Source organism: Talpa europaea, assembly GCF_964194135.1.
Source record: "Talpa europaea genome assembly, chromosome: 13".
Taxonomy (NCBI): Eukaryota; Metazoa; Chordata; class Mammalia; order Eulipotyphla; family Talpidae; genus Talpa; species Talpa europaea.
The window spans coordinates 18,894,994-19,039,172 of NC_140080.1; the positions used below are offsets into that span (position 1 = coordinate 18,894,994).

Consider the following 144,179-nt stretch of genomic DNA (forward strand, 5'->3'; position numbering starts at 1 on the left):
AAGCTTTTGGTAACCAAGAAGCACAGTTTCCAAGCAGCAAAGGCTCTGAGTTTCTCCATCACAATCTCTCTTATCCCACAGTTCTCTCAACTCCTTCTCTCTTCTGTCTATGTACTGTATCTAGGTGAGCCCAGCAAGACAATTAAGATTGCAGTATGTATTCTAAGATTTCTAATTCTGTGTCAGCCAGTGAATATATTTTCCTTCTTTCTTTTCTTCTCTTTTTCCTCCTTCTTTTACCTCCCCAACTCCCCTTCTACTTCCTTCTCCTCCTCCTTTTGTTTTTTCTTAATACTTTCGGTAGCCTTTATCTACAGTTTACTCTTTTTTATTTTTTAATTTTATATATATTTTTACATCATTTTTAACTTTGTCCCAATGTATGCATTTTCATCGTGGTTATAGTCCCCATACAATTTCCACCCCCCTTGTTTTGATCCCACTCCCTCCTCCCCACCCCAACCCCCGGTAGTGTGTCTCTGGTTTATAGTTGCTTCCTGATTTTGATTTTTACTTTATTATAATTAGTCTTTTTCCTGGTCCCTTGTTTAGGTTCCATATGATCCAGCAATTCCACTCCTAGGTATTTACCCAAAGGACACAGAAAATTAATTTAAAAGAGCACCTGTACCCCTATGTTTATAGCAGAACTATTTACACAATAGCTAAGCTATGGAAACAACCCAAAAGCCCAAAAATAGATGACTGGATCAAGAAGATGTGATACATATACACAATGGAATATTATTCAGCAATCAAAAAATAAATAAACTCGGGCCTCCACTGGTGGCGCAGTGGTTGAGTGCTGGGCTGTGAAGCTGCACACAGCCTCTGCAGCACCGGTTCGATCCCTGGCCGCCAAGCGAGGGTCCCACATGGTGCGCAGACCTCTCCTGCCACCTGCTGCTCCCCTCAGCAGTGTATTTCTTCGTCAGTCTGCCTGTTCTGTTCCCCGCTCTGGCTCTGGTGAATTCCTCACTCTCCCGTGCTTCTGACTGTACCCACTGCTTGTATAAATAAATAAAAATAAATCTTAAAAAAAAATAAACTCACGCAATTTGCAGCAACATGGATGGAGCTGGAAGGGATCATGCTCAGTGAAATAAGCCAGAAAGAAAAAGAAAAATACCAGATAGTCTCACTCATAGCAGGAATTTAAAAAACCTAAATAGAGTTTACTCTTGATTGAATCTTGTCCTTTTGGATGGAAAGGGAAGAGGTTTTGTAGATTTATGTTTTATATTACCCTCCCCACACACACACACACACCCCAAACTGCATTGAGTTGTTTTGGATAGATAACATTCCAGGCAGCAATAAAGAGTAAAAACATTAGACACCTTCACTTCAACATAAACTCTACCTACCGCTTCTATTTATATTCCTTTGGACAGGAAGTGGTGAGGTAGTCAAATATCTATCTCTAAAGGAGGTTAAAACAGAGTCATATTCTAGTTGGCCAAATATATTTTTGGTTGTCCCAGCTTTTAAAATAATCAATGATTGTTCTGCAATATCAGATGAGAAAAACAGTTAATATCCCAAATCCTCAATCTCCATCACAATTATTACAGAATTATCAATCTAGAATATTGTACAGCAAAGAAGAAATTCTGAAACAAGGGTTCAGTAATCAATATTTGAAGGAATAATAATAACAAAAGAGATCAACTAAAGATAGGAAGTTAAGGTAAGTAAAAACAATATTGATGATGCAGGAATCAACTCAATGGTGAAACACTATTGGACCTGTTTCATAGGAACAGGTTTTGTCTATTGAAGAGAAGAAGAAATGGAAAGTATAAAATACCTGACTACCCTGGAACAAATTTTCCTATACAGTAAATAGAATAGAATGAGGGAACCCATCAATTCTTCATCTAGGAGTTAGCAAGACTGATAGACCATACCAGCAATTTGTCAAAGGAAATCTGAGCTTGACTTCTAAAGTATTTGGGGTGGAGGGGAATGTTTTGGTCCATATATTAAGGAATTAGTTAGTCTTACACACAATACCCATTTATTATCCTAGCTTTACAGGTAAGGATCCTAAGATTTAGAAAGATGCCATAGTTATTCAGGGCCACAAAGCTAAGAACTTTTAATGTTATTAATACACATAGAAGGATTCTGATTCCTATTTCATGGCTCTTGAATCTAGTTAAATATTCTCTTAGCAGTATCTAGCTATTCATCAACTTTTGCTTCCTCAGTCATGGAAGGGTCTTAGCACATCAATTTAGAATTCTTTTTTCAGAGGCAAGGAATAGTGAGTCAAAAAGTCAGTTTAACCTAGTCATTTTATAATTAGCTAAATTCTACTTTTCCATGAGGATTTATTTAATCTGTAGCTCATTCTGCCTTTATGCTCCCACTTATGAAGCTTTTTATTCATCTTCTATTACAATAGTCTTGGGTATAAAGAAAATCTGACTTAGGAATTTCCCATTCATAATATTCTCAATTTAACCAGGTATTCAACCTGCCCTACACCTCCTACATAAATCTAGGGAGTAAAATTCAGGCAGTAGCCTATTTTATTTTATTTTTTATTATTATTTAAATTTTATTTTTATATTCCCCATACAATTACAACCCCCTTATTTTCAGCCCAAGCCCTCCTTTCCCCGACCCCCAACCCCATAGAGTGTCTCTGGTTCATAGTTGTTTGTTGATTTTGATAATTTCGTTCTTATAGTTATTCTTTTTCCTGGTCCCTTATTTAAGTTTTCTAGATTCCTGCTATGAGTGAGACCATCCGGTATTTTTCTTTTTCTTTTTGGCTTATTTCACTGAGCATGATCCCTTCCAGCGCCATCCATGTTGCTGCAAATTGCATGTGTTTATCTTTTTTTGAATGCTGAGTAATATTCCATGGTGTATATGTACCACATCTTTTGATCCAGTCATCTATTTTTGGGCATTTGGGTTGTTTCCAAAGCTTAGCTATTGTAAATAGTGCTGCTATAAACATAGGGGTGCAGGTGCTCTTTGGAATTGATGTTTCTGTGTCCTTTGGGTAAATACCTAGGAGTGGAATTGCTGGATCATATGGAAGCTCTATGTTTAGTAGGTCCAGAAATCTCCACACAGCTCTCCATAGTGGTTGGACCAGTTTGCACTCCCACCAACAGTGCAGGAGAGTTCCTTTTTCTCCACAACCTCGCCAACATTTGTTGTTGCTAGTTTTTTTAATATGTGCCATTCTCACTGCTGTGAGATGGTATCTCATGGTAGTTTTGATATGCATTTCCCTGCTTACAAGTGATGTTGAACATTTTTTCATGTGCCTGTTGGCCATTTGCATTTCCTCTTTAGAGAAGTTTCTTTTTAGCTCTTCTGCCCATTTTTTGACTGGATTATTTTCTTTGTTGTTGTTGAGTCTCATCAGCTCTTTGTAGATTTGTGTGATCAGTCCTTTGTCATTAGTGTTGTGTGCAAAAATGTTCTCCCAGTCGGTGGGGTTTCTCTTTGTTTTGGTTATTGTCTCTTTTGCTGTGCAGAAGCTCTTTAATTTGATGTAGTCCTAGCTGTTGATCTTTGCCTTCACTATCACTGCTTTCGGTGATGTGTCTGTAGAGATGTCTTTGATGTGCATATCATGTAGTGTTTTGCTTATATTTCCTTCTATGTATTTTATGGCTTCAGGTCTTATGTCTAGTTATTTAATCCATTTTGAGTTGGTTTATGTGTATGGTGTGAGGTAGTAGTCAAGTTTCATTCTTTTGCATGTAGCGACCCAGTTTTCCAAGCACCATTTATTGAACAAACTTTCTTTGCTCCAATGCATATTCTTTGCTGCTCTGTCAAAGATTATATGACCATAAATCTGTGGGTTTATTTCTGGATTTTCTATTCAATTTCATTGGTCTGTGTGTCTGTTCTTGTTCCAATACTATGCAGTTTTGATGATTATGGCTTTGTAGTACAGTTTGAAGTCTGGGAGTGTGATGCCTCCATTCCCTTCTTCTCTTTTCAGGAGAGCTTTGGCTACTTGGGTTTTTTGGTGATTCCATATGAATTTCATCAATAATTGTTCTATTTCAATGTCATTGAAATTTTTTTTTGTCGGTTCCTTTGCTCATGAGACTTGCATATTAGCTACTCAGAGGCCTTCTTCCTGTTCTCCATTCTCCAGGAAAGGTCAGATTGTCATTGAAATTTTTATTGGAATAGCATTGAATCTGTATATTGCTTTTGGTAGGATGGCCATTTTAATAATGTTTATTCTTCCAATCCATGAGCAGGGGATGTCTTTCCATTTCTTTGTGTCTTCTTCTATTTCTTTTAACAGTGTTTTATAGTTTTCTTTGTATAGGTCCTTTACCTCTTTTGTTAGATTTATTCCCAAGTATTTGATTTTTTTTTTGTTTTGATAATAAAAGGGATGGTTTTTTGGATTTCTTCTTCTTCAGATTTATTGTTTGTGTATAGGAAGGCTACTGATTTTTGCGTGTTGATTTTGTATCCTGCCACTTTACTGAACTGATTGATGAGTTGAATTAGCTTTTCTGTGGAGTTTTTGGGGTTCTCTATGTATAATATCATATCGTCTGCAAATAGTGATAGTTTGACTTCTTCTTTTCCTATTTGGATTCCTTGGATGTCTTTCTCTTGTCTTATTGCCCTGGCTAGGACTTCCAGTATTATATTGCAAAGCAGTGGTGAGAGTGGACATCCTTGTCTTGTTCCAGATCTTAATGGAAATGCTTTCGGCTTTTCACCAATGAGAATGATACTGGCTATTGGCTTGTCATATATGGCCTTTATGATGCTGAGGTATGCTCCTTGTATCCCAAGAATTTCAAGGGCTTTTATCATGAATGGGTGTTGCACATTGTTGAAAACTTTCTCAGCATCTATTGGTATTATCATATGGTTTTTATATTTCTTTTTATTGATGTGTTGGATAATGTTGATTGATTTTTGGATGTTGAACCATCCTTGTGTCCCTGGCATGAATCCTACTTGGTTGTGGTGAATTATCTTATGGATACATTGTTGGATTCTGATAGCTCAATTTTTATTGAGGATTTTTGCATCAGTGCTCATTAGGGAGATTGGCCTGTAGTTTTCTTTTTTTGTGTTTTCCTTGTTCGGTTTTGGTATTAGTGTAATGTTGGCTTCATAGAACGTGTTAGGTATTATACCTTCCTTCTCAATTTTTTGGAAGAGTTTGTGAAGGATAGGTACCAATTCGTCTCTGAATGTTTGGTAGAATTCATTTGTAAATCCATCAGGTCCTGGGCTTTTGTTTTTGGGGAGGTTTTTGATTACCATTTCAATTTCGCTGCTTGTAATTGGTCTGTTTTTAGGTGTTCTATTTCTTCTTTATCTAGCTTTGGGTGATTGTAGAGTTGTAGGAATCCGCCCATCTCCTCTAGATTGTTGAACTTGTTTCCATATAACTGTTCATAGTAGTTTCTTATTATTCTTTTGATTTCTGCTGTGACCGTTGTGATTTCTCCTCTTTCATTTATGATCCTGTTTATTTGTGCTTTCTCCCTTTTTTCCTTTGTGAGCCTGGCTAGGGGTTTGTCTATTTTATTTATTTTTTCAAAGAACCAGCTCTTGGTTTCATTGATCTTTTGGATTTTTTTTTTTTTTTAGTTTCAATTTCATTTATTTCTGCTTTGGTTTTTATTATTTCTTTTCTTCTACTGGTTTTGGGGGGTTTTTTGTTGTTCTTTTTCTAGATCTTTGAGCTTCGAGATTAGGTTATTTCTTTGAGTTCTTTCTTGTTTGTTGATGTGAGCCTCTATTGCTATATATTTTCCTCTTATTACTGCTTTTGCTGCATCCCATACATTTAGGAAATTGGTGTCCTCCTTGTCATTCAATTCGAAGAATTTTTTTAATTTCTCCTTTGATCTCCTCATTAGTCCAGTGGTCTTCCAGTAGTGTGGTTTTCAATCTCCATGAGGTAGGAGATTTCCTTGCCCTCTTTTTATGGCTTATTTCTAGTTTGATGCCTTCATGGTCAGAAAAGATGGTTGGTATGATTTCAATCTTGGTGTATCTGTTCATGTTTTCTTGTGTCTGGGTATGTGATTGATCCTAGAGAATGATCCGTGTGTGCTTGAGAAAAATGTGTACTCAGATTTTTTAGGGTTTAGTGTTCTATACATTTCTGTTAAGCCCAAGCACTCTAGATCCTTATTTAAAGCTTTAGTGTCTTTACTTATTTTTTGTTTAGTTGATCTATCCATTGTTGATAGCAGTGTGTTGAACTCTCCCACTACGTATGTGTTTTCTCTGATGTCTGTTTTCAAAGATGATAACAGTTGTTGATATATTTTGGTGCTCCTTCGTTTGGTGAATATATGTTAATGAGTGTTATTTCTTCTTGAAGTATTGTCCCCTTGATCATAATGTAGTGACCATTGGGGTCTCTTTACCTTTTTGAGTTTGAAATCTGTTTTATCTGATATAAGCATAGCTATTCCTTTTTGGTCCATTTGCTTTTAGGATTGTTTTCCATCCTTTAACTTTGAGTCTATTTTTATCTTTCATAGCTAAATGTGTTTCCTGGAGACAGCAAAAGGTTGGGTTTTGTTTCTTAATCCAGCCTGTGATGCTGTGTCTTTTTATTGAAGAGTTTAGTCCATTTACATTTAGAGTTAATATTGATATGTTAGCATCTGTATTTGCCATTGTGTTTGTCTTTCCTTTGATTTTATTTATTTATTTTTAATAACTTTTTTTTTCCTTCTTTCATTGTTATTCGTCCCTCTGAGGTTCTGGCTTTAGGACTACTTGTAGTATTTTTTGGAGTGGGGGTTTAGTCGTAATGAAATTCCAGAGTTTCTGTTTGTCTGGGAAGGTCCTTATTCTTTCTTCATAGAGGAAGGAGAGCTTTGTGGGATAGAGTATTCTTGGTTGGCATTTGTTTTCTTGGAGCCTGTTGACTATGTCCCTCCGCTCTCTCCTTGCCTGTAGTGTTTCTTCAGAGAAGTCTGATGTCAGTCTGATTGGTTTTCCTTTGAATGTTATCTGTTTCTTCCCTCTTGTCAGCTTCATTTTTTTTCCTTGTCTTGGATTCTTGGGAGCTTTACTATTATGTGTCTTCCTGTGTTTTTCCTTTCATCATGGAAGTTTGGTGTTCTTCTTGCTTCTTGTGTATCAATTTTCAGCTCCTTCTTCACGTTTGGGAAGTTCCCTTCAATTATTTCCTTGAATAATTTCTCTGTTCCTACATCTCTCTCCTCTCCTTCTGGGATTCCTATAAATCTTATATTTCCTTTCCTCATGGAGTCAGATAGTTCCCGAAGTCTTTCTTTGGTCTTTTTCCTTCGCACTTCTCTTTCCTTTTCTGTTTTGGTTCTTTTTATTTCTGTGTCTTCAAGAGTACTTATTCATTCTTCCATTTCATCTATTATGCTTTCATAGCTTTTCCCAGAGTTATTTAGCACCTCCATTAATTCTTTGATCTCCTGCATTTCTTTACTTCCCTCTTTAGGGAGTCAATTTCATTCTTCTTAGCATTGTTTTCCTTAATGACATCTATCAGTTTTTTCATCATGGCAATTTTAAATTCTTTTTCTGGAAGGCTCAGAAGTTCTTCCAAGTCACTGTAGTTGCAAGCTGGTGGGTGCTTTTTTTTTTTTTTTTTGTGGTGTGTCTTTTTTCTGAGGCATTGCTACTTTGCTTGTAGTTTTTCTTTTCCCTGCTGCCTGTCTTCTAATTTGCCTTATGCGTTGGGACACTGTGCTGCTGGTACTGGCTGGCATCTTTTTGGTGTGTTCTTTTGGGAGTTTCAGAAACTGGCAATCCAAATGAGTCAAAAACTGTTATGCCAGAAGTCTAGTGAGGCAGTGGTACTTTGAATATGTTAATGGTCACTGTCACAGAATCTCTCCTCCTTCTGTGTTTAGTTACAAAGGTGTGTCTTGAAGTCCCACAGACTTCCCTGGAGGTGGGGCAGCTGGATTGCACTCTGGGTTCAAATCTCTGGATCCTCCTCTGGGCTCCGACTTCCTGCCTGGTGGGACCAGGCTTATGGGGGCCTTCAGCTCACCTCTGACTAAGCAGGGAACTTTCTCCCTCTTGCTCCAAAGGGAGCCTTTTGCCAGATTTAAGCAGTCTTTATTGAAGAAAGGTTCCTGTTCTAAAATGGCGCTTTGGAGACAGGCACACTCTTCTGCATGCCCGGTCTGCCCCAGCCATAGTTGCCCGCTCCCCCTCTGGGTTCGGACTGCTAGCCTGAAGGGGCCTGGCATGGGCAAACTTCCCAGTTCACCTCTGGCTTCTCCGGGAGCCTTCTGCCAGTTTCAAGCAGTCTTTATTGAAGAAAGGTCCCTATTCTAAAATGGCGATTTGGAGACAGGCACACTCTCCTGCATGCTGGATCTGCCCAGGCAGTGGGTGCCCGCTCCTCCTCTGGGCTCAGACTGCTGGTCAGAAGGGGCCTGACTTAGGCGAACTTCCCAGCTCACCTCTGACTCCTCTGGGAGCCTTCTGCCAGTTTCAATAAGTCTTTACTGAAGAAAGGTCCCTATTCTATGGGGTGTTGGTGAATTTTTTTCTGGTCGCCAGTAGCCTATTTTAATAGTCTAGGTGTGCTACCATATGCTGAAGTAAAAACAAAACAAAATGGTGAGCAAAATCAGAAATGGCAGCTTCTGATACTGAGCTTAGTTTAGTAAGGAGAAAGATATTACACAAGCACAATAATAGCCACATAATTTTAAAATTTATATGTACCAATATTTCCCAAACTGGTAGACATAGTCTCAATAGACTTGATAAATGCACCATGATGTTATCTGTGCTGCAATAAGATTAGAAACAAGTAGTTTAAACATGACTGTGAGGTTTCTTTATTTCAAAAACATCAGAAGATTTATTTTATATTTTGTTTTTTTTTAAACATTCTTTTTTTTTTTTAAAGATTTATTTATTCATGCATACAAGAACCAGGGTACAGGCCAGATGTGCATGAGGGTGAGAGAATTCACCAGAGACAGAGCAGGGAACAGAACAGGCAGACCCACCGAAACACACTGCTGAGGGGAGCAGCAGGCGAGACAGGAGAGGTCTGCCATGCCATGTGGGTATCTCCCTGGCCGGCTGGGACTGAACCCATGCTGCAGAGGTGTGGATAGCTTCACAGTACTGTGCTCAACTGCCTGTGCCACCAGGGAGGCCCTATTTTACATTTTGAATGTCTCTTAACATTATGAATTATAAAGAAAATTCTAAATGTGTTTGATTATAGAGTCATTTTTTTTAGCCAGACTTATTGCTGAGAGGTGTATTGCACAGAACATAATTTGGCAAATGTTTCAAAATGAAAGCTGAAACACTAGGGGTAGAAGATGAAATTTTTCAAAGAATAAACATGCACGAAAAGAGGAAAGAAGCAAGAGCATAATCTGTTGCAAAACACAGCTATAATTAAAAGTTAATTTATATAAACTTACAATTAATTATATTAGAAACAAAAGTAATACTCAAAACTCATTCCTTCCTTGTTGTTGTTGTTGTTGCTGCTATAATCCTACTACTATCTTGTTTTTTTAAAGATTTATTTATTCATGTACACAAGAACTGGGGTACAGGCTAGAGGTGTGGGGTGGGTGAGAGGATTCACCAGAGACAGAGTGGGGAGCAGAACAGGCAGACTGACTGAAAAACACAGCTGAGGGGAGCAGCGGGCCAGTCAAGAGAGGTCTGCTGCGCCATGTGGGTTACTCCCTGGCTGGGGATAGAACTCGTGCTGCAGTGGCTGCAGATGGCTTCATAGGTTGCACCTTAACCCCTTGTGCCACCAGGGAGGCCCATGCTATTTATGTTTTTGAAGTCACAGCTGTTCAGTCTGCATGGAAGCTGCTATACAACAGTATACTATTGCATTTCTCTTCTGATCTCCACACTCAGTGACATCTTGTTGATAATCTCACATAGGTAATGGTGGGACTTATACCATGGAGAAGAGCAAATACCACAGATCAGGGCTTAACTTATTGCTTTATTGACTTACTCTAGACTTAAGACAGTGAAGGACAAAATGTTAATGCAGACTGAATTTTAAAGTTGGCTGTCTATAGTGAGTCATTTGAAAAGCAGAGTGCTCGGCCAGTATTAAAAAACACTATCCAATTAATCAAAGTTGCCCTTGTCATTTGTGAATAAATGAAATTTCAACATTTCTTTGTTATCTTCATTTTCATCTACACATTCATGTGACTGATCATATCAATCAATATTCATGTCAGAATTATTCTATTCACCAATTGAAACCACCATTTGAACAGGGATATAAGACTTCAGTAACAATCAATGAAAGCATCCTATGGGAATCAAGTGGGTCGATGTTAGTAAAATTTGACTAAAATATATATTTTTTAGTCTTTTGTGCAACTTATCTTCTATACCAGTAAAATATATATGTACACATATATATATGCCCACCTTTTTTAGACAGGTCAAATAAACATTTACAAGCATATATTAATCCCACAAGAAATATTCTCATGAAAGTACAAAAATGAGCAGGTATGAGGATGGTCAATTCTGTATTATGTATGATGACAGGGGTAAACATGAATAATTGAAATACATAGAATATAATTTAAACACATGCAGCAATTAGAAGGATAGGCTTAAAAAATACACAAAAAGAGAAATTACAGTCACATAGTGAAATAATCCTTATAAAGACATAATAGTGAAAATTTTAAAATCAAATTAGGCAACACTCATTTTGAAAAAACATTTGCCCTCTCAAAAGAGATACACATCAAATACAACACAATAATAACGTAATAGGGTAGTGGGCGAAAATAGGAATCAGTAAACAGGTAAATATGTAAAACAGGTAAATAGGTAAAACAGGTAAACAGGTAAATAGGCAAAACAGGTAAATGGGTAAAATGAGAAAGGAAACTTGCAACAACCATTGATGAAGATTTGCTATGAACGAAAGACTATGACTAACTCAGTCCTGATATAGTTCTAACTTCTGGGGGGATAAAAAGCTGATGTTTCCCAGAGTCTTGGCACTTCATTGCCATACAAAGTGGGTTGTTAGGGCCTCCCTGTTGGCCTAGGGGGTAAGTATCAGTGCTATCATGGCTATGGCCTGAGTTCAATCCTGGCTAGGGAGCTGACCCACATTATGGTGCAGAAGACCTCTCCTGACTCGCCCACTGCTCCCCTCAGCAGTGTATTTCAGTCAATCTGCCTGTCTGTTCCCACGCTGTCTCTGGTGAATCCTCTCACACCCTGCATCTCTGGCCTGTACCCCGCTTCTTCCAGGTACACAAAAAAGTGGGTTGGTAAAGACATGTTCATAGATTATTAGTTCTCAGCCTTAGCACTACTGACGTTGGGCTGGGTAATTCCTTGTTGAAACAATAGTGTCTATATAGTTAGGATTAAGTATGAAAAAGTATAACATGAAGCAAGCACTACCTAGAGTATATCTATCTGCCAAGAACTTCCAGCTAAGATAACATTGCAGGTAGGGAGCAAAAGACAACAGGTATCACTGACTCAGCCAACACATTCAGGTAAGTCAGCCCTGGCAAAGAAAAGGGGTGAGAATCTTATACCTACAGTTCTCTAAATTCTATTTAATTAGCTAGGAAATCATTGATGGACCTGAATGTAGTTTCGGTAGAATGGTAACAGGATTCCCAGGTACAATGAATTGAGAATAGTAGAAAAATGAAGAAGAGATAGTGATTTTAAGAATCTTGACTATGAAGTGGGGAAAAGTTTTTCTCTGATCAAAATAATTTGAGAGAAATGCATTGAATTTCTTCATGAAGAGGCTAAATGAACTGCTAAATTTCACTCCTAAATGTATATTAGGATGTACATTTTCTCTCTCATTTGGTTTCTGCTGCAGGAGGTCTTGTTGCCCCAGCCAGATAGGATACTGACAAGCAGCTAAGAGAAAGGGCCTCACACCGTGGGGCTGAAGATCTGACATCCCTTTGCTTTTTGTTCATGGACATAGAGAAAAATTTATCAGAAAGTATATTAGGCAATAAATTATATGTATCAGCATACTGTAAGTAAATAGCACGAAAAATTGTTTGTTTAGAAATTAGTTGTTGGGCTGTTTGGCTCACTTGACAATCGGAGACAAGTTATTGAACATGCCTGACAAGCATTACAATACAATAATCATAGTAGGTCCTTCTATTTTGTTTTCTCTTAAAGTTTCTTGGGAAAGTTTTAAATATGAAGCTATTTGAGTTAAAGAATTTCTAGGTAGAAAAAGTTCTGATAGCTGAACAGCAGCTGGTCTCCGGCTGAAGGTCATGTGAATAGAATAGTCCTTTGATGCTTAGGCTTTAGCTGATAGGGATGCACTGGCGGTTATTCACTGTTTTAAATAATTGTCTAAATGAAAAAATAAGTAGCTTTAATGTTAGGTTTGGTTTGTTATCTGTTAACCTTGAAAGCTGCCTTCTAGCTGAGACCTGTAGGGGCCAGTAGTCTATGGGAAACATAATATACTAATTGTTTTTGCTTTACACATGATAATGTATTTCCTTATTATTATTACTAATAATGAATAAAAAAAGACCTGCTGAGTCTCTCGGCAGAAGATACTAGCACCTCACCAAGTGTCAGTGTCTCCTCATTCTACCTCATTCCCTTCCCCTCAAACCTTAAGTTTTCAGTTCTTTCGTTTTCGCCTAGGCCGTCTCATCCTTTCAGGAACCCCTGGCAAGACGTTTTGCCGGAGGCTGTTCCGTGGCAGGTTTCCATGGGCAAGCAACTCAAAAGACTTGCAAATTCTTTGCTCCTTAATGGTCACATTCAAATTAATTTTTTTTCTAACTAGATTTTTATACCATTCTTTTCATTCTATGTGAAATTTCCATTTATATAAAAATAGAACTATAGCAAGATTTCCTATAAAGATTACTCATTTACAAATCTATAAATTCTCACATATTTTAAAACTTGTTTCTCCCATGCCAGTAAGACTCATTAAGTTTGAATCTTACCTCAAAAGACTCCACTTTATTTTTTAAAAAATTTCAATAATTTAAGGAAATTATAATTTTTAGGAGATGTGTATATGTGAAATATATTTATGAAATCACAAAGGTTTCAATTTCTGTCTAAAGATGTGTTGAAAACTTAAATGAAAATTCATTTAGATGCCTCATTCTATTTGTGACGTAGAGTGTCACATGGACAGTAACAATAATTATTTTTTAAATCTCCTAATGAACTTAACACAATGCTATGCAAAATAAAAGTGACATTATGTGCTCAAAAATATTGATTAAAATTAATGAAAGTCAATCACTGTATTTAAAATGAATACGAATTGGGTTTTAATAATGTTTTCTGAACTCAGCTCTAATTTTAATTTGTTGCATAATCTTGCACCTATCTTGGGTTAATTGGCAGAGTTAAAAGAATAAATCACATATGAAGGAAATTATGGTTTAAAAAGTACATTATCTCATTAATTATTGCATGATCAATCAATAATTTGGTAAATGGGAAAAATGCACGGTGGTCATAAATTACTAATATAACCTATACATTCATATCATAGACTTGTTATAAAACTGCCACCAGTGATTTTATGACAGGAGACTGGAGTTGCCCTCCCAATATACATGTGTGACCTCAGGTATATTTGTTACTCCTAAAATAGGAATCTTTCCTGTGTATCACGTTTATCTTACGAAGTTACAATCAAGACCAAAAATGAGGTAAGGGGCCTCCCTGGTGGCACAGGGGTTAAGCACCACACTGTGAAGCAATCAGCAGCCTCTGCAGCATGAATTCGATCCCCAGCCAGCCAGGGAGCAACCCATATGGCGCAGCAGACCTCTCCTATCTCTCCAGCTGCTCCCCTCAGCAGTGCATTTCAGTCAGTCTGCCCTTTCTGTTCCCACTCTGTCTCTGGTGATTCCTCTCATCCCCTGCATCTCTGGCCTGTACCCCAGCTTTTGCATAAATAAATAAATAAATAAATAAATAAATAAATAAATAAATAAATCTTTAAAAAAAAGATCAAATGATATAATAGAAAATAATGGTTTCAATTATTAAGAGGTAAATATTCATCAAGAACTCTACACTGTGTTTTCATTTAATCATTACAGCAATTACAAGGTTGATTATAATTCCCATTTTTATAAATAAAGAAACCCTTGGGATTACATAATTAGCCCAGGGCACATAGCTCTAAAGAGATAGAATTTGAACATGGTATCAGATAATCTTATTCCAGAACCTCAACTCTTAACCAAAATTCTTTATTCCGGCCTCCCCTGGTGGTGCAGCAGTTGAGCACTGGGCTGTGAAGCTGCCCGCAGCCTCTGCAGCACTGGTTCAATCCCCGGCTGCCAGCAAGGGTCCCACATGGCATGCAGACCTCTCCTGCCGCCCGCTGCTCCCCTCAGCAGTGTATTTTATCTTTCTGCCTGTTCTGTTCTGTTCCCCACTCTGTCTCTGGTGAATCCTCTCACCCTCCCACACTTCTGACTGTACCCAGTGCTTGCATAAATAAATAAATAAATAAATAAATAAATAAATAAATAAATAAATAAATAAATAAATAAATCTTAAAAAGAAAAAATTCTTAATTCCCGTGTCACCTGTACCCACCCAGAATTTATAAAACTTGGCTATATAACATTAACTAGCTATTTGGAATTTTTAAGACATAAAATTCTTAGAATTCTTTACTAGATATATACAGGAACAAATCTAATCGAGACATATCATAAAAATTCAAATAAAACTCTGGCAAAAGAATAATGGTAGCAGATTGATTTACTAGACATATTAGCCTAGTGGCTTGTCAATTACCTGTCTCCTACACAGAAACTAATTATACTCTTTGTATGTTATATGTATAAATACATATAACTAAATCCATTAGTTATCAGCTTGATGATTTATTATTTATTAATTCACTTTAAATTAGAAATTGAAACTTGCAGAGTTAATCTTAGACATTAAAAAAATCTGATAAATCCATCTATTTTTCTTTTAATTCAGAAAATGCTATCACAGGTCTTTGAATACTTTCTTTAAAATTCCAACTTTCAAATTGTAGTGTGAAATTTGGAGAACAACACTGCCATCCAGGGGATGAAGGATTAAAAGTGCAGAGCCAGAGACACAATGCATAGGTTCTCAGCTGAACTGAAACACTTGGTTGTGTTATAAGGTGAATTATTAATAATAGTTTCAATACTAGGGAATACAATGACATGCTTTAAAACCATGGCAGCTTCTCCATGATAACTTCTCTCTCACCCACTCATTCAAGAAAGAAAGCCATCATACCAGCGTAGCCCATATATTTCTATTTTAAAAAACAATTTTGGGCCTCCCTTGGTTGAGCACAATGCTCTGAAACTGTCCGCAGCCGCTGCAGTGCCAGTTTGATCCCAGCAGGCCAGCGAGCGTCCCACATGGTACAGCAGACCTCTCCTGTCTCGCCTGCTGCTCCCCTCAGCAGTGTATTTCATCAGTCTGCCTGTTCTGTTCCCTGCTCTGTCTCTTGTGAATCGTCTCACTCTCCTGTGCATCTGGCCTGTACCCCAGTTCTTGTATAAATAAATAAATAAAAACAATTTTATTGAGGTATGATTGATATACAAAAACCTGTGGCGTTGTACATAATTATACACAACTTTGTGAGCTTGGAAATAAGTATGCAACATGAAACTGTCACCACAATCTATGCTATTAGCCTATTCATCACCTCCAAAAGTTTCTTATTCCTTTTTATTATTACTGTTGTTATTTAGATGATCAAAACAACACAAACTTTATCCTCTTAGCAAATTTTTACATATACAATAAATTATAGTTATTTTATGGGTACTATACTGTACAGCAGATCCCTAGGACTTACTCCTTTTAGATAACTGAAATTTTGTAACCCTTTAATTAAAACTTCCCCATCTCCCTTCCCCTATTCTCTGGCAATCACCATTCTACTCTGATACAACAATTTGACTGCTTTAGATTCCTAATATAAGTGGCACCACGGAGTATTTGTCTACACCAAACACAGCATAATAAGGGAAAATAATATTCAACTGTTTGCGTAAATATTTTTAATCTAATCATCCAGTAGTGGGCATTTAGGTTTGCTTACGTGACTTGTCTATTATGAATAATGACACAATGAACATTGGGAGAATAAATATTTTTTTTTCAAGATACTGATTTCAATTCCTTTGGCTATATAACCAGAAGTGGTATTTTTGGTCATATGGGGTTCAGTTAGTTGTTTTTAGAACCCTTGTAATTTTTTCCCACAGTGGTTATATCAATTTACATTTCCACATTGTACAAGGATTCCCTTTTCTCCACATCCTCAACTATACTATTTACATTAATATTTTGTTTGGTTGATTATGGCTCTCTCAGTGAAGTGATATCGTGGTTTTGATGTTTCCTGGAGAGTTTTTGACATTGAACTTTTTTTATATACCTGATAGTGATTTGTATGTCTTCTTTGGAGAAATACCTTTGTCCATTTTTAACTTGGATTATTTGATATTTTTCTATTGAGTTATACAAGTTCCTTATATATAGATTGAACATTAACCCCTTTTCAGATATAGAGTTGGAAAATATATTGAATCATTCTGTAGGTTGCCTTTTCATCTTGATTATGGTTTCTTCACTTGTGCATCTTTTTAGTTTGATGCAATACTGTTCACCTATGTTTGCATTTGTTGCTTGAGGTTTTTTTTTTTTTTAATTTATTTACTTATGTATACAAGAACTGGGGTTCAGGCCAGAGGTGTAGGGGTGAGAGGATTCACCAGACACAGAGTGGGGAACAGAAAAGGCAGATTGACTGAAATACACTGCTGAAGGGAGCAGCAGGCAAGTCAGGAGAGGTCTACTGTGCCGTGTGGGTAGCTCCCTGGCCAGGGATCGAACTTATGGTGCAGTGGCTGAGGATAGCCTCATAGGTTGCATCTTAACCACTTGAGCCACCAAGGAGGCAAGGAGGCCCCTGTTGCTTCAGTTTTTTTGATGTCCTATACAAGAAATAATTGCCAACACCAATGTCAATAAACTTTTACTGCTTGGTTCTAGAATATATGTGCGTAGTCCAATTGGGTAAGAGTCCAATTTCATTCTATTGCATGTATTCAGATTTTACATTATTTATTGAAAAGACTACTCTTTCCCCCACTGGGTATTCTTAGTATCCTCTATTTCTAGACTATTCAGTTTCATTGGTATATCTCTCTATTTTTATGCCAAGCTATATTGTGATTATCATACTTTTATAATACATTTTATAAAAAGGAAGTAGATGCTTGCAGCTCTGTTCTTGCTCAAAATTGCTTTGGTTATTCTGAGGTCTTTGTGGTTTCTTTATACTTAGGATTGTTTTTTACTTTTTCTGTTAAAAATGCCATTGGAATTTTGATAGGTAATCTATAGATTTTGTTGAATCTATAGATCACTTTAGGAAGTACAGACATTAACCAATTTTAGTTTTTCAGTACATGAACATGGTATGTCTATTTTTAGTGTCTGCTTTCTTTCCTTCATCAGTGTTTTATAGTCATCAGTTACAAATTCCTCAGCTCCTTGATTCCATTTTTAAGTATTTTATTCTGTCTGCTGCCATTGTAAATGGGAATTTCTTCTTAATTTCCATTTTGCATAGTTCATTTTAAGTGTATAGAATTATGACAGAATTGTTTGATTTTTTTTTATCCTGCAAGCTTACTGAATTTGTATATTAGCAACTTCTAACATTATTTTTGTATGTGTGTGGGACTTTGGAGATTTTTACATATCATTATGTCATCTGCAGAACTAATTTTACTTCTTTTCTAATTTGGATGTCATTTATTTACTTTTCTTGCCAAATTGTTCTGGCTAGGACTTCCAGTACTACCTTGAGGTGGTAAAAGTGGGCATCTTTTTCTCCATCTTGATGAGAAGGAAATCTGTCAACTTCCACCATTAAGTGTGATGGATACCTGAAGGTCTGCTACATATGGTCTTTTTCATGTTGAGGCACATGTCTTCTATACCTAATTTGTTGAGAGTTTTCATCATGAAAGGTTGGTGAGTTTCTCTTGTTCATGTATTTTCCTGATTCTGTTTGGGTTTATATTGCTTTTATCTTTCAGCTCGCTGAGCTTCTGAAAGATGATTATTTTGAATTATTTCTTAGAAAATACATAGATGTCTATTTCTCTAGGGTCAGTTACTAAAGCTTTATTTTGTTCCTTTGGTGGTATCAAGTTTATCTGACTTTTTTCTGAGCCTATTAACACTGCATCACTGACTGCACATGTGAAGAGGCAATCACCTCTAGAAGACCTTATAGATTGGCTCCAATAGGGAAAGTCATTCACCAGTCAGTCTGGTGAGAGATTCAGAGTCCTCAGGTCAGATAGCTAGGGGAATCTCTGGATGGTGGGTGGTACAGATGGTGAGGTCCGCAGAAGAGCAAGCCCACTGTTAGTTCTTCAGGGCAATGTACCTGGTGTTAAAACCTGCAGACAGATAGGCCTGTTGCTAGGTCCATACCCGTACCCCTCTAACAAGTACAATAAAATTAGAATACATATGGGGAAAATACTTAAAATGGGGGAAACATGATCAAAGCAATAGGAATGAAAAAGGCAAATGATAAAATTCAGCAACAATTTCTACTCATATAAAAGATGATCAAAGAAAACTACTTGAAATGTATTATAATACATTATAAATGTATTATAATATATTAAATGTATTATAATGGATAATAAGCAAAAATAGGATTTCAAATGATAAAATATTAATTCCTGAACAAGCTAGATATACTGGCACTTATTACTTATCAGTGTTTTGAAGTTGTAGTAATCTAGTAAGACAATGAATTAATGGGTATAAATACTAAAAACAGATGTAATTCTCTTTCTAACAATATTGTGGTATACCTTCAAAAGATTCCTCGCTCAAAAATAAAACCCATAAAGTTAAGTGATTGTATAACATGTATAGCAAAAATAAATTATAGCTTATATATATTCTGGCACTATCCTCTAATACAGGCAGAAATGAGAGAACACATACCACTCAAAAATACAGCAAAACCCATGAGAACATATTGTATATTTTATTTGTTTTAAAAGTTTATGCTGGCATATGGTGCAAATTTAAAAGCTACAGAAGGTTTAAAAAAAAAAAAACTTTTCCATTGTTCCTGAGCCACTGACTTCCCCTTCAGGGAACAAAGATCCTACACAGGACCTCCCTGGTGGCGCAAGGGGTTAAGCACAGCACTGTGAAGCTATCCACAGCCTCTGCAGCATGAGTTCGATCCCCGGCCAGGGAGCTACCCACATGGCGCAGCAGACCTCTCATTTGCTGCTCCCCTCAGCAGTGTGTTTCAGTCAGTCTGCCTGTTCTGTTCCCCACTCTCTCGTGAATCTTCTCAGCACCCACACCTCTGGCCTCTACCCCAGTTCTCATATGCATAAATAAATAAATCTTTAACAAAAAAAATCCCACACCATTAAGTAAATGTGATGTGTATGTATACATCTTTCCTCCAGACACACACAAACAACAGCATGCTATAGTATAAGACCATTTGATTTATTCCCTAAACAATGTATTATGAAGAGCCTCCCATTCCAGCAAATAAGAAGCTGATCATTTTTCTTGATGTATCCATTAATTCCATTAGTTATGTGTCAATGGGCAGTTGCCTCCAATCTTTTGCTATTACAAACACTTATTTAAAGACTAGCCTTGTATATGCATCATTAATTCATACCAATATAACTGTAGTGTATTCTCATAGAAGTAGAACTTCTAGTTCAATGATAAGCACATTTATTTAAGTTTATTGAGGTGTGACCGATACACAATAAACTGCACATAATTAAAGTGTACTGTTTACCCTGTTTTGATGTATACACTGTGATACCATGGACCAAGTAAAGATAATGAACATCTCAATAACCACACAATATTCCTTCATGATTTTTTGTAATTTCTCCCTTCCAGCATTCCATCTTCCATGCCCTTTGTCCATGGGGAAACACTCATCTATCTTTTGTCTACACATTAGCAATTCCTAGAATTTCACATAAATGGAATAAAACAGTATGTAGGTCTTTTGTCTCGTATCTCTCAGCATAGTTATAGTGAAATTCATCCATATTGTAGTGTGTACTATTTTTATGTGTGAGTGGTAGTCCATTGTGTGTGTTTACTACAATTTATTCCTACACCCAATAAATGGAAATTTGAGTTGTTCCTACATTGTGGTTATTACAAATAAAGCTTCTCTGAACATTAATGTGCAAGTCTTTATATGACATGTGTTTTCATTTCTTTATTGATGTAGGAGGGTAAGATTTAGATCATATGGTTGGTGGATGTGTAATTTAAGAAATTATCATGTTACCCTCATACATATGCTTGAAAGTTCCAGTTGCTTAACATCCTCCCAGCACTATTTAATTACTTAATTCTAACTATTCTAATAGGCCTATAACAATATCCTATTGTGGTTTTAATTTGTGTTTCCCTGAGGATGATGTTGAACTTATTTTTTCACGTGCTTCTTATGCATACAAGAACTGGGGTACAGGCCAGAGGTGTGGGAGGATTCACCAGAGACAGAGTGGGGAGCAGAACAGGCAGACTGATGGAAATACACTGCTGAGGGGAGCAGCAGACGAGTCAGGAGAGGTCTGCTGCGCCATGTGGGTAGTTCCCTGGCCGGGGATTGAACTCGCACTGCAGTGGCTGTGGCTAGCTTCATAGGTTGTGTCTTAACCCCCTGCACCACCAGGGAGGCCCTCCATATCATTTTAGGTGAAGTAGCTATTTAACCTTTTGACCGTTTTTTTTTTTTTTTTATTATTGGGGGGGGGTGTGTGTTTGTGTGTGTGTGTGTTTGTATTTAATGAGTTTGGAGCATTCTTCATATACTCTAGATAAAATCTTTTATAAAACAAGGCATTTTCCCATGTTGCCTCTCCATGTGTGATTTTTCTTTTTACTCTCTCAACAGTATATTTTGAAGAGGAGACATTTTAATGTCGATCAGTCAATTTATTAATGTATTTTATATGGATTCTGCTTTTGTTCTGAAAAAAAAATTGTTCTGCTTTTGTTAGGCAAATTTTTTTTGCCTAAAGCTAGTACACACTACAGTATGTTTTGTCCTGTTTTCTTCCATAAGTTTTATTTTTATATTTTCTCTCTAGGTGTGTGATCCACTTTAAGATGTTTTCCTTGTATTTAGTGTGAGATGTGAGTCAAAGTTAATTTTTTTTCAAATGGTTATCTAATTGCTTTTTTTTTCGATTTTTGAAGTCTACCTTTTCTTTACCAAATTATCTGCAATTTTGTTGAAAACAGGTTGTCTGTATGTACATGTCTGTCTATTTCTTAATTCTGATCTTACTGCTAAATACTCAGATTTAGTTGTAATCTAAAAAATATATCACCACAATTTTAAAAAGTAAATAATGACAGAAATGGTAGATCCTGGGCATGTGAGATAAGAAAATGCTTACTTCTGAGGTAATTTTTTTCTTTTCATGTAAAGTGGGGTTTATTGTCTGAATTGTGTCCACCACTCTGAAATTCATATATTGAGGCTCTAACACCCAATGAGATGGTATATGAAGATAAAGCACTTAGGGATGTAGTTAGGTAAAATACGGTCAGAAAGATGAAGTCCTCATCTGTGAAAACTAGCATTAGAAGAGAAATCAGAGAAGAGAAATCAGAGAAGTCTATTGCCAAGGGTGTATATTAGGAGAGATATGTGAGGGCACAGCAAGAAGGCAGCCTCTGCAAACCAGGAAGAGAAGGCTCACCAGAAACAACCGTGGTGACACCTTCATCACGGACTTCTGGTCTCCACGACTGTGATAAAACAAATGTCTTGTATAAGCTACAGAGTCTAGGTATTTTGTTATGGCAGCCCCAGGAGAAAAACACAGTGGCATGTGAGAAGCTCTTGAGAAACTTGAAATTGGAAAACCTGACTCTCTATTGAACATGTCTGTGGTGACTTACTTCCACTAACTGGAACACTACAATGCAGAGGAAAAAGGCTGCCACAGTCCCTTTGAATGATGACAATTTTTGTTGTTTTACATATCTGAAAACATTTTAATTGCTCCAGATCAGTCCTTTGAGAACAGAAGGGGAAAGTGGCTTGATGTGTTGCTTTCTAGAAGAACTTAGAGCTTGCTGAATACAAATATATTATTACTAGAGGAAATGTGAATAGCTTAATGAGAGTATAGTGTAGAATCACCTCTGAAAACAAGCAAAATAAAATTTTAAGATTGTAATATCAAAAAAGGAAGATGGATTAACTTTGAGGTAATATAGCAGAGACAAGTGATTTCACATTAATACACTCACAATGAAAAACTTGTTGCTTGATAAAAAGAATCCAAGGTTGCTGAGAGTTTATAATATAAAAGAACACTGTATACAAGAAATTTCAAATTAAAGTCAACTATTGTAAATATAACAGTCAACTGTGGATGTGAAAAATTCACTCTGCTGAAGGCTATGGAAAGGATTTTTAAAAGGGATGGATTGAATTTGCTCTGGTCTTTAAAAGTAGCACTTAAGAATGTAGATTTGGCAGAAGGACCATCACAGGCAGTGGAAAGAGCTTGGGTTGACAAAAGCCACCAGAAAAACAAAAAACCAAACCAAACAAAAACAAACACCAAGCCTCAGGAAACTGGTGACTAGAGAAATGAGGTGTTGGAGAACAAGCAGGGTGGAGAAAACCCTACAGAGCCTTTAAAAGCTACAAACTCTATATTTAGATTACATTTTCTGAAGCATTACAGAATCACAGCAACACCATTCTCTGAAAGCAGAAGACACGTTTTCTATAATGCACTTTATTTATCTTTGACACCTTCTTTCCCACGTATTTATGTATGAAGTACCTACTACCCACTTGGGGAGAAAATGTCCCTGTATACTAGGACCTGGGCTCTAATGAAGGAAAGTAAATGAATAAATAACTACTATGATCTATTAATGGCAAAATCTATCTATCTTTATGTGGCACTAGCCAAACAGGAAGTCAGCAGTTAATCCATTTGTGCTCAAATCACACCTTAAATTAAAACAATATCAATTCAAATATAAATCTGAGTTACTGTACATTGAGTATAGAATCAGGGCCTGGACTTTGCTTTCTTCTTGCATGGGGGCTCCTAAGTGAATCTGGCTTAAATATTCTTTCAACAGTCTTGAAATTCTTAACAATCTATGTGCATTTTAGTTTTGGAAGTGAAGTTCAGCAACTTTGGGATAGACGCCAAGGTCTGTCCTTAGGTCAAGTGTGGTTCTGAACTTCACATTTTCTCTGGGAGTTCTCACTTCCCACTCCACTGTGTCTTCCCTGAGTTTTATGGCAGGGGTCCCAAGTACCTGGGAGGATCTGCACTTGACAATCTCTAGCCCTATGCTTAATGGAATACCACATAAACTACCAAATTTAAAACCCATGACATCTGGAGAAATACTACAAAAGAAGACCTGAATACACTGAAGATCTCAGAGGCCCCCCGTCCCTATTTGGACCAGCAAGAGCGCAAAAAACATTTCCATAGGTTTAATATCAGAACAAGCTCTGTTCTGTGAAGAAGTCATGTAAGAACCTGATGGCTGTGGGAAAACCACCACTTATAACCAAGGAGTCTGCTAAGGAAGATTTTCACAGTGGGTTCTGGCTTTTGCATCTCTAGGGTGTACTCTTTAGAAGTTAGGAGAATTATTAAACCCTTTGCCCTCTTCAGCATATAGATAACATACTACTTTAGGGTAAGATTAACTTGGGCAATGGAAAAATCTAAATTTATAAAAGAAAACCTAAAACCTGCCCTCACTCCCATCCCCATCCCATCGAGAATAATTACATTTTTACCATCAAGACGCAATTGTCCTTTTTGTCCTTCTCCAGGTACACTACTCTGTAACAAGGTATATAAATCGAACTCAAATTCCGAATTGAAGAAGTAGTTCCCAGCTTCCTGGGTTGGAATCCTCACCTTGATTATCTAATAAACGTTGCATCTAACCATTTTTTAGACTTCGGTTTAAAACCTGGAAACAACCCAAATGCCCAAAAATAGATGGACTGGATCAAGAAGATGTGGCATATATACACAATGGAATATTATTCAGCAATCAAAACAGATAAACGCATGCCATTCACAGCAACATGGATGGAACTAGAAGGAATTATGCTCAGTGAAATAAGCCAGAAGGAAAAAGAAAAATATCAGATAGTTTCACTTATAGCAGAAATATAGGGGAACCCAATAAGACATCAGTGTAAAAAATAATAACATTACAAAACACAACAAAGCAAAAAGGGACAATTATAAACCAGAGACATCCTGCAGGGGAGGAGGAGGGAGAGGGATTAGGGGGAGGGAGGGAGGAGCACAGGGGACTGAGGTGATGGTGCACGGGTGCCTTGGGGAAGGAAACTCTATGGGGACTACACCTGAGGGGGTGGGGGAAGCAAATATTGTTGAAAAATGAACAATTATGTAAAAAATAAAAATATTAATATTAAATTACAAAATGGAAAAAAACAAGAATCTTTTTACTGCTTTTTGAATGAGGGCTCCTGCATTTTCATTTTGCACTGGGACCTGCATTTTATTCAGCCAGTTCCAGCTCCTGTAACAGTGGAGACAGTCCCAGCCCTCAACTCTGGCCAAGACATTAGACTCCTTTGAAGTCCATTTCCACATCCGTAAGAGAAGAAAAATAGTTCCTATCTCATTGAATTTCCTGAAAAATTTGGAGATAATTGATGCCCCATCATTTGAGTCGTGTTAACACTCAAAACTACAAGCGTTACCTTGTAATACATTATCTGAGACTCTCCCTCAGGTCTCCTCTGCCTATAAGCTAGTACTTCCAAAGAGCCATTCTCACAGGCACCTGCAAAACAAGGTGTATCTTGGTTTTGCTTTAAACGTTCACTATGTAAATTTAAACCTGACGGTGAGCAGGGAAATGAGTCCACGTCTTTCATATATATATATATATATATATATATATATATATACACATATGATACCGGAATTGTCAGGCCTAGTGTCCCAGCCAGGAACAGATCCCAGGCTGCAAGGGCAGCGCTGAGTCCCAGCCACTAGGCCACCACGGGTTGGTGTCTCACGAAGCCGCAGCAGGACTTCACAGACTATCAGGCAAGCAAGCAAGAAGAGGCAGGTTTGTTTAGAGAAAGAAAAAGTTAATTGAGGAGAAAAGGAACAAATAAAGTGGGACTCCCAGGCCATGAAACCAGGCCTGAGAGGGGCAAGGAAGCCAAAGTGGAGTCGTGTCTCAGGGAATATATACCCTCTTTCCCTAATTATTCTAAAGCTCCACCAGTCTCTTTGTGATTGGTTAGTTCTCGGCTGTTCCACTTAATTTCCTTACTGAGCGGGGGATCTTCACATTCCTTATCTAACAGGTTTGTCTTTCCCCCATTTGTTGCATCTTTATCTTTATGGCCCAGTCTTCTGGATGGGCATCCCTGCATTGAAGTTAAACAGTTGCCCTTCTAATTTGTCCATAAATTAAACCATTCTCTATTTCTCCAATCTCTGCCTCCCTTTACCACCTGAAGGAAACCAAGGCCAGCGCTAACAATGTTGTCCTTGGATGTTTGTTTTTCCAGGTGGAATTAGTTACATTCCTCTTGCTGCCCTCATCTCTGAAGCCTTCCTGAATTCTCCGAGGTCCCCTCCTGTAGTGTCCCTAAAACTGCCTAATTACCCTAACTCGCCCTGTGTCTCATATATATATATATATATATATATATAAAGATATATTATAAGATAATATATATGTAAAAAATGTGAGGCTGGAATATAAGGCTGCCTCTAATAATACGTGCCTGTTAGAATCTCAGGAATCTACACAAACGTTAGGTAAAAATTCGGAGCAAAAATTGGCCACTAAAGTGCTCTTTGATCTAACTGGGACCTTAAAAACCAAGGTCTTTAAAAAGTCGGGTCCAGCCTACCAATGAGTACCACAAACAAATCAGCACCTCAGAATTTTCTAAGCGGAACAAAAACAGCCAGCACAGCGTCCAGACGACACCCACCCGGACCTGGTTACTTGTGGAACGCGCACTTCCGGCGCGCGCAATCTAGGCTCCTAAAAAGCGCCCACCGAAACTTTCTTTGCCTCAGAATCCCTTGTACTACCCATACGCTGGCGCGAAGGAGCGTGAATAAGTTTGGCCAAAAGAGGCCACCGTTGGGGGCGGGGTTACGCAGCCGCGTTGTGGCCCACGCAGTTCACGTGCCGGCAACATCTGCGGATGTTCTTCCTGGCGCTAACATGGCTCAGCCTCGGCCTCCGAACCTCAATAACGAGGTGAGCACCGGGGTGTGGCATCTCCGGGACACTTTTAGGGCGCTCGGAACGGCTCCTCTGTGTCCTTCCGACGGCGTGGGGTCTAGCCGGGGAGGTGTAGGGAGCGTGGCTGCAGGCGCTTCTAGCAAGGCTGGGGCGTGTTGGTGCGAACTTGCAGCGTGGCGGCGGGGACACCCTGCGGGGTTTTTCTCGCTGAGTGGCTGAAACGAGAGACTTGTCTCTAGCCCTCCTGCCCCGTGAATTTTTGTCTGTGGGTTTTGGGGAAAATTGCTTTATTTCTACAGCCCACCACTGTCTTTGTAAAACGAGGCTCATCCTAGTACCTGCCTCTCAAAGTGGTTGTGAGAAATTAATTGGAATTTTTTAAGTGTTTGCAAAGTGCTGACAGTAAATCCGCGGGACACTTTCCCTGAATTTGACTTTGAGAAGTGCCGGAATGGGATAAATAGCTTCAAAGAAGTTGCTTGTAAGGCTCACTTGGTTCTAAGGATGTACGTGCACTCATCACAGTTCTTCCTCCTGCTACAGGACATTTCTTTGCTTCATTTTACAGCAAATAAAAAGCCGGTTATGCTTCTCTTCATGTTCTCTTCTCATTGTCTTAAATCTAATCTCATCTTGTTATAGGGCAGCCCCGATATTGAACGGGTTGTCTGGCTGTGGGTCCTCACCCGCATGCTTAAAAGGGACTTATTAATACTCCACTACAGGCACACACAAAAGGGTAATAAAAGGTTTATTTACAAGGGAAAAGGAAATAAGGAAAATGTACAACTCAGGGAGATAATAGGGAAATAAAGTGTTTAATGTGTCCTACCCGATCCGCTGACCTGGAAACCCAAAGTCACTCTCAGAGCTGGCCGGAAGCTGCTAGCTGGTGGAGAGCCAAAATGAGGGACCCCCCCAAAGCCCACGTGTCTGCCTTCATACCAACCTGGTTGCTTAACCCCACCCTCAGGTCCCAGCCACCTTCCCTTTGGTGGTGATGGGATTTGGAGTTCCCACTGTCTTTGGCTTTGGCCTGAGTGGGGGTGGAGTCCACAAAGCCTGTATGGAATTAGCTTTAGGACATCCTTTTTCCCCTAACAATCTGACACTTGCCTTCATCATGTCCTCTACGTGTTAATGTTACCAGGCTGCCAGAAGCTCGGGAATCTACACAAACATTAGGTAAAAATTGGGAGCAAAAATTGGCCATCTAATTGGGACCTTAAAAACCAATTAGACTCTACCACTCTTCCTTCCCTTCGATTTTCTCCTTCAATTCAAAGAAGTGTTAAATCATCTGAGGAATTAAGTGAACTGGAAAAGTAAGGGTCAAATGAGAAACCCACAGCTCCAGCAAAGGAAGTGCTTTTATTCTCTTTATTCTGTGGAAGTATGTGTGTACTGTGAGCAAGGCACTGTCATATTATGCAGTTGTGTAAGTCACACTTTCAGTGTTCCAGCTTAGAGACTCAGGTAGAATAAGGTAAGCAACAGCCACCTGTAACAGAGAATAAGGTATGATATAGAATAATGACCAGAAAAACTAGTAGTGCCAAAAAATTGCCTAAGAAACCAAAATCAAGTGATGACATTTGCCCTTGGTCTTTAAGGATTTCGCACAGGAGTTGCAGTCATTGATTCAACAAAGTATAAGAAGACCTATAAGTAGGGACACAGTAGTAGTAGAAAAACCGTTGGATGGCATAGGAATGGTTAATTCTCCATGAAGGACTAAAAGTGTGAAATAAGAAGTAAAACTGAAATATATTGCTACCTTACTGTCAGCTTACTAAATCTGAATTTCACTTGGCAGTGAAATACAGAATATTTTGAAGGGAATCTCTGAAGGTGTTTCATTCATAAACTTATGTTATATTTGTGCTAGTTGTACGGAATGTTTGATGTGATTTTTTTTCCCCCCTGAGCTATAAAAGACCTTAATGAGATGCATGTCCTTAGGAATTTACCAGAAATACAAATGAGCTATCTGTTGAAAAATCAAATGAAATTACTGAGAGTAGTAATAATAGAGTTTACCACTGTTTCTTTAAAGCTTTTTTTCCCCAGCTAATTTCCAGACCTCTTCAAAATAGTTTAGATTTAACATTTAGAAGGTCTTCACTAATTCACTTCTGGACTAAATGTTTATTCTTTTTACAGCCAGCATGCTTTCTACTCTGAAGACAATTATTTATCTGATTCTCTCTCTCTCTCTCTTGGTATATTTCTATCGCCTGCAACATATATGTCATATATATTCTATGAATGTTTACTGGATGACTGAATAAACTTTGCAATTCAGGAGGTACAGTATATAATTCCGGCACTAAAGTCATATATATTTTAGTGTGAAGGTAGGGGAGAAGAGGGCAGACAAAAACAAATGATGAAAGGTCACAATTTAAGTTCAAAGGGAGTAATACATTGAAATGAAAAACAAATTTGTCTCCATAAAGATTGCTAAACATCCCACAGAAAAGAAGAAGGAAACCAATTAGAAAAAACAAATACAACAGATAAAGGATTAATGTCATTATGATAAAGTAACTCATAAAAGGTAAGAGAAACTGTTGCATAGACATTTCTCCAGGGAAGAAATGTATCTCATAAAAACTTCATATTCACTATTTCAGGTCTTTGCAATATTTTCCAGCACCACCCTTACCCTAGTCCTCACCACCGCTGTCTTAGTCTAACGTGTATCTCCCACCAGAACTATACTGTCTCTCCCTCTACCCAAACTGCGGCTGGGGCCTCTCTTGTTCCAGGCCTGAGAATGTGCTGTTGTTTGACCTGAAACCAGCCCTTTTCCTCTCATTAGTCCATTTTATGCCTTTTTGTCACTTTTTCAAGAAAACCATTCTTGAGTTTCATTTGCACCTTTTATGTGAATGTCTTCATATACTTTTCCCTTTAAAATTTATAACAGTGCTTAATATGTATGAGTGTGAAAGAAATTTTATCCCCTCCACCTGATTGGAAGATTTTGTTTACCATGGTACCCTCACCACCTATCTGTTGAGTGAACAGCTTGAGGCATCGTTATTATGTTCCTTAATTTAATCTGGATCTTCTTAACTAAGACTCAGAAGTGTATACTATAATTACTGAAATTTTGCATAAATTGATGTTTATATGTCTATCTCTGTGAGGGAAAGAATCCATAGATTTTATCAGATGTATGAAAATTAATAAATCTTTAGTATTATTTTTGGGATATTGGTGCTCATTTATTTGATTGAGATTCTTGTTTTGTAATTTTTAGTAGTTGCTTTTTGTGACCATTTTATTTAGAATATATTTAATTTCTGAGAATGTCTTCTGTGAAAATGAAAACCTGTGTACATAGGCTTCCATTTAGATGATGTTAACTTTTAATTCTTCTACCCCAAATATTCTGTTCTTTTCAAGGTTTTTTCCAAGAATAAAATAAAAACTGATATTTGTAGAAGTTCCTGAATCAAGGTTGTTAAAATGTTTTCTTCTGAACTAATATAAAGTATTACTTTTTTAAAAATAAACCATCACATTTTTCTCCATCTTATGATTATTTGTTGCATGTTTTATCTTTACTTATGATTATTTGTTGCATGTTTTATCTTTATTATTTGTTGCATGTTTTATCTTTATCTTTATGTGGACTTGAAGAGAAAGAATATTTAACTCACTTAATACAGCAACTTCTCTAACCTCTTGCCATTATACCTCATTGATAGAGGTAATTGGTAAATAATTGTTAGGCAGATGAAAGTGTGGACAGCACAATTTGAGTCACCTAAATGTTCAAATAAATAGGAAAAGTTCCTACTTTTTCCCCTCCTTTTCTGTTGGAACCAGAGAAAATTTCGAAACCATACTGAGTAATTTGGAAACTAGAGCTGTATTTCCTCTGGTCATTTGTTTCTGTAGCAGTTATATGAAAAATCAGAATTAGATGAAACAATCTAATGAAATATTTTAATTCCATATGAGGTAAAGGGCTTTATAGAAAAGTGCCATTATTTTGTTCTTCATAGAAAATTACCAAGAAAATTGTTGGGTTTTTTAATTTAAAATTTTTTTTAAAGATTTGTTTATGCATACAAGAACTGGGGTACAGGCCAGAAGTGCAGGGGGTGAGAGGATTCACCAGCGACAGTGGGGAGCAGAACAGGTGGATCTACTGAAATACACTGCTGAGGGGTGCAGCAGGCCAGACAGAAGAGGTCTGCTGCGCCATGTGGGTCAGCTCCCTGGCCAGGGATCGAACTCCTGCTGCAGTGCCCAGTACTGAGACTTAATCCCTTGTGCCACCAGGGAGGCCCAATTTTTTTTTAATTTCCTATAAAATAATAAAAGTGGGAATTCAGGTGCTAGAGAACAAAGTAGCTTGCCTCCAAATACTGTAAAAGAAAAATGTCAAGAACTGTGTACTTCTGAAATTATTGAATACAAAGCTCCTATTTTGTATTTGAGGATATAGTACTTTTTAATAATTTTTACTGAAGTAGTAAATCAGAGTCCCTCTCTAAGAAGAGAACCATTTCTGTTTGGTTGTTCAAGTATTCTGGGAAGTTTTGCTAGGTGGCAGCATATGCACAATAATGATTACGTTGTAGATAATCGCCATTTTTTTTTAATTGTTGCTCATTGGAAATAAAAATATAATTCAACAATAAGTCATCACCCAAATAGCCAAATTAAAAGTGTTATCTGTAAAATTTTGACTGCTTTTGTTAACTGTGAAATAGTTTAAACAAATGGGAAATCACATAACAAATGTCAATATTTTGCCATGTTGTAATGCTTAATTCTACCCACCTTATTTTTCACTACAGAAGTAATTATGACTCTCATGGTGTGTATTTTCTTTGTTTTTTTCATGATTTTACTACATTCATGTCCAGTGTATAAAAGTGTGTTGTATTTTTGCCACCTTTGCATGTTTGATATCATACCTTATAAATGAGGTATCATACTACAGAAATGATGCTGAAAAGTTAATTTTTTTACCACACATTATTTTCAGGGTTCATCTATGATAATATCTTGCATTGGTTTAAAACGCTGCATTGCTTTTGCTTATATATAGTATTTTATTTTATTTTTTTAAAGATTTATTTATTTTTATGCAAGAACCAGGGTACAGGCCAGATGTGCAGGAGGGTGAGAGGATTCACCAGAGACAGAGTGGGGAACAGAACAGGCAGACTGACGAAATACACTGCTGAGGGGAGCAGCGGGCTAGACAGGAGAGATCTGCTTCACCATGTGGGATTCTTGCCGGCCGGCCAGGAATCGAACCCGCGCTGCAGAGGCTGAGGACAGCTTCACAGTGCGGTGCTCAACTGCCTTTGCCACCAGGAAGGCCCTCTTATGCAACATCTTATACAAATGCTGCAGTGAATAAGTTTGTGTATAGCCTTTGTTTATTGCTGGAGATGTGGTTTTCTTAACTGATTCCTAGAAATAGGATTTTGACTAGGTGTTGCAAGCTTTTCTTGAGTTGAAATATACCATTTTCTATTCCTACCAGCAGTGTATGAGAGTGCCTATTTTCTCACAGTCTCATGAACAGAATATGTTGTCTTTTTTTTTTTTTTTGTATGTGCCATTCTGATTGATAGACAGTGAATATCCAGAAATTTTAAGAAGTACAAATGTACTCAGATTTTTCTTAGTACTGCTGGCTCCCCTAGAATGATAATAGTTCTTAGAATAATTGTTTTCTGGGCCTACCCTGGTGGCACAGCAGTTGAGCGCTGGGCTGGCAGCCTCTGCAGCACCGGTTCGATCCCCGGCCACCAGGCGAGGGTCTCACATGGGAGACAGACCTCTCCTGCTGCGCCCCTCTGCTCCCCTCAACACTGTATTTCATCAGTCCGCCTGTTCTGTTCTCCGCTCTGGCTCTGGTGAATTCTCTCACCCTCCTGTGCTTCTGACAGTACCCAGTGCTTGTATAAATACAAAAATAAATCTTTAAAAAAAAAAATAATCGTTTTCTAATAATCACGATTTTTTGTTACAGGTTAATTCAAATGGATGGCAAAGGCAGTGCTTTACCAAGAGTTGACTCGCCAGCAAATAGTCAGCTGAGAGTCAATTCAACATAGCACTTAATATTATCTCTAGACCAAAGTTTGCCTTCTGCTGTGTATAACAGAAATTTGCCATCATCATCACCCAACAAGTATAGCTTATCTTCTCAAAAGGAAATTCACTGTGGCTATAATGTTCTAAGAGACTATATAAATGAAAAGATCTGTTTATTAAGAAACATATCTATTGGAGACAGCAACACTTATGTTGTAAAACACATTCTTTAGGTGTCTGCTGACTTGTAGGCTTTAGAATGTAGAATCATAGAAAGGGGTTTTAGTTGCATGATTCAATTTAGGTTATGCTGCAACTGTGCCACTCACTGAACTATTGCATTACAAAATTGAATTTCTTAAGTTTATAGTTGGGTGACCATTTTTGGGAATCTCCCTGACTTGAACTGCTTCAGCTTTTGCTCTTTGTGGTTTGCTTTCCTGTGTTTGTGTCGACTTTTCTCCATAATTCCTCTTCTCTTTTTCTCCATCATGTATGTTAGCTTTTCACTTGATTTACTAATGATCATGTTATTGTGCAGTCTACTGCAAGAGGTAATCCAGGTTATGTTGCTATGTTCAGATTTTACCAGATTAGCCAAGTGTATCTGTGTGCCCGTGTTCTAGGTAACACCACACTTTCAGCACATGTATTTTGTGTATATGTGTCTTTGCGTGTAAGTCTTAACTCATTTTCTTCTAATCTTACAGTATTAATTTGGTTCTTTTGCTACATGGAGGTACTTTTTGGGGGGGCCTGTGAATTTTAGTGATAATGGCCTATGGATTTATCTTTATTTTAAAAAAAATATTTATTTATGCATATAAGAACTGGGGTGTAAGCCAGAGGTGCGGGGTTGGGTTATGTGTGTGAGAGGGGATTCCCAGAGACAGAGTGGGGAGCAGAATAGGACAGATCTACTGAAATACACTGCTGAGGGGAGCAGCAGGCTAGACCGGAGAGGTCTGCTGCACCACGGTATGGGTGGCTCCCTGGCCAGCTGGGGATCGAACTTGTGCTGCATTGGCTGACGATATCTTGATAGTGCTGTCTTTAACCCCTGTGCCACCAGCGAGACCCCTGGATTTATCTTTAAATTTCTGTTGTTAAACTCCTTCCCCTTGTTTCTTTTCTGTCAGCACGTTTCATTTCCATTATTATGCCTTCTTGCTCCCTCCTTTTTTCCTTGCTCACTTTCTCTTTCCTTATTTCCCTCCCAAACACAATATGCTCCTTTCACATTTTTAACAATGATAGTTCAGTTTGCTTTTGGTTGGAAAACTACCAAAGTGTTTTGCCTTCAAGAAGTGCATTGGCCTTCTGATAATATTGGGTGTCTTAGGCCTGTATGTTGACTTTTGGGTTAATTTCTCACTATGTGAGTGACAAATAAACGGACAGCCTTTTAAATCACAAAAGACTTTTGGTAGCTCTTTGTTAAATGTCGAAAAATAATGTCAAATGTTTGGGGAAAGCTATGATTGGGGTGGACAGTTGTGAGGCAAAAATTGTACTTCATTATTACATAAAGCGAATATACTTTTAAAAAATACTATCAAATTGTTTTTCTCCCTGTACACAAAATACTGAGAAAGTTAGAAAAGCATTTCCTGGCATTGACTTGCCACTGAGTAATTGAAGCATTCCCTTTGCTTTTAGAATTCCCTTATGCAGTAATGACAAACATAGTACTTCTTAAATTGGAATTTTAAAATTGGAGTCTTGCTTTCCCATGATTGGAATGTAACCAGGGTCCAGCTCTGCCCATTGCAATTTATTAGTTAACTTTGGCTAACAGCAGTTAGCTAATGGTATGTAATCATCTCATGCACCTGCAGGGTACAGCATTTAGAAGTATGTGTTAATATATTTTAATGCATACTATATCACTTGCTATTCACTTATTTTTTGAATCATTTAGCTATCAAAAAGATTTATCACAAACTTGTATTATGTCGCTTATGAAAGGTAGCAACTCTTTTTTTCCAATTAAGCCTAGTCTAAGTGATATTTCCTTTCTGCAAGTAAGATTTTTTTCCTAAATGGACCTAACTTTGAAGCAGATTCAAAGTGATAAACATAACTAGTGGGAAAATAACCTGATTTTTCTGCATTCTGTTAATACATATTTGAAGCAGAGAATGAGCAACTGAGTATTGCTACCTTTTTGATCTTTTATTTAACAAGTATTTGTGAACACTTACCTGCCTAATACCCCCCACTATGTTAGATAATGAGATGCATTGCTGGGGTGAAACCAGATACCTGACCTTCATGAAATTTATAATCTACTGGGAAAAATGACACATTGAAGAATTCACATTCATTCAAAGTTTTTAAAGGGGAATTTTGAATCTCTCAGGGAAGCCAGAAAGGACTTTGAGAAATGTGAATTAAGCCAAAATCAGAAAGAAGTGTTACCACAAGGAGGAAGAGCATTCCTTCTGGAGAAAACATCAAATGTAAAGCCTTGGTGGTAGATGTGAACATGGTGAGGAGGAAAGACTAGAAAAAATTCCCTTGTGCGGTTGGGACCATTGAAGTAAAGGAAAGGTGTAACATCAGGTCTGCCTGTGTATTTAACTATATATATATATATATATATATACACACATATATATATTCTGGCAATGTTATGGATAATTGATTAGAGAAGGATAAAAATGATAGGGAATCCAGTTTTGAGTTACTGAGCCAATAGAACTAGCTGATCAAGATAGAAAAAAAAATGGTGCCATTTGAGAGATAGAGAATAAATAAAAAGGACTGAGTGATAGATTCACTATAAAGAATTAGAAAAATGAGTTGCTGATAATTAGCCCTAGGTTTTCAACTGAATGAGTTGTTCTATACCCTGAAATGTGAAACCCTAGGGGAGTGCTTTGAGGTGATTTTAAACATAGTGAAAACATTTCAAATAGACAGTTGACACACTTGAAACTAAAAGAAATCTCATGAAAGTAGAAATTTTTGAGTCATCTTTGTTTAGGTAGCAAATTAAAGCTGTACACGCTAAAGATTTGTTTAGACTAAAAAAATCATCACTTAAAAAAGAGTTATCCTAGGACTGCCCTCTTGAACTCTGGCATTTCTTGGTTTTTTAGAGGTGGATGAGACTTCAAAGAAGACCTAGATGGAATGGCTACAAAGGGAGATGGAAAACCAGACACATATTCTGTCTTAAAAAACAAGGGGAAAGTTTTTTAAGGAGAAACTGGGTAACAGTGTCTAATCGTACTCTGATTTCAATTCAGATGAAGTTTGAAAAATTCCCATTGAGGGGCCTCCCTGGAGGCTCATGGGGTTAAGCACATCACTGTTAAACTATCAGCAGCCACTGCAGCAAGAGTTCGATCCCCAGCCAGGGAGGTGACCACATGGCACAGCAGACCTCTCCTGTCTGGCCTGCTGCTCCCCTGAGCAGTATATTTCAGTCAGTCTGTCTGTTCTGCTCCCCACTCTGTCTCTGGTGAATCCTCTCATCCCGCACACCTCTGGCCTGTACCCTGGTTCTTTTTTTAAAAAGATTTTATTTATGCATACAAGAACCGGGGTATAGGCCAGGTGTACGGCAGGGTGAGAAGATTCACCAGAGACAGAGAGGGGAACAGAACAGGCAGACCTACTGAAATACACTGCTGAGGAGCACAGCGGGTGAGACAGGAGAGGTCTGCCATGCCATGTGGGTATCTCCCTGGTTGGCCAGGTTTGAACCTGCTCTGCAAGGGCTGCTGACAGCTTCACAGCAATGTGCTCAACCGCCTGTGCCACCAGGGAGACCTGTACCCCAGTTCTTTTATGTATAAATAAATCGTTAAAAAAAGAAAAAGAAAAATTCCTGTTGGATTCAGGAATTTTTCAAAATTATCATTGAAGTCCTTTATGACAGATTTTAGTGGACTTGTGGGAATAGAAATCAGATGGTGGTTATGAGATATGCGAATGGAGATAACAAGATATTTTGACTATTTACAAAAACTTGACTCTCTGGCATTTGAAGAGAGAAGAGGGTGCTACTAGTGAATATGTTCTGTCTTGTCCTTAACAACAGTGACTGTTTAAAAATCAGTGCTTAATCATTTAAGAGATTGAAGATGCTAGAATAAAGGGACAGTCCTATAGTGAGGGTTTTAGGAAGGCGGAAAAGGATGGTATCAGAAATGCAGTAAAAAGATTATCTCACATCTGTGTAGTGTTATTTCTGCAACTGCCTTAATAGAGAAGAATGGATAATGTAACTAAATTTGCATTCATGTTATTAGACAAATGATGGTTCCCATCTGAGGGTTATTTTCTCCATGAAATTCAAAGAGAAGAAGAAGAAGGTGAGTTGTTTTAGGGTAGCAGACAAATATTTAAAAGTCATTGTAGAGTAATATTTAAAAGTCATTGTAGAGTAAAGTGATATTACAGTTGCTAGAAAGCATAGGAGCTCATTTGAAGCTAATTAGGATGAATTTATAATCAGTAGACTGTCTCAAGCACTTCCTGGCTGTTGGGGTTGCTTTGATGAACTCAAAATGTTGTTTTCATCCTGGGTTAAGGTTTTGATAACCAGAGGGATAGGGAGTTTAAAGTGTTAGCAGCCTAAACTGGGTAAAAGGAAGACTGAAAAGGACTAAAACTTTCTGAAAGATTAGTGAGCTGGTCACAGTGAAGTTAAAGATTGCAGTCAATGAAGCTGAGCAAGCTGATGGAAGAACTTGTGGTCTCAGGGTGGAATATATAAGTTAATGATTTTAGAAATGGAGTAGTTATGAGTGATAACAAGGACTAACGGTACTAACTGTATGATCGTGGAAGTAGGTGACTGAGATGGAGTAGATTAGGTCATTATAAAAGAGGAAGTCAAGAAATGAGACTATAATACTGGATGTCTACATCATTCAGAATGATGGCAAAACTTAAAGTAGAGAAAAATCGAAAGTTGGTTGCCAGTACCTTTAATAGTAGGGGGTGAAAGATAATAATGACTGATAAGAGAAAGCCTAGTGCCATAGCCTTGAAGAAACAGGGTAATGGTCATATTGTTGTTTTGGAAAGAATTTGAGGGATTGTGTGTGCCAACAAGAGACAGAAAAATGTAAATATTACAAGGTTCCTGTCCTCTATGAACTCATAGACTAGAAAAAGATAGTCACAGGAGCAATTATGAAGATTAGTGCTACCTACAACATAGAGTAAGCCCTGCAAGGGTGGAGTAGTTATCTCTAACTGAAGAAGTCATTGACAGTTTCACCGGAAAAAAAATATGTTAACTGAATTTTATATAGTTCCGGAAGGAAAGAAGGGGAATACATTCCAGGATCAGTATAAGATGTATTACTACTAAATCTGATAGATAAAAATAAACTCAAAATTGGCTTCCCTGGTGACCTACGGGTTAAGTCTCAGTGCTGTCACCTCTGCAGCCTGAGCTCGATGCCTGGTCAGGGAGCTACTCACATACGGTGCAGCAGACCGCTCCTGTCTCACTTGCTGCTCCCTCAGCAGTGTATTTCAGTAGATCTGCCTATTTTGCGCCCCGCTGTCTCTGGTGAATCCTCTCACCCTTCCCTTGTCCCACTCCCAACACCTCTGGTCTACACCCCAGTTCTAAGCAAAATAAATAAATATGTGTGTGTGTGTGTGTGTGTGTGTGTGTATAAATAAAACTCAAAATGATTAGCATCCCACTATATTAATACTGTTATATAGTTCTTTGTAGTGAGAGAATTTCCTTTTTTGACGAATATATTTTTTTGTTTGTTCTCAGCTACTTTTCTGTTGTGGGATGATATAAAGTGTGTGCATGTGTGTGCGTACGTGTGTGCTTGAAATAATTTATTAAAAATAAATGCAGAGAATGCTTTATAAATAAAATGCCGTCACTTTCACACATTTTCTTTTGTTAATACAAACTCTTTCAGTGGATTAAATTTCTACCATTACTCTTATTTTAAGATTTAAGAATGCAAAGGTGAATATGATGGTTTCTGATCAGGGAACTCACAGTTTATTATGTCCCAGGCTTAAAATACTAAACACTGGGAATACTGTAACTTTTTAAAAAATTGTTACTTTCTCTTAGTTCTCAGACACATTTTTAGAATGTTGATTCATTCCTTTCACTGTTTGTGGAAGAAGTTTGATTTCATCAGACTGAATATAGTTAAATAAAAATTTGGTTAAAGTTGTCGACTAAGTTGATGATATTTAGACTTAAGTTTGTTTCTTTCTTGAATTAACAGCTTTTCTACTTTTGGTTTTATTTCTCAAAGGTTGTGAAGATGAGAAAAGACGTGAAGAGAATCCGAGTTTTGGTTATCCGAAAACTTGTCAGGAGTGTTTCCAGACTGAAGTCAAAAAAGTTAGTCATTTAAAGTAATGGTCCTGTGACTAATATGTCAGTTATTTTTGTTCAGTATTTACAAAACTTGAGGGTGGGACCTAGAGGAATAATTAAATGTCTCTCTGATACAGCACTTTGTTAAAGTAAAGAGGATCTGAGTGTAGTAGAATGTGCTGTGTCAGCATGTCTTTCTGTGGTGTGTGCCTGATAATCCCTTGAGAGATGTGAATTCTTCTGTTTTTTCAAAACTCATTTTGGTCGTTCTGACCATAACTTAAATCACGTATGAAGATTTTATATTACTCTATCCCTTCAATTGATAATTAAGTTGAAATCTTCAGTATCTTGTGAAAGTGTTTATTAAAATATAGTATTCTGATTTTTAATTTTTTTAATTATGTGAATTATCTATGTGAAATTATGTGACTTATATGTGAAAAATTGAATTTTTAGTATCACTACCGTTAAAAATAAGTATAATTTTTATACTTTGAGCATGAATACAGTCTTCAAGTGTTTTGTTCCTGATTAATTTCTTTCTCTTGTAAATGTTTCAGGAGATTGAGCTGCCTGATATAGTCATACATTTAGAATCTTTAAGTATTTCTTTAATTCCGCAGAATAAATTTTGCTCTAATAAAATTTTATGTAACCTTTAATAGTAGCTTATGAAATGTTTAATTTATTAATAAAACATACTATCAATTGAGTGACTAAAAACAGTTATTTGGCTTTCCCATTAAGGAATTAGAAGGCATATTATCTATCAGTGATACAGTCATGAATGTAATGCTGGGACAATATGTATTTTTGCCAGAAGGATTTGTTGATGAGATTGAAGCATGTGTTAGGCAGAGGGGAAGAGTAGTTCAGCATGACTAGGTGCTTGGTTTTTAGAAATTTATTGTGCTTTTTTAAAAGAAATGAATTATCTTCATTATGATATGAGTCTCAAATTAATGTTTTTCCTGACTGCATGTTATAATATGTTTTTTGCAGGGGTTCTGAAGACGCGCTGTCCAAAAACCAAAGACGGGCACAAAGATTGCTTGAAGAAATTCATGCCATGAAGGTAAGAACGTGTGTGTATGTGTGTTTTCTTTCTGTCAGCCTGTAAAATGTGTGTGATGTTACTTATTTGAGGAGCTGTGTCTTTGGGTGTGTGTGTGTGTGTGTGTGTGTGTGTATATGATGTTGCTTCTTTGAATATTATTGTGAGCTGACAAAGAATTATTTGTGTGGGTCTGTTTGGTGAAGAATGCAGTACATTTAGAAAATTGTAATATGTTTAAACTTTGTATTTTTCCCTATTTTTTACTGAATTTTGTGAAAGTGCTAGACAAATTTGAGTTAAAACTGCCAGGCTAAACTCATCGATGTTTAATAATATCTCGTGCCTAAGTTTTTTTTTTGTTTTTACTGTAACTTAAGGCATAGTCTACGTTGAGTTCAGGAATTAAAGTGTTCATACTATTTGGTAATGTAGATGGTAATATTGGCAGCTGACATCATGCCTAGCCTATTGCCAACTCAATAAATTTTTGTGTGGTGGTGTCAGCATTTTATTTAGCTCTGTAGTAACTTGAAGTAAAATTAGTATTGGACCAAAATGATGCGTACTTTTGTTTCTTCAGCCAGACTCTTCACTAGCATAATTTTTAGGTCTTCTCACTGCTCTTATTTTGTGGAAACTTTCATTTACCAAATGACATACTATTAAATGTCTGGGAGACTGTTTTATTGCGGAACTTAAACACAACATTTGGTACCAGCAATTATCTTAATTTCAGGGTCATTTCGCATGTATGTTTGACTACTGCATTTTGGTATAACTTTCAAGTTTTGAGATAGAAGAGCAAGAGAATTTTCTAACAGTATCTTAATTGAGTTAGATTATCAAAGCTTCTCATCATTTTTCCCTTTTGCAGGAATGGCAGAATTTTATGGGACAAAGTTATCATAATTAATCTTAGTGGAAATAGACTTAGGACCTGAATCTCATGGTTCTTCTTTGGAGTAGATTTATTTGTTCCTTGTGGGGTGTTTTCATTTGTCATCACCTGTCTCCAACAAACAGGACTGCAAAATTCATGGAATCCATGTGATAAATCTTTCTTTCTCAAAGATTTAATCCCATTTTAATCCAATCACACAGTCAAATACTTTGGCTCCTAATTTTCATCTGTCACGTTGGTTTGTTTAGCATCACTTTGACTTTCTCCTATACTTTATTTTCCCATGAAATTCCTATAAGAAATAAAATCTTTAGAGATTTTCACTTTGAGGATAATACTAAGATAGAAAGTTATCATTTATCTCTGTCTCTTTCACTTTCTCTTAACCTAAGCCCTTACTAAATTACATTCTTACCTAAAAATTTCCCTGTAATTTCTTCTGAATAGTCATTTTTGTAGTCCTAAATTATTCAGAGGTTTTGAACTGCTATGTAATTGTTGATTTTATTTTACCATGGAAAGGATGCATTATATATATAAATGCATGTGCAAAGCATGAAGAGTTTCAGAACAAACACCACTCAATCTTCAAAATGCTTTTCCTCTAACTCAATGAATTTTATTTAGTTAATTTCAAAGAAAAATTTTCCTGTTTGGTATATGTGTAAAGCTTCCTCCTTAGTTTTCTTACATCTCATCAACAGTAGGAAGTCAGATTCAGTGATAGTTAAACATCATAGGTTCACAAGATAACTGAGTCACCACCATAGATCTTTTTTTGTATTTTTCCTTGTGTTTCATAATACCAATGTAATTGTTGCATCATAGGAAGCTAAATTTCTAAGCCTGTATTCCTTGGATTTATAAAATTAGTAGTATTTGTATTTCTTGAATTCTTGGCAACAATTATGGTGGTCTAGATAAATGTTCCGACTTCAACTTTTGTAAAGCTGTTTAAAACAAGATTCACTTTAAATGAAATAAAAATAAGTAAAATAGAATAAAAAGAGAACTAGAGACACTGTGTTTGCTTCTCTGTCAGGTTAATTTCACTTCTCATTCATGGCTTTTTTGTATAATTGGCCAGCTTTCTAAAGAAACAAATATATAGGGCATTTTTTAAAATTGAATGGTCATTTGTAATTTTCTAAGGAAATGTTTATTGTGTACATGGGAGTATCAAAGAGTTACTCACAAAACAGACAACTCAAAGTCGCAATTAAATTTTGAGAAAAACCTCTACTTATTCTTTTTTCCAGATGATTTTTCCCCCTTGGCTCATATACCAATACATTTTTAGTCTTGTTCATGACTTACTGTCCTGTATTTGCTTCCTATGATAATAGGGTATTTTGTTGCAAGATTGAATTCCTCAAGAAGAAAACCTGAGATATTTTTAAAAATGGGAATTTGTTTTTCTGGCCAAGCGGGGGAAAAAATGGCCTGCTCTTTATGATACTATATTATGATCATAGGTTATAATTTTATAGATTCCAATGTATGAAATACCAAGACAGACTGTCTTTTCTATTAGTTTTGATACTTTTACCTTTGAAGATAGTATAAACATTGGTTTTGTAACTTCCTTTTCTTTTTTTTTTAAATTAAAGTAGCATGTCACCTTGTATAGATCGCCAAGTTATTTAGCTAGAAAAGAAAGATGGTAAAATTAAGACATAGGGCCTCCCAGGTGGCGCAGCGGTTGAGCGCTGGGTTGCGATGCTGCCCGCAGCCTCCGCGGCGCCAGTTCGATCCCTGGCTGCTCCCCGGCCACAGGAGGAGGGTCCCACATGGCGCGCAGACCTCTCCTGCCGCCCGCTGCTCCCCTCAGCAGTGTACTTCGGTCCTTCTGCCTGCTCTGCTCCCCGCTCTGGCTCTGGTGAATTCTCTCACCCTCCCGCGCTTCTGACTGTACCCAGTGCATGTATAAACAAAAAAACAAACAAACAAATAAATAAATAAAACATGCCTCTATTAAAAAAAAAAAAATTAAGACATATACTGAAATCAGTCAAAATGAACAAGCAATCTCAAATAATAGTGGCAACAACTAGCTTTTATTGAGTAATTACTATGTGCCAGAAACTATATTGCATGTTTTATATTCTCTCTTATGAGGTAGATATTATCCTTATGGACTAGGGGAATGGGGATTTGAGCAACTTGCCCAAGGTCAAATAGTTGTTATGTGGTGGACTTCTTCACTGGTTATAAAACTAATGTGTTAGCTACTTTACTTTCTATTAGACAAGAACTTCCTGAAATATGTCTAGACTTTACTCTCCTAGAGATTGGATGAGATAATATGATTAACATGGTATTTGCTCTCTAGGAATAAAAGACCCAAAGATGTGCACAATGTTTTCAGGTTCTTTAGTTCCTCACAGATACACAGGGTTACCTAGGTCTGCCTCCCCCTTTTTTTAAAACTCCCTTTAAGGCGATTACTTTTCCCTGTGGTGAAATAGCACTGGTAGTGTAAAGATTAAATAAAGCCTTTTTAATACTTGATAGTATAAAATTTTTCAGTTCTGTGGCTATAATTGTGAACTGTGTTAATTGTTTGCAGTTGTCTTCAGAGCAGTTAGAACAAAGTAGTGTTTTGCTTTAGATGCTTCAGCCTACTTTTTGGTTAGATCATAGACAATACTTCTATCTAATACCCCTGCTATAGACTAAAATCAGAAAACAAACAAAAAGGTGGAATAATATGAATTGAAAACTACAAAACTGGCTTCTAAGTCCTACAGTTGAGATATAATTAAAGTTATGAACTTGGAACTCTTTATGCTTCAGTTTTTTCATCTAGAAAATTAAGATAATTGAGTAGATTATCTTCCAAAAAGTCATTCCTTGCTCCTCAGTCCTGTTCTTTTGTCTGAATTAATTTGGAATTTACTGCCTTCACTCTCTCATTCTTTTGATCATCAGCAAGACTTTTTAGCTTCATACTGAAATAGTATTTTTTTGTGATAGTCTAATAATTAGGTTTTGTCTTTTAACTACAAAGCAGTTGACATGTTTTTACATTTCATTATAATACTACTTAGTTTACATAAATACTTAATTTTCTAAATACAGCTATTCCTTATTTTTTTTGTCTTTGGTTAAGGACCTTTCTCTGTGCTTACTTTTTTTTTTTTTTTTTTTAAGATTTATTTATTTATTTATACAAGCCCTGGGTACAGTCAGAAGCGCAGGAGGGTGAGAGAATTCACCAGAGCCATAGCGGGGAATGGAACAGACAGACCGACGAAATACACTGCTGAGGGAAGCAGTGGGCTCAGCAGGAGAGGTCTGTCGCGCCATGTGAGACCCTCACCGGTGGCCGGGGATTGAATTGGCGCTGCAGAGGCTGGGGGCAGCTTCGCAGCCCAGCACTCAACCGCTGTGCCACCAGGGGAGGCCCACTCTGTGCTTACTTTTAAGCTTCTAACAATTTGCAATGATGATAATTACTTTTCAGATATGACAGTCATCCTTGCTTTAGTACAGAGACATAGTTTTTGGTATTTAAAAGATGACATATGATGAAACTCTAAAATTTACTCTAGGTCTTTGTTTCTTAACACACTGGTAAGTTTGTGCTTAGGTGTCTCATGGGAAAAATCTTTTGCTTCTCCAATTCAGGGCTGTTCAGCTCTTATTGTGCTATATCCCTTTCTTTATTGCTTCAAATCCTGGATGTTCCTCAGCTGATAAACTTGTTTTCTGTCCTAGTACTCGTTATCATCTCTCCTTTCCCTTCTTATTAGATTAGTATCTTCTAATAATGTGCTGTGAGCACGACCTCCTCACTCCCCTTCTCTCTTCAGCCTATTCAGTTTAGCGTCTGCCTACCTGTTTATCAGTGTCCTTGAGCAGGAGTGACACTGAGCCTCATGTGCTGGTGTTACCCCTTCATTCTTTCTTTATCATCTGTCTCACTCTGTACTAGCAAGTTTAACTATTATTATCATTACTCCAAACACTTTGGAATCTCTCTCTAGTGAAAATCTTTTCTGTAAGATCTGCACTTATATTCAGCACCACACCTGAAACTCAACATTTTATAGAATGCATTTTTTTAGCCAAGCTATAATACTTTTAAGATTGTAGGATAACTTATGAAGCCTAAGGTTGTGAGCAGCTTAACCTCACCAGGGATTGGAGTTAGGACATGGAGAGCTCTCAGAAATGAGGCAGCTCTGTTTATTTGCTTCATTCCTGTCCCCTTTTCCTTCCCTTTTATGCTCTCTCCGCTTTTCTTCATCTTCACCTCTCCCTGCTCACACTCCTCCCTCTTTCTCCCTTAATCTCTGACTCTCCAGAATGCTTCCATTCCTTAGCCCACAGCCACCTTATCATGACAACCTTAACTCCAGAACCCTCATGCTTTTTGTTCATGGAATAAACTCCCATTTGCTTCAGCTCTCAGCCTGTCCTGGGTTAGATGTTCATCTTGGTCCAGTCAGCTCTCCCATTGGGATAAGAGGGGTAAAAGTAAGGTATCACAAGGCAAAGAGTAAATAGGCAGATATTTCAAAAGTGGTCGGTATCCTAGCATTGATCCTAACAGTTTGTACCTCACCGCCATGCTGTAGTAAGATGTTCTTCTCTTCCAGAATTGATGATGGTACTATCATTTATCTAGTTTTTTAAGCCAGAAATCTAGAAATCATTTTGAATTTCCTTTCCCCTTAGCTCCTTCTTGCTCACAATCTTGTGTTTCACCAACACCTTTATATTTGTCCTCTAAATGTGTAGCCATTTCTTAGCTCAGGTCTTACAGTTCTCACTTGGACTTTCTGCCTCTGGCCTTATTCCCTTCACATCATGTTCAGCACTGTAATCAGTGACCTTTCTAAAATACAGATCTGTTCAGAGTACATTCTCCCTTTGTGGCAGAAAGGTACTTCGTCGTACTTTACTCGAGCCTCCTCTCTTCTTCATCTGCCTGTTCCATACTTTTGGTACCAGCCTTATTGAACCCCTAGCATAGCTATGCCGGTGCGTCCTTGCATTTGACCAGGATTTTTACACACAACACATCTTTCTAACTGAATAAAACTTACTGTTCACTTAAGTACTGAATTATTTTGTTACTTGCTCTAGGAAAATTACACTGACACTACCCATTGACCCTACCTTCTATATACAACCCCTTAGTTTGTATCTGTTGGTACCATTATATCACACAGCAACCTGCTTTCCTGCCATTCCTACTGCTTAGAGAGACCATCTTAAGGAAACAGGTCTTTGTACTCAATTCTTTGTCCCCAATGCTTACTAACGTGTCAGGTATGTAGAGTATGCTGCTTGGCTAGCTGGTGACTTTGACTCAAACTTTCCTCCTTGTAGCGACATGTTTAGAATGGTAAGGTTGCATTGAGTCTCTGTAAATAAGTGGAATACTAAACAACTGATACTAGTTGTCTGTAACCACAGAGTCATCTTTATTTTTGTTGTTTTTAATGTTAAGGATCAGAAACAGAAGAATGAGTAGTCTTCATTTTATAGTACTCTTAAACAGTGATCTAAGGCCATCTAACTTAACAGTTTTTGAACAGGCAGATTTTTTATTGCTACTAAAGTCAGAGCAAGATACCCTGACTTAATATCCTTCTGTACCCATGACATTTGAAATAATAAACAAAGAGTGATATTTTAAAAGATCACTATATACTACTCTGTTCCCACTCGTGCAGTGGCATTTAAAAACAGATCATCAGGTTGGAATTCCAGTTTGTTTCTTGACATGTGGTTTCAGCAGCTTTAAGCCAGTATTTTGAATAAGGCATATTCCTGAAACCCTTAACATTGTTGCATTTTTAATATGGAGGTATTCTTGATTTTCATTGTGGGCTTGTTAGTATAAAGATGTTATATCAATTCTGTAAAGGTTTTGTTATGTTTATATTTTTTTAAATGAGAGCAGTTATGACACATGAAAGTGGCATTCCATCTCTGTTTTTGAACCTGCTTGCTTCAATTTGAAAACAAAAGTTACAGCTTATTGGCCACAGTGATGGAAATGCAATTACTATTTACAATTTATTTTTAAAATAAGGACTGATTTTGGAATTGCTTCTGTCCTGATAAAACTAGTTCAAAGACTACTGAGTATGTAAACAGGATTTAGGGGAAGGCAGTAAGAAAGGATTATCACATGAGCTTTTTTAAACTTTTTTTTTATTTTTGTTTTGATTTTATTATGTTTTGTAATTCTGGAAATTTGAACTTACAACCTTGGCAGAACATTTCTACTAACTGTGAACTTATCCAAAATCCCTTTTCAACTATTCATTCAAAAATTTGGACAACCAATACTACTGTCCTGATTCCATTATAAACTGATGTGGTGACTGAGAGAAGAGGCAAATATTACAACATATTTTGTTGGAAACATAATGGTAGGCAAACTACCATAGAGAAATACAGCAATAAGGACAATAAATAACTGGTCTTGCAAAATGGGATTTTCTTTTCTATTCAGCTGGGATATCACCTGAACTTGGGGTTAAGCAGATAAATTTTTTTCAGACATTTGTATTCATTAACTACAACACACATCTTGTATTGATAGACTTCTCTTGTAATAGAAACTCTGTAATCTTTTTGTTTTTTCTATTTGCTAAAATAACTTATGTTAATGTTTTGGCTACTCAATATTTTGTGATAACAAGAGCTCAATGTTCCATTTTTCTTGAATATTAAGAATTTCATTAAATTTTCTCTGCCTGCTATTAAATTATGTTAGCTATATAGTGCTCTAAAATCGAAATCATGAGGGGAGTGAATTCTTTAATTTGAAAAAGCTTCTTTGGCAACTTATAATGAAAATGGATAGTTCACTTTTATTCTTTTAAAAATCAAATAGTTGTAGGAACCTAAGGATAGGGTCTGTTCATTTACTGACTTATAGGATTTAAGGAAGATCTTACAGAAGGAGGGACACTGATTTGTAACTTGTAGCATCACTATGATTCTGTTTTGGAAAGGGCATTGTAGATAACTAAAATACACAGATAACAAGCATGCATGTCTAAAAGTACATTGTGTGGGCCTCCCTGGTGGCGCAGCAGTTGAGCGCTGGGTTGCGAAGCTGCCCGCGACCTCTGCGGCGCTGGTCCGATCCCCGGCTGCTCCCCAGCCACGGAGGAGGGTCTCACATGGCGCGCAGACCTCTCCTGCCGCCTGCTGCTCCCCTCAGCAGTGTACTTCGGTCCTTCTGCCTGCTCTGCTCCCCACTCTGGCTCTGGTGAATTCCTTCACCCTCCTGCGCGTCTGACTGTACCCAGTGCATGTATAAACAAAACAAACAAACAAACAAATAAAAAACATGCCTCTATAAAAAAATTAAGTAAAATAAAAGTACATTGTGTGACTTAGGAGAGCTGGTCAGCGATCTATTTCTATTATAGTATTACACACTTAGAACTGTAATTGTTTCCTTACATGTCTCCTTTTTTGGAGGAGAGGATATTGTTTTTCTATCTCCAGGGTTTAGTCTACTAAGAGAAGTACAATCATAAAAGAAGACAAATCAGCAGGTATTTCTGCAGTGATAAAGGTGGCTGAAATATGGAATGAATGCAGCAACAAACAGCTGAAGATAGTGGCTGATATGGTAGATGAAACTATAACTCAAAGTCTTGTAAAAGCAGTAGATGATCAAAGGTCTTTGAGTAATCATGTGCTTTCTTGAAAAATCTGAAGGAGAATGGAGAATTGACTACAGGAAAAGAGATTGGTGACAAAATAACTAGTTAGGAAGTAGTAGTTGACTTAATTTTCAAATGCCTCATGGAGACATTTATTATGCTTGACTTTATGGAAGATAATATGCCATGCAGTTTATTGTTCCTGCTCCACAAAAATCTTTCTTTGTCAAAGAAAGGAGCTGGTACACACGGTTTTAAAAATAGGATAAGTTTAATAAGTGCTTCAGAAATTTTAAAGAAGCAATAGATTGCTTTAGATAGTAACCGAGGAAGGTTTCTTGGAAACGGGAAAAGTTTAATAACAAATACTCATGTTTTTGATTTATTAAATTGATATAATTTCCTTTATATTCTTTTATTGAAATATACTTAGGTAGTAAAGATACTGTTTTATGTAACAGCTTCACTTCTCAAACTTACATGTTATTTTATAGGGCTTGGAAGCTCAGCTTTAGTTCTAAGAACAGTTCATAAACAATAATAAGTTCTTAATAAGTTCTTACTGTATTAATTATTGCTTACTTTGTACCAGGTTCTTTACTAGAGCCTATAAATCATCTCTAACCTTCCTTGTAACTCTTCAAGTTTCCAGGTTAGCCCTATTTTACTTATGTAGAAACTGAGGATATAAGGGTTAATTGTTTTGCCGAAGGTCACCTACTAGAACATGGAAAAGTTAGGATTCAGCCCTCAGTCCATATCTGTCTGAATCAGTAACTCATTTTCTTTTTTTTTCTTTAAAGATTTATGTTTTGTTTATACAAGAGCTGGGGTATAGGCCAGAGGTGCGGGAGGGTGAATGGATTCACCAGAGTGGGGAGCAGAACAGGAAGACAGACCGAAAGCACTGCTGAGGGGAGCAGCAGACGAGACAGGAGAGGTCTGCTGCACTATGTGGGTAGCTCCCTGGCTGGTTACGAATGGAACCTTTGCTGCAGAGGCTGTGTGCAGCCTCACAGTGCTGTGCTCAACCCGCTACACCACTGGGGAGGCCCAGTAACTCATTTTCTTAACACTCTGCTAAGCTAGCCTCTCTTTAAGTATTAAATGTACAACTTTATCACAAATAATTGATTGTTATAAAGAAATGGGCTTTTTCTGTATAATTTTAATGATCACTTAATTAAAAAGTAAAAATCATTGAGTGTATTATTGTTATCTCTTGGGAAAAAAGATAGGTTTCATTTATAATTTGAAGTAATTAGAATAGTCAGCATTCTTAAATATTTAAGGCCTGCTTTTTCATGACAGATGTTGTGTATGCATATAATATTTAGAAATTGTATTTGGACGCAAAATATCGAAAGAGTCATTCCCTTGGGACCATGAATTAGCGGCAATGATTATCTTTCTAAACAACTTTATTCCTTGCCAAATCTGGGACTATATTTTAAACAAATTTGAATGTAAGATAATTTTAGTATTAATTGATGTAGATTGTTTAAACTAGTAACACATGGACATGTATTTAAGAATAGAATATGACCTTTATTATATGTTCCCTTAAAAAGGATTACTGGAAACTTGAAGTTTCTAGAGAAAATACTTTGAGGGAACCAGAATTTGTAATAAATAATTTGACTTCCTTGGGATTTTGAAATACCACCTCTTATTCTTTCACTTAAGGACCACATTGTTTTAATATATCGCTACATCCCTGTAGCATATCCCTGTATCTTAGTCAATATTACATATTTATAATGATTGCTTCTGTCTCCTAGTATAATTTCTCTTAGACCTTTTGGTGAATTTCCTGATTTGGTCCCTATGGCGGAAAATATGTTTTATGGGTATCTGTAGTTATGTAAGTTTGAGGGTTTTATTTTATTTTTTTCCCCTAACTTTTTAGAGTTGGACAAGGAAAACATAAACTTGCAATAGATAAAAAAAACTTAGGGGTTAAAAAAGTAATTATTTTAAGGTCTAATTTTGTCATCGTTTTATTTGATATGCTGAGTAATAGTAACACCTATATACTTCTCACCTTCACTGATTTTAACATGCTATCCTGAATAGATCTAAAAGTGGTTTTAAATATTTTATTTATTCCTTAATAATTTGCCACAAATTTATGCTCTTTGAAACAAATGTTTGGATTCTAATTAAAAAATAGTAAGCTTTTTCCCTCAAGGCCAACCATTTTATAGAAGAGAATTTGTAGAATGAAAAAAAAAAAATCTCTGTTCACTTAGTCCTTAAAGTGCAGTATTCTGCATAGAATTTGTAGGCTGATGTAATTCTGGGTCTCCTTTTCTCTGCCTACCTCTCTGAACAGTGATTTTATGTGCCAAGAATAGTTAAGTATTTATGTTTTTTTCCTTTGGCATTAAAAATGTGATCATGTTTGGTCACTTAGGTTAAAAAAAAACTATTCCGTCCTATTTTCTAAAATTTATATTTAATGTAAGAGATTGGACTATAATCATAAGGGAATTTTGAAACTTCATTTAACAATTTGATAATGTTTGTTCAGTTAATTAATGTATACTTTTAAATGAAATGCAAATCTTTGGACTTAATTCAAGTTTTTGTGTTTGTCCACCGAAGTCGTGGTTATTTTCATGTCAGTAGTTAATCTGCTATCTTGATGAAAATAATTTGTAGTTGAAAGATGCATCAGTTCAGTTTTTAAAATATGAAGAATCAGCTTTTTATATGAAAGTCAACTTGGAACTAAAATGAGACATTACTATTTGTAGACATTTAGTATTTCTTTACCTGTCTGCCAGCAAAAACCTAATACTAGTAAAATTTCCTAATAGTAAACTTATTTTGTTTTATACTGTTACTCTCCTATTCAGGAACCTAAATCAACTTCCTAGTATGTACCATGCCAGGTCTAATTCCTCCTGCATATTAATAACCTTTTTATCAGTTCACTCTCCTCATCCTCATCAGCTTTGCCTGTCATCTCCATTTCTAGACAGGACAATCAACATCATGTTCCCTAGGCATACATTGTGCATTCCTGCTTTTAAGTTTTCCTGTAGCTTTATATGATAACAAGGTACCTCACACATACTTGTGCAAAACCTTCACTAGCCTCTACACAGTTAATTTGTTGGGAAAGACACTGAATGATGCCTGAAGACTCATGCCTGGAAATGTTTATCGTAAAGGATGGGGAGATTATACAATTTGAGAAAGACTTCTCACTAATTTGTGTATCTTTTTATCATTCCAACATTGAGAACTACAGCAACTAAGCACAAATTATCCTGCTTACTTCATCTTCATACATATATTACTTAGTGAGTTTTTAGCAGTTGGTTACATTGTATTTTCTTCTGTATAACCATGTCAGGTATTTGCATCTTATTTCAAAAATTAAACTGCACCGTTTTGGTTGTCTTTCTGTATAGTGTCTGGTGTTCTACACACCAGAGGCTCTCAGTAACACATTTCAGAGGTTAATGTACACATCTGTAATTAAATTTTTAAAGAGATTATAGCTAAGCACAATTAAATTTTTGAAGACATTATAGCAAAGTACCTTTAAATTTTTCTAGTGAAAATGAAGATAAATCGTTATCAAAATTGTGTACTTATTAGTTCCATTTATTCTCCGTCTAATTATGCTTAGGACTTCCTTATTAGCTTGCTTTTTACTTCAGGTTTTGGATTTTGAATTTCAAATATCAGTGATTTTTTTAAAAGTGATATTAGCAATGTATTGATGACTTTTGAAATGTAGAAGGACATAATTATAAAGACCAAAAGGAATAAACCATTTGTATTATTTCCTGAAATGTTTCACAATTTGGGTTGGTACTGCTTTTGTACCATGAACTAATTATGTGTCCTTGTGTTTGTTTCTTTATCTTCAATCTGGAAATAATTCCTGTTTGACTTGTTTGGCAAATAAACTACACACTATCAATAGTCTCAATATAGTGCATTCTGTAGTGTACTATAGTCTTTAACTCTATGTAAATGGTACAGATGAAATACTCAAGATGTCCATTACACCATTTTGACAAGTTTAAAAACTTTTTAATGGCAGAGTGGTTCTGAACAGAGAACATCCAGTTCATCAACATTGTCGATATTGCATTGTGACTTTAGATCAGAAGATGAAATCATTCGTATTGTTTTAATTAGGACTGTAGGATTCAAAAAAACAAAACTTTTTACTTGACATTATTTAGTTCTGTACTTCACCAGGAAAATTCATGTTGAGTCATCCTCATGACCAATGCTCTTGATTTCAGCTCAACAAAAATATATTAGCTCTGTACTCTGCATGCCAGATAACTCTACTAGTTTATGGAAGTATAGAAATTAACATGTTGGTGTCCCTTCAAAAGCTTGTATAGTCTAGTGAAAGAGATGACATGTGAACAGAGCACTTGAGTAGTTCATTGGATTAGTGTTAACATGCTTTGAGACTTCAGTCCTGACTTCCTGTAACATGATACACCTGAGGTGAAAGAGAAAGTTTCCTGATCCACTCTTATGTATTTGGGGAGGAGTATTGGAGAGGACAATGTAATAAAGAAATTATTTAATGTGTTAATAGATGGTGTGCTATGGAAAATATATAGGACAGGGTGAAAAAGATTTGAGTGGTGATCTGATGCAGTCAATTTGATGTGTAAATCTGGGGTATTGAAAAGATATGGGTTAATGATAGAGACTTTGGAGAGTGGTTTATTGACATGTATGCGATATTTTAAGTCATAACACTGACTTGTGATTTAGCTCATTCTAGGAAGCTTAAAGTTTAAAGGAACCAGCCACTGTCAGGCAATCTGTATCACAAATGGAAAGGTTAAGTTACTCCCCATGCCAGTCATTTGATGCCTGTGAAAGGCTAATTTATTGAGCTTCAGAATTGGAGGTGTCCATTTACTCACTGCCATGGGTCAGGCCGCTCAAGGTAATATCTACACTAATCAAATACATGAGTCAAAGAAAAATTATTTGTCCCAAGTATGTGTGTGCTTTATAAAAAAGAACCTTCGAGAACTAGCAGAAGACAAATTGAGCTGTAAGAATTTTGTAAGTGGGAATTTTGTCCTGGAAAAAGAGAAATATTTTGAGGAGCCTTGAAAAAAATTAGTCATGAGACTGGATGAAATCACTAGGAAATATTATGTAAAAGGCAAAGAAAAAAGTATGAAGAAGAGAATCCTAGTCCAGTCTTAAGGTAGGCAGAAGAAGATGAAATAGCAAAGGAGGGTGAGAAAGAACAACCAAGAAAATGTGCCCTGTAAGTCAAATGGAAAAAAGAGTAAGGAAGAATTAAATTGTTAAAAGTTGATGATAAGCTGAATAGGGGAAGATGACTTAGGCACAACTGATATGTGTAGTAAGAAAAGTACGAAGACTGGTTCATTAAATTTAGCAACATGGGACTCTTGTGATATTCACAAAAATGGGACTGTTGAAATATTTCATGCAAAAGTCCACTTAAAATGGGTTTTATAGAAAGTAAAGTTTAGAAATAACAAGAATGACAAGTATTAGAATTATGGGTACCGCATGCCCACGTTTCCCAGTGATTTTCCTGATTTCCACCCCAGTGTAATTTTTAATATGCTTCATTTCACTCTCAGCTGTATCCTGGTTAGAATATCAAAGTGTTTGGTTAATGTGGTTATTATGATGCACTGTTGTCTTTATTCCTTTTGACACCCAAATTTAACCAGTGGTATCCCTTTTAAGCTAGTTTATGTGATCTTTATAACAAAATATTGCTGGGCTGAAACTTTTCTTCCCTTTGCTTTCCGGCATTTCTCTAAGAAGCACTGCTTCATTTTAGTGGTATTTAATGGCCAAGAGTTGAAATGTGAGTAGATTTTAGTTTGGGGAAAAGGGATTTAGAGAAAGAAAGTCCACTAATAAAAAGTTAAAAAGCAAGTATTTGCCAACAGAACAGAGGTGGGAGAATAGAAATATTCAGGGGATTTTAAATGGGTGGTATCTGAAATTCCTAGAAGTATATTATAACATTGGAGCAAAAAGATATATTAAGACCAAATAATAAAAGGATTTCAATATCAGACTCTCTGTCCTTGACTTCATTTTATAGCCAGGACAGTGACATAATGGACCTTGAAGTTACTGGTCCGGAGGCAGGAAATCCACCTAATCTATAAAGAAGTCCTGAATCTGTGGGTAGGATAACAGTAGTCCAAGGGAGGAAGTCAAAATCAGCAGACACGATGGAAGAGGATGTATGGGGTGGGCCGGGTGGGGGGATATAGTAGGAGCATGCTGAGGAGGCCTGCAGTGGCAGGTAAATGAGCTCTCACCTGAGCAGCAGAGGTGGCAGATACCTTAGTAGCAATAAAGAACACAGAAATTGCTGAAAGAGACAGATATTTTACTTAGAGAACTCTCTTGGCAGTATACTAACTATAACCTAAATAAAATTCCATCTGTTAGAACTGCATTAGCAAATAGTAGAGCAGTGTTTAGGAAATAAGGATTTTGTTGTCACCAAAGGCTAACCATACGATTCCCATCTGTGGAAAGTTCTCTCATGAGTTATTTCAGAGAAATGCAATTCTTGCCTCATTTTCAAATAGACAAAAAAAAAAAATAATAACTTCAAAGAATACAGACCTCTCTTGCCCTTGTAATTCCTTGCACCGGGGACTAAGCCCCCATATCCTAAATATCATATTGAACTTCAGTCACATTTCAGAAAATGCAAGCATGTTTTATATTTTAAGTTAGAAGCCCAACTGTAATGAGAACCTCTTAGAATTAAAACGTTGTCAGGCTTACTACCTCCAAGTTCCTTTTTGTCTTTTCGCAGTTTCCCATCCCACTCTGTTTGATATAGATTAATTTGGTTGCAGCCTACTTTTCCCAGCTCAGCCAGAGACAGCACTGCTCTGGTTGTATGGTGTGAATCAGTATATTGCAGTGGTCAAACAAGTTTCTGGAGAGAAAAAAGACAAGTAGATAGCCAAATAACCAAAATTGGGATTACTTCATTTCAATTGAATTTGCTATTTTGAATATGAGCAACACAGTAGCATTTGGCATGGTGTGGAATAAGGGAGAGGGACTATTCCGATAGATCCAGTTATTAGTAGATGACTACCTTCAGCAAGTTAGTTTAAACTAATTCAATTAGGAAGCAACTACAATAATTTCTCATCACCACTAACAACAGGATATGGCAAAAAGCAACATGTGGAGATTCTAGGCCTGGCCCTTGCTATAATCCTGAATGAATCTTTCATTTTCTTGGGTCATTTTCTCTTCTGTCAAATTGAGTAGATGAAAGCATCCCCAAAACTACTGTGAACCTCAGTAATTCACTGGAATGATTCACAGGACTCAAAAATAAAAAAAAAGGTCTTTATACTTCCAGTAATGGTTTATTACTATTCAGTGGAACAAAATTAGCAAAACGGAAATGTATGTGAAGTGTTCAGGTATGAGCAAACACAGACACCATAAACCACATTCGTAGCATAAACAGTTGGTACCCAGTCACCCAAGGGCTCATAGCTCCTAGGAGCTGGACAAAGGTCATTCCTGAAGACAGGACATTCTCCCTAGGCAGCCACAGAACTTGAACAACCTAGACTTACGAATTAACCCTCTGTTAACACTGGTAAAGAATTGTGTGATGACTGAAGTTCCTTGTAGTTCTAATGATTTGTGATTGCAATAATAACTCCTAGCATGTATATTATAAATAGTATAGTATTTTACTTTGTTTTGCAAGTATATTACATATTTTTTTAAGATTTATTTATGCATACAAGAACTGGGGTATAAGCCAGAAGTGGGGGGTGGTGAGAGGATTCACCAGAGAGAGTAGGGGACAGAACAGGCAGATCCACTGAAATAGACTGCTGAGGGAGCAGCAGGCAAGACAGGAGAGGTCTGCTGTGCCATGTGTGTTAGCTGGCTGGCCAGCCAGGGTATCGAACTCATGCTGCAGTGGCTGGCAGCAACTTGACAGCGCTGTCTTTAACCCCTGTGCCACCAGGGAGGCCCCATATTTCATAAATCTGTTTGAAAGTTAAAAGAAGTAAACTGATGCTAAAGATACGCTAGATTGTCTAAAAATAACAGAATAGGTGACTTATTTAAATCAGCACAGAGTCCTGCTGATTGATGAATCAGTTTGAAGTTTAAGATTTTCAGACTTGAGGAAATTTTAAGGAAATCTAAGGAAAAGAAACTATTTATACTTAAACATTGTTTCAGAAGCTAAGTTCAGTTATTATTTGATTAGCAAATTACTAATGGTTTAATTTCCTTTGCATTGATTGAACATTTTTTAAAATGAAAAACTTCACCATTTTTATACAGTTGAGTAAAGCTGCTTATATTTTATTTGTCTAATTTGGTATGAATCTTTTACATTCACTTGAAAGCTGTTTAGTATAGTTTAGCACCTTTTATATATCTCCAGTATCTTTATTTTCCCATTGTTTTTCCTTAATATAGCCTTTTCTCAGAGAAAATTTTGTATCTTTATTTATATTTTTTGGAAACACTTAATGTTTTCAGGTTATATTTAAAATTTCTTTGAGTTAACCTTTTTTTTTTTAAATTTTCTTCTTCTAAATTGAAATGTATCTCTCTTTTTTTAAAGATGTATTTATTTATTTATACAAGCACTGGGTACAGTCAGAGCACGGGAGGGTGAGAGAATTCACCAGCGCCAGAGCAGGGAGCAGAACAGGCAGACATACGAAGTACACTTGCTGAGGGGAGCAGCGGGTGGCAGGAGAGGTCTGCGCGCCATGTGGGACCTCGCCAGGCGGCCAGGGATCGAACCGGCACTGCAGAGGTTGCAGGCAGCTTCACAACCCAGTGCTCAACCACTGCTCCACCAGGGAGGCCTATCTACATTGTTTTAATCCCATGTTAATAATATTAATACACGATTTAGGTATAAAATTTGCAAATTAGCGTATGGAATTTTTATCTGCATTTAAAATTGAAGAATATTACATTTAAACTTACAATATTGAAAACCCTTTCTGAAGTTTAAGAGACTCTTTTATCTGAAAAAAAAAAAAAGACATTGGAATCAGTTTCATATAAAACAAAGCTAACTGTTTCTGTCTAGTTACTCATTTTACTAAGAATTCTACATACTAAGAAGAGCACAATATGAAGTTATTACATGATCTGGTTTCTCTTCTTTGATACTTTCAATCGATATTTTCTTAACCACATTGTAAGTTGTATACAAAGGGATCAGATGACTCTTTGCACTGAGCACATATTTAATACCCTTGGATTAGATATGTAGCTTCTACCTAAAATATCTGTTGCTGGGTCTTGCAGTGGATCTCAGTTTTCCAGTTGGCATGAAATCTTTGCAGAAAAAGCAAAGTCTTATCTTGTAGCTGGTATCTGCCTGGGTAGTTCATGTCTGTCTCCCAGTCACTCACTATGTCATCTCTATGTTTCAGTGAATCCCTCCGTAGTGTTTTAGTTTCTCCCATGTTTATAAAAGTAAAACCTAGAGTAATGTAGAATACTTTTGAGGAATAAATGTTCTGCTTCGCAGCTCTCCAGTAGTCCTGGCTGTTTTTTTCTAGCATTTCTTTTCAGCTTTGCTTTTCTAAAGAAAAAGCCCACACTGACAACTAATTATTTTTTGGTCATATCCTGAGTTTGACTTTTCCACTGATGAGACTTTACTGACCTCTTTAATTTTTCTCTTTTTTACTAAGACATAGACATTTAAAATTTCTCCGCTCTGTCCAGTTCTCGTCAATAAATGTGGCATTATCTAGCATCTAATAATCAAAGCTGAAAAAGATACTGCCTCACACTTCAAGGCTCTTCATTCCATTTTCTGTCAAGAAAATTTAAGACAAAGGTTGATGTTTGCATAAATTATTTCCTGACTCTTTTGTAGCTCCTCAGGCCATTTTCTTTTGACTAAATGGGTTACTGCCTACCCTGTCCAGCTTATTTCCTTCCCATGTCCCAGAAGCAGAACTATTCCCAATAAGGTGATTGGAGTGTCAACCGCTAGAGAACAATTAGTTGGAAAGCTGGAATTGTTGATACTCTTGAGTGTCCAAACCTCTTTAGTGTTCAAGCCTACTTTTTATCTAAATTGGGGCTTTGAGAGTTTTATCCACAAAGTTTGCAGTACACCTGTTTTTCAAAGCTTTTCTTGAAAACCATTCATTTATTGTGAAGAGTAGATGCATTGTAATAAAGTATGGTACTGTAACCCCAATCCAGGAAACTACCCATTCCATGCATTCTGTGAAAACTGTGAGTTACTTGTGAGCTTACAAAAGTAAATTCCTAATATCTCCTACAGTTAAGCCACAGATCTAGTAAAGTTTATGTTTACTGGCTTTTATAATCAATTTAAAAGGTAATTCTTTAGATTTGTGACCAAGTTATAACCCATCATTAAAGCTATTTAATCCAAGAGTATTGAAATTAATTGCTAAAACTTCTCTCTTTAAAAGTGTGTTATGTATTTGGAGTCAGAATATACATATATCTAGAATTTAGAGCAACGAAGGGGCAGTTTATAAATCCTGGCAATTTTATGTGAACTTTCCAAGTATCTTCTGCAGCAGTTTCTTAGGATTCAGAAAACCTGCAGATTACATTCCCTTTTGTCTTCTATAGGGAATACCAATATTTGAGGTGCTGTCTAGCCATATGTGATAAAACATCAGAAACTGGTTCTAAATGCGTTACCTGATCTTTTCTGTATAAAGTATAGGGAATGAGGAATAATACTATTACAGTTTTTACATTTCCTAAAAGCACATTTGATTTATTAGTTCCTCAGTGTTTATTTATGTACTTTTTTTGAACAAAAAGTAGTGTGTTAAATCTCCAGTCAGTAGTGCATTTCCGTTTCTCATTTCCCTGTAGCTTTTGCTTAATCCTGTTTCATTTTTGGCTTTACCTGAATTTTTCTTTGACATAGGATATTACTTCCTGCTTTCTAAGTGTTCCCATTTCCCAGGTATGTCTTTGCCCATCCTTTATTTTTTGACATTTGTTTGTAACTGTGTTCCTTGTGTGTCTTCTATGGAAACACAGGCTTTTTATTTGTGATCCATTTTGAAAGGTTTTTTCCCTTCTAATAGGCACATTAAACTAATTAACATTAAATTATATTCCTCATGTTCGCTCACAACTCTTTCGTATCATTTTATATTCTATGTACTGAATAGATATCTGTGTTGTTATTCACTGTGTTTATTTCTCCAGTTGATGTATCTTTTTCGAGATTAAAATAAATTTTGCTGATATTTAGAAAGATGTGTGTTTTTGTTCCATAGTTACTTTTGTGTTTGTTTTTGATAGTGTCCTTACTGTCACATTTTTAATGTAATCTTTTGTTTTCTCATTTGTCAATCCTTTGATGCCCACCTGCCAAATTTAGACAGTCGTCAGTGATCTTATCCTACTTCCCATTTCTCCTTTTCTCTTATTTTTTTTATTTATATTCTTTTTACTTAGGCTAAATATGTATAGTTTACCTACTGTTCTTTCTCCTAGGCCCCTGTATTTGTTTTAATTCCAGCTCTACAAATACATACTCAACATCAATCCTTTTATTTATCTAATGTTGGATGAAGCTCCTTCAGATGATTCTTCTAGAGAGGCACATGTGTAAAATATTTTCGGAATTTTTGCAAGTTCCAAACTATTTCCGATAGACTTGAAATGCATAGGGCTGTTTGAATGGATATAAAACCTTGTATTTTACATGTTATGTTGAGTTCCTTGAAAATGCTCCAACAGGCTCGTTTATTGTTCTGCTCTGATACCAGCCTAATTTCTTCACTGTTACAACTAGATTAATGTTTTTACCTAAGGGCTTTGAACTTTTTTCTGGTGTTTAAAATATATTAGTTTTACTAGGATAGGTTTTGTTATTGATCACTCCAAGTCACTTTAGCGACATAGTAAGTAAAGTCTTTTGTTTTTTCTCTTTGGTGGGTTTTTTCAGAAAGTTTTTTTTTTTTTTTTTTTTAGAATTTTAGTTTTAAAATTATATTGGCTTTCTTTTGCGAATTATATTGGCTTTCTTTTGTGAATCCTTTTGAGAGGATTCACCAGAGACAGAGCGGGGAACAGAACAGGCAGACTGATGAAATACAGTGCTGAGGGGAGCAGCTGGCAAGACAGGAGAGGTCTGCTGCGCCATGTGGGTTGCTCCAAGGCCTGCGGAGATCGAACCGGCACTGCAGAGGCTATGGAGAGCTTCACAGCGCTGCACTCAACCGCTTGCGCCACCAGGGAGGCCTCCAAAGTGAAACTTTTTAATGGATGAAGATAAGGAGTTAATACATGTCTTTTTTCTGTAGGTTCCTTAATTTTTCTTTGTAGTCTTACCTTTACCTGTATATCTGAAAGAAGCAGTATAATCCCCATTCATCAGTTCTCCTCAACTCAGTGCTTCCTCATTCTGTTGCCTCCAGAACCACAGTTTTTGTCATATTGTATATCTACTGTGATTCAGCATTGTTTTAAAATCAATCATTGGATTTTGTAATTTAGTTTAATTGGAGCAATATTATGAATTAAGACCATAATAATATTAATTATTTTCAAATAGAATAGCTTGATAACTATTAATATAGAAAATTTTAATTTTTGTGTGATCTTAACTTATCCTTTACTTCATTAGTGGAATGGACATCAAACTTGAATTCTTTTTAAGAGTTGTGTAGAAAGGTAATAAAATTAAGGTCATACAAACATTGTGAGTCATTTTACTTTCTCCGCTTTTTTGATTTTCTAAAGTAAATCTGGATTAATTGCATAATAGAAAAATAAAATTGTAATTTTCTCTAAGTTTCTGCATTATTCTATAAATTGATATGATTGCCAATATCCTGAAATGACATTAAAATAAGTAATGATGTATTTTTGTTTTATTTTACATTTTTGAAAGGTTAGGTTTATTAGAAGAAAGGAAGGGAGAAGACTTGCACAGACAGAAAGAAAGCAGTAATAATATCTGTAAATTTAAGAAGGCTTAAGTTAACATTTTGAATTATTTTAATATTAATTCAGCTAAAGAAATATTATTGTGAAGGCAAATTAAACTTTCTGGCTTCCATGAAGTCTCTATATAATTATCTTAGGAGTATTAGTTTTTTTTTTTTTTTTTTTTTAATACAAGAGCTGGGTACAGGTCAGATACGCGGGAGGGTGAGAGGATTCATCAGAGAGAGAGTGGGGAACAGAACAGGCAGACTGATGAAATACATTGCTGAGGGGAGCAGCAGGTGAGACAGGAGGGGTCTGCTCGGCATGTGGGTTGCTCAGAGGCCAGTGGGGATCAAACCAGTACTCCAGAGGCTGCGGACAGCTTCACAGCGCTGCGCTCAACCACCTGCGCCACCAGGGACGCCCAGGGTATTGGTTCTTAAATTCATTTTGTTATGGTTTTAGTTTTAGAAGCATGATAATTCTTCTAAAACTTAAGCTTTATCAGATTTAACATCAGATTTTTTTTAACAGCAAAATATGGATAATGACAATTTAAAATTAGAATTATAGCTAAAATTACTTTGTTTCGTTCTTTCACAGGAATTGAAACCTGATGTCATAACTAAATCTGCTCTTGGTGATGATATCAACTTTGAAAAAATCTGCAAAAAGGTATATCTGCAATAGATCCGGTTTCTTTTATGAAATGTTCCTTCTTTTATTGTTCACTTCTTTTGCTTGAAGAAAAAAAGTTCTGAATAACTATTAATATTTCACAGTAACTATTAATATTTCACAATTTTTCCCCAACATAAGCTTCTTTTTTTTTAAGACTTTTTATTTATTTATGCGTACAAAAACTGGGATGTAGGCCAGAGGTGTGGGGTGTGAGAGGATTCACCAGAGACAGAGTAGGGAGCAGAATGGGTGGATCTGTTGAAACGCACTGCTGAGGGGCGCAGCAGGCAAGACAGGAGAGGTACACTGCACCTTGTGGGTCAGCTCCCTAGCCTGAGATCCAACTCATGCCACAGTGGCTGGCAATAGCTTGATAGCACTGAACCTTTAACCTTTAACCACCAAAGAGGTCCCCCACATGAGCTTCTATACTGCCACCAAAAAATATTTTTATAGTAATTAAAAATTTTTCTTTCCTGTGATATCACATCTTTAAGTGCTAGATAACGACTAGTTTGTTAATCCTGTTAATTAAAGACTATAATTTTATTCTTTCCAAATCATTTTCATGAATATTTCACTTAATCCATGCAGTTGCCCCTTGGAATGATAATTTTTAACCCATTTTACAAATGAGAACACTATACCTCAGAAAGAATGAAATGAGTTGATTAATGCTTGTGCCACCATTATAAGGACAGTTCGGACATTTACCCAAATCTTCTGCTTCTTGTGTTTGCTACTCTTGCTTCTTCCTTGTACTTCCCACTTTTCATTTCTACCCACTTGCTACTGCCTATGTAAGACTGTTCCACGGATGGTGGATTAATTGATTTTTTCTATTGCTTGTCTATATTCATTTCATTGACAATTGTTGTAATCCCCACCAAGTCTATGTTAACTGCATCCCATAGATTTGATGTGTTTGTGTTGCATTTTAATTTCTTTGAGTTCAGAATGTTTTATAGTTCCTTTGAAGCTTCATCTATGACCAGTGGCTTAATTATGTTATTTAATTTCTGAACATTTATGGGATTCTCTGTATATCTCCCTGTTACTGTATTTTTTATGATCCATGGGCATGTTTTTTCATGTTTTTTAACTTGGCTAATGTTTGTGTTGTGGTTCAGAGTGTGGCTTTTTTGTAGTGAAAATTACATGTGCAAGTGTATTCTGTTGAGATGAGGGTCCTATCAGTGTCAGTTAGATCAGATTGGTTGGTGGTGACTACTATCTTCACTGATTTCTACCAAGTTGTTTTACTGATTACTAAAGATATATATATTGAAATCTCCAATTGCAAATCAATTTGTCTATCCTTGCCTTAAGGAAAAAATACTGTCCATTATATCTGTGTAAACCAGCGCTTACTCCTCTACCCTTGATTCACCAGAGACAGAACAGGCCGACTGACTGAAATACATTGCTGAGGGAGCAGCTGGAGACAGGAGAGGTCTGCTGTGCCATGTGGGTCATCTCCCTGGCTGGGGGTCGATCTCATGCCGCAGTGGCTACAGATAGTTTCATAGGTTGCATCTTAACCCCTTGCGCCACCAGGGAGGCCCGGGATATGTTGTTTTAAAGGATTTGTTGTAAGAATATGAAAAGCTGTTGTTTGTTTGGAAGAAGGGAGGATTGCTGTTATCCTCATCATCCTTGTCAGAAAAGTAACACCAAGTGTTACTTTTATGAGCTTGATTTTACAAGAGCCTCTGTATTTTATATTAGCATGATTTTACAGTAAATATACTTATTTTATAGGATTCATTCATAAAAAGGCAAAAAGTAGTTTTACTATACTTTTTTTTTTTTTTTAAAGATTTATTTACTTATTTATACAAGCACTGGGTACAGTCAGAAGTGCAGGAGGGTGAGAGAATTCACCAGAGCCAGAGCAGGGAGCAGAGCAGGCAGAAGGACTGAAATACACTGCTGAGGGGAGCAGCGGGCGGCAGGAGAGGTCTGCGCGCCTTGTGGGACCCTCCTCCAGTGGCCGGGGAGCAGCTGGGGATCGAACCGGCACTGCAGAGTCTGCGGGCAGCTTTGCAACCCAGCGCTCAACCGCTGCACCACCAGGGAGGCCTGTTTTACTATACTTTTAAACTCGTGGTTTGGTCTCTATTTCAGACAAAATATGGTATGTGAAACAGAATAGTGGTAATTCTGTAAAAATATGGCAAAGTGTATTTTTGTTTTCATGAGCATTTTAAAAAATAATAACTTGAGCCTTTACCAAAATAAATTTTTTTGACTTTCTGGTTGCTGAATTCTAAAAGTATTTCATTCATGTTTAATTTGTGGTGACAATAAAAAGCAGTTTATTTTAGTTCCCTAGTAATACTATTTCCATTTTAGCTCTAACAGTAAAACTTTGCAGTATTTATTACTTAAGTTTAACTTTAAAATATCTAAAATAAAATATCCCATATTTTATTTTCCCCCCTTTCAGCCTGATTTTTTTCACTTTAGAAGGTTAATGTATTACATATAGTAGCAATTGTTAAGCATATTTTCTTCCATTTACAATACAATCCTTTGTTCAGTCTTCCAGTGTTTAAAATGTCATTTATCTTAAAAATGTGTCCACACATGTCTATGTTAGGTTATCATTGTTATTGTGTTAATAAGTTTTATTTGCATATAACTTGATTTGTAATGATGAGAGTTATCTTAGTAAGACAGCTAGAAAGTTTACAATCTCATTAAAGTATTTTCAAGTGAAACCTGATTATATTTCTGTTCTTTTGTACTTTCTCCAAATTGAAGGAAGGGAGGGAAACTAGGCAGGGAGGAAAGGAAAGCAGTTCTGTTTCATCAAAGTTATTAATGGAACTGTTGAGGGATTTAGGGCCAAGGGAAACGGCCCTGCTTAAGAATCATCACGTTTCTTCCAAGCTATTTACTTGAGCTCTACTTTTACTATTTCATTTCATTTGTGATTTACATTGGATTTACATTAGATTTAGGTTCTTTTATTTACCACTTTTTAATTAGTTAAACCTTTAAAACAAAAATAAAGCAAGCAGTGGAGTGTCCTAAATGGAGAACTGATTATTTTGTCAAGGAAGGGGGCTGGGTAGAAGATAACTAAACGGAAAATAAGTGTATTACATATTGCTCTGCACTATACGTGTATGTATTACGTATACTTCTGACTATCACAATAGAGCAGAGCAAACTAATTTGCATAGCATATTACAGCATGCACAGTTCTTTCATACACATTCTTATCTCACTTTATTTTATCTGTTCTTTATAGAAAACAATGTATGCACATAATGTGTGTACACTTGTGAGTGTGTAGTAATAGTGTCTTCATTTTTCAAATGTGGGAAGGGTTAGAATGGTTCAGTAGCCAGTTAACACGAATATGGTGAAAATTTAGAACTGGAGAGTTAGGAACTGTAACTCTGACCTTTCCTGACAGCTTTTACCAGAAGTTTAGGAGCTTCTCAATTCAGCACATCTGTTGTGTGCATAGAAATAGCCTATGCACTACAGTAAATATGAGGGGCATAAAGGACAGAGTATTTTGTAGAAGAAAATGTTAACTAGTAGAAAATTTGTTAGACAGTTATATTAAGCACTATTGGCTAAGAGGAAGCAAATTAACATGTTTGTTAACATATGTCAGTTGCCTGACTTATTAGATGCTTTATAATGCTAGCTCTCAGGAAAGATGATACTAATCCCATTTAGCAGATGAGACATCAGGCATATAAATATCAAAATCATACCTACAGTTAGTAGGAAATGACAGCTTCAGAGTCTAAATCAAGTTCTCACCTATAAAACCAAATTTAGAACAATAATGGAATAAGTCCTCATAGGTAACACTACATTATAGAATGGCATTATAATGATTTTAAGAGTTCAACAAATGCAAGAAAGTCTTCTGTTTCCTTAAGAGTGGACTCTGAGCATCAGCTTGCTTACTCTGCCACAGTGCGTCTGATCTAGTTGAATCTGGACTGTTTGCTGTTATCTCACTAAATGCGAGTACAGATGTAAGTGTGTTGGTTGATATCTTCAGGTAACACCTAGAATTGGAATTAAGTCTACTTAATATTAAAAGTAGTGTTACTAATTTTCTACCACTACCAGTTCATTTTGAGTCAGTGTTCTTAAGGAAACATTTCAAAGGAATGGACATGGCATTTAAGAGAGCCTTTTCATTTTTAGACTGTTTACATTCACATGTACATTCTCAAAATTCTTCAAAATTGAAGACCAAATGCTTTGTGTTCACAATAAATAACCATATGCCAAAATAAAAAATTTTCCATTAAAAGATGATGTGTTTTTCCTTTTTTATTTAATTTATTTGAAATGGAAGAAACTGGAGGTGTGTGAAAACCACAGTTTCCTGAGAATTTTCCACAGCAAACACTGTGTCATTTTTAAATAAGGAAAGCTGTGGTTTCCTTCATATTCCCAATATTGTGAAGACTTTTTCATGCAGGTGTAAAAACTATTTGTTCATAGAGACTACTTAGCCTTTTAAGCTTCAAAATAAGTTTATTTAAATATAAACTGACTACATAAGCTTCAAAATAAGTTTATTTAAATATAAGCTGTTTGTATTTGAATTCCTTCTGTGTACTCCATAACATTTTCTATCTCTGTGAATTTTATTACCTCTGCCTTGGTTTAATTACTGGTATTCGTGCCTCATGTGTGAGAGTATGCCTTCACATAAGGGCTCAGTAAATACAAAGAGAAAGAAAATAAGTGAGGAAGGAAGATGGACAGGAGAGAAATGGTTAAAGAAATTGAAGTCACCCCCAAAAGGGGCTGCTCGATTTATTCTAGTGAGCGCCTACTAATTTAGCCCCATGTCTTGAAGAAAAGGTAGACACCTGAAATGCAGCAGAGACCCCACACAATGCCAGGGATAGAAATCTGAGCCCACTTGCCTCATCAGTCTATATACTTTTGTTAGTATTTAATTCCTTTCCCAAAAACATTTGAGAGGCCCAGAGTTGTCACAAATTGACAGAAATGCATCTGAAATAGTTTAGAAGAAAACATGTATAAGAATACAAAACTGATTTCAGAAACTTGATTTTGAGTTGTAACTTTGTTCCTGACTGGCTAGGCATTCTTGAAATCAGGTTAAAACTCAGTTTAATTGCTGTATAAAACCTTTGGATCATATTCCTTTACTTTTTGTTAAAATTTACTGTAGGAAATTAAATGTAAAGATTTCAGTTGCTCTCTTAATACAATTAAAGAGAAGTTTAAAGTGACAAATTTGACATTTTTTACTTAGGAGAAATTAAAAGGTCTATTTAAATGATTGCTATGGTTTATAAAATTCGTTATTTTAACTAGGACTTTCTTTAAATCAAACATTTTAAGAACTACCTGTGTAACCTTTTATTGGTCCCTAAGAATGAAAAATTAAATCCACTGTAGTAAAAAACACAGCATTAATAATATGTCATTAAATTTTCATTTGCACAATTTTCCCCATTTGAATATTTTTTCTGCTTCAGAAATCATAAGGTACAAAGATTTGCAAATCAGAACATCATCTAAACTAATTAATTAGTTTAGCATCAAAATTAATTAATTTAAAATAGCAAACTATACGGAATTTTGAAGGACAGGCATCAGTATAACTCCTTTCCAGTGCATTCAGTCTATTAGCAAAGATTCTCTATTAGCAAAAATTCCTGTTGAGCAGAGGGAAGAGACTTGGCATTTCTGCATTCTAAGTAGTGTTGCTTTGCCACTAGCTGCAAAATTCTGGTAGGTCTCTTACCATTTCTGCCTCTTTGCTCATTTCTCTAGACAGGAACTCTTCCAGATCAAACATTCTGGTAATGGATTTTAGTGTCCCTTCAAAGTTGCTGTTGCACACACCACAAGATTTTTATGGTCTTTTTGTACTTTCTATATTTTGTTACTATTAAGCAACTCTAACATTTTTTATATTTCACTATAACAAGATTTGTTCCCTAAGATGGTCATTTTCATCAGAATTTCTGGTTTATAAAACTTAAAAGCATTAAGAACATTTTGAAAGTCATATACACAAATAACATGGTACAGAATAAGTATGGCACATACCTGCAAGGTAACTTTTTTTGTTATAAAACAGGGTTTCCAGCTAAATGAGTAAAAAATTGAGAAGCTATGTCTTTTTCTTTTTAACTAAAGGTGCTTCTGTGTGAACCTAAAAACAAATTGTGTGTACTTTGTTTGTGGCATTTTTTTTTTTTTAAGATTTTTATTTTTTATTATTTATACAAGCACTGGGTACAGTCAGAAGCGCGAGAGGGTAAGAGAATTCACCAGAGCCAGAGCGGGGAGCAGAGCAGGCAGAAGGACCGAAGTACACTGCTGAGGGGAGCAGCGGGCGGCAGGAGAGGTCTGCGCTCCATGTGTGACCTTCCTCTGGTGGGCGGGGAGCAGCCGGGGATCGAACTGGCGCCACAGAGGCTGCAGGCAGCTTCGCAACCCAGCGCTCAACCGCTGTGCCACCAGGGAGGCCCTGTTTGTTGCATTATTGAGATATAATTGACATAATATTGTGATAGCTGACCCTCCTAGCCCTTGGCAACAAACTTTGTGCTCTCTGCTCCTATGATTTTGGTTTTTTTCAGATTCCACATAAAAGTGATGGCATGCAGTATTGGGTTTGTTCTTTTTGATTTATTTCACATAGCATACCTCCAAGTTCAGCCATATTATCATAAATGGAAAGAGTTCCTTCTTTCACATGGCTAAATAATATTCCATTGTGTGTGTGCATGTATATGTATATAGTGTATGTCAGTGTATATGTCTCTGTGTGTGTATGCCCTACTTTATCAATTATCTTTATATGTCAATGGACCCCTACATCATATCCATGTCTTAGCTAGTGTGAATAATTCTGCAATGAACTTGGATTGCAGATACCTCTTAAAGTTAGCAATTTCAATTCCTTTATGTGTGTGTGTACATATATATATATATATATGCATATATATAAATTTATGTGTGTGTGTGTGTATATAGGTGGTGGAATTATGAGATCAGGTAGCTTCATTTTTAATTTGTTAAGGATCTCCATACTGTTTTCCATGGTGATTACATCAGCTTACATTCCCACAATAGTATATCAAGGTTCCTTTCTTCTAGAACCTCACCAACACTTGTTATTTCTTGTCTTTTTGATAATTACCATCCTAACTGGTGTGAGGTGGTGCCTTATGGTGGTTTTGATTTGTTTTTCCCTGATGAATAGTGAAATGAACATCTGTCTTCTCAGGTACCAGCTGGCTCTCTGCATGTATTCTGTGGAAAAATATCTATTCATATCTTTTGCCCAGTTTTTAATTTTTTTTTTGTTTTTGCTCTTGAGTTTTATGAGTTCCCTACAATATTGGATATTGACCCCTTGTCTTGTGCATGATTCACCTATACTTCCTCCCATTCAGTAAGTTTTCTTGTTCATTTTGTTGATTGCTTCTTTTCTATGTAAAACCTTGTTTGGTATAGTTCCGGTTGTTTATTTTTGCTTTCATTGCTTGTGTTTTTGGTGTCACATCCAAAAAAGTCACTGCTAAGAAAAGTGTCAGTTTTTTCCTGACATTTTCTTCTAGAAGTTTTTACATTTTCAGGTCTTATTTAAGTCTTTAACCCATTTCAAATGAGCATATTTCTTTTTCTGCATGATATTTTCATCTGTAGTGTTTGTTATAGTGTTACTTTTCTGTCTTCTCTCTGATGTAGCACCAAACTCCTCATTAGTTATTTAAATTCACTTTCAAGATATTTAATATACTAGGCATTATAAATAAATTTGGCCTCATCCTTGGAAATCCTTTTGCCTAGCTCTCCATTTTTTTGTGTCCCATGCCTTCCTCAATCTTTTCTTTCTTACTTCATTTTAATGAAGCTTAGCTTTACTAAAGGGTTGTAAACTTTTTTAAACCTGTATGTCTCTTAAGTATTTTTATTTTTCTCTAGGTTGGAAACCACTTTAGAATTTCAGAAGTACTTTGACTTCCAATTCTGATTCCTGGATTTTTGGTTTTTGATTTTTTTTGTTGTTATTGTTGTTACATCTTTTTTCCTCTGAAAGTTTGTAGACCCTAACATTCTCATGTGACTAAATTCTCTTCAATCTTTTAGCCTGCAAAATCATGTCCTTCCTTGGGAGTTCTATGTTACAGCTTTTAAGATCCTTCCTTTTAAGACTCAAGCAAGCAGGTTTGCCCCTTCAGCAGTCCAACATGTTGCTTAGTGATTCAGAATACACTAGCATATCTCTCTAAGATAGACAAAATAGGTTAGCATCAGGATGCCCTATGAGAGTTGAAAGAGCAGAGGATTGAATTATCACTGTAATAAATATTGGGCCCACAAATGTACTGTATTTCTTTTATAAGATTGATCAGAGGCAATTTCCCTGAGGCTGCTATAACAAAGTAACACAAGTTGAGTGGTTTGAAACACAAATTTATTCTCTCTATTTTCAGAAAACTAAAAAACTGAAATCATGGTGTAAGTAGAGCTGTGCTTCCTCAGAAGTTTCCAGGAAAGAAGTCTTTTCTTGTATCTTCCAACTTATGGTGGTCCTAAGACTTCTCTGACTGTGGCAGAATAACTCCCATCTCTGCCCTAGCCTTGTTCCCTCTCTGTCTGTCTCTGTATCTGAGAGTCCTCCTTCTAATGACACCAGTCATATTTCATTGAATGAGATTTCCCAAAGCCAGTGTGATCTCTCATAATTAGTTTTATCTGCAAAGACCTTGTATCCAAATAAGGTCACACTCTGAGTTTCTGGTTTGACATGATTTGGGCAGTACTCATAGTACAGAAGGTGTTTAGATGGACCTAGCACAGGGTTTACAGAAGCTATAAAGAAGTTTTTTAGTTGATATTATATAGATAAGACCTCCAAAGAGAATAGATTTCAAACTGCTTTTATTTAAATACTCATATGTTTGTATTACTATACCAGACAAATTTATTCATTTGCTTTATGGGATGTTTATTGAATACCACCTATTTCCAGTTACTCTTCTAGGTACTTTGTCCATAGTGAGGGGAAAAAAAAATTAAATCCCCTACCTTGCAAATGTGAAAACATTTGTAGTTAATGTAGTATTAGCAAATGTGAAATAAAATATAATGGAAATCGTTATATTAGTTCAGATGGTATTTGAGCAGAGACCTGAATACAATAAGATCAGCCATGCGTATTTTGTGGAATAGAGCCTTTCAGGTGGAAAACAGCTTATGGTTGAATAGCATGACCTGGTTACTTCTTCAAAGCTCCTTGTGACTGCTCTGTGGAAAATGGGCTGTGGGCCAGCAAGATATGAAGAGAAGTAACCAGAAATAAGCTTATTATATTGGTCCAGGTAGAAGGTTTTGGTATCTGGCCAAACGTATAAAGAGTAGGAATAGTGAGAAGTGACTGGTTCTGGAGATAATTTGTGGAAGGAACTTTTAGAATTTGCTGAAATATTTATTGTGTGGTGTAAGAGAAGGAGAAATAATGGTTGAAGAATGTTTAGAATTTCAGGCCTGAGCAACCAGAAACGTTGAAATTAAGTACCATAAGATGGAAAAGACTACAGAAGTGGGCTTGACAAGAAAATCAAAGAATTCTCCCTTAACATGTCAAACAGATGTCTGAACATATATATGAGTCTGAAACTCAAGTTAAAACTGTAGGTAAAACCTTCAATGTTGTCAGCCTACATGTATTTAAAGCAGTTGGCCAAAGTATGAGTTTTCCAAATTCATTGATACATTAAATATTGTAATCTCTACCTCTTCAGTTATCATCACTTATTTAAAATGTGTTGGCTATAAACCAGGCTCTTTGGTGGGAGATTCTGAGAATACAATGGTGATATGATTGAAGATTTAAATATATAGTGGGCCTCCCCGGTGGCGCAGCGGTTGAGCGCTGGGTTGCGAAGCTGCCTGCGGCCTCTGCGGCGCCGGTTCGATCCCCGGCTGCTCCCCGGCCACCGGAGGAGGATCCCACATGGTGCCCAGACCTCTCCTGCCACCCGCTGCTCCCCTCAGCAGTGTACTTCAGTCCCTCTGCCTGCTCTGCTCCCCACTCTGGCTCTGGTGAATTCTCTCACCCTCCCGCGCTTCTGACTGTACCCAGTGCATGTATAAACAAAACAAACAAACAAATATAATAAATAAATAAAAACATGCCTCTATAAAAAAAATATATATAAAAAAAATAAAATATATAGTATTAGATATTTTCTCAATCTCAAATGGAACTTCAAACTTAAGTAATAGATTTTTTTTAAAGATTTATTTATTTATTTATTTATTTATTTATTTATTTATTTATTTATTTATACAAGCACTGGGTACAGTCAGAAGCACAGGAGGGTGAGAGAATTCACCAGAGCCAGAGCAGGGATCAGAACAGGCAGACTGACGAAATACACTGCTGAGGGGAGCAGCGAACACTACAGGAGAGGTCTGTGCGCCATGTGGGACACTCGCTGGTGGCCGGGAATGGAACTGGCGCTGCAGAGGCTGTGGACAGCTTCGCAGCCCAGTGCTCAACTGCTGCACCACCAGGGGAGGCCCTTTAGTAATAGATTTATACCCGGGTTAATACTTGTTACTTGTTTCTTTCATATCAACTTGGTTTTCTTAAGTAGATATTTTAAGCTATTTGAGAGCAGGAGCTTTTTACTTTTTTTTACTTTTTAAATCACACATCATCATCACAATTTGGGAAAGATAATACGTACCCAAAAATATTTATTAATTGATCACATGATAATTAATTGTTTAAAAGCAGTAGTATTTTTTTACCAGCATGTTTTTATTTCTCTTTAATATCAGTTATACAGATGGCTTATCTAATGAGAATATTGACAAATTGCTGTTTCCTGACAGTAATTTTAAAAGTAATGACAGATGTTATTTTATTCATTTTTATCTTAATGCTACATTCTCCCCCTCCCCCATTGCTTATTTCAATTTGCAGCCTGATTCTACTGCAACTGAAAGAGCAATTGCCAGATTAGCAGTGCACCCTCTTCTGAAGAAAAAAATAGATGTGCTGAAAGGTATGAATTTAATAACTTGTAAGCTGTGTACTTAAATGCATTTGACACATGATTTTTTTTTTTTTTAGATTTATTTATTTATTTATACAAGCACTGGGTAAGGTCAGAAGCGCGGGAGGGTGAGAGAATTCACCAGAGACAGAGCAGGGAACAGAACAGGCAGATTGACAAAGTACACTACTGAGGGGAGCAGTGGGCGCGGCAGGAGAGGTCTGCTCACCATGTGGGACCCTCTCCTGTTGGATCGGAATCGAACCAGCACTGCAGAGGCTGCGGGCAACTTCACAACCCAGCACTCAGCCTCTGCGCCACTGGGGAGGCCCCTGTGCACATGATTTTTAAATAAATAATCATGTATTTGTTTCTGTGGTCATTTTTCTGTGGAGGGTCTTTAATATTGTAGCTGTCACTTTCCGATATTTCTAAACGTGGAAGGTGACTGTAAATATGAAGGGTTTCTGATGTCTAAAGAAAATATAAATGCGTATTTTTTACTATGTCTGAATATATGGTTATATAACATTCAGATATATGTTCATGATCTGGGATATGATTGATTCTCTAAATATGTAATATATGTAATCTTTATGTAATTTCTGTTATCTTTGTAATTGCTATCAAATAATTTTCATTTGTGTGTGTATACTATAAAATGTATTTAAAAATTAAATGTTTTTGTCACAGATTGGAAAATATTTTTATGCCTGAAAGTACTATTTATAGTACTATTTATAGTACATTATTAATAAAATTGTATCAATACATTATTCCCACAGAAATTAATGTCACCATTTTATCTTATTTATTTGTATTCACTCTTCTTCAGTTTTTCTGCTCTTCAGAATTTCAGGACATAAAGGACAATTTTCTTTTAATTTTAGAGACTTAAAAATGAGCATCTTCGAGCACTTCTCTTAAGTTGGTTTTTAAAAAGTTAGTAGATTTGTTTGTGAATGTACTCAGATCTGTTATGTATTTAATGTAAATTCCAGTTGTCTTCCTTACTGTTTCCAAGTAATTTAAGAAAGACTGCAATTAAATAGTGATGTGTCTTACATTATTTGTTTTACTGACAGAACAAGTCACGTGTTATTTCTGTTCCAGCTGCTGTCAAAGCCTTTAAGGATGCAAGACAAAATGTTACTGAAGTAATATCATCAAAGAACACTTCAGAAGAAACTCATTCCAAGGACACTTTGTGTTCAAATGATGATGCCAGAAAGTTACAACATGAAGGAACCATTATCAGTGAGCAAAAAGCAAAAGAAACCAAAATATTGACAAAGAAGCCAATAAATAATGCAAAAGAAAAAATAGCCAAATTGGGGCATAGACCAAAAGCAGTAGACATTCCAAATTCTCCATCAAAGCCTGCTGAAAAGGATTCTATCATTTCCTCTGAACTACAGGAAACACCTGCTGAACCAAAAATGAAAACATTAAGTAAAATCAAAGAAAAGAAAGAGCCCCAAAACTCCTTTGGTGATAGCAGTGATGGAGAAGAATTACATGAAGAAGAGAAAGAGTATTTTGATGACAGCACAGAAGAAAGGTTTTACAAACAGTCTTCCATGTCTGAGGATAGTGATAGTGGTGATGACTTCTTCATTGGGAAAGTCAAACGGACAAGAAAGAAGGACAGTAGTTGCCCTTCTTTAGTTAAGGAACAGAAAGCCCCCCCCAAATTGTTACCTGAGGAAGTTACTCTTGAAAGCCATCACGATTTTAGAAATGATAAAATCATGCCAAAAACAGAAGTTACGAAGTTTGAATCTGTGTTTTTCCATTCTTTATCTGGATCTAAAAGTTCTAGAAGGTAAGCATATTTTTCTATTCTGAAATAATTATTCTTAATTTTTTTTGAAGATGTGAAATCTCTATGCATCATAATGATGAACAAGAGACTATCTCCCATACATATTTCTTGTTTGTACAGCACATCCTGTATTTAGACTAGCCCTCTTCAACTTTGTATTGCACACACACATATGGCAAAGCTACATTTATCTAGCTTCATAAGAAAATGAGATGTTAGTACTTTTTTTTTTTTTTTGATAAAAAGTGTTTAGAAATGTCACACTTCACTCTTTGAATAGACCTTTCTGAAAAGAATATTGTGGATTTTTTCTTGATAATCCAGGGCCATTATTGTAAACATCAACCATGTTATTATATATTCTTATTTTAGGATATAAGCCTGCTTGCCCTAACACTGAGTTCTTCAGGCTGCTTTTATACTTAGTGAACTGCTACCTCTCTCCCTGCTGTTAACCACCGCTTTTCACAGTGTTCTGTTGGGAATCATTAAGTTCAATTTCATTTGTAATCCTAATCTGATAGGAGTAGCTTCACATTTTACAATAAAGATCCTCACTAATAGCTAGTTTCTTTAATAGACTTTTTCCTCTTATAGGTCAGTGCTAATTTTTAATAGAGAAGAAAAATGTTGGAATTTTCTAACACAGTAAGAATATGAAAACCATCTTTGGAATACTGAAAATAATTCAAACATTGTGTCTCCCAAACCTGCCTCACATGGCTGTCTTTTTTCCTTAATTGAAAATAACACATTGCTATCCCTTCCCTTCCCAGAAAATGTATTATTTTTTATTATATGTGATTCATTCCATTGTGAGAAAACTGAAATTCTTTATGTAGATGTCCCAAGAAGACAGACAGTAACCAAAAGAGGCTATTTTATGACCAGAAATCCCTATAGGGGTAGTAAGAGACAGAATCCCCTAAGTTTCTTTAGTAATATTGGAATCTAAAAATAGTCCATTGAATGAATTTTATCACCGTTTTTACTATTTTCTTAAAGTCAGAGGATCTGTTTATCTTTTTTTTTTTTTTTTTTTTTTAATTTATACATGAACTGGGTACAGGGCATCCCTGGTGGTGCAAAGGATTAAGCACCACACTGTGAAGCTATCCACAGCCTCTGCAGCACGAGTTAGATCCCTGGGCAGCCAGGGAGCAACTCACATGGCGCAGCAGACCTCCCCTGTCTCGCCTGCTGATCCCCTCAGCAGTGCATTTCAGTCAGCCTTCCTGTTCTGTTCCCTGCTCTGTCTCTGGTGAATCCTCTCGCCCCCCCGCATCTCTGGCCTGTACCCCAGCTCTTGTATGCATAAATAAATCTTTAAAAAAAAAAAGAAAAAAGAACTGGGTATAGGCCAAATGTGCGGAGGGTGAGAGGATTCACCAGAGACAGAGTGGGGATCAGAACAAGCAGACTGACTGAAATACACTGCTGAGGGTAGCAGCGGGCAAGACAGGAGAGGACTGCTGCGCCATGTGGATTGCTCCACCACCGGCGGGGATCGAACTGGCACTGCAGAGGCTTCGGACAGCTTCACAACATTGCAGTCAACTGCCTGCGCCACCAGGGAGCCTCTGTTTATCTTTTTAAAGTCTTACTGCTGTTTTTCTTCTAGATCTTGCAGGGAACAGGTTCCGAAAAGCAAAGCCCCAGGTATGTATTAATGGCCATCTAATCTCACTGTGCAATGAATCAATGCTTTGTCAGTGAGGAGGGATGAAAAATGTTGGTTGCTTAAATAGGCTGAATGGATTTTGTATACAGAGATGGAATCAGAGCATCTTATAATTATCAGTGTAATTTGTCTTTTGTTTATTTTCTCCTAGATTGTATTGAGAAATTAACATAACTTAATCACACCCAGATTGCCTCTTACTTTTCTTTTTACACTGTGTTCTGCCAGTGGGAAAGATAGAGACAAAACTTATCCGGAAAATTTGTCTTTTAAATTTATCCTGAAGTAAATCAACGTATTCTTTAAATTATTATGTAATTTACATTTCCGTCAACTTTTTGCCATAAGATATGCAGTAACAAGTACATTATTTTGTGAACATTTCCTGATTATGTCATAGTAAATCAAATTTAATCTATTTGGCTAGGCTGACTTCTGTGCCTAATCCCAAACTCTCACTGGCTTAATAAAATTTGTTTTGCATTCACATCACAGTTAACTGTGAAATAGCAGAGGGACTCATTGTGGGGGGAGAGAATAAAGGATCGAACATGAGGTGTTTTAATTGTCAGGCCTTTTACTCAGGTTTCATTAGCTATAACTTGGTCACATGGTTTCATCTAAATGTGGCTGGATGAGAAGTATTCAGCCTGTACCTCCCAGAAGGGAAAGAACTGGTTTGGCAAACACATGACAATCTGCATCATTCAGTGTATATTCACAGGAACTTATAACTTAGGGCACATCCACATTTTCCTAATGAAGAGATTCAAGTAACAGAATGTGTACTTTGTTTTTGCTTAGCTTATTTATTTATATTAGTTTACTTATATATATAAATTTGCTTTACATAATTATATAAAATATACATTAGTTGAGAAGTAACTGCCACATTCAAATCTCAGTTTTCATGAAACAGTTTCATCTAGCATTAAACTCTTCACATCATCACTAAAGCCACTCTGAACATTATAATGTAGGTTTCTAGAGCATGTGTGATTCTAAAACTATGTGGACTTTGTAAATCTGTGTATAATAATGTTTTGGAAATGTTACCCCAAATCACATGCACTTGTGTGTATATTGTGGCATTATTTCCTAGGGAGATCTTTACAAGACTTTTGACAATAATGTCTAACTTAGAGCAGTGAAATTGCATACCCCTAAGACTGATTAATAAATGCATATTAAGTTTTCTTCCTCCCTTTTTTCTTTCCAATTCTATGTATGTGCATTTATTCATGTTTTCTCAATCTAGTATATCTCCCCCAAATAGTTCTTTATTGTTCAAAAATCATGTAATTAAAATACTTCGTAGTATAAAACAGGCTATACATACTAGAATACAGGTTGCCACCCATCCGATAGATAATTACTTTACAACTGTAAAAGAAATTTGTTTTATATTTCAATAGATTTAGTAATTAACCTTGAAATCATTTTGAGTGGAATTAATAGCCCTTATTTATTTATTTATTTATTTATTTTTTTATAAATTTTATTGTTATATTCCCCATACAATTGCAGCCCCCCATTCTGACCCAATCCCTCCCCTCCCGCCACCGCCCCCCTAAAAGTGTCTCTGGTTCATAGTTTTTTGTTGATTTTGATTTTCACTTTCTTATAGTTATTCATTTTCCTGGTCCCTTATTTAAGTTTTCTAGATTCCTGCTATGAGTGAGACCATCCGGTATTTTTCTTTTTCTTTTTGGCTTATTTCGCTGAGCATGATCCCTTCCAGCGCCATCCATGTTGCAGCAAATTGCATGTGTTTATCTTTTTTGAATGCTGAGTAATATTCCATGGTATATATGTACCACATCTTCTTGATCCAGTCATCTATTTTTGGGCATTTGGGCTGTTTCCAAAGCTTAGCTATTGTAAACAGTGCTGCTATAAACATAGGGGTGCAGGTGTTCTTTGGAATTGATGTTTCTGTGTCCTTTGGGTAAATACCTAGGAATGGAATTGCTGGATCATATGGAAGCTCTATGTTTAGTAGGTCCAGAAATCTCCACACAGCTTTCCACAGTGGTTGGACCAGTTTGCACTCCCACCAACAGTGCAGAAGAGTTCCTTTTTCTCCACACCCTCGCCAACATTTGTTGTTGCTAGTTTTTTTTAATATGTGCCATTCTCACTGGTGTAAGATGGTATCTCATGGTAGTTTTGATTTGCATTTCCCTGATGACAAGTGATGTTGAACATTTTTTCATATGCCTGTTGGCCATTTGCATTTCCTCTTCAGAGAAGTTTCTTTTAAGCTCTTCTGCCCATTTTTTGACTGGATTATTTTCTTTGTTGTTGTTGAGTCTCATCAGCTCTTTGCAGATTTTTGTGATCAGTCCTTTATCATTAGTGTTGGGTGCAAAAATGTTCTCCCAGTTGGTGGGGTTTCTCTTTGTTTTTGTTATTGTCTCTTTTGCTGTGCAAAAGCTCTTTAATTTGATATAGTCCCAGCTGTTTATCTTTGCCTTCACTATCACTGCTTTGGGTGATGTGTCTGTAAAGATGTCTTTGATGTGCAAATCACGTAGTGTTTCGCCTATATTTCCTTCTATATATTTTATGGTTTCAGGTCTTATGTCTAGTTCTTTAATCCATTTTGAGTTGATTTTTGTGTATGGTGTGAGGTGGTGGTCAAGCTTCATTCTTTTGCATGTAGCGACCCAGTTTTCCCAGCACCATTTATTGAACAAACTTTCTTTGCTCCAATGCATATTCTTTGCTCCTTTGTCAAAGATTAGTTGACCATAAATCTGTGGGTTTATTTCTGGATTTTCTATTCGATTCCATTGGTCTGTATGTCTGTTCTTGTTCCAATACCATGCAGTTTTGATGATTATGGCTTTGTAGTATAGTTTGAAGTCTGGGAGTCTGATGCCTCCATTCCCTTCTTTTTTTTTCAGGAGAGCTTTGGCTATTCGGGGTTTTTTGTGATTCCATATGAATTTCATCAATAATTGTTCTATTTCTTTGAAGAATGACATTGAAATTTTGATTGGAATAGCATTGAATCTGTATATTGCTTTTGGAAGGATGGCCATTTTAATAATGTTTATTCTTCCAATCCACGAGCAGGGGATGTCTCTCCATTTCTTTGTGTCTTCTTCTATTTCTTTTAACAGTGTTTTATAGTTTTCTTTGTATAGGTCCTTTACCTCTTTTGTTAGATTTATTCCCAAATATTTGATTTTTTTTGTTTCAATAACAAAAGGGATGGTCTTTTTGATTTCTTCTTCTTCAGATTTATTGTTTGTGTATAGGAAGGCTACTGACTTTTGCGTGTTGATTTTGTATCCTGCCACTTTACTGAACTGATTGATGAGTTGAATTATCTTTTCTGTGGAGTTTTTGGGGTTCTCTATGTATAATATCATATCGTCTGCAAATAGTGATAGTTTGACTTCTTCTTTTCCTATTTGGATTCCTTGGATGTCTTTCTCTTGTCTTATTGCCCTGGCTAGGACTTCCAGTATTATATTGAAAAGCAATGGTGAGAGTGGACATCCTTGTCTTGTTCCAGATCTTAATGGAATTGCTTTCAGCTTTTCACCATTGAGAATGATACTGGCTGTTGGCTTGTCATAGATGGCCTTTATGATGTTGAGGTATGTTCCTTGTATCCCAAGAATTTCAAGGGCTTTTATCATGAATGGGTGTTGCACTTTGTCGAAAGCTTTCTCAGCATCTATTGATATTATCATATGGTTTTTATATTTCTTTTTGTTGATGTGTTGGATAACGTTGATTGATTTTCGGATGTTAAACCATCCTTGTGCCCCTGGAATGAATCCAACTTGGTCGTGGTGAATTATCTTATGGATACATTGTTGGATTCTGATAGCTAAAATTTTATTGAGGATTTTTGCATCAGTGTTCATTAGGGAGATTGGCCTGTAGTTTTCCTTTTTTGTGTTGTCCTTGTTCGGTTTTGGTATTAGTGTAATGTTGGCTTCATAGAACGTGTTTGGTATTGTCCCTTCCTTCTCAATTTTTTGGAAGAGTTTGTGAAGGATAGGCACTAATTCGTCTCTGAATGTTTGGTAGAATTCATTTGTAAATCCATCAGGTCCTGGGCTTTTGTTTTTGGGGAGGTTTTTGATTACCATTTCAATTTCGCTAATTGTAATTGGTCTGTTTAGGTGTTCTATTTCTTCTTTATCTAGCTTTGGGTGATTGTAGAGTTGTAGGAATTTGTCCATCTCCTCTAGATTGTTAAACTTGTTTCCATATAACTGTTCATAGTAGTTACTGATTATTCTTTTGATTTCTGCTGTGTCCGTTGTGATTTCTCCTCTTTCATTGATGATCCTGTTTATTTGTGCTTTCTCCCTTTTTTCCTTTGTGAGCCTGGCTAGGGGTTTGTCTATTTTATTGATTTTTTCAAAGAACCAGCTCTTGGTTTCATTGATCTTTTGGATTGTTTTTTTAGTTTCAATTTCATTTATTTCTGCTTTGGTTTTTATTATTTCTTTTCTTCTACTGGTTTTGGGGTTTTTTTGTTGTTCTTTTTCTAGATCTTTGAGCTTCGAGATTAGGTTGTTTCTTTGCGTTCTTTCTTGTTTCTTGATGTGAGCTTCTATTGCTATATATTTTCCTCTTATTACTGCTTTTGCTGCATCCCATACATTTAGGATATTGGTGTCCTCCTTGTCGTTCAATTCAAAAAATTTTTTTAATTTCTTCTTTGATCTCCTCATTAGTCCAATGGTCTTCCAGTAGTGTGGTTTTTAATCTCCATGAGGTAGGAAAGTTCCTTGCCTTCTTTTTATGGTTTATTTCTAGTTTGATGCCTTCATGGTCAGAAAGATAATCTCTTCCATCAGCTTTGTCAGATCCAGTTCCTTAGTTGTGACGTGAATTTTCTGACCGGATCTGCTCCAAACACAGATATAAATTAGTGACATTCCTTTGAAAATATAAAATGTTCTTTTTTTTCCCTTCCATGTTGTCCATACTGTTTTTTTAATTGATGTCAGTGTAAATAAGGCAACATAGCATATATTAAGAGACATGTTCTTAACAGCTACTTGAAAGGATTAGAAAGGTCATTCTAATTAGTATGTGCCAGAATTGTAGACTCACATACACATGTGTTTTAATTCCAAACTGTTCCTTGTTATACTTCAGTTTTAAATGGTGAGCTGAGGAAAACTTAATTTCTCCTTAAATACTGATTTGAGAAGGTGGGATATATTTTTTTTTTGTATGCTGCTTAAGTGTATAGTTGTCATTATTTTTCTTTTCTTCCAGGTTTTCAGCAAAATGAATCTCAAGTCAAGAATCACCTTGATAAGAGTGCTCAAAGACGATTTGAAAATACAAAACAGAGCTCACAGCTGCCTCTTCATCCTTCATGGGAAGCAAGCAGAAGGCGAAAAGAACAGCAATCTAAAATTGCTGTGTTTCAGGGAAAAAAGATTACCTTTGATGATTGATTAGAACCTCTTTTCATGAACTTTTTCATCTAAAAATGATTTTTCTTTTTACCAGTCTATTATTTAAACTTGTATTTGAACAATTCTCTTTGGAGGGATTATAGAATAAATTAAGTTTTGTTTTGTTTTGTTTTGTTTTTCTTTCTTTTTAGTGTGTCAAAGTTATATTTATATAAACCTCCCATAAAGCAGGTACATCCATAAATTGATTTTTTTGATATGCCCCAGACTATTCTCTCTATAAAAAATGTTGAGATTATAGTTATCTAAGATTTTCTTATTTGTGATTATCATAAAGTGTATTTCACTGGATAACATGTATTTCTTTGCCTTGAAAATAAATATTGAGATGTTTTAAGAATAATAATGGACAAGTATGAGGAATTGTAGCTATTTAAAATAGATCAGTTTTGCTTAAATATTTTTCTTTTTAGCAAAACTGACATAGTAACTTTTATTATGAGTATATAGAAAATAAATTATACAAAAATATTTTTATTATAGTGTTACTTAGTTGTGATAATATACTTTTTGGTAATTCTAAATAGTTTCCCAAGACAACTGTGGATTTCTGAATTAGATTGCAATTACTTAGGTAGTGTACATGTAGCATCACAACCAAAAATCGATTTTCCATTTCATTGCATATAAATATTTCCATTTAATCCAGAATGTGTAACAGCGAATTATTTGACCAGGTGTCTCACAGAAACAGTTTTTGAGGAATCAAAACTTGGAGCTTATATGAAAAAATTCTAAAGGAGGTATGACTGAAAGAACACATTCACTGATAGCTCTGCTCCCCTAGCATAGAAGTTATGAGCTGACTTGCTCAAGCAGGGACTGCTTTGTATATCATAATACAGTTACTAAAAGGAAAACATGATTTTAAAAAATTCTTTAAATGTTTCGATTTTTGCTACTCTGGGTGAATTGAAAGCTGAGTAATGTTAGCTAAATCTCTGTTTTCTATACATTGATGATTTTAATGAAGGAATCTCTGGTTAGCAGAACTCCACAAGCTCTGAAGAGTCATTTCTGTCCTTTTCAAGAGCTAAGAATTTAGATATCTAGAATAATGGACTTCAAGAGTTATGCAGTAAAAAATTTGTTGAGTGTAAGGTTTTTTGTACTTTAAAATTGTTATTCTGCAGTTTTGCTTAAGAAAAATTGGAATTTTAGTTATGAAGTATTATTACAGGAAAAGTGAAAGAAAAATATCTCTATGCCTACTTAGGTTTAGCCAAACTGCAAGGTTGAGGGCACTGTCTTCCATACTGTCAAGAGTACCCACGACTTCTTAACCCCAACTGCAAGGAGGTACAGCCAGCCATAACGTTAGAGGGAAGAATCCACATGAGCACACTCTGACTTCTACACCAACTGCAGGTTTGTTGTGGTGGGGACTGGGGTGGGACATCCTAAATACCCTCAACTTCAAAAATTTGCTGGGAAAAAGTCACAGAAGTCACTGAAACCTATTATATTCATGGTTGCAGTTTATTACAGAGAAAGGGTATAAATTATAACTGGCTAAAGAAAGCGATGGGCAGAACCTTAGAGGACCTTGAATGCAAAAGGTCATTACCATCCTGACATCAGTTTGCATGGAGTGTTGTCAATCTGAAATACTCACTAAAGCTTCAATGTCCAGAAATTTTATTGGGACTTTGTTATATAGGTTTTCTCGATTGTCCACGTGTTTGTTACAGATGGGCTGATAACACCTAACCCAAAACCCCCATCCTAAATAACGTGATTCATCATTTTTGGTATAACGCGCCCTAAAAAAAAAACGCTTACCAGGTATTACATAGATTACCTCCAAAAATCAAAGGATGAAAGAATTTTTTATAAATATATATGCATAAAAGAACTGTGGTGTAGGCCAGAGGTGTGGGGAGTGAGAGGATTCACCAGAGACAGTGGGAAGCAGAACAGGCAGATCTACTGAAATACACTGCTGAGGGGAGCAGCAGGCGAGAAGGGAGAGGTTTGCTGCGCCATGTGGTTTGTTCCCTGGCCGCTCTTGTTGCAGTGGCTGCTAATAGCTTGCTAGCATTGTCTTTAACCCCTGTACCACCAAGGAGGCCGTAGTTCTTCACTTTGGGCAAAACCAAGATCTATGCTCTGCAATATGCTTCACCCAAATTCACCCAGATTTCCTAAATACTAACATTTTACTGCTTCGACTTTTATTCTTGACTCACATTCTCCCTTTCTCCTCTTCCTTCACTTTTGTTTCCTCTTTCTCCCTTTGTCTCTCTTCCCACCTCTCTGTGTCCTCCTCCATCTCCTCTCTTCCTGTCTCTTTCCAGGTATCAGATATTCACGTTGCCATTTGTCACAGTTTCATCTGCAGAAAGTCCAGACGAAAGTCCGTGCCTTTAGCTCAGTTGTCAACTTCCATTTAGTGGGCATATCTTAGTTGGGAACAGTTTCTGAGTCTGTCTTTGTGTGTGATAACACTGATATTTTTAAAAAACACAGGAGAGTTTATTTTCATTCTTATTGTCCCTTTATTTGGATTTGTCTAGTGTTGTCATCATTAAATATAAGTTAGGTGTTTGGGGCAGGAATGTCACAAGAGAGATGTTGTATTTATCCCAGTGCATCAAGTGATGATGTTGATAGGACCTGTGATTGGTTTCTTTTTATCATAACCATTATCTTTGAGTCTGTGTATGTATATCCTATTCCGAAGCTGCCACTTACTAGTTTTATCATTCATGATCCTTCTTTATGATTGTAACCACTGCAATCTTAGTTGTAAATGGTGATTTGGTAAAATATTTTCATCTTATTGTATATTTAGTGCCTAACTATAGTAAGGAAAAGCTTTCCTCTCTTCCCTATTTATTTTTTAAATTTATTTCAGTATGATCTCAGGATACCTCTTTGATTCTATTTTTATGTCCTCTATTTTATATATTGTTTTATTAAGTGAATATTTTTATTCATTTTATCTTTCATTGACTTACAAGGTTATAACATACATTTTTCATTATTTCGTAGTCCACAGATACATGCCACTTTACATATAAACTATGTTCCAAGTTTTTGTACTATTTACATACATTTTGCTTCTATGTATAACCCTACAATCCATTATTTTTGTTGCTTTTGCTGTAATATCTCCTTTGTCTCCTTACCATGCTCATAATTTTTCTTTATAGCCTACAAAACATGAAACATTACTCGCTCTTTTAATGATTTTATTTACAGTGTTTCTCAACTTGGGTCAGTTTTTACCCCTAGGGTACATTTGGCAACATCTGGAGACATTTTGGGTGTCAGCAACTAGGGACAGGGGCACTGCATTTGGAGACCGTGAACCTGGGATGCTCAGTAAACGTTCTATAGTATTTACAGCAGAGAATTACCAACTCCAAAGTGTCAACACTAAGGTTGGGAAAACTTGATCCAGGGCTCATTTGGCCCCACTGCTCAGGCATCATAATTCTAAGAACTCTCCTTAATGTCTTTTCTGTGAGAAAAGCTTTCTGCTTTGTCTGATGGGAATACAAACTATATTGGAGATATGTGAACTAGGATTGTTCCTTCTCTTTTCTGATATTTTTTCCCCCTAATCTTTATCGATTCTTCATACATATTGCTCATAGATCTCTGGACTATCTTTCCTCTTTATGTGCTGCTGCATCTTCAGTGTTTGTTTTTCAGAATTGTGACATTATATTCGTTTAATTAATGTCCAGTTTTCAACAAAGCATTATAAGACAAGGTTGCCCAGATATCCTCATCTGGCTTGACAGTTCTGTTTATTTAGAAGTTATCTTTTGTCTTATCACATTTGAAATTAATGATGAAGATTGCGTCATCCTCAGGGGACTTTTACAGGTTTTGAAACCCACCTCTTCCCCGAACAAGTTTGGGAGAACAAGAATACTTTTAATGAAGAACACTGAAGCTTATGTTGGGCCTTACAAACAAGCAGAGAAGTACTGTTTTTGAGAGAAAGATGTCTCTTCAGTTTCATATGGTAGTGGCATCTCCCAAAAGTTCTTTCCAAAGTACTTCTCAGGACTGCCTTATTTTTTCTCTCCTTTGCCCCCATGCCTTGAAGCTACCATGTGTAAGAAGAAATGCCACTCTCCTAGGTCCCGCTGGATGGACCTGAAGTCTAATAGACCTTTGTGCAAAATCTCTTGTCTTTCGAGATTAGAAGGATTGCCTTTTCCATCCTGTAGCTTTCGTTGTCTTTGGGTTTTTTGCTTGAAAACAAATGGCCACTAATAGCCAATCTTTTCTCTCGCTCACTCGCTCGCTCTCCCTCTTTTTTTGTCTATCAGTATCTCTTTCTCTACTGATTTGAAATGTCACCCTATGTGATCATGGTAGTGTTCCTAGACTCTGTACTTCCCACCTTTCTCTGATCCAATATTACAGTTTAAATTTTTCTACCTTTGTATTTTGTATAGTTATTTAGGAGTCTGGTTTACTCTTGGGTCTTTTCTCAAAATTGTCTTGGCTATTCTTAGGTCTTTTCTTTACAAATAAGTTTAAAATTAGCTTGTAAGTTTTATTTTTAAAATTAATTGGCGTTAATTTTGATTACTTTCAGAAATTATAATTTCTGGGAAATATTTATATTTCAGACAGGGTTTATATTTTGTCCCTTATTTAGTTGATTATGGATCTGAGTTCATAAATGAACCTATATTATAGAATTGTAGGGGACAGGAACATGTTCAGGAACATGTTCAGTAGCCTGAGTATCATATCAACATGCAGAAATTAAGTAGCCCTGAGTTGGATACTGGAATGTTGTTTGTACTTTGAACATGTGTTTCTCTTCAAGCAAAAACTTGTTTTGAAAGAAAGTCATTCTCCATGTTGTTTTCAGGATAAAATTAAAAGGATGTTTTTCAGTGAAGTCAGCCAAAACTTAGAGGGTCAAAGAAAGGAGGAGGGTTATTTGTGTTTATTTTTAAACTAAACATGGTATGAATATTCAGTGTTCAACTTAGCTCTCTATCATAGACAGAAGTTCAGAGCCTTCATATATACCAGCAGCAACTAGTTCAGTTTATGTCTGAAATAGATTAAGAACTAGTTGTGAACTTTTTTTTATCACAGGTATAAAAGGAAGGGTGATAAAGGAGGGGTTTTCAGACCCTGTCAAATTTTTAAAGAAATGTAAGCATCTTAGTGCATTAGTAATGCCTAGTGCTTGAATCTATATTAATTTTGTCAATTTTATAATCACTTTGAAATCTTCAAATCTCCCTCTGACCGCTTTACAAGCCTCTGCTTTACAGATTCTCTCACGTACCTTAGAAAAGTTCCACTGACTATTCCCTGCTTCTTACTCGATTTTCTTCTATGACATTCATCACCTCGCATGTATGTTTATACGGTTGTCTGTCTCCCCATCTGTAATATAACCTCTACAAGTGCAAAGACTGTTACCTTTTTGCCGTGTTCCAAACTTGGACAGAACCTGGTACATAGTAGATGCTCAGTTTAGTATTTGCTTTCCAAAGACGTTCTAGAAATGTTTGAGTAAACAGTTTGCATACATGCAAGTTTTTTTCAGTTTATCAATGATTCATGTAGTTGAATAGTTTCAGTTACTGGTTAGGAAGTTATTAAAATAATCCAGTTACCTGAGAAATAGGGTAGCTTGACTTGGGTAGTAGCAGTAAGAAAATGAGATGGGAGAGAAGGTAATGTGTCATTATAAAGGAGAAGATGTGTAGTAGAGTAGCTGATATGAGAAATGGTATGATAACAGCATTAGGAACCCACTTGAAGTTTACACTCAAAAATTTAAAGTGAGAGCAATCAGCCCAGCCATTCATATTTTCATTTGTATAAATTGTTTTTGACCATGTTTATTTTGGGCTGTAGATTATTTTTTTATTACTTTGTAGGTACTCTTCGTATCAGAGAAAATAAGTCCTTTCTCTGCTACCAGATTTGCAGATAATTTCCATTTTGTCATTTGTCTTTTGATTGATTTCATTTTTTTCCCCTAAGCAGAATATTTTATTTTGTTCATGTTACAAATGATGTCTGATCTTTAACCTTCTGTCTTGTTGGTGGTATATGTGACAGCTGCTCTGATTTACTGATAATTTTCTCTGCCACCTTATAAAAATCTCGCTGTTTTTAATAGTTGCTCCATTGTTTGTCTTGCATTTTCCAGGCTCAGAATGATACCATCTTAAGATAACGACCATTTTATCTACTTTTTTAAATTTTTGTCACTCCCTGTACATAATTAAAATGACTACTAATTCCACTACAGCATTAAATAATAGCATTAGAGTAGACCTCCTTCTCTGCTACTAACTTTAATGGAAATACTTCTGATACTTCTTAAATGTGAAATTGAGATTTAGAAAGGTGTTTTATGATGTCAAGCTCTATAATCTATACTTCTTACTGAAGTGTATTTTTACTTATTTCTAGATGAGTTAATGGTTTTCCTAAGTAATTATGCACCCTTTTCTTTGTATGCTTTCTTAGCCATATTCTGATTTATTGTGATATCTAGGCTACTGGTTTTTTTTTTACTTTATTCAGTTTCTGGTTTTTTTCCCTCTGCTATTTTGTAATTTCTTTAATACCATTTATTTATTTGGTTTGTTTAAATTTTCCAATGAAGTACTATTCGTTTGCATCATTTTAAGTATTTGGAAGCATAGGATTTCCCCTTCAGGTGTAGTCACTATAGCGTACTCATCACCAGTGCAGCCATAGATTTTAAGAGAACATTCACTTTAAAATTTAAAGAGGGTCTTTTAAAACCCTTCAGGTTTTAAAGTAAAATTTTCCTAAAATCTGAATTTCAGTAACTGTACTAACCTACCAAAAAATAACTTAGTCCTCATAATTCTTTCATCATTTTTTAATCTGGGATGCATTTGTATCATCCCAGGTCTGTCTGTTAATTTTATCTCTCACTTAGACTTTATTTCTTCATACATTCATTGTAGGTTACTTACATGTTTACCGGTTTCTTTGTTTTGTCAATTTTTCTTTGCCTCCATTCTTTCTGGTATTATTTCTTTGCTTTCTTAAGTATATATTTTCAACACCCTATAGTGAATATCTGTTAATAATTAGTTTTTGGTTATAAGAATGTCTTTTTAATTTTCATTCTCAAATGAAAGGCTGTCAGTGCAATTAATCTTGGTAGTGATTTTTTTTTTCATTACTATGAAAATCATTGTTTTCTGACTTTGTTTCTACTGAGAAATCTGCTGTCAGTCATTTTGTCTTTATTTTTAGGCAACGTTTGTGTTAACATTTTATGTAACAAAAAAGACAGTAAATAGTATTTGCAGCCCATAAGGTTTCTATGATATCTACTTGTCTAGTGTTATGGCATCAGCAGCCTCCATGTATAAACAAATGTACATTCTGTATCAGCATAAACTTTACAAAAACCAGTAGTGTGGCAGATTTGGTTCATGGTCTTTAGTATTTACTGCCTAGTCTGAGTGATAATAAGGTTAAAATATTCTTCCTTTTCAGCATCCTTTCCTCTGCTACTAAATATTAGTCAGTGGTATTGTCTTTCTTAGGATTTAGCTTTATATTGATAAATTTAAGAATAGATGAGTGACAATATATTTTTTTCTGCTTTGAATTACCTATTTTTGCCCCAGCTTTAATAATAGGAGGAAGTAAGAAACTTACATTTGTTAGTTATACCATGCCAACCTTAATAAGATTCTGTTCTATCACTCTAATCTTTGTTGGTCAGGTGATTTATTGAAGGTCACATAGTGAGCTAGGGGGTGAAGCCAGGATATAAAAAATTAGGCAGCCTATGTTGTTAACACCTGTGTTATATACCATCTGTATTTTTCTGAAACTTGGGTAATCTTCACTAAACCTACGAAGATTTTGGGGGATGGCAGAAATCAGATCATTTCTAAATGTGGATGTGAAAATGTCATAAGGCCACACACCAAATTCTTTATATTTTTTAAGTTGCCTCTCATTATCATGGTTAAATTTTAGGAACTGAATTTGATTAAATATAATTCTAGTTAGATCAATAATCAATCTTTTTTTTAATCCCAGTAAAACATTTTGAGATTCATTAATCACTTCATTTTTAAGCACAGCACATAAATATCTAGGAATAGAAGGATAGTGTTTGAACTTGAAAATGAGTATCTTAGACTAATAGTCGATACTGCATTTAATGTGTAACTGTTGGGAATCAGAAACTTAACAAAGGTGTCTTATGGAGGTTTTACTAGGTTTTCACTCAACTTTGTTCTAAAGATGAAGCCAATGCAGTTAGAAAGAAAAGAAATACAAAGTTTCATGGGTACAGCTAACATTCTCTTGTCTGTGACTGACTCACTTGTAGAGCAATATCGCATTGTTTTATTCAGTTCCACTCTGATCGTTGTTACACTAGGGGTTTTGGTTGATTTGATTATTTATTCCCTCATCTTCATATAAGGTATCCATGTTCTTTTACCCTTTTTCAGAAGTACCCACAAGTGTCCGGATTGTTGAATGAAAGTTATCTTTCAGTTAAAAGTCAGGGGACTTTGCACTCTGGTCTCGGAACATCTGGAAATTCTTGTCCTTCCTCTTTCTGACCATCTCCCTCTCCAGTTTAATTTCCTACACTACCATCTTTCTCTTTCTTCCCCCAATTCCAGTTTTATGTTTCATTGAAGGAGAGTGAAAACAGCTGTGTAGGTACACCTATAAGAGCTCATGAGGCACTTCAAAGCTGAGGCTTTTGTGAATTTTTGTCTCTGAGTAAAAATGAACTGGGAATAGAAAAAGGACCAATCCAGTGTAAGTTAGAAAGATGAATGAAAATATCCAGAATGCAACCAAATACTGAGATCTCACCTTGCCACATTTGCAAATAGGATTCTACACATACAGCATGTAGGTCTCTTTGACATGCATTCAGTACATATTCGCTATTAAGCTCTTGATAAACTCCTCTGGTTTCCAGTTACTCATTTCTAACCATTATCTGTGTTTTAGTAATTGCAATTGCTTATAATTAAATTTTTTTTTTGGAGAAACCATCATTTAATTCATTTAACATGCGAACTGGAGCTATTCATCTATTGCTTGGTGTAGGGCACCATGATTTATAATTCCATGTGGAAGAGGTAAATGACCAAAAAGAAATTAGGGTATTAATTTATTATAAAAAGTAAGCAAGTCGATGTTAGCCACAAAACTTTCTTGAAGCTTTCCTCTTCGAATCTAAAAGAGAAAATGCATGTATGTGAATCTATAAAGAAAGAAACACCTTAATAGCTAGAGAGGCAAAGCCCTATGTGGTCAAAGGACAAGCACTTTACCCCTCGGGAGACAAGAGCTCTAAGGAAATAAACGACTGTCTGGTTTGGAGGAGAACGTGAAGTGGGGAATTGGGACCAGATAAAGGAAGGCTTTGCATGTCAGTTAGGGTTCTTGAAATTTAGTTCACAGGAAATTGAGAAACCAAATTTGAAAGTGAAAAACTTGAAGAAGAAAGCTAAATACCGTGTAGAGATTTAGAAGTATGTAATATGACTGCCTTGCCAAGTGTCCTTAGCTGTCTCAGATTTCCAGTAACTAACCTCTTTGAAAATGTTCTCAGTCAAAGATTTTTCATGATATTTCAAATCAACAGATCATTTGTGTAAGGTTAAAATTGCACTTGACAACAATGGGGGGGAAATATACACATGCACAGAGCTCCAAAAACAATGTTTTGTCTTTTCTTGTAAAAGAGCACATGCACCTTGAATGTCTTTCATAAGATTCCAGAACTATCTCAGTTTACTAAAAAGAAAATAAAGGTCCATTATCAAGTTTCATGTTAAGTGTTATTTAATTTAATGAAATATGTTAATGGATAAAACATAGCTAGAATCAAATACAGAAACATATATGCCATTATTGAACAATCTTAGTTCTTTAAAAAAGTATCAGGTTTTGATGATGGATCAAGCAGTGATCATTAGTGGCTGCTAAATGAATAGGTGAAAATATGAGGGGGAATTTTATAATGGATGACTCAGACTCACAACATTAACCCACTGATCATCCTGAACATCACAAAAAGATAGCAACATCGTGAAGGACATGCCACACCTGGAGCAAGTCTTCTTGCCACCCCAAATCAAACCTAAATCTTGGTAAGCCTCTCACTCTGACTTTTTATAGGAAATACAAGGAAAAGAAAAATGTATTCAATGATCTACCAGGATACAATCTGCAAGATCCAGAACTTGGAAATTCTATAAGATAATAAGTATTCACTAAAGAAAAAAAGGGATTTTAAGTCTCTGTGTGTGTGTGTATAATAGTAAAGAGACTTAAAACAATAGCTGAATTTTCTCTGTAGACCTTGTTTGATCCTTATTCAAAGAAACGAATTTGGGGGAAAACAAAAGTTATAAGACAAGTGAAATTTGAATACAAGATATTTGAAGATATTAAGGAATTCTTTGTTACTTTGGTAGTTACCTCAGTGAAATGAGCTTTATATATTGATGACAACAAACTTAAATGATTTTATTGACCATGGCGGATATACTGATTTTGAGTGACAATCCTAAATATTCTAGTAGGACAAAGTCCAACTCTTAAAGAGTTTTTTCCTAGCAGATTCAAAGGAGACCAGTGTTTGAGAATAAAGCCTTCTCTCGGGCTTCTTGTTGATTCGTGAGAGAGAGAATCCCAGAGGAACCCCTGGAGCTAAATTGTGAAATCCTGTACATGAAGAGAGAAAAGGAGAATATGTAAGTTTTTTTCCACATCTCTGATACTCAGAAGTATTCCCCTGAGAAAACTGGGAAGAAAGGGACAGGGAACAAGGCGACATGTGCCTTGCTCCTGATAAGCCTTCTCAAACTGTGGAAGAGTAATAGGATAACTCCCCATGGACTGAAAGGCACCTCTGGTCAGACTGGGCCTTGGAGAAAATCTTGGCTTGGTATATGGTTTTTCCAAAGAGCATGTTGCCTGAATTAGTAAAGAAGTCACACCATGTGTGTTTTGTAGTCCATCCCGTGGAGCTCATCCCCTTAGATCTCTGATCTGCAAAGCAAATTTAACCCAGTCACTGATGCTTTTGAACCTGAGTTCAAGAAGCCTCTGGGAAATGTCTTGTCTTTGTACCATTCCCTCCTTACCCAAGTCATCAATCACGGGTAAAGTTTTCTATGCTCTGGATTAAAACAAATGGTGTAAACTCTAAAACAGAGAGAGATGGGCACAGCTGACTATTTATTACTCTCATCCAAGCCTATCATTATCATGGCAGTCCTTCCAGAACACTGGTATTTTGCTGTATTTTTTCCTGAGGTTTTCTCTCCCTCCCGCGTTACCCTGCCATTGAACCGTATTCACTCTACAGGAAATGTAAGTCTATTAAAAGCACAATGTAAGTAGTAGAAATAGAGTGTGATGCCCTTTCCAGAGGGCGCCTTCATTGATGGTCAAAGACAAACTAGCAGAGCAGAGGGATGTTGGGAATGAGTGCAATTGGAGCAAAACTTTAAAAGACTGCCTCTTTGTCATTTTCTTTTTCCTTTTTCTCTTTGGATTGATCCTCCTTTTTGCAACTCCAGTGTGCTTGGCTAAATAGGAAAAGACTGGAATATTCTTTCACTTGTACAGATGAACTCTCCAGAAATTCCCTAGTAACGCTTCATGAAACAGGGAAGGTAGGGTGGATGTGGCAAGCTGTTTTGCCTGCCAATCTTGGAAGAATAGTGTTGAAAGGGTGAGGGGAAGCAGTTCTTTCTGGGGGAAGAGATCACCCTGTCAAGAGGGTTCTCTTAACAGAAAACTAATGGGAGAGCAGAATGGAAGGAGATTATGAATTGAATATAAAGAAAATGATTTTATTACTCTTCCTGCTGGATATAAGTAGGGTGGTTTGCTGACTCTCAGTAGTCTTGTATTTGACAGTATATTAATTCACTCCTTTCTCTGTAAAAATATTTTTCTTTCCGTTCACACCTACACATACAGCCAAAATGTAGGTATGTGATTTGGGTGGGAACAGCCGTTCGCTTACCTGACTCTGTTTCCTTGACTTTGGTTATTGAAGAAGGGCTCGTAACTTAAACTGCACTTGTCATAATACCCACAACAGGTGGTCCAGGATTGGCATATCACCCTGTTGGAGTATGAAATGCCATCCCTTAGATCTTTCAAAACCTGAGTTATAGTTTCATGTCATTTTCTCCCTTGTACCCAAGGGAGAAGCAAGCAAGCAATAAAGTGTCCATTCTTATGGAGAAAGCAAATCAAGAGAATGAGTGAATACACTAAAACAGAACTAAGTAATTGGTCCATCCTCAGTTTAAAAACAATATTTGGGAGAGGAAAGGTGGTAATAAGAAGCACCTAAAACATTAAAGTTGTCTGATAAATGGAAAGGCCTGGGTTTCCTTCTAAAATCTAACATGATTAAGAGACTGAATTGATTCTTTCCATTGAAAGAGTCCTATTTAATCATGTAGTCTTTAGGAAGCAAGGCCTGCAGTAAAATTGGTAGGTTTCCAGGTAATCCTGTGTCCCAAATGCTGCCACTATCATGTATTTGTTGTAAGAAATTTGCATATGGTCTCGTTTTTATGAACTAATGCGTAATACAACATATCCAAGAGTTTTCCAAGAAACAAGTCTTACAGGTTAAGTACTATTAAAATAAAAGACTTCTGTGGCAAAACAAATTTGAGACTCACTCAACAATAAAGTGGTTTCTTTACTGCAGGGTTCTTCAAAATCTTTCGTGTGGTAATATGTTTTGAGTCTTTGCCACAAAGATAACTTTCCAACCTTGCTCTTGGATCCTTTTTGAATAGAGTAACTTGTGAAACTTGAATTCTTCAATACTTCCTTCAGAAAGTCAACATTCCCCTAATTCTATATAAATGATATTTTACTAGCTTACATTAAAAAGGGGTATGGAACAAGGGCTTCTAAAAATTTTGGCTGCAAATTACTGTGATGCAAGTAGTTTATTCAATATGTAATAATCCTCTGCTAACATCTATGGCAAGGATTAGAAGTACTAATAAATGGGAAACACAAGGCAGTCAAGTTTTCTGATGAAAAGGAAAGAAATGCCCTCCCCCGTCTTTGATTGCTGAGCTAACCATTGCTTGAAACACTGAGAAATGATGAGACAGAGGAAATCATCTTTTTGCATTAATAACAAAAGCATATCCAGATACTTTACCTTGAGTAGGCAAGTGAAACAGGAAGTTTATGCTTTCCAATATACTAAAGTTCCGCAACTCATATCCAAACTGCCAGCCCCAAGTCTACATCTGTTGTACCTATAAGGTTCTCTTACAGGTAAATTGTTTTTGTGGGTTAATTTTTGAACTGTCTGTCCCAAAACACTTGCCTACATTTTAAGGCTTATTTGTTGTCTCACGTTAAGTAACTAGGCTAATCAGGTACAAGTTTAAATAAGGGTTACTCTGACAGCCGTTTCTCTAGCTTGGTTGGGTGTGTCCCCGAGTGTGTGTATTCTAGTGTATATTAACTATAAGCTCTAATCAAAATGGAGTGTGGTTTCCCTCACAATGCCTGCCCTGTGTCCTTAGAAGTACCTGGTGATGGTAATAAAAGTTAGTGTCCATTCATGTATGATAGTTTCTTTTAAAAACATCTGCTAGATTTATATCCATCATTGACAAGTTTCAAGTCATGTGAGCTTATTTGTTAATACAAAAGTCAACTAAGCAAAACTAGGAAGCGTACACATGCTTTAAGATTTTCACCTAAAATGAAAATCAGATCATTTATTTATATGTAACAACAAATGACCACTGTAGACACTTGAAATCATTTATTCAAGGCATTTTTATATACTCTTGCAATCATAGTACAGACATATAATAAAAGAATGTTAGAGTATAAAGAAAAATATAAAGCCAGTGTGTGGGCATTTAAAATAAGAGCTCTCAAAAAAGTTACAAATGTTTTATTAATAGGATTCTTGAAAATTTTGGGAGAAACTAAAACCTTCTTAAAAACAGCACAGTACCAAATGACATGTCACTTACTTTGTAGCAAGGAGTTATATATTAACTAAATGTTTATATCTTGTGAGCTAAGACAACACATTTTACATTCAAGTTGAAATAATTCAGCACCATTTTGGCTTGAAGGATAAATGAAATGCTTTAAGTTTTCAAAAATGGCCTATAACTTTTGTTGAGAATGAAATATTCTCACCAAATGAAATATACTGATGGAATATATTGATTGTGTGTATGAATTCTATTCATAAATATAGAAAAAGGGTAATTTTACTTGTTGGTTACTGTATTGTATCAAACTTTTTTAAACAAAACATCGTCTGACCAAAAATTCAGTATTTTCACACATTTTGCTAAAGATATATATTCTCAGTACCACAATTTTAGTAAACTGCATTTCCTCTAGAACCTAAATATTGAGAATGTTTGACTTTGATCATCCTGTGAGGTTTCAAAGAAAAGGAAAAATTGCTGTTCATTATTGCAAATAATGCCTGCTGAAAAATTAGATGATAAAAATTGGGAGTAAAATAATTATGTAAAATTGTAAAGATTTTCTGGAAACAGGGAAGTTGTGGATTCCTATGTTCTAATACTGTTGGGTAGTTGAGTCCTAGCATCAAGGCAAGGGTCAAGACATCTACTTTCAGATCATAGTCTGAAAATCTCAGACCACTAATACAGATGTGGAAGTCTCACTAAATTATTTTCCTATTTAGCCCATTTTTTCACAGCCCTCAGTTTAAAAGCTGGTCTCTTTTCAGTATTCAACATTCTTTGTATCATTTGTACTTCCTGTTTAAAAAAAATTATTTACAGTTTGGTTAGACTGGATTATGTCTTTTGTTTTATTAATGGATAACTTCTACTGGATAATCACTGTGAGTTTTGGTCATTCATTACTCAGAGAACAGATACCTTGAGGTTGAAAAATAGTGAGCATTAAATTAGTACTTGTTAGTTATTTGGGAGTACTTAGGGAATTTTAGGAAAGGAATGTTTATGTAAGGAATACGTAAGAAACTTACTTAGTCCTTATTCAGACTTTTTTTTCAAAGTCAGCAAATAGTACATGTTGTATTTAAAAGGCAGACATTTTAGGGATTGGAAATATATTTTTAATTACTAGTAACATATACATGCATATAACTATTAACTTTTAACTTATATTTTTAAAATAAAATATGGTCATTATAAACAATAGAGCTTAAAATAGAAATATTTTAGATGTATACGTACAGTTGTTAAAAATGAAATGAGGTGAAACCTAATGGGTAGTAATGACATTTTTAATATTTCTCAATACTTATTGAAGACAGTGTTTTTAATATCCAATGCTTGGCATATGAGTGCTTATTATATATTGGGCCTTCAAATGGTGATGGTTAGATAGACAGATGGAAGACCCAAAAAATGATTATAATTCCGTCTTCTCATATGTATCCAAAGGCCATGATACTGGCTAGTTTTTATTATAGGGGTAAAATCATAATGAAACAATAGATCTTAAATCTACAGATGCCAGTCTGGCTCAGTATTAATACTGACAGTAGTTTTTGTTGTTTACAAAAGCAAGTATATTAAAATATCTTGTTAGATTGCAATTTGAAAGGCTCATACATACAGTCTCAAAACTAAAGAGCAAATGAAGCAAAGAGGTACATCAAAGAAGCTATTCCATAGCTCAGATACGAGTTCAGTGAAAGTTCTGGGTCTCTGTCAAGCTTTCTGTATTCTCTGTTGGTGAGCTTGTGCCCTGGCCAGTGTGGAGCATATCACTTGTTCTGTCTGCCTCTCCATGACTGTCCGTCTCCAGCTCCTTTCCCTTGGTAGGCACCAGGGAGTACAGAGTGATGAGTAGTAACTGGTGTTGGCTTTATGGCTCTGACTTGTAACACAGGGTTGCCAACTCACTTTTAAATTTCTACCAAACCTGTCCTGGCACTGGAAATACCTTGCCCGAGATTTTAATACTGGTTAATGTCGGAAAACTTCTGCTTAAGCACCACTCAAAGTGTCATTTGACTTCTTTCTGCACCTTTTTGAATTTAGGAAAAGAAATTCTCCAAATTCTGTTGTGGCACCTCGTTTCACAGTTTCAAATAAAATCACAGCTGTCTCATTATGCAGCATGGTCCTGGGTTTGGCAGAAAGTATCTTCCCCCTATTCACTAACCCCTCAAGTTTATAGTGTTATGTGCTTTGCTGATTTAGATTATATATCAGACACACACAAAAAAAACATGCATGACTGATTCCTGGTCGACCTAGTTAATGTACCTGTATCCACATCTATTATGTCATCAGTTCTGAAAAAAATTTTATGTTTTAGTATTCCTCTTTTTAAAGCTGAACAAAAATAATGTAAAAAGTTGAAAATCCTAATATGTTTTTCATTACTAAATTTAAAGTATTTGAGAGACAGTTGTGGTTTGGGGAACTTGTTCATATGATTTTTATGTCAGCAGGGAAATTTTCTTGGCTAATACCTCAGTATACTTAAATGCATATTATCTCTGGATATATCACATCTGTCATCAGGATAACTTCCCATTGACATAGTCTTCTTGTGTATACTAGTCCCCAGAATGTAAATTTGAGAATTGCACTTTAAAAGTCTCTGCCCATAGGAGAATAAAGGGGTAGTGGGTGCATCAACAATGTTGATTAGATAGGAATTGGGCAGCTCAATTACTTAATCCATTCCACAACAAAGCTGACATAAGTCAGAATTAAATTGTACACTTGACAGAAAGAAAGGAGTTTATCTACTGATTTAAAGATGTAAACATAAATTTTATATAGGGATGTAACTATCTGAATACATATATTGCCATTTCTCTGCTATAGAGTAATATTTCTTGACGCCAATGGTAATGTGTATGTTCCTTCCTCAGCACCAAATGTGTCTGTATCTCTTTGAACAGTAGGATCCTCATTTCTCAATGAATCTGTGCTAGGAAATATAGAAGCCAGTCATTGTTAGCACTTTAGAAAATTCTCAGTTCTTATAATTTTGGCTTATTCATTGAAATACCATTTTCTCATGCTCTGTAATCTCAAAGGAACATAAGAAATTTGGATTTCTTTGAAAGAGCCAAGTATGTAACATACAGAATTGAAACAGTGTATTAATTCATAAAGTAATGTGAACAAGGTTTAAAACTTCCCAAATGATGCCAATTTAAATGCTCAAAATCCAGTTATGTGCTTTGGTATAAAACAGTCCAAACAAAAATTCCTTCATTTTCTCTTTCAAAATATGTAAATCCTACTGAAGTTATTTTTTTTTCCCCTCTTCAGAACACCAGGCACTGATTTATCCATTGGGAGCTTTGGCTTGCTTCCTAATACCTAGTTAAGAAAACAAAAATAGACAAGTTATTGACTTGGCAATATTATGATGAATACAGTAGACAAGTAAATAGTCAATCTTTTCAAACCAAGTATGTAACAATTTCCCTCTACCTAAGCAACAGTCACTGTGTGAATTTATCTGTTAACTACGACTAAAGAAAACAACATGTCAGTAGTAGAGAGAGTCTGTCTGATGCCTATCAACTTGATGTTTATGGTTGAAAGAAATAACCTCTGAACCACCCAAGAGAAAAGCAGGAATTAGAGGACCAGCCATATGCTGGGTGAGTTCACTCCACGGAGCAAGTGTGGCATTTCCACAAAGGAACAGGGGGATCACCTCTATTCTTTTATAGCAGCATTTTGGGTATAGAATGATGCACTGAGGGCAGTATGGGTCAAAGCCAAAAAATACTGTATTTACATTGTGATCACAGATCCTCATATGAAGGAAATAAAGAAGTACTTAGTTCAAATAATAAGCCCTCAAGTTCCTAATAGTCATTTCTGTGAGAACTTAATTGTAGACTGTTACTGAGCACAGAGTCTCATGGCCCATACCCTTCTTAACAATGAAGAAAATGAAGGGGAAAGGATACATCAAAGGCTCATTCTTACTGGGAAGTTTCTACACATTCATGGAATGCTTGCAAATATTTGATTGGCCTGAACAACCATCCATGCACTGAGAAATGTCTTTCAGAGTTATAAAAACTCAGTCATGTTACCCAGCGCCCTGCACTGTCACTCAACTGACATGTGATTAGGCAAGTTACACTTCCTGAACTCAAGGAACCTCATAGACTCTCCATGGCCTGCAGAATCAACTTTAAAATGTTAGCTTTTTCTTCAGTGTGATCTCGGGTCTGGGCCAGACTTACTTTTCCATCCTTTTTTTGCCCATCTCCTAACTCCATGAAATGTATGCTTCAGCCAAACTCGGAGGCATTTTTGCAAATATGCCCTGCAATTTCTTCCTGCTGTGTAGTTGCCTATGATGTTGACTCCTTCCATCATGCCCCCACTTAACTCTGCCCAGAGCAGTCCTCAGCCTTCCAGGCCCTTCTGGATACTGTCCTAAAGCCATTCCTCATGTCAGCCAGAGGAAATCTCTCCTTCCTCTGAACTCTGATTCCTAGCAAGAGGTCAAAAGGAAAATTCAAAATATAAGAGACAAGCATCACTCTCATGAAGGTGAGGGTCTCTTTCTCAAGCGTTCTGTTCTTTACCCACCCCGCTCATATTGCATATGAACCCATTTTAATGAGTTACTAATTATAGGTCATTTCACTTTTTTCATGTTTCCATCCAATCTATTGCTTACTAAAATCCCACCTCTACCACTCTTGCAGTTTAGTTGCAGTCAGTGACAACTGGTTAAAAAAAAAACAAAAATCTCTATGCTTGAGTTATATGATAAGTTTATTTGTTTTAAATATCCCGTGATACCCAGTCAATTCTGTTGATGAAAACCAAGTCATATCTGTGCAACGAGTCACTGCTCTGGGCCTGTTCCTAGTGGTTGGTCAGTGGTTGTACCTGACATAGACCTCGCTTCTCACAGCAGAAGGCCTTCTGTTCCACTGCACTTAGTGTTGCTCTTCATGGAATGTACATATTATATCACTATTGCACTCAGGGATGTATGTCTCTCACCCTCTTGATTCCAAATTCTAAATTCCTTGAAAAAGGGTATTTTCTCTATTCATCAAATGTTGAATGAGAAGTTACATGGTGGCAACCTGTACTGGCAATGCATATACAGTGGCAGACAAGATACTAGGTCCCAGCCAGAATGGAGAAAAACATTAAACAAAGATTCACAGTAACTAACTTATAATAAGGCTCTGGGGGGCGGAGGGGGAGCAGTGTTAGGAATCACTGCATTATCCGCTAATATCTAAGTGAGAACCTCAGTAAATACATGGTACAAAAGTGAGAGTAACAGTGAGTAGAGCAAGAGTGAATGAGTCACCAAAATTCATCCATTTTCAATTATTTTAGCTTAAATTACACTATGTTCTAAGGATTTGCAATTATAGTGTAGTCAGGTCCATGGTGTTTTGGCCATAACCTCAACCAGGCTATAGTGTGGACATATTCAGAAGTGATTTGATTATATGTTTTTCCAGTGCTGTCCCATTGCTATCATAGGTGTCATCTTCTCTGTTGCTGTGATGATGCTTATAAGCACAGGCTTTGTTCCTTTGTGGGGATACGAAAAAAGTGTCCCTTTAAGGTGAATTTAGTGCAAGCACATGGCTCTGTGAAAGAAGCCTAGACTGTTTGAAGCCCTATCTGCCCCGGGTCAGCACCCCAATTATAAGGCAAAACCTGCACAGCTTGGTTGAGGTGGACTGGGGAAAGCCATAACTATAGATTCATGTAAAGGTAAACATTTCTGGTTTATGTATCAGGGAGAAAATTCTATCTAGTGTGGCGAGATTGCACCTTTCTGCATGATTCAGAGGCACATTGCCTCCACCATCAAAGCAAAGCTGCTGCATGCACAGTATTTCAGTGGGGCTCAGTGTTGGGAAGCTATCATATTATTCAGACCTGGGGCCTGTGGAGTTAGACTCTAGCCCAGCAACAGTAGACAGTGCAGACAGGGTAAGGGTGACACAGATTGGCAGCCAAACATACCCAACTTGTTTGAATTATTTTCATCAATGCACCACCCATGTTAATATTTATATGCTGAGATTCTCTATAAGATTTTCACTCAAAGCGTTTCAGGACTAAGAAAGTTGTGAATGAACCTCTACACTTACTTTACAGGGTATTTTCCTAGTACTTGGGATACTTGATATATGTGAAATCTTGATTTCTTATACATCAGGCAGTCTATCCAGTGACATATTTTAACACAATGATTTTCAAGATGTACTTTGAGAACTCTAGGAATTGCTTCAGAGCACCTTCGTGGACAATGGAGGGGAAGTAGGAAACCCTAAAGTTTGAAAGTTTGGCCTCCCACACGTCACCCACAGTACATTTTGAGCCATATTACATATTCAGCTGCCACACGGGATAAACATTGTGTTCTCTGTGTTTTGTCTTGAAAACAATTTGAAAATGATGAAAACCTGAGAACACCCTACCCCCTAACATACTTAAAAAAAAAAAAAAAATCAACTCTTAACAATGAACAGCCCAACTCTGTACCATTTTCTCTCTCTGGTCTACTTTCCAAGGAAGCTGCAGTAGTACTAGAGACAGACATGTATCAGGATGTGATGAGGAACTAAAATGCTTTGTGAAGAGAGTGACAGGCAAAGAGGACTTACGGTGAAATCGTGCAGCCCGAGGCATATGCGTGATGGCCTGTGTAGCGAATGTCACAGCGCACGACATTGTTGGAATAGTCCGATTCAGGCACCAGGTAGCTGGGATTCACACTGACCTAAACAATGGAAATGCCATCTCTGTTTCAGATTTCATCAGCAGTAGTGTTTACTGGTTAAGTTCTATTTCCACAGGCTAGAACAAGGGACTATCCTTTAACTCAACAAAGCAGGGAGAGTGTTTCAGTTAGGCAAGTGGTTAAACTGTGAAGATGGAGAGGTTGATTTAGAAGTAGTTCTAGAAGATGTATATACAAACTGCTTGCAGGATCGCAGTTGTTCAACAGTAGAATGCGGAGAAGGAGATCTGTTGAGTTGCAGTGAAAATAAATTACTAGTACTTATCTTCAAAGTTGCCTACCTTTAGAATGTAGTTTCCAGGTTGTACATCTGTAATATCAATCCATTGGCAGTCTATGTCTGCATTATAGGTATCGTAACAGCCAGGACTCAACCCCTAAAATAATTAAAATTTAAGAATTTTAAAGATGGTATATGGTTAGAGTATGCTAAAGAATATGCTGATTATCTGCAAATTAAATCTTAAGTTTTTTAAAAGAAACTATATATATATATATATATATATATTGCATCTTCCTTGAGAAGTATTTATTACTCAGCCTTACAGTACCTCCAGCAAAAAGAAATACAGTCATACATCTAGCTTCTTAGAAGTGTCATAAATCAGTCATGATAAATAGAATCTTACTGACAAAATAGGACTCCACTAAAGCTGAAGAATATCACTCATTCTGGGAGTAGGGGCCATGTAATAATCTAGCAAAAATGTGCCCATGATATATTTCTTTATGTGTACCTAGATTTTTAGTATTTTTCCTTCTCTGAACTGTAATCATAACATGTAGAAATATAGCTAACTAGAAGTTGTAAGCTCTCTAAGGGTAGAGTCTGTGTTTCACTTTTGAGTAGCTAACATTTATGAAGTATGTTATGTGCCACAAGCAATTTTAAACATGTTACATATATAAATTCAATTCACAGCTCTATCAGCCAAGTGCTATTATTACCCCTTTTATAGGTGAGGATACTGAGGCACTGTAAAGTCAAATAATTAATTCACCCAACAATGTCTTGTTGTTCAACAGCTAGACACATCAGTTCCCAGCTGACATACAGCTAGTAAGTGACTAAGCTGGTTTTGAGTTTAGGCAGTTGGGGTCCAAAGTCACCATTCTTAGCAATTGCATTAAGCTCTTTCTCATATAGTCTCTAAAATATTTTTGTTGAATTAAAGGGATGAAGTATGCCTTATAAATGAATGTCACATCACTCCCCTTACTAAGATACTCTCCCCAATAAGTATATGAGTGCCTTCTACAATCTTGGAGGAGAAAACAACAATAACAGCAAAGCTATATCCTTATTCTCCAAAAGCTAAGTAAGTGTCTGGAGAAATTTGTCTCATTGGAATCCATAGGTGTATTCTGGAGTCCTTTAGTTCTTCATGAGAAGTCTTCACTGTTACATTTTCATTCAAATTAATTCAATTCAAAAGCACATGCTAGAATCGATTCATGAATGCCATTTAATTTCAGCACCCAAAATTGCTTTGGAGTTAAGATCACCTTGATTACAGAGAGTTGGCAGTATCATCTAAGTGTGTTCTATCTATGCTGGTTTGGCTGTAGTTTGACAACAGGCACTATAACAACAGTCCAAACTCAAAAGTCCTGTGCCACATAATGAAGAACTTTAGGGGATCTAATTCTGATTTTGGCACATAATAGAGATTCACTAAGTGTTAGCACTTATCATTGTTGCTATGACTATTGCTACTACTACTACTCCTGGCACACCAACTCTGTTCCTGGCATTGTAAGGAATTTGTTGGATTTGATAACTAGTTTAGATAGGTTTAAATAATGCTGCAATGCTTATCTCACCTACAGTAAACAAAAGTTCTTTAAGAATACTGAAATTGGAACCCTATTATTACTCAATTGGCAGAATTTAAGAATGAGTTTGATTACTTCGACTAGCAAACAAAATGGTTTTTAAGAAATAGTTTGTAAGGCTATTAAGCAAACAGGCTCTTATGTATTTAAAGTCAAACTATAAAAGTAGATTGAGCTGCCTGCAGCCTCTGCAGCACTGGTTTGATCCCCGGCTGCAGGGCAAGGGTCCCACATGGCGCGCAGACCTCTCCTGCCGCCCGCTGCTCCCCTCAGCAGTGTACTTTGTCAGTCTGCCTGATCTGCTCTCCGCTCTGGTGAACTCTCTCACACTCCCGCGCTTCTGACTGTACCCAGTGCTTGTATAAATAAATAAATAAATAAATCTTAAAAAAAAAAAAAAAGATTGAATGTCATACCTTAGCTGTTCGGTTTTAACAAAACACCTGTTACATTGAACTAAGGAGACTAATATGACTCCAGTTTTGTATAATCAAGAACTTAAAGAGTTATATGGAAATAAAAATATAAGAAAGCTATATCAAAGTTTACATTTGGATATATTTAAACAATATTATATAATACAACAAATCAACATTGGAGATTTACTTGCCTTTGAGTGAAATTCACATTCAAGAAACCCCAGTCCAGTGATAAATACAAACATATAAATCACTTGTAATGCAAAATTTGGTTAACGATGGCTAAGCAGGACATAAGTGGAAAGTGATTGACAATGAAGTGGGGTCACCACAAGGAAGAGGGGAATTGGAGGTGCTGTAAATATCTACAGAGCTCGATGCCATGATTTCTGCAGAGTGAGCTGTCCAAACTGCTTTTTCTAAATAAAGGGACTGTCCAGGCTGGTGCTGTGGGACTCATATATCATTAATGAAAAGGGAATTTCTGTACACACGCGTAAGGTGTGGGTACTTTACATTTCCTTTTGCCCAAGGAATAAGTGCCGCCTTGGGGCCTGTGGAATTGATCCGTTTCCTCCTCCAATTGCTGTGATATTCTAAGCTTAGATGATGAATTAACAGTAACATTTAGGTCACCAAAGTTTCCTGCCACAGCCCTGGAATTTGCTTCCCTGGATGCCAGCTGTTGATCCCTTTGTGCCCCGAGTTATGTACATTCACTACTCCTTGCCAAAATTTCGGCTAGGATAAAATTATACTGTCCTTTCACAAATTAGGGTTTCTTATGGAAATGCTGGCAAGACTTCTAACTGACACACATTTTCCCATTCTAAAACATACAAAGTGCTTAGTTCAGCACTATTTTTAAAAATCCATCCAGAGGACATCTGACATCAATTATACTGTAGGTTTAAATATATGTGCAAGGAGAAAGGAATTGTGTCCATCTGCTCTTACTTGCATGATGAAAAGAGACAGTTTGTTAAAGTGCTTTTTAAGAAACTTATTTCCCCTCCTTTTGCTTAACTTCAGCCACTGTTCTATTTTTAGCTTAGTTAGAGGAGGGAGGAATGGCTTTGCAGGTGAGAAAACAGAGGTGTCTTTTCCACAGCTACTTACCAAGCCATTTAAAGAATACAGAATGAGTGAAGTTATGGGAAACCATTCAGACTGTTTCAAAGACCAGACTGCTGCTTTTTCTTGTAGAACATAACAAACATGTACATTGACCTGCGATGATGAAATACTTTAAAGATATTTGGGTCATCAAGTCTTTTCCCAATTATTTTTGATTTTGACTTGATGACCCCCTAATAAAAAAGTTGATAAAAGACAGGCAGGAGGAAAGAAAATTGTAGAAAACTTTGTTTCTCTGAAGGCTTCAGGTGCCTGGTTTCAGGGGGCAACTCACCTGTGTGTGTGCAGTACATGCAAATCGCCTGTGGTAGCCATAATCACAGGAGGTGTCCTCAAGACAGAAACTTGCTTTGTGGCCCTCAGCCACTCTTCTCTGGGTGCTGGCATCAAGGAGGTCATAGTGGCTGAATTCATCCATGCTGTGGTAATGTCTAATGTCCCACACGACAGAGAGACAGTGGTCAGTGATATATGCAACGGGAAGCAAAGATATTAGAAGATTTCTCTACCATTGGCACATTAAAAGTGAGAGAAGTTTAGCTTTTTATTTTATTTTACTTTTTAAAAAAGATTTATTTATTTATTTATTCAAGAACCGGGGTACAGGCCAGATGTGCGGGAGGGTGAAAGGACTCACCAGAGACAGAGCGGGGAGCAGGTCAGACAGGCAGACTGACGAAATACACTGCTGAGGGGAGCATCGGGCAAGACAGGAGAGGTCTGCCGCGCTATGTGGGACCCTCGCCGGCCAGCTGGGATTGAACCGGTGCTGCAGAGGCTGTGGACAGCTTCACAGCACTGTGCTCAACCTCCTGCACCACCAGGGGAGGCCCATTTAGCTTTTTAAAGACAGATTTGTTCTAAATTCTTTTCCCAGGGAAAGAAATCTGTCAAAACTGTAAACTTTTAATTTTACCACCAGGAAAACAAGTTTTTTTGGAGTAGTCTGCCTTTCTATTAACATCTTTTTTTAATCTCTGAATATGAAGCAGAAAACACAATAAATAATCTGTTTTTAAGTGAAACTTGCCATATCTTTTTTAGTATATTTTTCTTGGTTGTCACTACTGTTTCTTTCTAAAAAAAGAACAACACATGACTCTTGGAGGATTTTTGTGAGTATTTAAAATCAGCATCAAAATGCAAGGGAGAGATAATAATGGCCTGTTTTATCTGCCTTTATTGTTTAACTAGTACAAACTTTGAATGAAAAATAAAAGAATTCTATTTTATTAGTAAGCAGGTGCTCATCCCTAATTTTGTCATTTCATTAAGGAGAATGTATTAAGCTGTTTATCACATAAGGAAAGAACAAGAAGTGCCTGGAATTGCAGAAAACTTTAAGAGTATACCAGGATTTCCTGGAAGTAACCTGGACAAGTCACCAAGGTAAATTATAGATTACCTTATGTGAAATCTTTAAAGTTAGCTCAGAACAGGCAACCATCTGAGTTTTATACATGTCCTTCAAAAGATAAAGTGTTCCTCCTGGCTGATGGATTATATTGTTTTTTTTTTGATAACAGTGTATTGATTGTGTTTATTAAATACCACAACTAACTGTAGAATATCTTGGCTATGGAGTAAAATTCTAATGAAGCCAGTTGCTATATTATCAAGTTTTAATGAGCTGGACTGAAGAGTCTCCAGTTTCAAAGATAACAGCAGCTAGTAGTTGATGTATTTTCTTAAAGACAGGCTCCCTTGATTTTATCAAATTAGAAAAATTCTAAGTATAAATAGTACAAATTGTAAGTATAAATTCCGTCCCTTTGTGTACAAAGTAAGACTTCCATTCATCATATCACAAACCACATGAAAGATGAAAAAGCAACTCAGAACTACCCAGGAGGCCCATCTACTTACTGGTGACAGCTGTGCCATTCCCAGGAATATCTTGGTCTGCTTGGTAAGAAATCTGACGTCCCTTGGTTCTTTACTCTTTGGGGAAATCTTAGCAGGACCCTGTGATCGTAATCTCTGACATCTGCCCTGTATGCTGAGCTGTTGGTTTGAAAAAGAGAAATATTATTATCATCACAGAATATTACCTAAAGACAAAACTACAAGCAATTTCAAAATTACCAGCAAGTTTCCTGTAATATCATGATGACTACCCTGACCCTCCCAGCTAGAAAATGAGTTCCAAGAGACTAGGAATTTATGAGTTCCAAGAGACTAGGGCATTTTGGTTTTTTCCCCCCTCCTTATTCCTGAATCTCAGCTCTTAGAACAATCCTTGGCAGATAGTCAGGGAATGTTTGTGGAAACAAATGAATGTGACAAATACAGAAATTCAAAATCCATCATTTAAAAGTAAGAGCATGACAAAATTAGCACTGGGAATTTACATGTGGAAAGTAAGCTTTGTGTTTATCATCAAGTTTAACCATACAAATTAGAGAAACTGAGACCCCAAATTAAAAAAAAAAAAATCATCCAAGAACTTTGAATTAACATTAAATTTATTCTCAAACAATGAACTAAGATATGACTCAGATGAGTACACCCAGATTAGATAAATAATTTTGTAACTTCACCATCTTCAAAACAAGGGCTTTGTTGTAATAATATCATAGGGGTGTGATGATGTGATGCAAGACTCAAGAATGAAAAGGAGGCACTTGGATTTCTTCTCTTCCTTTAGCTTGACAGTTACAAAGGGTCAAAGAGGAAGAAATAAACAAATAACAAGCGCGACTATGTTCCTTCTCATATTTTGTGTGAATATATAAACATCAAATACTGTTGATGACGTTATTTTACAATTTAAACAAACAAACAAACAAAAATGTATGAGACCTAGCAAAACATCTGTTGCTCCCTCTGCTGGTTTCCAAGCAGCACACTCTGAAAACGCCATTCCCAAAATTGCTGATTTTATTTTAGAACCATGGAAGAACAAAGCACTTGCTCATGCTCTTATTCTGGCTGAAGTAATATCAAAACTACTAAATTAAATGTGACTTCAAATAAAAGAAGCATACTTAAAATCTTTGCTAATGAAGTGTGTGCCATGCCACCAAATTTGTCCCCAATCTTTAAAGGGGGTATTAACAAACTTTTATAATTACAGTTACCTTCCCCCACGTTATTGTACTGTTGTTGAATGCAAAATTATTGTAAACTGGGCTCTTAAGTTCAGGAATCTTGGGACAAGCACACGAGACCCCCACTCTGCAGGGTAAGGGTTTGCTCTGTCTCCCTCCTTTGTGCCACAGTTTGAAACGCTTTACCCACAGAAATCCTCACAATTATAACTCTCCATCCCGGTCGGCATGCCCAGAAACACAACCCACGTTGGAACTCTGGGTTGCATCAAACAAAGCACCAGAGCGACCCCCTGCAACCTACAGGAGAGCCGGACCACGAGGATCCCAGCCCCTACCTGGCCAAGCAGTTTTCCTCCGCAGCGCACCTCAGGTTGTACATGGACATCTTTTGCACGTACGTGGACGCCTGGATGTAGTAGGGGTCAGGCACCAGGTCCGGGAGACCTAAATGTCAGCAGGTGATGATGGTCTAAGGAATGAGACAACCCAAGGCCAGCCACCCACCCTGGCTAGGCTTCCTTCCTTCCATCCCCTAGCCCAACCCGACTGCGGGTGTCGGGTTGCGGGTAGCCAGGGAACAGGGGACGCCCAGGGCTGCAAAGCAATGTGGCAAGGAAGCAGCGGGGAGCGCGCGCGCGGTTTGCACCAGATTCCGCGGCTGCCTCAGCAGAAACAGGGGAAGGGATGGGATCTGCAGGAAAGAGGGCCTGCCGCGCCCAGGCAGCCACGTCGAGGAGCCCCAGAGTTGGGGCACAGACAGGGTGCGCGGGTGCTTACCATACTGGAAGTAGCCGGTGCCGTAGCCGGGCCGTTGCCTGCTCCCTGGCCGGGGCCTTTCGTAGGTGTCGTAGTAGTTGTAGTAAGGGTTGTCGTCTGAGTACTTGTAGGGGTTGTAGGGGTCGTCGCCCACCATGCCGTCCACGCGGCTGGGCGGCCTCAGGTTGCTCAAAGCCGGGCGCTCTCCAGGCTCAGGCGCCGTGCGGTTGCCTGCGCGCGGGGCGCCCCCGTCGCGGGCCCCCGCCGAGGAGTGACCGGCTTGGAACCAGTGGCGCGCGGCGGGCCTGGGGCGGCCGGTGGCGGCCCCCGCCGAGGGGGCCGTGCGCCCCCGCGCCGCCGCCGTGCGGTTGTCCCGGAGCAGCAGGATCGGCGTGCGCGCCTGTGCGGCCGAGGAGTTCGCGGCGCCCGGAGCGGCGGCGCCCGGGTCCCGCCGGCGCTGCGGCTGGTACTGCGCGCCCAGGCTCAGCAGGCTGAACACCTGCCCGTTGTTCTCCCATTGGATCTTCTGGCGCCAGGCGCCCGGAGCCGCCGGCGACTCGCGAGGGGGCCGCTGCTGGCCGGCGGCGGGCGGGGCGCAGCGCACGGGCGCGCAGAGCTGCAGCAGCCCGAGCAGGAGCGCGGTCCAGGCGAGGCGCATAGCTCCCCCGTGCCCGACTGTTCCCGCTCCGGCAGGACGCAGCTCGGAGAGAATAAAAACGGGGCTCAAATCGCGTGGGAGGGGGGGAACTCTTCCAGCGGGGAGGTGGGCGGAGCGCGGCGAGCAGCGAGCGCCTAGGGTGGGCTGCAGACCCTGCTCCGGCGAGGGCGGCCCCCGGGACGTGGCATCCGCTTCTCTCCTCTTTCCGAAGTGCTGTCAGACAACCGGGAGCGGCGCGACGGCCCCGGCGAGCGGGCAGCGTCTGGGCTGGAGGAAGGAGGAGAGATTTTAAACTTTCTGGCACATTTGCAAAGTTACACAAGCGGTTCTGGCTCAACCGCCCCTCCGCTATTTGTGCACGTAATGCGATTGGAAACGTGCAAGGCGGACAGCTCCTCGCCTCGGCCCCTCCCTACCCTCCCGGTCCTGGCCTCCTCCAGGCCAGACACGTTGCATGGGGAGCCTAGCGGGGAGCGAACAGAAACGGAACTCACATCCTGAGACGCGCTGGTCTTAATCTGGGGCGAACATGCAGGAATTTCAAAAGACTCAGACAGGCGAAGGCAGCCAGGCCATGGGGCGACGCCAAAATATGCACGAAGAAAAATGCTATTAGGTCACCAGTCCTGGAGAGGCGGGAAGTCGGGGAGGTGGGTGGGTGCTGGGGGCGAAAGTTAGGGGGGGGGGGAGCTTGGAGGGATGGTTGTGACTAAGGCTTATCCTTGAGGAGTTAACCAGACACATTTCCCAATGGACACTCACTCGTTTTTATGGGAAGTGCCCTCAGCAAATTAGCCCCAGAGTATCAAATTTTGTTTTTCTGCGTGTAGGTAACATGAGAAATGAGTTACAAATTTGTTTCCTACAGTGAATATTTTAATAACCAAAAAGTGAAATTTTAGAGGGACAGAGGCTGCTAACACACAAGAGGTGAATAAGCCTGTCTGGTTTTCAAAATGCCGCCCAGCATTGTGCTTGAAGTGCAAATGAACCATCTTGCATCTGGAACCATCAGTGTCTACTGGGAAGTTTCATTTGTGGGGACTGGGGGCAGCCTGGCCAAGAGCGCTCACAGGGGAGCTGCCATTAGGCATTTTTATCTGACCTCCTGTTTTCTCTTCTGCATCATATTAGAAAGTTTGATTTGGGGTTTTTAAAAAACTTCAGTTGACTTAAGTGTCAAAAGTCAGGAGTGCATCCCATAGTGTTTGCCTGATCTCCACTTTAAAGAAGAATGTTGCTAAAGAAACACCCTTGAGATTCAGGTTTTGGTAAAGACAGGGGAGGAGGAATTGCCTGGGAAGAAAGTGTAGGAAGCTGTGGGTAGGAGGTAGGTAATGCTGACTGTAAAGACTGGTTTAATGGAGCAGTTAATCACATGCCACTTGGGGTTAGGCAGTGCTGGAGGCATTTCAAAGAAAAATTGCTGCTAAACGGCCTGATTTAAAATTATGGTTCAAACCAGACTCGAATAACTTTTTATCTATCTCATCATCGGGCTGTTGTCTAGATACATTGCAATATTTACCTACCTCTTTTAGTCTCTGTCTCTCTGTGGTGAAGCACATTTTGGTGGAGTGGTGACCATTTGCTGATTTGACTGCCTACTATCCATTTCTCTCTTTTTTTTTTTTTTTTTTTCAGGTGAGGGCAACTGTTTTCCTTTGGGAATTTTTTGGGAATTTTCCTCTATCCAATTGCATGCTGAGAATGATTGAGCACTCTTGAGATTTCCCCACATCTAACAGGGGTCATGAAATCCACACTTGGCTAACCCAACTGTCTCTAGAATTCACATCTTGAGCAAAGGATACCAGGGTCAAAAATGTTGGAAGCCACTCACCTCATGATTGTAGAAAGTGTCCCTGAGTTCGTGCTACATGGACACTTTCTCAACTGCTTTAAGCCAAAACCTTCCAGTTTGTTTTATACCTATTTCTTGTACACATTTGTGCTCCAAAGAATAATGTACTATCATGATCAATGTCAACTGATTCACCCACTGTCAAAATTCATAGTGGAAAGAGGTTCATCTTTTCAAATGTCCTCTAACAGACTTAAAAATGTCTTAGAGTAAACATAATTAACTATAATTGTGTACAGTATTTATCGTCTTTTGAATACTACTCAGGGGGGACACCATTACTTTTTGTCGCCATCCTAGTATCACCCTTAAATGGTTTTCTTTCTCTAGATTCTCTCCAGATTATGACTCAGTCAACTGAAAACAAACACATGGCTATTACACTGGGGACAATGAAAGTGTTTGCAAGCCCTATAGAAGACATTCTTAAAAAGCATTGCACTCTGTTCAGTGATAAAGTTTTTATTCACAAAATTGGAGAAACTACAGTTCCTTACAGATACAATTAACATAATGACTTTACATACATCAAGATAACTATACCTTTTTTATTTTTTTATTTAGGTAAGATCCACAGCTAATTCTTTTCTTTTTTTAAGATTTATTTATTTATACTAGAACAGGGGTACAGGTCACAGGCGTGGGAGGGTGAGAGAATTCACCAGAGAAAGCAGGGAGCAGAGCAGGCAGACGGACTGAAAGCACTGCAGAGGGGAGCAGCGGGTGAGACAGGAAAGGTCTGCCGTGCCATGTGGGTATCTCCCTGGCCAGCCGGGAATTGAACCCATGCTGCAGAGGCTGTGGACAGCTTCATAGAGCAGCGCTCAACCCGCTGCACCACCAGGGAGGCCCAAGATCCACAGCTAATTCTGCCTTTACCTTAAGATATTCTTTTTTGTGGACAATTCTGCAATACAGGAAAAGAAATGGAAAGACACTGTTTTTTTTTTTTTTTTAAGTTTCTTGTATATAGATATGAGGAATTCAAACTTCATTGTCTCACACATTGACCAAGAAGTAACAGTTGTCACAAGGTGGCATTCCTCATATTGATAAACTGTATTTATATGTGTGGGATAATTCATATAAATGGAAAGTAAACTTACTCTAAACCATATGCCACTGAGAAACCAAAGGCAAGACACTAATGCCACAGTCAAGGGACTCCAAGTTGGTTCATTCTCTATAGCAGAGAATGAAATAGAGAAAGTGGAAATTTGAGATGTGTACTGAGAAAATAATTGAGAAAAGAGGGAAATATGATTTCCCCGACACAGGGGGACAGATTGAGACCTGAATGAGCCTATTTTTAAAAAATTAATTCAGAAAAGGTAACAGAGTGAAATAAAGAACCAGAAACCTTTTTACTCGGAGAAAAATAGAGGAGAGGAGTAGATTAGTCTTAAACTTAACAGTGTACTTGTGTTCCCTTGTCCTCATTCTTGTCTTCTGCCACAACCACTTCCAGGTACTCACCCAAATATAAAAAGTAGACAGTTTGTACACACTTGTCTGTGTGTCAAGACTGGACTGAAGAGAAAAAAAAGGAAATCTGTAAACAGACCGGGTAGAAGAATTCCAGAAATAATGAATTTTAAATATATCTTGTGTGGTAACCCATCCCCTTGGGCCACCTAGGAATGGAAAAGTGGAACTAAGCCCTAGGGAATGAAAAAGCATTTCATTCTAGTGTCTTTAATGCATATTCATATGTGATTAAGTAAATAATGTTAGTCACTATAACAAAATGGAAAAATGAAAAGAGGTGAAGTTATGATAGGAGAATGGGTGTTTGTAATTCAGTGAGTCAGAGTTCAAAGTAATCTGGTTATGTTGACCGAAAAAATAAGGGATCAGCCAACTGGAAAAACTGCCTTCAAGTTAAGTCCAAATGATGTGATTGGGCCTCACAGACTGTCCAGTGACAAAGACACAACTCTCCTTCACGTACTTGGGCCATTTTGTTTCCAATTAAGAGAATAAGGTAAGTTCCCTGGTCTACCCCCTTGGCTTATTTGCTGCTTCTCATGTTTACCTACATTCAGCTTCACCATCCTAGAACCCTAAAAGTTATTTAATTTAGTATTCAGGGTGTGATTCTCTGATGTGGTAGCCTACAAGTCCGAAGGACATTTATATGTAGCCATTTTCATTTCTTGTCAATAATCGCAACCCACCACAGTCATCTCTGTTCTTTAACTTAACTCAAGGCACACTGCTGCCTCTGGGGACCCAGCAAGATGGCAGATGATTAACAATCTATTATCAGTTATATGGAGTGTTTCCCACTCTCCTGTGAAGTGATAGATCGGGGATTGTTTAAGGGTGTTACGTATATTTGGAATAGCTGTAGAGTGAAAGGAAGATTTTGATGGGGCTCTGGATTTGAAGTCAGTTTTGAGAATCATAGTTCTTTCTGTTATTATTTGAACACAACTCACTGTACCATCTTACTGCCTCTTGATTATATAACATCTTAAAATTTGTATATAATGTCTTGTAATGCTATGAGTCTTTTTTAACAGATCCACTTGGTTATAGTTAGTACATTTTTATAAACAAGGATTTCTTCGAACTCTACCTAGTATGTTTCGACAATTTTGTGAATCACAGTCATCTCTTTCAGAAGATAGATAAAAATAGAAAATCTAAAGCTCATAAAGTCTGTAGGAATTCTGTCTCTGTAGGTCACGGAGTTTGACCTCTATTCTGGCCTCCTTATGGGAGCAAGACAGCCTTTTCTGACACTGACATATCTTTCATGCTTTATTCTCAGTGGTCTGTATAAGTTTTTGCAAATAATGCAAGGACCTATAACACAATGGCATACTTGAAAATATTAAATATTAATATTTAATTAATATTAAAATATTAAGTGAAAATCTTAAATAAATATACAAACTCAAGATGACCTGTGGATAAGGAATCTCCAATACCCAAGTGAGTTGAACACATACATCCCTTTCAAGCTTGCTAAATGGATCCCAAGAAGAAGAAGGAAATCATGTGGAAATATGTAATAAGAAGAAAAATAAACAATTTAATTTCTAAAGGACAATACTTAGGCTGTCATTAATAACACACATTTCTGTTTCTTGTCATTTATAGTGTTCCTGGTATGATGTGAAATACTTAAATGCATTACCTCATTTTATCCCCATAACAACCCTGTTAGGTTAGTAATACTTTGATTTTATGGACAAGAAACTGAAACTTACATAGATTAAGCAACACGCTTAACTAAAACTTGGCAGAGCTAAATTTTGAAGCCACGACTATCCTTTTTTAAATACTATAGTAATCTCTTGCCATGTGAGGTAGAAAGAGGTTATGTATCTCACTTTTTTCTTTGTTTTAATTATTGGAAAATTAAGCTGAACTGAGTACTTCATTAAAGTTTACATGACTAAATATTAAAGAACAGCCAATTAAAGAACAGGTGAACAATGACTGTTTACCTGGTGCCTATGGATAAATGACTTTGGATTAAATGTGACATACAAGTTAACTGGAAAGTAACAAGTAATAGAACAGGGGTGGTGGGAGAGACAGTTGTTAGAGTTGTTGGATAGCTGTTACCTCTGCTATTTACTAACAGAAAGTTTGTGGCACATTACTTAACTCTTCCGAGACTCAGGGTTCTCAACCAAAAATAAAGATAAATAAGACCTATGTTGCAGAGTTGTTGTGAAGATGGCATAGAATCTAGCTTATCGGAGGCACCAAGTAGATGGTAATTGCTGTTGCTGCTTGGTACCTGGACATTCAATTTAAAAGTCAACAAAGACTATTTGTGTATAGACAATCATGCAGATGGGCATTTTCTATAAATATTTAAAAGTGCTTATTTTGTTACTTTGAAGCTGGAAGATTCTTTGCCAAGTAAGTCAACATTTTTGAGATATAAATTAAGGAAAATAATATGCACACCTTTCAAGAGTACAATTGGATGAATGCTAACAGATGGAAATGACTTTGACCAGCACCACAAACAAAATAGAAAATATTTCCATAATTCCTTGAAGTTCTCACAAGCCTGTTCTATCCCTATTTCTGGAAACCACGGTTCTAATTTATTCTTAACTACATTAGTTTTATCTGCTTTGTAATTTCATGTAAATGGAAATGATGCAGCACATAATTCTTGTGTCCTTTTGCTCAGCACGTCTTTACGATTCATCCATGTTTTTGTTCATTCAATGGCTCATTTTTCTTGATTAGTGATAGTTCATGCGTTGGACATAGCGTAATTTAATATTTGTTCATTTGTTTGTTTGTTTTCCAGATTGGGGCTATTATGAATAAAGCTGCTATGAGCATTCATCCACAAATTATTGTATAGTTGTGTTTTGATATTTTTGTAAATACATTGGGGCAGATTTGCTGCATCTTTACAGTAACTACATGTTTAATTTTAATTTTGTAAAAAATTGTCAAAAAATTTTTACAAGTAATTGTATTATTTTACATTAATACCAGCCCCATGTAGTTTTCGTTGTCCCATATCCTTGCCAATCCCTGATATGTCCATTTTATTCCATTCTAACCATCCATGTGATGTGTTACCTCATTTCAATTTGCATTTCCTTAATGACTAATGATTTTGCATGCCAAATGTTATTCTTCATATGTTATGCATTTTTGAAATATATATTGAAATCTTTTTTTTTTTAATAGAGGTATGTTATTTATTTATTTGTTTGTTTGTTTGTTTATACATGCACTGGGTACAGTCAGAAGCACGGGAGGGTGAGAGAATTCACCAGAGCCAGAGCGGGGAGCAGAACAGGCAGAAGGACCGAAGTACACTGCTGAGGGGAGCAGCGGGCGGCAGGAGAGGTCTGCGCGCCATGTGGGACCCTCCTCTGGTGGCTGGGGAGCAGCCGGGGATCGAACCGGCACCGCAGAGATCGCGGGCAGCTTTGCAACCCAGCGCTCAACCGCTGCACCACCGGGGAGGCCCTATATATTGAAATCTTATGCATGATTTTAAATTTAATCTATTCTTATTGAGGTATTAGAGTTTTTTATACATTCTAAAAGCTACATTAACGTGAGACATTTGTATTAAAAATACTTTCTCCCAATGTTTGGACTTACATTTACATTTTTAAATGTCTTTTGAAAAACAGGAGTTTGCAAGATGGCCTTGAGCAGTAACAACCAAGAAAAATAGAGGTTTGTTATTTAAAAGACCTGGATTTTACACAGCATACCCGGGACCACATAGTAAAGTCATAGGTAAGAAGCTGGATAAAGTCTAGTTTATCAATTTTTCCTTTTATGACTAGTAGTTTTAGTATTTTGTCTAGGAAATGTTTTTCTGACCCCACATCACAATGATTTTGTTCCATGTTTTCTTCTATAAACTTTATAATTTAACTTTATATTTGAGTTTATGGCTCACTTAAAATACCCCTGGCTATAATATAATACAGGAATAGAGTTTTATTTTTGTCACAATAGCCAGTAGATCCAGCACTATTTGTTGAAAAGATAATGCCCATTTGGCACCTTTGTCAAAGTCAATTTGCCTTGTATGTGGTGAGGAGGCTATTTGTGCACTTTGTGTCCTTTTTCACTGATCTGTTTGCCTGTTCTCATGCCACGAGAGCCCTGATTATGGCATCTTTATAGTACATCTTGAAATCAGTTAGTGAGAGCCTTCCAAGTTTTTTTCCAAAAGTATGCTGGCTGTTTTAGGTGCTTTGCATTCCCACACACATTTTAGAAACAGCCTGTTAATTTTTATCTAAGAGCTGTTATTATCCTGGTTGGGGCTTCATTGACTCTGTAGAACAATACAGTTTGGAGACAATTTATATTTCCACAATATGAGTCTTCCAATTCATGAACATGGTGTATAATTCCACTTACTCAAATCTTCTTTAATTTCCTTCAGCACTTACCTTCTACACTGAAATATGTATTTCTTTCATTAAACTTATTCCTAAGATTTTTATGTGATTTGGGTTATTTTAAATGAAAATATTTAAAACATTTTCTTGTTTGCTGCTAGTTTGTAGAACTATAATTGATTTTTTTAAGATTTATTTATTTATTTATACAAGCACTGAGTACAGTCAGAAGTGTGGGATGGTGAGAGTATTCACCAGAGCCAGAACGGGGAGCAGAACAGGCAGAAGGAACGAAGTACGCTGCTGAGGGGAGCAGCGGGTGGCAGGAGAGGTCTGCGTGCCATGTGGGACCCTTGCTGGCGGCCGGGGATCTAACCGGCACTGCAGAGGCTTTGGGCAGCTTTGCAAACCAGCGCTCAACCGCTGCACCACCACGGGTGGCCCTATAATTGATTTTATATACTGATTTTATATCCCTTTAAAAACTTTTATCTAGGAAGAGAATAATCAAACTTTAAAAGAGACCAGGTGGATAAAGAGAAGAAACCAATCAAGAGACACAAGAATGATTCTAATGAACACTTTTAGGCAGTAGGTAATGAAAAAGACAATATCATATCAGTTAACTTTTCCTATCTAGCAAATTATCCCAAAACATTGTACCTTAAAATACTACCTATCCTACTGTTTTGTAGTTCTGTGGATTAGCTGAGTGGTTCTGCTGTTTTTACTTGTGCTCACTCATACAGATACATTCAGCTATATTTTTGTCTCTGAAACATATATAAATATATTTTATTATATTTGTACATGAATCACTTCACTGGGACAATAATTCTGATCATAAGGACATCTATTGAAAAAACAATGTATTTCACATAATTATAATATTGGCAATAATTGGATACTTCCAAAAATATTCACTTGCTATTTAATCTAAGGTATCAATACTTTTCAGTCATTTATGGTAACTCATAAAAATATAAAAGATATATATAAAGTAATAGGCATTACTTTATAAAAAAGAAAATATAGAATGTTTTGTTCAAATAATTTTCACCCATCACAGAATCAACAATGAAGTTGTGAAAGAGGAAACAGAAGCAATGTTTGTACATATGAAAGAATTCTTTGTTTAATCGTTAATAAAATGAAAAATATTTTTAAATGAAAGGTTAACAATATATTAATACACATCTATAATAAAATTTTAACACAATATAACATGATACAGTATAAACCTGACAGCTGGCTTTTCTTTTTCTAATGTAAGTCTCTGGTTTAAGCTTTGAGGCCCAGACATCCACTTCAAAGAGACCCAACTCTCATAACTCAGTGCCAGCCACAGACCTAGATAAGAGCCAGATTGCCTCCTGCCGTGGAGGCTTTTTTGTTTTGTAGATCTTGGTTAATATAGGTAACTAGGGACCAGCTTATAAGTAAGTGTGTGTGTGTTCTTTTTTCTTTCTTTTGCTTTATGAGTTTTAAATTACCATACTTATGTTTTCGACCTACAAAAACCTGGACTCTCACCCTCTGCCCCAATAAAAGCAGTACTAGTTCAGTTTCTCTTTTACCCATGACATTACTATGTGGCCCCAATGTGCTGTGTAACTTCCATGTCTTATAAGTAACAAATTTCTATTTTTTAAAAAGTTTCCTGATGGTTATTGCTGAACACCATCTTGCAATCATTGTAAGAACCGCAACTGGTCCAGCCATGCCATTTATTATGGGTAGGCTGAAAATAGCACAAAGCAATGTCCAAAATAGATTATGTATATGCACCAAATGTTTCAATTATTCTTTATTTTAGCTCCATAATTCCAGCTAACTCACCCAGAAACCTGACAGCCATGCCTCAGATAACCCTTTTACCCCAACATTCAATCCATTTCTAAATAGACTATATCATACCTTCTTTATATTTTTTTCTATTTTTCTACTGTCTACTTTCTACTTTATTTATATTTCTACCCATCTCCATTTCAAACAGCCCTGTCTAGATTCCCAAATATCTCTATCTCTACCCTAGCCAGCCCCACCCACCCCCAAACACCCCCAGTCACCCATGCCTAACATTCAAACACTCCTTACGATAGCCTAAGTGAGCTTTTTTCCAAACACTTCTCTAACCATGCTGTTTCTGTCATCAAACAATTTTGTAGAATCTCACTGCCCTTAATGTAAAGTAGAAAATCCATACTGTGGCCTAATGGATCCTGCTCTGGTTTACTTCTGCAGGTGCAATGCCCCCACACCTCCTTCTCTCCACAGTCACACCTCCTTTTACACTGCTACTATCATTGTGGTTTCTAGATTAAACTTTCATGCCCTTTCCCCTCAGAACTTTTTTGTGTGTAGACCAAGTACAATATCTGTTCTCAATACATGTCGATGAGTAGTAATCATAAAAGTACTTTGTCCTAGCACAGCATGGTTTCAACAAATATTTTTTGCACTCCCAAAATGAGTGTGCCAAGTGAAATGTCCCTTCAGCTGTCTCAGCGTGGGAACTTAAGTATTTACTCACTGGAAGAGACACGGGCATAATTTCACCAGAATGGCAATGTGTCTGCTCCACAGAGGTCTTGGGGCTGAAGCAGTTGGAACCTTAATCTCACTGGAATGAAGGGTCTTGGCCGAGATGAATAGGAGATCTTGCCCAATACTTGACCACACCAAACTGGCTTGAGGCAGGCACTCCCATTTGCATGTACCAGAGATCCACATGCTTCTTAATTTTACAAGGGTAAGGGTGACTTCATTGGAAGGAGATCCTGTATGGTAGACTAAATAGTTTTAGGGCTCTCCCATTTAAATTTTCATTTGTAAATTAATTAATTTATCTGAGCAGTTATTCTCATCTTCTTATGACTGGTTATTTTTCCAGCTCTCCTTTAGTGAGAAAGTGTTTGAGCATCCCAGCCATAAGTGTGTGGTGGATTGTGAATGCGATGAGGAGAAGCACTTCAGATGACGTAACTCTAAGTTCCAAGGCTTTTGTTGCGTGAGCACAAGGATAGGCTTTTCAAAAGTGCTGTGATTTGTAGTGGGACATAACAGGGCTCAAGCTAAAAGAAACCAGTTGCAAGCCATATGGTAATATTTTCATATGTGAAGTGCTAAATGGTCATTTAGTGATCTTTTAAGCACACCACAGAGAAAACCCATGAATTATTGCAGCAGACTAGTTTATACTTATATACACAATCAAATAGCTTTTTGCTAAGTGTCTCCCTTAAAGATTTTCTTTAAAAGAAAAAAAAAATCCCTACCACTAGCTGTCAGTACAAAGAACAAACAGACACAAGTTACTAATTTATTTAATGACACGTTTCTAGTATACTATAACCCTCTACTAAAAATCAGTTAACTAAGCAAGCGATTAGTGAGAACAGTTTGACATATTTCACCCATTTCCTTGTAAGTAAGTGAATGTTATCAAGTTGACTACTTCTGGAAATAACTAATACACTTATTTACTAAGAGACTACTAAATAAGGGCCTCCCCGGTGGCGCAGCGGTTGAGCGCTGGGTTGCGAAGCTGCCAGCAGCCTCTGCAGAGCGGGTTCGGGCCCGGCCACTGGCAGGGTCCCACATGGTGCGCAGACCTCTCCTGCCACCTGCTGCTTCCCTCAGCAGTGTATGTCATCAGTCTGCCTGCTCTGCTCCCCGCTCTGGCTCTGGTGAATTCTCTCACCTCCCGCGCTTCTGACTGTATCCAGTGCTTGTATAAATAAATAAATAAATCTTTAAAAAAAAATAGAGAGACTACTAAATAAAATGTGTTTAATATACTACATTACACCTATGCATCTCTAACAAAATGATGTCACTCATGATGGTTTTCAACTTAATTTGTGATAGGATGTACCATAACACTTCTTGAGAAATGAAGATCTATCTTGAATATTTGATATTCACTGAGTGTGATATCTAAAAAGATTTTTAAAGAAAACTGACAATGTCTTAAATGTGCCTCTATTTCAGCATTTTCCTTGAACGTTGAGTCAAGTTTATAATTATTATTATGATGAGGATTGTCTATTGAGTTGACATTTTGCTGAGTTGATATGGAGCCCAAAGTCTATTTGAATTACATGGCAGGAACTACTTTTTTGGATTTTGAACTTGGTATATAATAATTGCTAGAACTAAACACTTACCTCATACCTGCCAGACTATTAACAGAATAGTTATAAAGGAGATAGTTCCAGAACAAGTGCCAATTGTTTTTAAAATAATCTAAAGGCCAATGAGATGTTATGACAATGTGCTGTATTAAAATGTCGATTTGGTGTACAGGGTGCTATAAATGTAGAACTAGATGTAAGCTTCATTGTAGTCAGGGTGTCGATGAGCTTAGTTTTTATTGTATTCCCAACAAACTCCATTTCTTGGAATTTTTCTCACTTTCTTATAATAAATTCTAAAATAATATTAGTTTATTATCTATATTCCTCTTCTAAAAACCTCACTTCTTAAGAATAAGGTTTCCACTGGGAGACTTAAAGCTATTTATTGGGTTTGCTGATGATAGGATACTTGCTGCTAAGAATTTGAGAAATTCAGGAGAAGTATCTTAACAGGAACCCAAGAAATGGAATTTTAGGTGTGGTCTGCAAATGACTTGAGATTGCAGATTGCATAGTAAGACCTCCTTGGAGACAGAAGAATGTTCCCTGTAGATCCAGTGAGCTCAAAGGCAAAAATACTTTCCTTACCATAGTGACTTCCTCACTACTCTAGGGTGAGTGTGTGGCAGGATGGAGAGTTGCTGGAATTCAGATGTCAAGCTCATAACTGTGAGTGGGTAAAAATTCTTCGTTTGCATTCCTACAGAAAACCACGAAAATGAGTCATCCTCTAGGGGGCAATAGAGTATGATGCAGTTTCAGAATTGCCTGGATCCAGTTCCTGAGGGAAGGATTGATCATGAAGAATTATTAAACAGTCTTAACTGAGGAAAACATTAACCAGGCTTCCACTTTATTGTCGTCCCCCAGGTTCTTGACATGGGATACTCTAAAGCATGATTTCTGATCCCAAAGAGCCCCTGTTTTGCCATGGAGGGCCAGGTTGTGGAGTGTCCTCTGTATTTAACTCCGGTAAGATTTTTTTCAACCACCCTAAACCCTGAATTATAGTACCCATGATGGGGGGGAAACAGTTGTGGGCCACTTCGGATTCCCTAAAACATTGGTGGCTCAGCTTGGTCCTATACTGCCGTAGTCATGTTGGTGCAGGTCACCAGGTGGCCAACTCCCCAAGCAATAGAAAGAATCCTGTGAGATTGGCTTCAGCCTCATGTTATAAAAACAAGTGCCCTAAGTGGGTGGGTGGGTATTAAACTCCTAATACTGATGCATTTCCTTTTTTATTTTCTAGGAGGAACTTCGATGGAGGGACAGAGCCTGTCTGACATGAGTGAAGAAGGAGAAATCGTGTTGGAGTGTGGTGGGTTGCACAAACTCGTATGGCATTCTCCTCTAAGTAGTGATGCATGAAGATCTAATGGAGGAAAAGGTAACAGTAAAGGGAATTCCTTTGCAAATATCCATAGCCTCCCTCACCCCTTTGTTTTTTCCAAGGAGAAAAAAATCTTACTGATTGGCTCTCATTTTCTATGTAGAATTTGAGTGATGGGGTAATTCTATGAAAAGGTGTCAAAGCTTAGGGTGAAGATAGGCTTGACAGAAAGTTGTGTGCAGTGGAAAAGTCCCTGGGCAGCTAGAGCTGTTGTAAGGGACCAGTAGGAGGGTTGCTCTGCTTGATAAAGATGAGGGAGATAGGGTGTCACTGAGAAGGCAACATAAAGGAACTGAGTTGAGAGTTGTAAAGAGATAAGGAGTAAGAAAATTATCCAAAAAAATAAAAGAATGTTAAGTCACATGGCCTGTATTAAGAATTTACTATCATTTTTAAAAGCATTATCCCACCAGGAGACTTAGTAAAGATTCCAATTACTTTCATTTACTATTTAAGAATAGGCCATTTGGAAGAAGGACTCCATTATATAGAATTAAATAGTATATCAATTTTGATTTTTACTGTTTGTCAGCCTGAATGACCTCTTTTAGCTCCTTATTCACTTTGTATTTTGATAATACACTTTCCTAAATTGCAATAAATCTTAAAGATATTTTAGAAATGTATTTTTAAATAAACAAAAAATGTAAAATTCTAGCTGGGTATTACCACACTTCCTGCCAAGTACAGTAATTGTTACTAGTGGAATTTTCTTAAGATGGCCAAAGCATTTGATTCAATAACTCTAACTCTGGAACAGGCAGCTGGGTGGAGATATGAGTCTATGGGAAAGTCGGTGAGTTAGTTCAGGCCCATGTGCTAGAAGAGATTTATCGATGTATTCACTCAGCAAATCCAAGAGTTACAGAGCATATTCTTTCTTCAAACTGAACAGTGAATTTCACTATTCTCGACTTTTGGTGGCCCTTTCACAACAGCTTATCTCTTTTTTCCTACTCCCCCTCATTTTTTTTTTTTGTTCTTTATATCACAGTCCCAAATCATTTATGAAATTATACATTTTAGAATATGTAAGTACAAAGACCTCGCTTGAGTCATTTTAAGACAAGCAGGAGGTGGGCCTCCCTGATGGCACAGGGGTTAGGTCTCAGAGCTGTCAAGCTACGGCAGGCCTGAATTCAATACCCTGCCAGGCAGCTTACCCACGTGGCACAGCAGACCTCTCCTGTCTCGCCTGCTGCTCCCCTCAGCAGCGTATTTCAGTCAATCTGCCTGTTCTGTTCCCCACTCTGTCTCTGATGGATCCTCTTATTCCCCAGGCCTCTGGCCTGTGCCCCTTATATGCATAAATAAGTAGAAATAGATCTTAAAAGAAAAAAAAAAAAAAGACAGGCAGGAGGCTCATTTATTCAAGAATATGCAAGGACTGGGGACAACCCCAAAGCTATGAGGAATCTAGGCAAGATAGGAACCAAGGCCCATGACATCATTGCTAAGCAGCAACCCTGAAGGCACAGTTTGTAGCCATGATGTCCAGACCTGGGTTTGACATTCTTCTCTCACTAACTTTGAATTGAATCTGCATTTCTTTGTGCCTGAGCCCACGGACTGGTCAACGAGGTTCTCGAGGGGAGAGCAGCGACCTGAAGAACAGGGGTACACCACGGAGGGAGACGTACACTCTTCGTTCAGCTATCGCAGGTCTCTTTTACTTTCGGTTTCGGCGGGGCTTTATAGCTGGGGACCGGAAGCGGAAGAAGCAGGCCAACAGTGCCTAGCCAATGATCAAACACATAACCTTATTTGGTGCGCCGGAGGCCGTCATGCGCATTGGGCCAAAAGAAGCACAGCTAATCCTGGAAGGGCACATGCCCTTATTTGGTGCGCCGGAGGTCATCATGTGCACTGGGCCGAAAGGAGCACAGCCAATCACGGAAGGGGGAAGTATCCTGATGCCACGAGGTAAGGCGCCAACATCTTTGTTGTTTTTTTCTAAGTTGGCTAAGTGCAAAACAAATGAGCAGAACTGCAGAATTTAAAACATAAGTAAATTGCAAACAGTGTACCCTAAATGTAAAAGCTAATTTAAAAAATTTCATGTGTGCACGCATTGATTCCTCCCCAAAGTATGACTTCAGATGCACCCACCTGCAGAGAAGAATTAATGAGTTATAATTTTAAATAGTTTTCACTAGTGCACATTTATTAAGTGACCACTACAACATTTTTCTCGCCTGTGATTAGTTCATACTTTAAAAGCACTAAACAGAGCCTCCCCTGGTGGCACAGCGGTTGAGCGCTGGGCTACGAAGCTGCCCATAGCTTCTGCAGCGCCGGTACTATCCCTGGCCACCAGGTGAGGGTCCCACATGGTGCGACAGACCTCTCCTGCCACCCGCTGCTCCCCTCAGCAGTGTATTTCGTCACTCTACCTGTTCTACTCCCTGCTCTGGCTCTGGTGAATTCCTCACCCTCCCACACTTCTGACTGTACCCATTGCTTGTATAAATAAATAAATAAATAAATAAATAAATAAATAAATAGATAGATAGATAGATAGATAGATAGATAGATAGATAGATAGATAGATAAATAGATAAATAAAAGCACTAAGCATTAAGATGTGACTTGTATCTCTCATCTGAGAATCTGTAGCTATGTGGCACCATTTACAGGCCTGCCCCTGTATAGGGGCTTTGCTGTCTCAAAGTCCTCATCCATTCTGTTTTTCCCTTCATGTGAGTCACTTTAATATTCTTATTTGTGTCTAAGGAGAATGCAATTTGTCTTCTTTGCCAGTTAATGTAAATTTGAAAAGGAAGTACATTTTCTAAGAAACAAATTAAATCAAACAGATAATATTCCTCTGTTACAGCTATAGTACCTGAAATATTTCTTGACTTCTTCCACTGAGACATGTGAAATTTAACCCAAATCTTTAAATACATTTAAGCATGATTTAAAGGTATATTTATGGAACCTTTCAGTTCACAAATTCCTAGAAGTTAATTTGCTTTACTTAGAATTCAGCCATTAACCACATAGAAAAGGAAGTTAAAGAAGTAGTACAATTTCAACTCACTGGAAATTAGCTGGGAAAAGCATTGCACAGTCTGACTTTAGGCTCAGAATATAGCTTATTAACATTTTGTAAATATGAAGCCTCCCAGAACTACATTTATTACAAATCCAAGAATAAGTGAGGTCATTTGTTTCAAACTTACTAAAATTTTGGTTTGAGATTTTATAAGGAATGTGGTCCCTCCCCTCATGTGCCTTGCTGAATTTTAGAGAGAGAAATGCTGAAATCTACACTTGTCAGCGCCCTCTGACCCTAAGGTTCTGCAATTTAATCCTGCATTCGGATGGGACATACAAAATTTAAAACTGATGTAAGACAGAGATTTGGCTTCTACTGATTTTGCTGGCAAGCCTGAATGGGCAGAACTGGGATTCAGTGGAGGTCTCAGAGTCCCTCCAGGAGCTTTGTGGGACTAGGGTACAGCACAAAGCCTAGGAGGTACAGGATGGTTCTGGAGCTAACAGTTGCACCTTCCCAATGCAGAAATTGTAGCAAAAGTGTGTTTTCCCAGAGCAATACAGATTCCCAAGCAGCTTTCACATTCCAAGCTCTCCTAAAGGAGAGCTACCTAAGGGTAGCTCCCTTGGTGGGCCAGTGTTACAGAATTTTTCTGAAATTATTTTTGGAGGCCAAGCTGAAGTCCAACTCTTCATCTTTTTCAATGATTTATAAGGACCTAATTCCCTGACTTAAATTACTTTCTTCTTAAAATAGAGCATTTTCTGTCATCTGTGACTCAATCCTGATTGATAACAACAGCATTTGAGGCAGTATATTCAATATTTAACTTATTTGGGTTGGAATCAAATGAGGGTTGGACTTACCATTAAATGATGGGATAATAATTATCTATGGCAACTGATGGTGAAGCAGTTATTTAAGTTAATACTTTTGGTTACCTGGCACGCGGACCTATAGAAAACATAGCTTTGAAAACTGAGCCATAAGGTCTGCGGCACAGTGTGAGAACATGATGAATATTGAGTATGGCTGCAAACTACACTGGGGAGAATAAAAAAAGAAATGAGAAATTCAGGCCTTTAAATTTTCCACTCAGTGTGGTTAGAAAAGCAGGGAATTTTTAGCCTTAAGAATCTCCTTTCTTGTGGCTGTTGGTAGGCAAAAATCAATCACAGAATCTGACCCTATGGCTTCTTAAATTATAACATAGGTTGATTTCAAAGACTTCCCAGATTTCGTATGTGAAAATATATTTGGGAAAGAGTAAGACTGAAAACTAAAGAGGTGATCCTTGGAGTATTTGAAAAATCTGCTTTTACCCCAAAACTCAACCCAGTGACTTTTCCAGGATAGCTGATATGACCCCTTCTAGCCTGTGTACTAGTAGTCTTTTCCTGCTCTTAAAAACCATTCTTACAGGGCCTTCCTGGTGGCACAAGAGTTTAAGACTCAGCACTATGAAACTACCAGCAGCCACTGCAGCCTGAGTTTGATCCCTGGGCAGGGAGCTGACCCACATGGCACAGCAGACCTCTCCTGACTCTACCACTGCTCCCTTCAGCAGTATATTTCAGTCAGTCTGCCTGTTCTGCTCCCCACTCTGTCTCTGGTGAATCCTCTCAGCCTCCTCACCTCTGACCTATACCCCAGCTCTCATATGCATAAATAAATAAAATAAATCTTTAAAAAAAGAAATTCTTATAGAACTGAAAGCCTAGAAATAAACCCACACTTATATGGGCAGTTAATTTATGACAAAGGAGCTGGGAGCATACAGTAGAGAAATAAAAGTCTCTTCAATAAACGGTGTTGGAAGAACTGGATAACTGTATGCAAAAGAATAAACTAGACCACTGTCTCATACCATACACAAAAATTAACACAAAATGGATCAAATACTTGGAAGTAAGACCTGAAACAATGTATACATAGACGAAAACAAAAGCAAAACACTCCACAACATTAATTTCACAGATGTCTTAGGGAACTCAACTGCAACAGCAAGGGAAATGAAAGCAAAAATACACAAATGGGACAACACTAAACTAAAAGGCTTCTGCAGAGCAAAAGAAACTATCATTAGGGCCTCCCCTGTGGCGCAGCGGTTGAGTGCTGGGCTGCAAAGCTGCCTGCAGCCTCTGCAGCGCCGGTTCGATCCCCAGCCCCGGCCGCCAGGCGAGGGTCCCACATGGCACGCAGAGCCCTTCTGCTGTGCCCACTGTTCCCCTCAGCAGTGTACTTTGGTCCTTCTGCCTGTTCTGCTCCCTGCTCTGGCTCTGGTGAATTCTGTCACCCTCCCATGATTCTGACTGTATCCAGTGTTTGTATAAATAAATAAATCTAAAAAAAGAAAAAGAAAAAAAAAGAAACCATCATTAAAATGAAAAGCTACCATATTTAATGGGAGAAAACATTTGCACATCATAAATCTGACAAGGGGTTAATGTCCAAGATCTACAAAGAACTCACACAACTGAAAAAAAGAAGAAGAAAGAAAGAAAACAAGTAACCCACTTTTAAAAAATGGACAGAAGAGCTCAATGTGCATTTCTCAAAAAAAGACATAGATTGCCAACAGGCACATGAAAAAATACTCATCATCACTTATTGTCAGGGAAATGCAAATCAAAACTACAATGAGATGCCACCTCACTCTGAAAAACAATTGTTGGCAAGGGTGTGCAGGAAAGAGGACCTTTGTACACTGTTAATGGAAATGTAGACTGGTTCAACCCCTACAGAAACAGTATGAATGTTTTCCAAAATTAAAAATATTGATTTACCTTACAGTCCAGCAATTCCAGCCTTCCATATATCTACCTCAATGATGCAAAAACACTGATTCAAATGGATGTATGCATTTATATCCATATCAAGGTCTACTGCTATCTCTCTTGACAGATCAATTTAATCTCTTATCTTTATAATGAAGATGATACTATAGTATTTGCCATTTCTAAAAGGGCAAACCCTAAACAACACTCAAGATTGGTTTGTGCTAGATTTTCAGGCATTATCATAGCACATGGGATACTTAGGCCAATGGCTTTCTGGATGGCATAATAGCTGTTGTCTTTTTTTAAAAAAAAAGATTTATTTATTTATACAAGAACTGGGGTACAAGCCAGAGGCACGGGAGGGTAAGAGAATTCACCAGAGACAGAGCGGGGAGGAGAACAGGCAGACAGACCAAAAACACTCTTGAGGGGAGCAGCAAGCAACACAGGAAAGGCCTGCCGTGCCATGTGGTATCTCCCTGGTGGCCAGGAATCAAACCCATGCTGCAGAGGCTGTGGACAGCTTCACAGTCCTGCTCTCAACCCGCTGTGGCACCAGGGAGGCCCTACATTTTCTTTTTCATCTCTGTTCTTCATATTACTTGGGATGTCTGTTTCCAATGCCTTGTGTATCCTTTAGTGTATGCATGCATATGTAATATATACACACATATATGTATATATTTATCCTAAACATACAAAAAGACAGTATCATAGTGTTACATTATGCTTTTAAAGAATATCTACGTGTCTTAGCAACCATTACATATATGTACAAAATGAGTGGCCTTGTTGGTTTTATTAACATCTGTGTAGTTTTTATTGAGCACTTAAGCACTTAATTTGTGTAACTAGCCTTATGTTTATATCCTTAAGTTCTTTTCAATCTTTTATTATAAAAATGCTGAAATTAATATTCTTTTATATACAACTTATAGCTCATATTTGAATGTGTGTGTGCGTGTGTGTGTGTGTGTGTGTGTGTGTGTGTACACAGGATATATTCCAAGAGGATTTTTGAATAAAAAGGTATGTATGTGTTTGTTTGTTTGTTTGTGGGACCCTCGCCTGGTGGCCGGGTATCGAACTGGCGCTGCAGAGGCTGCAGGCAGCCTCACAACCTAGCACTCAAATGCTGCACCACCAGGGGAGGCCCAAGGTATGTATGTTTTTATTATTAGTCTCTGCTAAATTCCCCTCCCAAAACATTTATTTCAGTGTGCACTTCTATCAACCATATATAAGAGCATGGATTTTCCTGTATTTTCCTCAAACATGTTAACCTTTATCATCCTGATAAATGGCAATGGTTATTAATGTTTTCATTTGCATTTCTTTCATTATGGGTGATTTTGAGCATTTTTTCTTAAGTTTAAAAGTAGTTTGTGTTTCCAGTTCTGTTAAGTGTTCATTTATCTCCTGGATTGTTCGTCCTTTCAATTTGATTTACACTAATTAGTTGTATATCAAAAGAATAACTTTTTAAAATTTTTCTATGGTGCAAATGTTCACATTTATTCACAGTACTATTATTTTAGGTAATTTTTTTGTCAGATTAGTTATGGTTTCTGTTGTGGTATATAAAAATATATTTTTTGGTGAAGAAAGGGAGCTTGGGTCCTCCTTTATTTTCTTTCCAGATGACACCTCCCACCTACCCACTCATTTTCAACACCTCTGCCATGATGTCTTCTTGAAAAGATTCTCAAAGATAAGACTTAACTATTCTGTCTGCCCTGGTCCTTGGGGCCTAGTGATTTATTAGTGCCTTTCAAGCTGCTTAGACATGGATCTTGTTTTATTTTGTTTGTTTGTTTGGGTCTATTGAGATGTATTTGACATAAAACATTAGGTGAGTTTATACTATATAGCATATTGATTGCAGACATGTGCACTCGCAGCAGACTGTGTCTCTCTTGCACCCACCCTCTGGGCAACCCCAGTGAAGAGGGCAGAGCTGGAGAGTGGACAGCAGGAAAGATGTAGAAAAATCTCTCTCTTCAGGTAATGGGGTAAATCACAAAAAGAGAACAAGTAGAATGACTTGGTCAGGGGCAAGGCTAGACCCCACCATTGCACCAGCTAAGCAGCCCTTGGGCCACCTCCCGGCTGGAGTACGTCATCCAGGTCTACCAGGAGGTAGGAAGATGGCGGGGGAATGCGTCACCTTTGCATCTGCAGGGACACAGCAGCACTCTGATACTAGCTCCTTTGGACACAGGGGTCAGGCTGGGGTCTCAGTCCTATACTTATCAGACAGGGGAGGGGCTAGGTAGAGGCCCCCAGTTGCAGATGGCTTGAGCAGTCAGAATTCTATCGTCTGTCTGTCCATCTTCTGGGCACTTTCCCGAAGGCACATCTGGTCTTGCGCTTTCCTGCCAAGGAGTGGCTCAGGCAGCCAGTGACCACATGGAAAACCTTGTCTGTGGTTTTGACACTGATGGCTCACAGGGTGATGGAATGTGTTCAAAAGGATTGTATGTACTTTTGAGATTTATGTTCCCAGTCATTTACAAGGAAGCCTTGGATTGCCTAAAGTATGTGATGTCACCTAGTGTACTTTGTAGGGTAAGAATTCATAGTACTTTCTAGTTCTAATCAAGTACATGAAAAAAGTTAACTTGCTTTACAACCTTTATCTGCCCCAAATTGAGAAATAGAAAATTTTGAAGTAGTTGTTTCTATTCACAGAAAAAATTTGGGAAAATAATTTGTGCAATTAAAAAGTGAAGTACAGTGGTGACAGCAAGATATAGCAGTGCCAATTGCCAATTCTGCTTTTGCCACTATTTGTTCTGTACTTAGCAATAGTAACTGATTGCCTCTGAGTCCCTCATTCTTATCTTGGAAGAAAGTCGAGAGGATAATGGCATATGGCATTTATTCAAGAATGGTGTTATTATTAATGACATGGAACAGGAATTGTCAGCCAAGAGCAAAATGGACTTCCTTTGAATAATTAAGTTTCCTGAACTAAGCTGGTTTCAATTATTGTAATGTAAATTACCCAAATCTGCTTGGATTCTAAAGATTTTTTTTTATATCTAGTAATCAGCAAGAGTTTGGAATTTGTAGGTGACTTGATACTTAATACTTGATACTTAATACTTGATACTTAATACTTGATAGTATTAAATCAGTGCCTGATGAGTGGAAATAATACCTCCAAAGTTGGAAACATCGGGTGCCTCCCAGTTAGTCTGTCAGCCACTCTGCCACAGTGCTATTCTGAAATACTGGCGATGGCGAGTCACTTTCAGGCTAAAATTAGAAGATGTGATGGTTTTGTTTTGGAAAAATAGATTCATCAATATGTTTTTTCCCCCGGCTATAAAAAGCATTTCAAACTGAAACAAAATAAAGTAGTAAAAAATCTTGGTATGTATTTTTTCCTTGGATAATAAGGTGTTCATTCATGTCCTCTTGGAAAAAATTATTTGTGTCCTGGTTAAGGTGGCTTACTTTCTTTTTGTGTCAGAGGGCTTTGAAATTAGAAGTTATTTGTATTTTCCCTGGGAGTGTCCACTTTGGGAAGAAAGAAAATTATATGCCTGAAGAATATGGTTGGCCAATTTATTATTGTTTATGTCTGTGCTTAGGCACAAAAGGAAATACATAGAATTTGTTTCATTTTTTCTGCAATTTATAGTGTCCCCTTTTGTTTTATGATAGAATAATATTCTTTTCACTGTTTTATTGTGTTCATGGGTGAATTCTTTAAGCATGGCTCACAATCTGACCCAAACCACATACATGTGTCAGAAATGGAGAAAAAGAAAACAAATCAGAAGTCTTTCCTTACAAGAAGTTCTCAATAAATATCCTCCTTCTTCTGAAATATTGCTTAAGGACATTTTGTTTTCTCAGAAATTTTAATTTTTGGAAATTGTCTATTAATCTAAATTTTCCCTCTGAAATTATTTCATTTTTCTATGATTTGTTCCTCGCACAGGATGAGAAAAATCAGTATCTATGTCACCTGGGATATTATATAGTAAGGGACTGTAATTAAAAAAAAAAAGGTGCAATCATAGTTATGCTCGGATCAAAAGGGGTTGCAATGGACCCATAAAACAAATTGATTCGTAAAGTGCCAATAGTAGAATCAAAGAGAAATCTTAAAATCCATGTTGGCAGAATCATCTCATTCATTTGTTCTAGGTGCCCCCTCCTGGTCATTGTAAGTAAGAGTTTAGGAGTTGATTCCTCCTAGATGCTGGTTTGCTAGGAAATATACGTGCAATCCTACATGTGTTCCATGCTGGCCTTTGTAGCTGTGCATAGAAACCTGAAGATAAGTGATTTTTAATTACAAGAGTGGCTCTTCATTTCCCTCCCTCATACTTCTGATTATCAAGTGTCATTTGACTAGCTTTGTGCGGTGGGGTAGTACTTTTGTTTGTTCACGGGTGTGCCCTTCTTGTTATCTCGTGACTTCACCGTCAGTCCAAGGGAGTCCTCCATATGCTTTTTGGTCCATGACAGACTCGATGCGTGACACAGAAAGCCAGCCTAGGATCTGAGCAGATCCAGAAGTGACATCTCCCTCCTCCCTGCACTTACATCACAGCAGAGCTTGTATGAGTCCCAGGAACACAGAACTTCAGATGGAGGGTGTCACCCCAACGTGTTTGAATATTAAACCTAACTCACTGTGAAATCACTGAATTTCACACTAAGTTTTTGGCATCAGAACCAGAAAGTACATGAAATTTATTACTGAAAAATTCTATCTTCAGATACTTGGTTAAAAGCTGATTTCATTAGGAAGTCCTGTGCCTCTTGACTTCACAGGAAAACAGCTTTTAGCATTTTAGAGTTGGGAGAGACAGCAGATGGCTGCGTGACCAGTTTCTGTACTAGGAGAGATATTAAATGTGTTCTGAGAAATGAGGTGAATGTATTCCCTTCAAAGACAGGTTTGCTTATTTTTTAAAAAAGCAGTGGATACCCCAAGTTCAGTGTTCTTTAGCTGTCATGTAAACCCACTCTTTTGCAATATGCAGATCCATTGGAGCATATTGGTTCATGCTGGTGACTTGGGAAAGGGAGTGGGGTGAAGTGAATGTGGACAGGCAGATGTGCATGTGGCTTTGGCACTTGTGGATGAGTTCTGTGGCTCTGATGCAGGACACCCTTATCTTTAGTCAGCATCTATGGAACAGTAATAGCAGGTTCATTTATTACTTTGTCAGATGGGTAACATCAAATCCTAGACCTGACAGTAGCCTCCCATCAAGTTGTAAATATCTTTTTCATTGTACCATTGTACAATTTTACTTTAACCTTCTTTATGTGTCAGATACTAGGTCAATTTTAAAAGCTCATCTTTTATCTTATTGCTTGATCCCGCATTTTAAAATACTCAGCATGTGAAGATATGTTCATCTTAAAATAGCGTATTTCTTTTGTACATGTTGGTATGCTGTACACCTTACTGCTCTGAACAAGAAAATTACAAGAATCCAGCACAGATTTGACAGTTGACTATTTTCCTCACTTAGATTTGGAGATGATGATCTATTTTCCTAGCCACAGATAACTCTGGTGTTTACCATACTGTTCCTGGTACAGAGAGGCTCAATTAATATTTGTTAAGTGAATTAATAAACAAATAGTCTAAATTTGTTATGTCTGAAATGATGAGCCCAAGATAATTTCTTCAATTTACCATAAAAAATGACTACCAGCAGTACATTATAAATAATGACTGGAATAGTTATGGGAAAGTGCTCATTATTTTAAGACTGATTTTGCTTGAGTGGATACATACCGTCTCAATCATTTTTTCCTCTTCCTTAGAAACAATGAATTTGAAACAAAAGCATAATTTTGCATTGGAAAAAAAAACAGAAACTGAAAACCAAAAAGCTTTCTGTTATGGAAAATTTCAAAGTAAATAAAAGTAAGGAGCAATAGAATGAACTTCCAGGTACCCACCAACCAGCTACAACAGTTATCAGAACTGGTCGGTTTCATTTTTTCTATACTCCCAATTCCACTCTTTCATTGGTTTCTTTTAAGAGATATCAGTTTCACTGGATTCCACCAGAAATACCAATTCATCTATAAATACTTGAAAACAAGCACATTTTTAATAAAAAAAAAAAAACTGCCAGAAAGATTAGATTCTTGTCATGAAGAATTAAGTAGTATTGTTAGGTGTACTTAAGTATTGTTAAGTACTTTTATGTCTTTGGTATGATCAGCTCTAATCTATACTCAAGCAGAAAGAGATTTTTAAAGCTCACTTTTTTTCTTTTAATCTGCATCACTGAAATGAGAATGTGTCAGTCATTTAACTAGATCAATACATAAAACTACTTCAACTTTATTTTTTTTAAAGATTTGTTTTATTTATACAAGAACTGGGGTATAGGACAGAGGTGTGGAAGGGTGAGAGAATTCACCAAAGACAGAGTGGGGAGCAGAACAGTCAGAGAGCCAAAAACACTGCTGAGGGGAGCAGCGGGCAAGACAGGAGAGGCATGTGCTGCACTATGTGGGCATCTCCCTGGCTGGCCAGGAATCGAACCCACACTGCAGAGACTGCGGACAGCTTCACGGCGCTGTTCTCAACCCGCTGCGCCACCAGGGAGGCCCCTATTTCAACTTTAAATAGTTTTCCAACAGAATTGAGAATATTTGCCAGCTACCCCAACTTTCAGGGTTAAATTGTTAATATTTGCTTTTATGATGGGAAGTTCAAATCAAGTTCTCTCTCTCAAAATAGCCAGATTGATTTTTTTTCCCCACAACTCCTATTGGAAACCATTTTGAGGTATGTTTAGTGTGTATGTGTTTGCATATGTAGGTTTGTGGTGAAAATGCCTTAGAATTGTGAGAAATTTCTGTAGCTTGTTGACTGATATTCTGTCCACACACGTTTAACTGTACTTGCTGAAATATTGACAATATTTGCAGATAAATAGCTGTAGTCCTAAGCCTCCTGACTGTGTTCTGGCTGCATAGACCACCTGGACACCCTCATGAACCAGCACGTAAAGATTAAAGTTTAGCCCAGCCAATAGCATGGCTGACCTCTAATATTCTAGCATTAGGCAACCCCCAGTCTGGTTGGTAGGTGTCCTTGATTGTTTTCAAACATTTGGAAAAACAGCTCAAGTTTAGCAGATGGAGTAAAACTGATCCAGGAAGAGATCAAAGGTGGCACAAAGTCGTAAGAGGATACAAAGTAGGATAAAAGGTGGCAGAAAAACAAGGAATAGTCCCAGTAAAGCAGGACAGAGCTAACTAGAAAGTCTGGAGAAGAGGTCCCTTGTGTATAAAAGAAGCAGAACTTTCTCTGTATTTCAAAGCTAGCAGACCAGGTGGGAAAGAGATTACCAAGACTGTAATAAAAGCAACCAAAATGGTGTTGAAGAAAGAGTGCCTGTATTGAACACTACAGAGCATAGATGTGGAAACCAAGTTGACTTTGTTGATAAAGGATGGTGCTGGTGGGCATTGTAAAAAAAATTCCTTGTGTAATGAAGTGTGAATTTGCTGGGAATGGTTTTGTAAGAAACTGTTAATTCATCACCTGCCATAATTTACTGTCAATGGTGCCCTCTTACCAGTATTTTCCATTTCTCTCCATGAGGCACAGTGATTGGTGCCCACAGCACTCTGAATGTGCACAGCTGGTGGGCTTTTCTCAAGTGTGCATGCTCCTAGTAGGAAAGAAATATTTTTACCAATGTAAGAGTCAATTGTGTTTGTTCCCAAACCTGACTATGCCAGTTGGGCTTATAATTTTATTTTTTTAAAGATTATTTATGCATGAAAGAACTGGGGTACAGGCCGGAGGTGTGGGGGTGAGAGGACTCACCAAAGACAGAGTGGGGAGCAGAACAGGCACATTGACTAAAATATACTGCTGAGGGGAGCAGCGGGTGAGATAGGAGAGTTCTATGTGCCATGTGGGTAGCTCCCAGGCCAGAGATTGAACTCATGCAGCAGTGGCTGCGGACAACTTCGTAGGTTGCATCTTAACCCCTTGTGCCAACAGGGAGGTCCCTGTGCTTATAATTTTAAATGTGTGAGTATTACATAAATGAATGAACTATAAGTAGAAATGGAAAATAGTTGTTTCTATGAAAATGAAATTGAAAGTTTTAAAAGACTTGATAGAGATATAACACCAAAAATTGTTGTGGAATTACACAGTGACAGTGTAAACAACTGGGGGGAAATCTATTATTTTTATCCTAGAAGGATTTTACACTCAGATCGCTTTACAAATATTTTCAAGATCTCTGTCTGCCTTAAAGAAATGAAAAAGTAGAAATTATCCATAATGCATAATGAAGTATATTGTTTTTTAAACAAGAATATATTCAATGGTTTAACCTACTGGCTGTACACCAAAAGATTGTGAATAAAGGTGCAGTTATTTACACAATGATGAAAAACTGTGCTTTTTAAAATTGAAATAAAAAGTTAAAGATATGTATTTTTTATGAATAAGTGCTTTAGCCAATTATTTTTGGTTAATGTTCAACTATTAACCAAGTTGGCATCAGGATTCATTCCATACATGGCTATTAGAATGAACTGTAAGTTGTTGAGTATCAATTACATTCTTTTCATCAATATTCTACTTAGAATTACTTATTAGCCTAGCAGAATAGAGTAAGAGACTTGTATAAACTTTCCTTTTGTTTCCCTTCCATGAGCAGAATTCATGTTTGAAGAGTCAGAATACGAATCTGATTCTCTTGAGCTCCCCAAAGTGAAATAAAGTGTTAGAAAGTGGAAGTGACCCAGTGAAGCATCATTATCCAGGTGATTCTTGTTCTGCATAAGGCAGCACCCTCAGTTGCTGAGATAGGGAAGTGATCTTGGGGCTGGACTCTCACTTTGAAGTTGAAGGCATCTCCCTTACCCTGAGGGCCAGATTTTTTAGGAGAATTCAGCCTGAGGGATGACCTCTAACAGGGAGGAGGGTGTACAGTGGTGAGGGGAGGGTTTGAAAGGTATACACTAAGGGCCTCCCTGGTGGCACAAGGGGTTAAGCACAGCACTGTGAAGCTATCCGCAGCCTCTGTAGCAAGAGTTCAATCCCTGGCGAGGGAGCTACCCACATGGCTCAGCAGACCGCTCCTGCTTCGCCCGCTGCTCCCCTCAGCAGCATATTTTGGTCAGTCTGCCTGTTCTGTTCCCCACTCTGTCTCTGGTGAATCCTCTCACCCCTCCCCACACCTCTGACCTGTACCCCAGTTCTTGTATGCATAAATAAATTGTTATAAATAAATAAATAAATAAATAAATAAATAAATAGTATACACCAAGATTCAAATCTGCAACAAAATTTAGTCCTTTATTCTCTAAAACTGATCTCATCCTGCCTTGGAAACCCTGTTTCTACCTATTGTAGAAAAATATTGTACTTGTGAATTAAAGGCAAGTTATTTTACAAGTCCAGTTTTCTATCTAGATTTTCACTTTCAACATTTTTATTCCCTTTCTTTCTGCCCACAAGGGCATCTGGATAAAAGGGGAAGCAAACCCTACATTGCAGCATTACAGGAGAGCCATCCCTTCCTCACGCCCACTCTGGTCTGCACCAGGGTTCTCCTGACATTCCCTCCTCTTGCCTTGTTCCCGGGAGGGCTGGACTGGTGTCTGCTGAGTTGTGGTTAGTGTTGTGTGCGCTGGGGCTGTGGTAGTGTGAGGCTGTCACAAGTCAGTGACCATGGATTTAGCCTTAATTAAACTTTAATCGGGCCTCCTTGGTGGTGCAAGGGGTTGAGCACCACAGTATGAAGCAATCTGCAGCCTCTGCAGCACAAGTTTGATCCCTGGCCAGCCAGGGAGCAACCCACATGACGCAGCAGACCTCTCCTGTCTCGCCTGCTGCTCCCCTCAGCAGTGTATTTCGGTCAGTCTGCCTGTTCTGTTCCCCATGCTGTCTCTGGTGAATCCTCTCACCCCTTGCATCTCTGACCTGTACCCCAACTCTTGAATGCATAAATAAATAAATCAAAAAATATTAAATAAAAAAATTAATCTTATGTTTCCTGGTTCTATACTTGAGCCTTACTACCTCACTCCTCCCACCCTCCACCGAGCCCTCCAGCCTAGAAGCTCTAGAACCTTTACCTGCTTTCCCCACACCTTACTGAAGGGCACAAGATTCTGTGAGGTAGCTTCTTGATGCTCCTCACTAAGCCACTGCTCCAAAACCAAAATGCATGTGAAATTTTCCTAAGGGATAAATCTCCCTAAGTGGTTTAATGAATATAATCCTCTTGCTCTGGTGCTCTTGAATCAGTCCTGAACCTGAGAAAGGAGCTAAAATATGTGCATAAAACCTCTTGCCCAACTCTTACCTTTCTTGGCTCTGTTCCATGACAGCCGGAAAAACCCTTCCTTTTTTCTATTAAATAAGTCTTTCCTTAAACCATATTTTCATTTATTTTTTCTAATAAATATTCTCAGACCCTCATGTTATTTTATTGGTATATAAAGGGAAGTTTCGAATTTACTTAAAAAAAATGTTTTGTTTCAACAAATTCTGGATTTTAATTTTATTATTTCATCAAAGCTCAAAAGACTCTGGTTTTATATACATACATACATATATATATGATTTATTTATTTATGCATACAAGAGCAGAGGTATAGGCCAGAGGTGTGGCACGTGAGAGGATTCACCAGAGTCAGAGCGGGGAACAGAACAGGCAGACTGATGAAATACACTGCTGAGGGGAGCAGTGGGCGAGACAGGAGAGGTCTGCTGCAGCATGTGGGTAGCTCCCTGGCTGGGGATTGAACTCATGCTGCAATGGCTGTGGATAGCTTCATAGTGCCAACGCTTAACCCCTTGCACACCCATGGAGGCCCCAAAACTCTGTTTTTTTATTTTTTTTATATATTTTTTAAATTTTTTAATTTTTAATTTTTTATTTTTTACCTCATTGTTCATTTTTAAACAATATTTGCTTCCCCCCACCCCCTCAGGTGTAGTCCCCATAGAGTTTCCTTCCCCAAGACACCCGTGCACCATCACCTCAGTCCCCTGTGCTCTTCCTTCGCTCCCTCTGATCCCTCTCCCCTCCTCCCCTGCAGGATGTCTCTGATTTATAATTGTCTATTTTTGCTTTGCTGTGTTTTGTACTGTTATTTTTTTTTACACTGATGTCTTATTGGGTTCCCCTATAGTCCTGCTATAAGTGAAACTATCCAATATTTTTCTTTTTCCTTCTGGCTTATTTCACTGAGCGTAATTCCTTCTAGTTCCATTCACGTTGCTGTGAATGGCATGACTTTATCTTTTTTGATTGCTGAATAATATTCCATTCTGTATATATACCACATCTTCCTGATCCAGTCATCTACTTTTGGGCATTTGGGTTGTTTCCATGTTTTGCCTATTATAAATAGTACTGCAATAAACATAGGGGTACTGTGTTCTTTTGAATCAATGTTTCTGTGTCCTTTGGGTAGATCCATAGGAGTGGAATTGCCGGGCCATATGGTAGCTCCATTTTTAGTAGACTGCGGAGCCTCCAGACAGCTTTCCATAATGGGTGGACCAGTTTGGACTCCCACCAGCAATGCAGGAGAGTTTCCTTTTCACCACATCCTCACCAGCATTTGTTGTTGCTAGCTTTTTTGATATGTGCCATTCTTACTGGTGTAAGTTGATATCTCAGTGTGTTTTGATTTGCATTTCCCTGATGATAGGGGATATTGAACATTTTTTCATATGCCTGTTGGCCATTTGCATTTCCTCTTTAGAGAAATGTCTTTTAAGTTCTTCTGCCCATTTTTTTAAAATGTTTATTTATTTATTTATACAAGCACTGGGTGTAGTCAGAAGCACAGGAGGGTGAGAGAATTCACCAGAGCCAGAGTGGGGAACAGAACAGGCAGACAGATGAAATACACTGCTGAGGGGACCAGGGGGCGTGGCAGGAGAGGTCTGCAAGCCATGTGGGACCCTCGCTGGTGGCCGGAGATCGAACTGGTGCTGCAGAGGCTGCAGGCAGCTTTGCAGCCCAGCGCTCAACCGCTGCGCCACCAGGGGAGGACCCTCTTCTGCCCATTTCTTGACTGGATTGTTAACTTTGTTTTTCTTGAGTCCTGTGAGTTCTTTGTATATCTTTGTGATCAATCCCTTATCCGTGGTATGGAGTGCAAAAATTTTTTCCCAAGGACTCTTGTTTTAAACTTAAATATGAGCAGTAGTATTTTTGATTGAAGGAATGTCTACCGACTACTCTTCCCTGGGACAATTACGCCTCTGGGCCCAGCCTTCATTGCTGAAGAGCCATAGAAGGATAAAAACTGGATTACTATGAGGGAAAACATATCAAGGGGTATTTGTTTTAATTCTCATTAGAGGGCCTCCCTGGTGGCACAAGGGGTTAAGACACAACCTATGAAGCTATCTGCAGCCAATGCAGCGCGAGTTTGATCCCCGGCCAGGGAGCTACCCACATGGTGCAGCAGACCTCTCCTAACTGGCCCACTGCTCCCCTCAGCAGTGTTTTTCATTCAGTCTGCCTGTTCTGTTCCCCACTCTGTCTCTGGTGAATCTTCTCACCCCCCCACGCCTCTGGTCTGTACCCTAGTTCTTGTATGCATTAATAAATAAATCTTTAATAAAAAATTCTCATTAGATATATTCTTACCTGCCTTCTTCAAGACCTCCTGATTCTTTCTGGATATAAGCCTGCCCAAAGTCATTCTTTGTTCTGACTCAACAAGTAACAAAAATGTTCCTGGGAAGCTGGATTCCTGTGTGAACTAAGGGGGGGACTGACAAAATGAGTAATAAAAACTGCCAGAGGTAGGACCTATCCAAGATCTAAAAGAGATACTACTCCATATGCCCTCTAATTCTAGACTGGAAAACAGGAACATGGCCCTTGGTTCCCAGCATGCCCATTCCCCCGTGCATCTCAAGTGTCAAACACAAAGTTGTTTTAATAATCCCTTCTTGGTCCTCTTTGCCCATTTAAGTACAGACATAAAGAAAACAGTGCCAGGCCTCCCCTGGTGGCGCAGCGGTTGAGCATTGGGCAGCGAGGCTGCCCACAGCCTCTGCAGCACCGGTTCGTTCCCCAGCCACCAGCGAGGGTCCCACAAAAAAAAAGAAAAAAAAAAGAAAAGAAAACTGTGCCATAGACAGCTGTTTCCTCATATGACAGCCATTTCTCTGGGACTTTTCCGAAGAGAAATTGACAGAAACACTGGTGAGCCAGCCTTCTCTCAACTGTACAGACACCACTGAGGCAATGAGATGGTGAGGAACTGCCACTTACCTAGTGCCTAAATGAATAAATATGCCTTTAAAAAATAATTGTACTTCCTTTTGTTTTCCTAGTCATTTTTTTCATGACTTGGAACTATAAGTCAGGGTCCTGCCAGAACCCTAATGTCAGTGACACTGTATTTGTTCAGGTTAAAGTCTCAGTTGAAATGCAGAGTGAGTCAGGAATATTTTCTCATAACTTGACATTTGAGTACATGAACCTAATATAAGGAGCTGCAAACTCAATATTCATCTAGAGGAAAATAGTGATAACTAAATAAAACTCAATGGAAATACAAATTTGCAAATTTCTAAAAATTCTTCCCTTCCTTTATCTGACATCAGCAGATATTTGGGAGCATATAAGACCCTTATCGCTGGTGAAAGTGAGGTGACTAACCCTCGTTTATAGTGATATCAGTGCTAATTAGCTCAAACAAATATTCTCATTTTGGCTGACACTTTTGGCAGAATTATCAATTGAATGTGAAGACTTCCTCAAAGGAATTTAGTTATCTATGTTAGCATTTTGAAGAAAGCAAAAAATTATTTGAATGCTGTTTTTAATCAAGTTCTTGAAATAGCATATAGTAAGTCATAATGTTTCATTTTTCTCTGGAGGAAAGTTAATGGGTTGCATTCTTTGATTATCAAAGGTTATTTTCACTACCAGCCACATGATTATGACTGAATAGTTCATAGATGATTACTACTATGCCTGAATGTGAATCAAATTTTATTTTCTTAAACTTGCGAGTCAACTTCCTATACGCAATGAAGAGGGAGGACAAAAGAATTAGATTGGCACAGAAGCTGACCTGAGTTTATGAAAGAATTGAACTGAGAGGATTTAGAATCGAGCACTGTGGATTGATGATAAAAGAAAGCAAAGGGACTACACACACACACACACACACACACACACAAATTGATTAAACACCAAAACTTCTGTTCTTCAAAAGACCTTTTTAATGGGCCTCCCTGGTGGCGCAAAGTGTTAAGCACAGCACTGTAAAGTTATCTGAAGCCTCTGCAGCACGAGTTCGATCCCCAGCCCGCCAGGGAGCTGCCTACCTGGTGCAGCAGACCTCTCCTGTCTCACGCATTGCTCCCCTCAGCAGTGTATTTTACTAGATATGCCTGTTCTGCTCCCCACTCTGTCTCAGGTGAATCCTCTCACCCCCCACACCTCTGGCCTGTGTTCCAGTTCTT

At 37.4% G+C, this 144,179-nt stretch overlaps 2 protein-coding genes across 2 annotated transcripts; one reads left to right on the forward strand and one right to left on the reverse strand.

Moving 5' to 3' along the window:
* Positions 1-26,340: 26,340 nt before the first annotated feature.
* SRFBP1 (serum response factor binding protein 1) lies at positions 26,341-82,372 on the forward strand (the record flags this gene model as incomplete). The annotated part of the gene is made up of 8 exons (XM_084252405.1): positions 26,341-26,376; positions 38,697-38,785; positions 39,767-39,839; positions 61,941-62,012; positions 72,994-73,075; positions 74,180-74,891; positions 76,513-76,550; positions 81,829-82,372. 8 exons carry the CDS (start codon positions 26,341-26,343, stop codon positions 82,011-82,013), a joined length of 1,287 nt encoding a protein of 428 aa, XP_084108531.1. The 3' UTR covers positions 82,014-82,372.
* A 20,296-nt stretch (positions 82,373-102,668) lies between these two features.
* On the reverse strand, positions 102,669-110,668 carry LOX (lysyl oxidase; the record flags this gene model as incomplete). The annotated part of the gene is made up of 6 exons (XM_084252775.1): positions 102,669-102,788; positions 103,091-103,186; positions 106,476-106,632; positions 108,068-108,205; positions 109,590-109,698; positions 110,032-110,668. 6 exons carry the CDS (start codon positions 110,666-110,668, stop codon positions 102,669-102,671), a joined length of 1,257 nt encoding a protein of 418 aa, XP_084108901.1.
* Positions 110,669-144,179: the final 33,511 nt, after the last annotated feature.